Source organism: Coffea eugenioides, chromosome 3, assembly GCF_003713205.1.
Source record: "Coffea eugenioides isolate CCC68of chromosome 3, Ceug_1.0, whole genome shotgun sequence".
NCBI lineage: Eukaryota > Viridiplantae > Streptophyta > Magnoliopsida > Gentianales > Rubiaceae > Coffea > Coffea eugenioides.
Genome location: NC_040037.1, coordinates 38,347,707 through 38,481,241, shown reverse-complemented (window position 1 = coordinate 38,481,241; position 133,535 = coordinate 38,347,707). Strand labels below are relative to the sequence as shown.

At 36.8% G+C, this 133,535-nt stretch overlaps 13 protein-coding genes across 19 annotated transcripts in view; 7 read left to right on the top strand and 6 right to left on the bottom strand.

The window, feature by feature from the left end:
- The first annotated feature begins 19,983 nt into the window (after positions 1 to 19,983).
- Positions 19,984 to 24,642, top strand: LOC113765105 (cellulose synthase-like protein D5). The gene is made up of 3 exons (XM_027309164.1): positions 19,984 to 21,038; positions 21,405 to 22,215; positions 22,310 to 24,642. The coding sequence occupies exons 1-3, from the start codon at positions 20,140 to 20,142 to the stop codon at positions 24,083 to 24,085; spliced, it is 3,486 nt and encodes a 1,161-aa protein (XP_027164965.1). The 5' UTR covers positions 19,984 to 20,139; the 3' UTR covers positions 24,086 to 24,642.
- A 3,210-nt stretch (positions 24,643 to 27,852) lies between these two features.
- Positions 27,853 to 32,292, bottom strand: LOC113767147 (thioredoxin-like fold domain-containing protein MRL7L, chloroplastic). Of its 2 annotated transcripts, XM_027311328.1 has the most exons (7): positions 31,980 to 32,292; positions 30,836 to 31,082; positions 30,200 to 30,717; positions 28,988 to 29,069; positions 28,798 to 28,909; positions 28,577 to 28,703; positions 27,853 to 28,444 (listed from the first exon to the last, which is right to left on the bottom strand). In XM_027311328.1, exons 2-7 carry the CDS (start codon positions 31,001 to 31,003, stop codon positions 28,441 to 28,443), a joined length of 1,011 nt encoding a protein of 336 aa, XP_027167129.1. In that variant the 5' UTR covers positions 31,004 to 31,082; positions 31,980 to 32,292; the 3' UTR covers positions 27,853 to 28,440. The 2 variants fall into 2 exon arrangements, with proteins under 2 accessions (XP_027167129.1, XP_027167130.1); XM_027311329.1 differs by lacking the exon at positions 31,980 to 32,292 and having other exon boundaries at positions 30,200 to 30,703; positions 30,836 to 30,919.
- Positions 32,293 to 39,375: 7,083 nt separating this feature from the next.
- On the bottom strand, positions 39,376 to 41,778 carry LOC113767145 (tyrosine--tRNA ligase, chloroplastic/mitochondrial-like). Of its 4 annotated transcripts, none has more exons than XM_027311324.1 (2): positions 41,597 to 41,778; positions 39,376 to 41,301 (listed from the first exon to the last, which is right to left on the bottom strand). In XM_027311324.1, the coding sequence occupies exon 2, from the start codon at positions 41,092 to 41,094 to the stop codon at positions 39,520 to 39,522; it is 1,575 nt and encodes a 524-aa protein (XP_027167125.1). In that variant the 5' UTR covers positions 41,095 to 41,301; positions 41,597 to 41,778; the 3' UTR covers positions 39,376 to 39,519. The 4 variants fall into 4 exon arrangements, with proteins under 4 accessions (XP_027167125.1, XP_027167126.1, XP_027167127.1 ...); XM_027311325.1 differs by having other exon boundaries at positions 39,376 to 41,108; XM_027311326.1 differs by having other exon boundaries at positions 39,376 to 41,069.
- A 1,303-nt stretch (positions 41,779 to 43,081) lies between these two features.
- On the bottom strand, positions 43,082 to 51,179 carry LOC113767144 (poly(ADP-ribose) glycohydrolase 1-like). The gene is made up of 11 exons (XM_027311323.1): positions 50,782 to 51,179; positions 50,458 to 50,652; positions 50,080 to 50,183; positions 49,105 to 49,309; positions 48,815 to 48,919; positions 47,850 to 47,968; positions 46,747 to 46,890; positions 46,019 to 46,163; positions 45,623 to 45,823; positions 44,920 to 44,982; positions 43,082 to 43,906 (listed from the first exon to the last, which is right to left on the bottom strand). Exons 1-11 carry the CDS (start codon positions 51,091 to 51,093, stop codon positions 43,760 to 43,762), a joined length of 1,740 nt encoding a protein of 579 aa, XP_027167124.1. The 5' UTR covers positions 51,094 to 51,179; the 3' UTR covers positions 43,082 to 43,759.
- Positions 51,180 to 52,891: 1,712 nt separating this feature from the next.
- LOC113766555 (inactive glucose-1-phosphate adenylyltransferase small subunit 2, chloroplastic) lies at positions 52,892 to 55,514 on the top strand. The gene is made up of 9 exons (XM_027310732.1): positions 52,892 to 53,052; positions 53,263 to 53,572; positions 53,701 to 53,961; positions 54,129 to 54,302; positions 54,425 to 54,531; positions 54,633 to 54,747; positions 54,897 to 54,995; positions 55,064 to 55,189; positions 55,343 to 55,514. The coding sequence occupies exons 1-9, from the start codon at positions 52,892 to 52,894 to the stop codon at positions 55,457 to 55,459; spliced, it is 1,470 nt and encodes a 489-aa protein (XP_027166533.1). The 3' UTR covers positions 55,460 to 55,514.
- Positions 55,515 to 55,740: 226 nt separating this feature from the next.
- LOC113764673 (potassium transporter 4) lies at positions 55,741 to 65,631 on the bottom strand. Its single transcript, XM_027308641.1, has 10 exons — positions 65,356 to 65,631; positions 64,211 to 64,366; positions 62,841 to 63,081; positions 62,507 to 62,752; positions 61,600 to 61,650; positions 61,248 to 61,508; positions 60,280 to 60,332; positions 59,923 to 60,037; positions 59,575 to 59,829; positions 55,741 to 57,289 (listed from the first exon to the last, which is right to left on the bottom strand). Exons 2-10 carry the CDS (start codon positions 64,364 to 64,366, stop codon positions 56,202 to 56,204), a joined length of 2,466 nt encoding a protein of 821 aa, XP_027164442.1. The 5' UTR covers positions 65,356 to 65,631; the 3' UTR covers positions 55,741 to 56,201.
- Positions 65,632 to 69,608: 3,977 nt separating this feature from the next.
- LOC113765621 (RAP domain-containing protein, chloroplastic) lies at positions 69,609 to 74,918 on the top strand. The gene is made up of 4 exons (XM_027309856.1): positions 69,609 to 69,646; positions 69,993 to 72,007; positions 72,099 to 72,181; positions 74,067 to 74,918. The coding sequence occupies exons 2-4, from the start codon at positions 70,096 to 70,098 to the stop codon at positions 74,163 to 74,165; spliced, it is 2,094 nt and encodes a 697-aa protein (XP_027165657.1). The 5' UTR covers positions 69,609 to 69,646; positions 69,993 to 70,095; the 3' UTR covers positions 74,166 to 74,918.
- Positions 74,919 to 76,633: 1,715 nt separating this feature from the next.
- LOC113764783 (desiccation-related protein At2g46140) lies at positions 76,634 to 81,383 on the top strand. 2 transcript variants are annotated; one of them, XR_003467692.1, is made up of 4 exons: positions 76,634 to 76,757; positions 77,911 to 78,863; positions 81,048 to 81,109; positions 81,185 to 81,383. XR_003467692.1 is itself a non-coding variant. In XM_027308780.1 (3 exons), the coding sequence occupies exons 2-3, from the start codon at positions 77,913 to 77,915 to the stop codon at positions 81,051 to 81,053; spliced, it is 957 nt and encodes a 318-aa protein (XP_027164581.1). In that variant the 5' UTR covers positions 76,634 to 76,757; positions 77,911 to 77,912; the 3' UTR covers positions 81,054 to 81,383. The 2 variants fall into 2 exon arrangements, 1 of the variants encoding a protein (XP_027164581.1); XM_027308780.1 differs by having other exon boundaries at positions 81,048 to 81,383.
- Positions 81,384 to 90,989: 9,606 nt separating this feature from the next.
- LOC113764854 (serine/threonine-protein kinase rio2) lies at positions 90,990 to 96,424 on the top strand. Its single transcript, XM_027308883.1, has 13 exons — positions 90,990 to 91,375; positions 91,406 to 91,493; positions 91,585 to 91,631; positions 91,805 to 91,875; positions 92,051 to 92,164; positions 92,282 to 92,457; positions 92,542 to 92,630; positions 93,089 to 93,206; positions 93,522 to 93,595; positions 93,727 to 93,774; positions 94,296 to 94,464; positions 94,763 to 94,852; positions 95,786 to 96,424. The coding sequence occupies exons 2-13, from the start codon at positions 91,410 to 91,412 to the stop codon at positions 96,080 to 96,082; spliced, it is 1,377 nt and encodes a 458-aa protein (XP_027164684.1). The 5' UTR covers positions 90,990 to 91,375; positions 91,406 to 91,409; the 3' UTR covers positions 96,083 to 96,424.
- Positions 96,390 to 103,434, bottom strand: LOC113764852 (MLO-like protein 1). The gene is made up of 14 exons (XM_027308882.1): positions 102,953 to 103,434; positions 102,661 to 102,718; positions 102,244 to 102,494; positions 101,833 to 101,949; positions 101,670 to 101,730; positions 101,202 to 101,296; positions 98,857 to 98,931; positions 98,678 to 98,766; positions 98,023 to 98,072; positions 97,875 to 97,915; positions 97,334 to 97,543; positions 97,187 to 97,254; positions 97,029 to 97,089; positions 96,390 to 96,891 (listed from the first exon to the last, which is right to left on the bottom strand). Exons 1-14 carry the CDS (start codon positions 103,079 to 103,081, stop codon positions 96,583 to 96,585), a joined length of 1,614 nt encoding a protein of 537 aa, XP_027164683.1. The 5' UTR covers positions 103,082 to 103,434; the 3' UTR covers positions 96,390 to 96,582.
- Positions 103,435 to 105,252: 1,818 nt separating this feature from the next.
- LOC113764679 (queuine tRNA-ribosyltransferase accessory subunit 2-like) lies at positions 105,253 to 110,723 on the bottom strand. The gene is given in 13 exon segments (XM_027308646.1): positions 105,253 to 105,988; positions 106,311 to 106,449; positions 106,527 to 106,646; positions 106,759 to 106,896; positions 106,976 to 107,024; positions 107,333 to 107,384; positions 108,198 to 108,268; positions 109,241 to 109,334; positions 109,780 to 109,938; positions 110,077 to 110,129; positions 110,132 to 110,161; positions 110,164 to 110,240; positions 110,473 to 110,723. Coding segments are annotated over 12 exon segments (1,185 nt in total). The 5' UTR covers positions 110,679 to 110,723; the 3' UTR covers positions 105,253 to 105,988; positions 106,311 to 106,313.
- Positions 110,724 to 121,504: 10,781 nt separating this feature from the next.
- LOC113764856 (methionine aminopeptidase 2B) lies at positions 121,505 to 130,307 on the top strand. Its single transcript, XM_027308885.1, has 11 exons — positions 121,505 to 121,839; positions 123,000 to 123,036; positions 123,131 to 123,238; positions 126,744 to 126,843; positions 127,003 to 127,148; positions 127,412 to 127,503; positions 127,635 to 127,729; positions 127,921 to 128,017; positions 129,046 to 129,189; positions 129,282 to 129,499; positions 129,926 to 130,307. The coding sequence occupies exons 1-11, from the start codon at positions 121,707 to 121,709 to the stop codon at positions 130,034 to 130,036; spliced, it is 1,281 nt and encodes a 426-aa protein (XP_027164686.1). The 5' UTR covers positions 121,505 to 121,706; the 3' UTR covers positions 130,037 to 130,307.
- Positions 130,308 to 130,679: 372 nt separating this feature from the next.
- LOC113764857 (tyrosine--tRNA ligase, cytoplasmic) overlaps positions 130,680 to 133,535 on the top strand; it is a 4,909-nt gene continuing 2,053 nt past the window's right edge. The window contains exons 1-2 of one of the 2 annotated variants that reach the window (XR_003467695.1): positions 130,680 to 131,479; positions 131,891 to 132,097. Coding sequence is in view for 1 of the 2 variants with exons in the window: in XM_027308887.1 (XP_027164688.1) it covers positions 130,826 to 131,479; positions 131,891 to 132,097 (861 nt within the window). In the remaining variant the exon portion in view is untranslated. The remainder of the gene's footprint in view (positions 131,480 to 131,890; positions 132,098 to 133,535) is intronic. The other variant, XM_027308887.1, reaches the window with a different exon arrangement.

Sequence of the window (133,535 nt, the reverse complement as noted above, 5' to 3'; positions counted from 1 at the left end):
GGGGGTTTTGGATAAGGAGCTTCCAAAATTATCAAAAGTCTGAATGTTATTTTAATAGAATTTTACATTTTTATAATTAAAAAATATTTATCTCTTAACTAATCATGTAACCGGCCCTACAAATCCTATAATCATGCTTATATTTTTTTCACATTTCCCTCTTGTTTTTTCCACTACCCCATAAAATTCAAACTCCTAAACTTTAACTAACGAATAATAACCACCCCTGTAAAATGATATCTGCAAATTCCAATTCACATCTCACATTTATTACTGACACTTATCATATCACTTAGAGTAATAACTAACCGTTAATTTAAGAAATTCGCAACTACGAAAGTCAAATATCCAAAATTTGGGAGCCTGTTTAAATTACAATTTTCACAATTCAACGTATCTTATTGTCATAATATATTTTACTCTCATAATCATTCACAAATTATAAAGGCATTAAAAATAAATAATTTTTTAATAAAAAGTAATTCAAAGGTAGTTAATTCACACAGACACAGACACACACACATATACATATATATATATATATATATATATTCTCATAATGCATATATATATAAGATTATCAAATCGAATGCATAATATTGGTAAGTATTTCATTTTAAAATAAAAAAACATGCAATTACATTTATTTCTATCCATATATCATTCATTTTCTAATATAAATTATTATTATTATTTTAAGATCCATCTTTTGCAAAAACACAATTCTTGAATGATTTACAGTTTTTTTCATACTTTGAACTATTGTTAGAAAAATCTTAAATTTTAATTATGTTGGTATAATTTTTTTAACTTTTTTCAAATTAAAATGGTATAATCTTTTGATTTATTTTAATAATGTAAGTACCGTGTGTAGCACGGATATTCATACTAGCTGTCATTGTACGACCAAGCCTAAGAGTTTGAGCATGTTTTGGTTGAATGTTATAATTCAAAATTTGGGGTTTGGAGGGAACAGCTTATATCCCTTGTAATCAAAACTCAAACAAATGTGGGGATAAACCTGATTGTCACAACAAACTATACAAATGTGGGGATAAATCTTAGTTAGTAAGTACTCATAATATACTTGTATAATAAATGATTATAGGTATAATTTAATATTTTTTGTATTTATATATTTTAAAATACTATGAAAAATAACCTTGTAAAATATATAATAAAATTTTGTCTTATCATAAGTTTGTATTCATTTTCAATTTTTGAAAAGTTTGAAAATTTGGATAACAATAACAACAAATCTTCCTAGTTACACGTAGAATATCACTTGTTTCTATATCACAATTTTTATAATTTAACACCTATGAATATAATAAAATAAAATTATTATTTTATAATACGATAAAATTTTATTATTTTCTAAGGTTATGTGAAAGGTCAAAATATTTTTCACAGAATATTTTAAAATATATAAGTACAAAAGAATATTAAATTATACATATAATCATGCATTATACAAGTATTGTTATTCTTGGTTTTGATGATCACAAAGTACTTTGAAATGTTTATCTAACTTTCTTCAAATATAAGTGTTTTTGCCTATCAAAGAATCAGGTACGAATATGTCATGAAATGAAAATCAACAAAAAGAAGAAACAAAAACAGGACACTCATGTCGGACGTCCGAAAGGAATCTGTCGGACGTCCGAAAGGATAAAGAACTTCAAGAAGGAAGTTCTGTCGGACGCTCATAAGGAAGCGTTGGACGTCCGGAAGGATCGGACGCATGTCTCGGACGCACATCGACCACGTCGGACGTCCGAAAAATTCAAAGAAGACTTGCCAACTCTCTGACGACGATCGGACGTATTGCCTTCGGACGATGATACAACATCGGACGTCCGAACTACAACTTGACTGTTTTCGGACGATAGGTTCGGACGATGATTTGGTCGTCGGACGTCCGACAGCCCAACGGCTAGTTGACTCTTCATCTGCCTTCTATCCGTTGGAAGCATTAATGAAACTCATTTTTGGTTTCTTTTAAATACAATCGATTCTGAACCTAAGGAAGACTTTTGCACACTTTGTTTACAAGATCTCAAGAGATATTTTAGTTAGAAAATAGTCTCCAAAGCTAGATTTGTTCTCTAAGTGGTGTGAATTTCTTGTGAGCATTTCTTTTGTGGTTGAAAGTTTCATTAGTGTAGCTTTGTTGAGGGTTATCTGAGTGATTGTAAAACTTCTTAGCTTGACTAAGTGAGACTTAGGGCAAGGAGGAAGTGCTCCCTCCATTGTACATCTAGTTGAATATCTTTCATCAAAGAGAAGTTGCTCAACCTAGTGATTGGTCTTCAAATTTGAGGAAAGCTTGGTAGACAATCGGTTTGATATTCTATCTTATTTTTTTTGTTTAATAAAATTTTCATTGCTTATCTATACTTGTTTTTTCTAATCAACATTGTTCTCTTCTTCTAATCTACTTGGTTGATCATTATTAGAAAAGAAGGTAAATTTTTTATTAAAGAAAAAGTGCATAAATTTGATTACGATTTTAATCAACCTAATTCACCCCCTCTTAGGTTGTCTTTGGGTCTTACAATTGGTATCAGAGCTTGGTCTCCTAGAGATTAAGCTCAAGCGGCTTGGAGTAAAGATGACAACCAGTCATGCTATGTTTGTTGAGGGGCAATCTGTTACTAGACCTCCCATGTTTAGTGGCTTCAATTATGTTAGTTGGAAAGAAAGGATGATTATCTTTTTGCAATCTATTGATATTGAACTATGGTTTATTGTGAGTGAAGGACCGCATGAAGCTAACTTTCTTGATGCAGATACAGGTTTGCTTCGGCTAAAAACGAGAGTTGAAATGAATGCTCAAGATAGGACTAATCTCATATTGAATGCCAAAGTCATGAATGTTCTTTATAGTGCCTTAGATTCAAATGAATCAATTAGAGTAAAAGACTGTAAATCGGCCAAAGAAATGTGGGATAAGTTAAGAGAAATTCATGAGGGTGGTGACAACGTGAGAGAACAGGAAAAGTCTATCTTGGTCACAAAATATGAATCATTTAAAATTGAACCTCTTGAGGATATTGACAAAATGTATTGCAGGTTCAATGACTTGATCAAAGATCTCGAGGTGTTGGGCAAAGAGTACACCTTGGGAGAGAAGAACAGGAAAATTCTCAATGTATTGGGCAAAGAATGGGAAAATAAAGTGACTGCAATAGAGGAGGCTAAGGATTTAAATTCTGTGCCTATTGAATATCTCATTAACTCACTAACCTCTTATGAGTTGAAATTGAAATCTAAAGTGCAGGAGGAAGAGGATGCTAGAGCAAAGAGAAACATTGCTCTAAAGACTATTCAAGGTGAAGATGATCCAACTCACTTGGATGATGAAGACTCGGATGGTGATGATAATGATCTTGCTCTCATCACAAGAGGCTTCAAGAGAATCTTGAACAAAAGAAAGTTTAGAAGGGGAGGACCTAGCAATTAATTTCAAAATTATTCATCAAATGCAAGGAACAAAGGAAAACAAGAATTCAACAAGAAGCTAGTGGACAAATGCTATGAATGTGGACAACCTGGACACTATGCAAACGAATGCCCCATGAAGAAAATGAAAGATGGGAAAGTTGATCGAAAACCAAGATTCAACAACTTCCAGATTACTTGGAATGAATGCAACTCCGAAGGAGAAATTGAGAAAGAGGAAGAATCAGCTCAAATGACTTTCATGGCTATTGGAGATAATGAGGTAACTTCCATTCACTCTCAATCTGAAAGTGATGATGAAGAAGATGATGATCTTGAATCCTTTGTTGAAAAACTGCATAATGCCTTGAAGGAATCTTATGATAAAAACAAGCAGCTAAAACAGAAAATTGCTTTTCTCATTCATGAAAATGCAAGTCTTTTTCAACTAAATAAACAACTAAAGACTGACAATGAATGTCTTGTAAGAGCCGGAGTTGATGTTCAAAATGAACTTGATAGAAAGACAAGTATTTGTGAAATACTTAAGGAAAGACATGGTGATTTGAAGAAAAGAATGGACAACTTGGATGAGACTTTGAAAGCAAGTTTTTCTCAAAAAGAACATGTCATCTACCCTTCTTACTGCTCATCAAAGAACATTAGCACACAACAAAAATGCACATGATTTCACAACATATAGAAGAAGTGGATTGAGATATGCCAAACCATTACATGTTAAGGACTCTTCCATTATGTGTGGTTTTTGTTGTCAAAAAGGGCATTTGAAAGGAGATTGCTATGTGAAAAGAAATCTGAACAAAGGGATGAGATGCATGTGGTTAGTTAGACACAGTGCTAACTATTGTGGACCCAAAAATTAAAAATGGGTACCAAACACTTTCTCTTTTTAGGAAAAAGGCTCAAACAAGTCCAAATGGTTTATTGATAGTGGCTGCTCAAGGCATATGACCGGTGATCCCTCTTTGTTCATAAAGCTAAAATCAAAATTAAGTGGAAAGGTGACGTTTGGTGATGATGTGAAAGCTAAGACAATTGGAATAGGTGATGTTGGTAAGGATGGTGAAACTTTTGTTCATAATGTGCTCTTAGTTGATAACTTAGGTTATAACTTGCTTAGTGTTAGTCAATTGTGTGATAAAGACTTGAATGTGTTGTTTAAAAAGCATGAATGCATTGTGCTTGATTCCAAATATAATGTTGTGTTCAAAGGTAAGAGATTTAACGACATATATATTGTGATTCTTGATAAAATTGATTCATCTAGCTTCAAATGTCTTAAAACTTCAAATGAAGATCCTTGGTTGTGGCATAGGAGACTTTGTCATTTTAACATGAATTTACTAAAGGAAATTTCGAAAAAGGAGCTGGTTAGAGGCTTGCCAAAAATCAGTTTTGAAAAGGATAAAATTTGTGATGCATGTCAATTTGGAAAGCAAACAAAAGTTTCTTTTAAACCAAAGAAGTGTGTATCAACTTCTAAACCTTTAGAACTCTTGCATCTTGACTTATTTGGTCCTACTCAAATCACTAGCTTGGGAGGTAAGAAATACTGCTTTGTGATTGTGGATGATTATTCTAGATATACTTGGGTGATATTTCTTGCTCATAAGGATGATGCCTTCAAGAATTTCACTTCATTGTTTGCTAAAGTGCAAAATCTGCTTGGTTTAAAAATTGTTAGGATTAGAAGTGATAATGGAACGGAATTCAAGTATTGTGGTTTTCCAGAATTTTGTGATCATAATGGCATAACACATGAGTTTTCAATTGCAAGAACTCCACAACAAAATGGTGTTGTAGAAAAGAAAAATAGGACACTACAAGAGGTTGCTAGAACTATGTTAAGTGAATATAGTTTGCCAAAATATCTTTGAGTTGAAGCGGTAAACACTGCATGTTATGTGATGAATAGAATCCTTTTGAGACTCATTTTGAATAAAACATCTTATGAACTGATTTTTGATAAGAAACCTACGGTTGGATATTCCAAAATCTTTGGTTGTAAATGTTTTATTTTAAATTTAAAGGAACATCTTGGTAAGTTTGAGAAAAAATCTGATGAAGAAATATTTTTGAGATATTGCGAGAACAAAAGAGGATATAGAGTCTTTAATAGAAGGACTCTTGTTATAGAAGAAACCATACACATAACATTTGATGAAACTAATGATGATAATTCCAAAAGTTCGTGTGAGGATGATGATGTAGGTGTTCGCGAAGGAATGGAAAAAATTAAAAATTGGAGATGGAGGAAACTCTGAACCGGAAGCAAAGGAAATGGAGAATGAAGCTTATGAAGATCAAGAAAGGGAAGATGAGGACAGAAATGATGATCCATTCAAAGATCTTCCGAAGACTTGGAAATTTAGCCAAAATCATCCGAAAAAACTTATAATTGGTGATCCGTCCGAGAAGGTAAAGACTCGTTCCTCATCTAGAAAATTGATAGACAATTTTGCTTTAGTTTCTCTTTTTAAACCCAAAAATATCAATGATACATTAAAGGATGAAAACTGGATTTTGGCAATGCAAGAGGAACTTAATCAATTTGAGAGAAATAAGGTTTGGACACTTGTTGATAGACCTCAAAATCAACCTATCATTGGCACGAAGTGGATATTTAGAAATAAGTTGGATGATAAAGGTGTTGTTGTAAGAAATAAAGCCAGATTTTTTGCTAAAGGATATGCACAAGAAGAAGAAATTGATTTTGATGAAACATTTGCTCCCGTAACTAGATTAGAATCTATTAGAATGTTTCTTGCTTTTGCTTGTTTCAAAGGTTTAAAATTGTTTCAAATGGATGTTAAATGTGCCTTTTTAAATGGTTTTATTGATCAAGAAGTATATGTGGAGCAACCCCCCGGTTTTGAAATTACAAAATTTCCAAGTCATGTGTTTAAACTATCTAAAGCATTATATGGTTTAAAACAGGTTCCAAGAGTTTGGTATGAAAGATTAAGTGGTTTCTTGATTGAAAATGGTTTCAAAAGAGGTATTGTGGACACCACACTTTTTACTGAGCAAGTGTTAAATGATCTTCTTATTGTGCAAATATATGTAGATGATATTATTTTTGGTGCTACTAATGAGTATCTATGCAAGGATTTTTCCACCACTATGCAAAGTGAATTTGAAATGAGTATGATGGGAGAATTAAATTTCTTCCTTGGACTTCAAATACATCAAGCCCTTGATGGAATTTTTATAAATCAAGCAAAATATACCAAGAAATTGCTGAAAAGGTTTGGCATGGAGGACTCAAAGCAAGTTGGAACTCCAATGTGCACTTCTACAAAACTTGACAAAGATGAAGAAGGTAATCATGTGGATGAAAAGCACTATTGAGGTATGATCGGAAGCCTACTCTATTTAACCTTAAGTAGACCTGATATTATGTTTGCTGTTTGCTTGTGTGCTAGATTTCAATCTTGTCCAAAAGAATCACATTTAAATGCTGTTAAAAGAATTTTTAGGTATTTGAAAGGTACATTAGATTATGGTCTTTGGTATGCTAGATCTTGTGAATTTGCTCTATATGGATATTCGGATGCGGATTTTGGTGGTTGTCGTGTGGACAGAAAAAGTACTAATGAAATTTGTCACTTTCTTGGTTTAGCAAAAAGGAAAATGCAATCTCTTTGTCTACAATCGAAGCGGAATATATTGTCGCTAGTGCATGTGTGCTCAACTTTTATGGATGAAGCATACCTTGAATGATTTTGGATTGTTATATGACTGCATGTCTATATTCTGTGATAATACTAGTGCTATAAATTTGACCAAAAATCCTATTCAGCATTCTAGGACAAAACATATAGATATAAAGCACCACTTATTCGTGATCTTGTTCAAAAGGGTGAAATTTGTGTAAATTATGTTTGTTCTAAAGATTAATTTGCTGATATTTTTACAAAAGCTTTGCCATTAGATCAGTTCATTCATCTAAGATCAAAATTAGGAATAATCGAAAAATCATCTTAAAATTTTTCATAGCCTTCGGACGTCCGAAAGAAGATAAACGGACGTCCGATGATGTTCTTCAGCTATTTTCCCAGAATGCACCTGTTCGGACGAAACTGTCGGACGCACGACTTCGTTCGGCCGTCCGACAGTACAACTGCTCATTTTTTAAAAGTAACTTTCATTCTCATTTGCTTCAAATTCTTCTTCTTCCATTTCCTCTCGGACGAAAACTCTCTCATCTCTCACTCTCAAATTCATACCATTCTGAAGCTCTCATTCCCAAATTGACTCAAACAAAACTTTTTCTGATTGATTGCGATTCATTTCTCCTGATCATTTCATCGAATCGCATAACATTTCGCAAATTCCCAAATTTCCCTCAAAACCCTACTTTCTCATAACCGCTCTGTCAAATCTTGTTCAAGGCCTTTTTGTCCCAAAACTTCTGTGTGATTCATTTTCATACTACTGTGTGTATCATTTGCATCCTTCATTCCACACATTTCGCACAATGGTGAATCTAAGAGGAGGGAAGGTCACTGCCGGACGCAAGCATCCACTCAGGGATGAGGATGATGATCTTCCTACGATCAAACGATTATCCAAACGCTTCAAGAGAGGAGCTGTAAAGGGTCGAATGTCACATCCTACACCACAACCCACCTCTCGGCCTGAATCTGGGCAGGGAACCTCATCTCAACCGTCTCCAAAATCAACCACACTCCCTACATTCTTTGATGATACTGCAAAAGACAAACACTCCTGGATATCCCAGAAAGGTGTCATCCCTCAACGCACTGTAAATTCTTCTAAATTTCGCCAAATAGGTTTAGAATCCATTCTGAGTCTGTTTGCTTTCCAGAAATGGTCACATCTCATTTCTATGCCCAATGTTTATTACCCTGAAATGCTGTATCAATTCTTTGCCAATCTTAGGAAAGGCACTGACCAAACTGAGATTATGTCCAGGGTTAATGGGGTAGATTTAGTCTTTGATTCTGAATCTGTGAATACCATCTTAAATACTACTATTGAACGTGGATGCAAGAGTAAAATTACAAATTTCTTTTCCTATGAAGAGCACCCTACTGCTGATAATCATTTTGATGGGGCTAAAATGTTGACTTATTCAAAAGAAGTTTTTCTTCCCCTGTTGATCTAAACTGAATGATCTTGCCCCTGTGAATCTAATTGCCTTTTCAATCATTTCAAACCTGCTGGTGCCTACTGATGGCCATAGAACAGATGCAAACAAAATGGAATTGTATCTCTTTTACTGTTTTCGAGAAAAGATTCGTATTGATTTTGGTTTTGTCATGTGCAAGTTTCTACTTCACTATGCCACTGATTCTCGCAGAAAACTATCTTATGAAAAATTTCCTAAAAAGATTTTTGAGTTTTACAAAGTACCAATTCTAGGTGTTTGTCCCAAAGGAGCATCTTCTTATGCCTTTACCAAAGGATATTTTGAAAGGAAAAATCTTGTCTTTAAGGATAATCTATGGGCTTATAAGGGGGCATCATCTAGTGAACATAGGTCTAAGGCTGCACATGATCCTTCATTTGTTGCACTCACTCCCATTCATCTCAGGAAGTCTGCCACTAAGGCATCTTTCTCCTCCAATGATGAAGTGATTGAGCTCCTTCGTGAACTCAAACAACATGTTCTTCTTCTAGAACATGGTCTAATGCTCACCATGTCCTCTGAACACCAAACAGTCTACCTAGACAAAAAGAACCTTCTTTTTCCCCCACCTGTGGTTGAGGAAGTTTCACATGGCAAAGAGCCACGCCCCACTGATCCAAGTTCATCAATTTCAGACCCGAACTCATTAACTCCTGTGACTCCTCATGGCCCTTCCACATCAGATAAATGCAAGGCACCAATTGAAGAAACTGCTGAAGATGATGAAGAAACTGAAGAGGAGGACCTCTCCCAATATCAGCTCTCTCGAAGAACACCTAGATCCACATAGTTCATCATTTAAGACATTTGCATTTTGTTTGTCTATTTCATGTTTTCTAGTGTTTGTGGTGTTCAACAATGGATATGAAGATGTTATGCTCATGTTTATGTTGTGTTCTTCTAGTATTTTTTTTTTGGAAGATTATGGCTGTAATAGTTATGAATATGTGGATGGATGTTTAAGTATTTTGAATGATGAATGTGTGGATGTGATGAATATTTTTTGTTATTGGTTCTCTGTGATATGATTGATGAATGTTTTTGTGAATGTGATGGATGTGATTGATTACCCTTTTGTGATGATTTAATTGAAATTGGATTGGCTGATGGATTGAATTGGTAAAATGTTGGATGTTGGCCGTTTAATTGTTATGTTTTTGGATAATTGATTAATTCGGTTGGGTAGCCAAGTGAGGGGGAGTTTTTCAAAATTTTTGCTCTATGATCCACTAAGTAAGGGGGAATTTTTGTCAATTGAGAAAGGGGGAGCTTATATTGCAATCATCAAATCTCATTTCAAACTTTTGTTTTGTCATCATAAAAAAGGGGGAGAATGTTATTCTTGGTTTTGATGATCACAAAGTACTTTGAAATGTTTATCTAACTTTCTTCAAATATAAGTGTTTTTGCCTATCAAAAAATCAGGTACGAATATGTCATGAAATGAAAATCAACCAAAAGAAGAAGCAAAAACAGGACACTCATGTCGGACGTCCGAAAGGATAAAGAACTTCAAGAAGGAAACTCTGTCGGACGCTCATAAGGAAGCGTTGGACGTCCGGAAGGATCGGACGCATGTCTCGGACGCATATCGACCACGTCGGACGTCCGAAAAATTCAAAGAAGACTTGCCAACTCTCTGACGACGATCGGACGCATTGCCTTCGGATGATGATACAACATCGGATGTCCGAACTACAACTTGGCTGTTTTCGGACGATAGGTTTGGACGATGATTTGGTCGTCGGACGTCCGACAGCCCCAACGGCTAGTTGACTCTTCATCTGCTTTCTATCCGTTGGAAGCATTAATGAAGCTCATTTTTTGTTCCTTTTAAATACAATCGATTCTGAACCTGAGGAAGACTTTTGCACACTTTGTTTACAAGATCTCAAGAGATATTTTAGCTAGAAAATAGTCTCCAAAGCTAGATTTGTTCTCTAAGTGGTGTGAATTTCTTGTGAGCATTTCTTTTGTGGTTGAAAGTTTCATTAGTGTAGCTTTGTTGAGGGTTATCTGAGTGATTGTAAAACTACTTACCTTGACTAAGTGAGGCTTAGGGCAAGGAGGAAGTGCTCCCTCCATTGTACATCTAGTTGAACATCTTTCATCAAAGAGAAGTTGCTCAACCTAGTGATTGGTCTTCAAGTTTGAGGAAAGTTTGGTAGACAATCGGTTTGATATTCTATCTTATTCTTTTTGTTTAATAAAATTTTCATTGCTTATCTATACTTGTTTTTTCTAATCAACATTGCTCTCTTCTTCTAATTTACTTGGTTGATCATTACTAGAAAAGAAGATAAATTTTTTATTAAAGAAAAAGTGCATAAATTTGATTAAAATTTTAATCAACCTAATTCACCCCCCTCTTAGATTGTCTTTGGGCCTTACAAGTATGTTACGAGTACTTACTAATTAATGTACTAAGTTTTAATCATTTATAAAATATTTTATTGTTATTTCAAATAAGCTTTCTAGTATTAATTTGGTATAAGCCATAAAGGATTGAGTGATTTGAGTCAGTTGCTTCTGTGTTAATTTTAACTGTGGTTAACGAACTCAATGATTTAGTCCGTCTACCTTAGGTTAGTGGAAAATGGGTCACAGTTGGCTGGAATAAAATTGTAATAAACCCGTTTTTCAATAAAAAATCAATTCTTTATCACTTTCCTCCATTATAAGAATAAAGTACCTCTTTTCCTAAAAATAAATTATTTACCGGATAAAATAAAAATAAATCCGTTTTTCAATAAAATTCTAAATCTTTATGCCTTTCCTCTATTATAAGAACTGTGCACCCATTTTCCCATAAACAAATTTATTTATCGAATAAAAAAATTTATTTATCGAAAAAATAAAAATAATCCCGTTTCTCAATAAAACATCAGCTCTTTATGGTTTTCTTCCCTTATAAGAAAAGAGTATTCATTTTGCCATAAACAAATTTGTTTATCAAATAAAATGAAAATAAACTCTTTTTTCAATAAAAAAAACTAGTTCTTTATGACTTTCCTCCATTATAAGAATATAGTACCCATTTTTCTAAAAAAATATTATTTATCGAATAAAATAAAAATGAACCCGTTTTTTCAATAAAACACCAACTCTTTATAGTTTTTCTCTATTGTAAGATCAAAGTACCCATTTTTTCATAAATAAATTTATTTATTGGATGAAAAAATAAATATATTCTTTAATAAAACACCAATTCTTTATAGTTTTCCTCCGTTCACTACAACAAAAAAGGGTATTAGCGACAACAACTTTAGCAAGAAATAGAAAGGTTGATGCTATTAAGAGGCTTATAGCAAGGAAAAGGACAATACTTTACCAAAAATTGGAGCCATCACATACTCTGCGAGGGCAAGGACTTTTTTCAGTTAAAATTCTCGCCAAAAGAAGTGCGGGAAAGCTTCCCTCCAAATACTGATTCTAGTGGGCCAAAGTTTTTATGTTATTGGTGAGAAATCATGGGTGTTTTTTTGTGAAAATTTCAAAATTGTGCTCATTTCCAATTTTTAGCAGAGCCGCGCATTGAAAATTTTTTAACCATTCCCGGCACAGCACTTGTCAGGCGTAGCACCACATGAATTCCAAGTCTTCCATACTTGCAAGGCTACTTTTCCAAATATTATTCTCAGATCAGAGCCCTCGAAAGTTCAATCGCAACCTCCCCTACACCTTTCTCCTTTTATCTCTCTTTCCCTCTCTATTAATTTTCAGTTTCCCGTAGACATATGGTTCCTCTCTTCCTCTCTAGCATCCAGATCTGAATTTATACAATCATGGACACACTTTAAAGACCCTTCCGATGCAATGGCAGACTTCAAGGAAAAACGATGGTGCAGGTTTTTTAAGCAGATATGTTATTTTCATCTCTGTTTTGTCAATTGCTTGTTTCTTGCATTTTTTATCAATTTAACAATCGCAAGATAAACTTTTTAAAATTGTAGGCTTCTACGTCAGTGGATTAGAATGAATGGGCATCTCAGTTGGAGTAGAGAAGGGGGTCTTACTGGAAGGCAAAATGAAAACGGCCCGTCAAAATTTCAGATCTAAGATTTCAGGCAGTCTCCAACATATTTTCATACTAGAATTCTTCCTTCCACGATTTGATTTTTCCCTACTTTGTTGTATTGTTCAATCGCCTCTCTTTACCACTCTCGTTTTCATTCCTCCGTACCTCTCATTGCCCAGCCCTAATTGTCTCCTTTTGTTGTCCCAAACCCCCTAATTCTCTTGCACTGCAATGAAGAATGAATTAAATTCTAGCACCTGGAATTAATTTTTGCTATTTAGCTTTTAAGCTGCTATACTGAGTGATATTGGCTTGTGCTTCAGAGAACGACAAAGGCATTTTTGATGAAATCCTAGCGGGGCGCCTTGATTTCCAAAGCTCTCCGTGGCCTTCAATATCGTCTGGTGCAAAGGATCTTGTTAGGAAAATGTTAACAATGGATCCTCGGAAAAGGATCATCGCTGCCGAAGCCCTTGGTAAATAGTAAAAACTTTTGACCTTCAATATTATTATTTTCTGTCCTTCTCAAGTCATTTGGCTCTGTTTACCTATTGCTGTAAAGAAACTATTATATATTGTATAGAGAGTAAATAGCGTATGGAGTATAACACTCCATGTAGTGGCAGTAGTTAACACTGTCTGTATTGCGCTTCTTGGAAAGAAAATAGTATATAATGTTTACATCCTCCAAATAATTGCATACCTATAATTCAGATCATCATCTAAATTTGGCTAAACATGTATGAACCAGAACATCAATGGCTCAAGAAAGGTGGTGAAGCATCAGATACGCCTATTGACAGTGTTGTGAAAATAAGAATGAAGCAATTTAGAGCAATGAACAAGCTGAAAAAGCTGGCTTTAAAGGTAATGAATCGGTATGTAAATTTCTTTGGACAGCGCAGTTTCCATAATGAACTAGTGAATACATTTGACAGTCATTCATAAGAGTACTTTCCCTTCTACAATTGCTTTATGGTTCCTTTTTCTAGAGTTATTGATAGCTGAAACATGAAATTACTGGAAGGTTATTGCAGAAAACCTTTCAGAAGAAGAAATCAAGGGGTTGAGACAAATGTTCAACAACATGGACATGGATAGAAGTGGTACCATTACTTATGAAGAGCTCAAAACTAGGTTATCTAGGTTGGGATCCAAGCTTTCAGAAGAAGAAATACAAGAATTCATGGAAGCTGTAAGCAACCCGCGACTATGGAGGAGGTTCCTTGTGTTAACTCACACATGGGGAACCAAAGGCTAATTTTCCATTTACTAAAATAATAGATGAATGTTGACTTGAACTCTAAGTAAGTGAATCTTTTAAAGCAATTAAAACATAACGTCTTTGATATATGTAGGCTAATGCAAGTTTAATTTATCTAACTACCAATGTAAATTTCTGTTTAATAATTTTTTTCCATTGGACTCTGTAGGTTGATGGTGGATTGTAGTAAACCTGGCTATGAAGCTCTTACAAGCTACTTCGATTATGGACTTTGCCAATTAATGCAAACATGATACTCATTGTATATCGGCATAGGGTCTATCTTAGCATTTGTTATCCCTGACCATTTTGGTTGTACATATTAAAGCCTAATTAGGATTTGATTTGAGTATCTTTGTGCTTTGTACTGTTGATAGTATTGGTTGTAATATATTGTTGCTTGTTTTGTATTTGTAATGACAAATTGGTTTGTTATTTCATATAAAATTTTTACTATATCTCAATATTGACATTAATGATACCCCTTGCTAAAAAAATGGTTGAAAAAAAAAGTAGCAACTACAGTCACAAAGCTGCTTTTGGCGACTTTCTTGCAAAAAAATCATCTAGCTGCATTTGATCGTCTTTGGTAAGGGGTCGATGGTTTCTAATTAAAGAAGTTACTTGTTTATGACAAAATGGGCACTCTTTTCTTATAATGGAGAAAAGTCATAAAGAGTTGATGTTTTATTGAAAAATGCGTTTATTTTTATTTTATCTGATAAACAAATTCCTTTTTGCCTTCAAAATGGGTACTTTGTTCTTATAATGGAGGAAAGTCATAAAGATCTGGTGTTTTATTGAAAAAACAGGTTTATTTTTATTTTATCTGATAAATAAATTTATTTATGGAAAAATGGGTGCTCTGTTCCTAAAATGGAGGAAAGTCCTAAAGAGCTGGTCTTTTATTAAAAAACGGGTTTATTTTTATTTTATCTGATAAATAAATTTGTTTATGAAAAAATGGGTACTCTGTTCTTATAATGGAGGAAAACCATCAAGGACTGGTCTTTTATTGAAAAATAGATTTATTTATATTTTATCTGATAAATAAATTTGTTTATGAGAAAATTGGTATTCTGTTCTTATAATGGAAGAAAGCTATAAAGAGCTGGTCTTTTATTAGAAAATGGATTTATTTTTATTTTATTCGATAAATAAATTTAGTTATGAAAAAATGGGTACTCTGTTCTTATAATATATGAAAGCCATAAAGAGTTGGTTTTTTATTAGAAAATGGATTTATTTTTATTTTATTCCATAAATAAATTTAGTTATGGAAAAATGGGTACTCTGTTCTTATAATGGAGGAAAGTCATAAAGAACTGATTTTTTTTGGGAAAGTGATACTTTACACAAAGTGACTGCGATTTAGTTTATGAAATAATCCCAAATAAAAATTTAGAATAAATTTATTTGTTTTGAAAGTTGTATAACGGTTATTAAAATTTTAAAGATTGGCAAAAAAAAATTTGGGGTTACAGAAAGGCAGTGCGAAGAAGGAGAAGAATTGAGTTTTTTGTCCGTTGCAATTGTTCTGTTAAAAATGGCTCTATTCAATTTTACCCATTTTTTGTTGGGTAAAATCGTTGGTTCTAACGATTAATTCTTCATTTCCCGTCAATTGTCCTTAATTGGCCAAAATTACGAAATTTTGAGGATGCAATATGTTTGGGGTGAAACTTTGACGATGAAATTGGCCAACCACCCAAATTTTGAGGATGAAAAGTGCATTTTTTCGTATAAGATATTTAATCAAATGTTATTTCTTGTCTTAATTTTAGTTATGACTATACTACATATTTATTAAATAGACATACCTTTATAATTAAAGTTAATATTTGATATTTTAGGATGCCATATATTTAAATAGGTGAAAATTATTTTGAACATAACATATTAAAATAATTTTATTTATCAATCATTTTGGCCCTCCCTTCAAGGAAAAAATCTTGGTTTCGTCATTGTCTAGGAGGAAATTGGGGTCTATTGCTAACAAAAGATTGTGAAAATTTACCTTTATATCCTAATTATTTGAAAAAAAAATCTAATGAACAAATTTTGCAAAAGAAACCTTGTTTCTTACCAACAAATTAAGTAACTAATAAAATCACCTTTAATATTGCTTTAACATATTTAATTTATGTTAAATACAAATTTTACCAGTTTCTCTTTTGTAAAAATATAAGTATATTACTTTTTCAGTTTTAGTTACAAACATTTATGTATTTTATGTAAATGTAGTGATTCAGAGTAAAATGCCCATAAATAGCTAGTATTTTGTTAATGTAATGCAAAAAAATTCATAAAGAGCTGGTATATTATGGGCGCAATCTTTTTTACTTTCAAATATTTAAAATTTGTTAAATGCAAAATCTACTAGTTTTCCTTTCGTAAAAGTATAAGTATAATACTTTTTCAATTTTAGTTACAAACATATATGTATTTTACATAAATGTAATGATTCAGAGTAAAATACCCATAAATAGTTAGTATTTTGTTGATGTAATGCAAAAAACTTATAAAGAGCTGGTATGTTATGGGCAAAAATTTTTTACTTTCACATACTTAAAATTTGTTAAATATAAAATTTACTAGTTTCCCTTTAGTACGTAATACGCTTCCTCTTTGGTGGCCCCACGATGGCTTTGTTTAGTAATTAGTATTGCTTACGCTTCCTCACAAATGTTTTATTTTTAGATCCTTTATATTTATGTTAATTCCGTGGCACCCCAACACATTTTGAGCTTATGCAGTACACAATATTTCCAAACCCCGGTTATAGGTCTCCACTTGCTTTTGTACAAATATTCCCTTCTTGGTCCATACATATCAGGTTGCAACGTGACACCTTCATTGCCATATGCTTTACTTTCCACACCTATCTTCAAATATCCGATTACACTACAAAATTTACCTATTAACGAAAGCCGATCCTTTCAGTATTGAAAATTTGATCTTCTTTAGGTTCAGCTAGTTAACTCCGTATTCATTGAATAGAGTTGAAACGACCAAGGAACAATGGCAAAATTATATATTACTTGATGCTCAATCTGGGACTTCAGACAGACTTTATATCACTTGTGATCAATCTGAGACTTCGGACAGACTTTTAGACAAAAGCAGGGTAGGACACATTACAAGCTCCTGGAACATGGATATTAGAAGCAGCTTTTATGGTTTGCTGCTGCCTCTGATGGTTATTGCTGCTGAAGCTGTAGTAGGGCCAGAGAGCCATCTCCTCTGCAGTGAGTGTTCAGAATGTGATACAACCATGGTTCAAAGTCGTGGTCGCGGTTGCGGTTGCGGTCGCGGCCCGGATCGTTCCACATCGGTCTCGACTTATCGGTCACGGTCTCAGCGAGATACAAATTTTTGAAATATTTAATATTCTAAAAATTGAAAAAAAAATATGATAAAAAATTAGCAAAAATAATAAAAATTTGAGCTGACTCGGGACGACTCTTGGTTATTTGGCCATTTCTGTCTGTCTCGGAGACGTCTCGGCCGAGTTCTCGACGATTCATTATCTCGGAGTCATCTCGTTCCGGTATTGGATTAGAAAGCCCCGTTTCGGTATCAGATCGGCCGATTCTTTGAACCATGGATACAACCAAGTGTCCTCCTCGCAAAACACATCTCCATATGACTGCCTACGACAATTCTTTCATTGCTGGTGCCCTTCAATCTAAAGACATATGTGTCTGTTCTATACCAGACATCAAAGGTGGAGAATCTTCAAAGTTTAATGCTTTCTCTGAAATTGGAACATTTTGGGCTCATGCACCAGCTATTGGAATGCTTGCATACCATCAGGCAAGCATCGGATGCATTGAAAGTGTGGCAACCAGAGGTAGTTCGAGGTATGCAAAAGCATATGGTTGAGCAATATGATGTACCTGTTGAGTGAGTCTCAAATTAGTGCACTTGAGAATTAATCTCAGGCTTTGCAAGCAACAAATTGCTAATTATGATAATAGGCCCTTGTAGGTGTAGATTCTAGTGAATTATTTGGTGAATTATGGGATAAGTGTCTGAAGAACTTAATGCTCTTGTCTATGTATTACTGCAGAGAGCTGAAAATCGGAAGGGTGACAGAGCAAAAGAAGAGCTGGAATCAGTAAAATATCACCCTCTGCATGACTTTTGCAGGAAAGGCAGCAGGAGTGATGAACATGGCGTAAGAAGAAAGAAGTGGAAACATGTATGAAGGTGAAGTTCCCCATTTTAAGGTCTAAAAACAGAGAATTCCACAAATCAACTTAGAAGACAAAATTGTAAGCTAATAAAAATGGTGGAGATGGGAAACTCCCGTAGTCATTTCTCCATGAGTAATGCAATGACTGGGCCTTAATAACCTAATAGGGGAGATTTCTCATATTTTAAAAACCTCGAGGGAGGACAATAGGAATGTCAAAAACCTTAAGGGAGGCATCTGGATCTCACGGAATTTTAATTGCCCTCAAGTTGTTCCCATGTTTTCTCTTGGCATGTCATTACAGTATCATAAAATGTCATCCAACATTACTTTTTTCAGTTCAATTGTTTTATTTCCGAAACATACATATCATTATACACATGTTAATTGATATGTATCAATAAGCTAGTAGTTATATACATATACAGATTGAGCAAAAATACCAACAATTATGGACTTCTATTTCAATGTAATGTCAACGTTCTATAACTCGTAATCGTTATTCCAGTTCTTCTACTCTTTTCATCTCATTTTGATAGTTTTAATTTTTTTTTTCACATAGTTTAGGAAAAATTACTAGTTAACCTTGTTGGAAGAGTAAATTTAGCCTACTATTTTTCTAAAATACCCTTACATTGATATTAGGAGTATGACTAATCACTATACCTTTATATTAATTACAACAACAATACTATGGAAAATTGTACCATTCAAGGTATGAATCCAAGCAATTAATGAATTAGGTAGGTTATACTCACTAATAATAAAATATATTAAATAAGGGTATTTTAGGGAAGTTACAAGCTAACTATATTTTTGAATTGAAAAAACACACTATAATTTGAGACAGATGAAAAAATAAAATAAAACTATCAAAGTGTGATAGAGGGAGTACAAGTTACCGAACAGAATGCAAGAAATGCAAGAAAATAGTATAAAACCTACCCTCGAGGGGCTTGTTTCAAATATGCCAGAGCATAAAACCGGTGGTTGATTTCTCTCAAAATGCTTTACTCTCTTTTCAATATATTTTTTGAAAGTTTCGATTAAATCCAACTTATATGTTTCAAAACTATAGAGGGCCTTTTCTATAGGTTGAATTAACCACATGAGGCATTTCTGTAAGAGGTAGAATAGGTATATTAAATGAAAATTAATTATAAAAAACTGTTTTCAGTTACCAATAGTTGTAAAACAAGTGCGTGTGCTTCAAATATGTTAGTTTTGACGATTTTCATCGCCTTTTCAATTTAGTTCAAACCACGTCGGATTGTATGTTTTGAAATCACAGGGATTATTCTGTATGTTCACTTAATCACAAATGGCATTTTTGTTTTTTTACCCTATATTAACTAAGGGTAGTTTAGAAAAATTAAAAGTTAACTATATTCTTCAATTGAAAAAAATGAACTATAATTTGGAACGGATGAAAAAGGAAAACAAAATTATCAAAGTGAGATGAATGGAGCATAAGTTATTATTGAACAGAATGCAAGAAAACCCACCCTAGAGGGGCTTGTTTCAAATATGCCAAAGCTCACGGAGGCTCTTGTAAATTATTACGCTCATGAGATTGCTATACTAAAAAAAAAAAAAAAAAACTGGACCGACCGTTAAAATTATAGTCGGGCCCATTTTGATCGTTGGATTGTGGGCAGGGCAGAGTACCCTTTTTTTTTAACTTTCTTCAAAACTTTCGGACATCTCAGCGTCACAAACGGGCATTTTATAAAGTCCAAAGAAGCGCCGTCCGATTTCTCCTAACCAACGACCATAATCAGTCGACCGTTACATGGAAATCTCTGTCTGTCTAAACCCCACAAAATTTCAAATTTATACCATACCTTCCCTGCCCAGACTTCAGACTTCCCTTCTTCTTCTACTTCTTCTTCTTCTTCTTCTGCCCCCCAGAAATACCCCTCAGCTTTCTCTGCTTACCATGAATTTCTGATCTTTGTTCTCATACAGCTGCCGACTTCTGTTTCCTTCTTCTCATACCCGTTTTCCCCGAAGAAAAGGAGAACAAAAAATTGGTGAAAATGGGTGTTGATCCTCCATCCTCATCTCCAGTGACAATTACAGTCTCTACCTCAGGTGGTGGGGGCCATGGAATTGCCTTGACTAGTCCAATCCGGCGTCATTCCTTATCAAACAATCCGAATTCGCCCCTGAGTGGAAGAGGATTAAGGGCTTCCAGTGGAGGCAAAGCTTCTTGTTCCAATACTACTGCGAGGTATCTTTCTTTCTCTAAAGACAGCACCGAGGAGTTTGTCGCCTACACAGTTCACATTCCTCCCACCCCTGATAACCGGATAATCGCTGGATCTCAGAACAGCCCTCTAGACAGAAGCAAAAGCAGGGGAATTCCTAGTGCAGGCTTCATCAAAGATACTATTTTTACTGGAGGACACAATTCGGTGACTCGAGCCCACGTCAGGAAAAGCTCCGAGGAAGTTGAGCTACCAAATGTGAAGACAAAATCAAATCTGGTATGTGAAATCGAGGGCTGTGATGAGAAAGCTCTTGATAGGAATTCCAAAATGCAGTGCGACTGTGGTTTCAGGATTTGCAGGGATTGCTTCTTTGATTGCGTTGAAAATGGAGCCGGAAGATGCCCCGGTTGCAAAGAGCCTTACAGGGGAGATGTTATTGATGACGAAATTCAGGATGAGCCACGGTCCCAACCGCGAATCAGAGTGGGAAAGAATTACTCTTTGGTTCAGTCTTTCAAGAATCCAAACCATGATTTTGATCATGCACAATGGCTGTTTGAGACCAAAGGAACTTATGGGTATGGAAATGCGGTTTGGCCTAGAGATGGATACGTGTCTGGAATGGGAACTGAGCGACATCAAAATCCTCCTGATTTCACTGACCGGAGAAACAAGCCCTTAACCAGGAAAGTTGGAATTTCTGCTGCACTAATCAGTCCCTACAGGTCAGAACCAAAACCAACCAGAGTTTTGTTTTCTAGTTCTTGTTTACTTGTTCTGCTCAATTGCTATACATTTTGGGTTTTTCCATGATGAAAAAGATCTTACTTTGAAGAATTTACTAGCATGTTATCGGACAGGGATATGTTTCTCTAATCTGCGATTGATCATTGACCAATTTATGTCGTATGAGATTCAGTCCACTGTTGCTCTGACTTTTTCATCTTTGCTACGCTCTAGGACCTTGAATAGTTTAAGAAATGCAAATTCCTTTTATTCCTCCACTTGCGCATATATGTATATATAGTTAGTAGGATATTGTTACCGGAAAATTCAAATTGACGCAAGCTTATGTTGGCTTGGCTGTGTAGATTACTGATGGCTCTTCGTCTTGCTGCACTTGCCTGTTTCCTTACATGGAGGGTGTCACATCCTAATCATGAAGCAATGTGGTTATGGATAATGTCTGTTGTCTGTGAATTTTGGTTTGCACTGTCTTGGCTTCTTGATCAGCTACCTAAGCTTTGCCCTGTGAAAAGGGTGACTGACCTGTCGGTTCTGAAGCAGAGATTTGAATCATCAGATCCAAACCTCAACAATCCCAAAGCATTATCTGACCTTCCAGGGATTGATGTATTTGTCTCTACAGCTGATCCAGACAAAGAGCCACCTCTAGTTACTGCAAACACTATTCTTTCTATACTTGCAGTTGATTATCCGATGGAGAAGGTGGCATGTTATCTATCTGATGATGGAGGTTCTCTGGTGACATTTGAGGCTCTTGCAGAGGCTGCAAGCTTTTCAAAATCTTGGGTTCCCTTCTGTAGGAAACACAACATTGAACCTCGCAATCCAGAGGCATACTTTAGTCAGAAGAGTGATCCTCTCAAGAACAAAGTGAAAATTGATTTTGTGAGGGATAGGAGAAGAGTGAAAAGAGAGTATGATGAACTCAAAGTCAGGATAAATGCCTTGCCGGAGTCAATAAGGAGAAGATCGGATGCATACAATGCTCAAGCAGAGCTAAGGGCTAGGAAGAAACAGCTTGAACTTGGGGACAATCTTTCAGAAGCCGTTAAGGTCCCAAAGGCTACTTGGATGTCCGACGGCTCTCATTGGCCCGGAACATGGACATCGGCGGAGGAAGGTCATTCAAAAGGTGATCATGAGGGCATTATTCAGGTAAATTGCATTTTTACTTCTTGGTTTTGGTGCAATTTTCCTCCTTTAGTCTGATGTGATTCTTCATTGCTAATATCTTGTTTCGCTCTTTCAGATGATGTTGATGCCACCTAATTCAGAGCCAGTTTTTGGGACTGAAGCTGATGAGGACAACTTGATTGATACAGCAGAAGTTGATATCCGGCTGCCAATGCTGGTTTATGTCTCTCGTGAGAAGCGGCGTGGTTTTGAACACAACAAGAAAGCTGGAGCCATGAATGCTCTAGTCCGTGCCAGTGCAATTATGTCCAACGGCCCTTTCATTCTCAATTTGGACTGTGACCACTATATCTATAACTCCTTGGCATTGAGGGAGGGAATGTGTTTTATGCTAGACCGAGGTGGTGACAGAATTTGTTATGTACAATTCCCTCAACGATTTGAGGGGATTGATCCAAATGATCGGTATGCAAACCACAACACTGTATTTTTTGATGTGAGTATGAGGGCTTTTGATGGATTACAAGGTCCAATGTATGTTGGAACAGGCTGCATTTTCAGGAGAATTGCTCTGTATGGTTTTAGTCCACCTAGAGCGACAGAACATCATGGATGGTTTGGAACAAAGAAAATAAAAACGCTCCTCAGGAGGAAATCCAAGTCGCCAAAGAATCAAGATGATGTGGAAACGCTTTTACCCATTTTGGGCGATGAAAATGCAGATGACGAAGCTGCCAAGGCCTTGCTTTCAAAACAATTTGGAAACTCAGCTTCTCTGATCGACTCCATTGCAATAGCTGAATTTGGGGGCAGGCTGCTTCATGAATTGCGAGGAAAGGGATGCCTGGGAAGGCCAGCTGGCTCTCTTGCTGTGCAGCGTGAGCCTTTAGATGCAGCAGCCCTGGCAGAGGCAGTCAGCGTTGTGACATGCTTCTATGAGGACAAAACTGAGTGGGGAAAAAGGGTAGGTTGGATATATGGTTCTGTAACTGAAGATGTTGTCACAGGTTATCGAATGCACAATAGAGGTTGGAGATCAGTTTACTGCATCACAAAAAGAGATGCTTTCAGAGGGACGGCCCCAATCAATTTGACAGATAGGCTCATCCAAGTGCTCAGGTGGGCAACAGGTTCTGTTGAAATCTTCTTTTCTCGAAACAATGCCTTATTTGCAAGTCCTAGGATGAAGTTTTTGCAAAGGGTGGCGTATTTCAATGTCGGAATGTACCCTTTCACATCTGTGTTCCTCCTTGTTTACTGTCTTTTGCCAGCACTGTCGTTGTTCTCTGGAAAGTTCATTGTGCAGTCACTTAATGTCACGTTTCTAGTGTTCTTGCTGGCCATCACTCTCACCTTGTGCATGCTTGCACTGCTCGAGATTAAATGGTCAGGCATCACTCTCCATGATTGGTGGCGGAATGAGCAATTTTGGCTAATCGGAGGAACCAGCGCACATCCTTCAGCTGTGGTGCAAGGACTGCTGAAGGTGATAGCTGGAATTGATATCTCATTCACCTTGACATCTAAATCAGCAGCACCTGATGATGAAGATGATGAGTTCGCTGAGCTGTATGAGTTTAGGTGGACTGTTCTGATGGTTCCACCAATCACAATAATATTGATTAACATGATAGCAATCGCGGTGGCAGTATCCAGGACCCTGTACAGTCCTTTCCCGGAGTGGAGCAAGCTCCTTGGAGGTGTTTTCTTCAGCATCTGGGTGCTGTCTCATCTATATCCTTTCGCAAAGGGGTTGATGGGAAGAAAGGGGAAGATTCCAACCATTGTATATTTATGGTCTGGACTGATATGTATTGTTCTTTCGTTGATTGCTGTGTACTTGTATCCTCCTTCCGGGGAACAAAGAAGCTTCCAGTTTGAGTTTCCCTAGAGAGAGAGGAGAAGCAGAGTTGCCAATGTTCCTCGGCAGCTCCTCAATTTGCCATCATTATTCAGGCCAAACAATAGTGTAAAGAAAGTGCATCTGAATTTCGTGCATTACTCTCTCCTCACTGTTGTGTTTTTTCATATGCTTTAGGATATTCTTGAATTTGATTTGTACAATATAGACGACCTCAGTATTGAATGGTGTTTTGCCAACTATGATACTGCAACTCAGTTATTAAGTTGTTTGATACTGCATTCTATATAGAATAATATAGCAAGGCAGTAGCAGGCAATAGACAGCAGGCATCAATGCATACATGATACAACTCCCTATTCTGCTATTTCCTGCTCTCTTTGATAGCTGAAATGTCACAAATTGTCTACACTTGAAGAATGGTCACTGTGCTGAAAGGGGAAGTGAAGATACCTAAGGTTAAAGCCATTGAGACCTCTGGCTAAATAGTTTTGGATTCTGAGCCTGGTGGAGGTTTTAGTTCTGCAGAGTAAATTGTTTGGGGTGTAAAAAAAACTGGAATGAAGAGTGTCAATTGTTGGGGGTGTTTGTATGAACATCTATTAAATGTGTCTACAAATAGAATAGACTTTTGTTTCTTCCTGAAATATGAGTGTCTCTCCTTTTCTTTTTTCTTTTTTCTTTTTTTGAAGACTCTCTTCTTCTACCCATCTCAACATAATGAGTGTGTTTGGATAGGAGATTATTTGGAATAATTACTATAGCAAATTTTGTGAAGACAAACTTCAACCAAAAATCTGGAGTATGGGAAATTGGTTATATATACACATTTGATATACAAATACAAAATTAGTATTAGAAAAAGGAAAATTTATTATAGTTTAATATATAGAAATTTATTAATTACTATTACAGATTTCTTGTATGACCAGTGGATGCAGGCTCCAAATGGTTGTAATTGTGATTATAACAGCCACTGATTGTAAAGAACCAAATGAAAGGTTTTTATGAATTTTTGAAAAAAAAAAAATTCTTCAGTTTTATTGTTTTCCTACCTATTAAGTTTAATGTTCCAATAATAATTTTATAAAATAATTTCGTTAAATGAATCAAATAATTCTACAAATATAAATTTGGTCTCAAACTCAATTCATAACCTATTGAAATTGAAGAAAGAAAGACGAACAATCTAATTTGCATTGGCCAGATATAGCTGGCTGGCTGAGAAGGTTATTGGATCGATGGGGGAAGGGGCAGTATCAACAGTCAGGTGCAATTCAAGGCAAGCTGTTTGTATGATTTTGTAATTCAAATGATATATATTCGGTTACTTTTATATGTGTGTGTATATATATATATATATACTAGGGGAGGAGTGCCCGCGCATCGCGCGGGGTTTTTGATGCCTGTGGTTGAAGAATGTTTTTTGGTTGGACAAATAATAATACATTGCGAGAATAGTACGTTGCGATAAATAATTAGAAGCTGGTATGATTATAAGACAAACAACATAAGAGTCTTCCAATATTAGAATCAGGAAGTTCCCGAACACAAATAATTAGATGCAGCAAGTTCCCAAAGATGTACGGACACATATTTATGAAATTATTTCAGATAAAAACTATGAGATAGATAGCAGAGTATGTTAAATAAGACATCATGTATGTCTACTTATTTAGTGATACGAATAGTAGTAAACTTATGTAGATGCTGTAATAGACAGCAGTCAGAAGCGTTGCTTCTTAGTGGTTTCTTCATTTTGGTCCTAACTTCAGCATCTACATGATGAGTGTAGAGCATATATGATCGAGGGCCCTCCGCAACTTCCTGCTTCAACTACTCTGACTACTGAAGTTTGGTGCTTTTTCTTGTTGGAGTAGCTACTTTTGGTGCTTTTGGATTAAGGAAGCAAGTAAGCTGAAGGAGTTCTGTGGTGAAGGACTACGCGCTGCTAATATCCACATTCGGTCGGTCTTTAAGTGAGTAAGTCATTAACTTACTAATAGAAGGTGATTAAGGACAAGCTGTAGCAGAATGAAGAAATCATGGGACTAAAATGAAGCAGATGCCAAGTGAAAGCCTCATCAAATCCCAAATTAAGTTAATGACCCTCATAAAGATTGTCGGTCGGGCCCTCCGCAACTTCTTGCTTCAGTGGGCGGTGATTGTTTCCATGCCTAGGATTTATGCAGTATAAGAGCATAAAAAAATATCCCAATTCCAAAATATGAAAAGGTTGAAACTGAAGAAGGTGAAGATGAGACATGGAAACAATCATAACCGACGCAGCCGTTGGGCATTAACTTACCAACGTCTGGCTATTTAATTGAGGCTATAATAAGAAAGAAATGGAGTGTTTCGGCCATAAGCCCGGGTGAGAGGGAAAACGATGCGGCATTCTGTTTCAGACAAAGGTTGCAAGAGAAAACCCAATCCCCGAAACTCAGGAGCCATTAATAGGCCCATGTTTTTTGCCATTAAATTCAGGTATAAATGATAGAGAATGAGCTCTAAAAGGAGGTGCTTCCACACCTGAGCTCTAACTACGATGACGGTTGAGCAAGGTTGGCCTTTCTTATTCCCTTTCACTTGTGGGCTCCTTATACAAGTGATTTCCAAGTTTAGTGATCATTAGTCAAACGGCGCACTTATGATGTGTGAAACCCATTTTAGTAATGACCGTGTGATTCAATTGCCGTATTTATGATCATGACTTTTTCTTTTCGTAATGACCGCACTTATGATGTATGAAGGCTATTTAAGTAATTTCACATACCCACTGGCTTATGTGTGTTGTACCAAAAGCAACAAATGGTTGCAGATTAATTGCACATACCATAAATACCCATATGTTTCAACATAAATTTTTAAATGTCTATAAATAAGTATATTTCGGTTAATATATCTAACCACAAGCTTCCCTCACTTGTACCTATAGCTTGTAAAACACTACAGAATATTTCACATTCCCAAAAAGTTCCTGCCTATGCGGTTGAAATGCAAGCCCCTCTTTCACCAAAACTCAATCTTATATAGTATAAGGATATATATATATATATATATATATATATATGTATAAATTTCATTGGCTGGCAAAAAAGTTTGCTCTTTCGTCATTTTGCTGTTTGGTAATTGCATCTAAAGCTGCAAACGAATCGCGAGTGACTTGAATACGACCTCGGTCAATATCGAACTCTGAGTTGAGTTCGAGTTAATCAAGTCGAATTCGAACTCAAAAATACCAAGCTCATTCTCGATTATATATACATATATATATTTTTATTTTTAAATAGTAATATTACATATATATCTCTAATATTTTATTATTTGTTAAAAATTTATTATTTTATTCATTTTTAAAAATAAAATAATCATTTTTTTTATTTTTTTAAGGTCGAACTCGATTTTAAGTTTCGTAAAATTAACTTGAAACTCGGCTCGATTAGGCCAAAACTCGACTCAACTCGACTCATTTGCATCCATTTGCATCTCACACAAAAAAAATCACAGAAAAGGTCACAGGACGAAGGAAGGTGTAAGCAAACCTTAACTTAAGTTGCCACTACAGGGATCGGAGAGCAGAATAGAATACCAGCTCAGGGACCATTCGAGTCCTAATATTTTCTAAACCTTAAAAGAGTAGTACGTGACTTTAGGCTCCGGAATAGCTACACATTGTCCTGTGAATTTGCTGAATTCAAGAATATACAAAGACGGAAAGATTTGCCTTTGCAATACAGCAGTTCTTGTCGTAACTACATTGATTCCTTAGTGTTCTTTATACAACCTGCATCAGCTTGAAGAAAGTTTGAACAGCATTTGTACTCTGATATCAGACACCCTCAAGTATTGATGCAATGATATTTGTTTAAAAGGAGCATGGAGTTAACATCTACTCTATCTCTGTAACCACTACCAGTGATTTTTGTTTTAGTCTAATAAACAGGAACCTCAGAGAAACAAAAGAGCATTCTTGCAACATAATCTAATACATGATGTGCATCTCGTAATGAATAATCTCACAGGCTCATATCTAAAGCTAAGTTATAAGAAGCCATTTGCAGGCTAGCAGCAACGTCCCACACTGTTTTATCCAATTGAGCTGTCCTTCTGTACCTTCAGCCTTTCATTATGCTAGCCTTCAACCACGACCTACTTAAATCATGGATTAGCCAGTAGCCCCTTTCTCTTTGTAACTAGGAAGGGAACTTTGTGCTGTTGAAATGAGAATATCGACACCAGGAAGAAGTTCTTAACAGGCAACTCATGTAGGTGATAATACCGCCTCGAACGGTTAAAGAAGCAGAGCAGCAGATCTTTGCTTCAACTTTCATATTTAGGCTAACTTCTATTAAGCCACTGATACATGGTAGCAGTATACCAATTTACCTGCCAAGTGTAGAATACTTATTTAACATTAAAGACAACAAACTACACAAGAACCTGGGCCCTGAACATTCGATTTTTAAGAAAAGAAATTGCACGCATTGAGCTGACTAAGAATGTTTAGGCACGACTTACTGCATGTTCGAACTATAGGAGGGAACATCTTCTTCACTGTTCTTAATGCCACTAAGACAGGGTGGCATTGCTGCTCCAAAGTAAAAGAATGCCATCATTCTTGACAACTCATCTGCCGTTCGAATCGCTGAAGAAGCAAAAGGAAATAAAGTTAAATCACAATGATAGTTTCTTATGAAGGCAATCATCTAATCAGAAACTTCTCAACCCTTGAACTTTACCTTTCTCGCGATGTAAGATTTTCCCTGCTTTAATAAATATGAGCTCCGGGAAAACAGAGACTTGTAGAGCAGAGACCAAACCGAGCTCCTTAACAGCATCAATTGCTACACACTATTTTGAAATACACGTATCAATATGCTGAACATGGTAAACTAGCAAATAACCTAATAACTCAAAGCCCTCGCTTACTCTAGGAGATGGTAGCCTGCAGTTCCATATGATATGCACAGCGTTCTCCAATTCATTCCTAATCTTTTCATTTTCCTTTGGTCTGCATAGATTATAAAGCTATGAGGAATAATGAAGAAATCCTTACAGAAGCAACCAATTATAGATCTTTTAAAATTCTTTCCTTTGGATTGCATTCTTGAGGATTTTTTCAGAATAATCAGCACTTCCTCGTGGATGAAAAGGGGGTCGGCAAACTATAATGGGCATTGTAAAATGTGTTAGCAAAATGCTCCAAAAATGTTTTGCCAATGACTATTTTGCTCAATATAACCCAGCTCAGAAAATGTAGCTGCAAAGGGTGTTACCAAAAGCCTTCCATCTGGATTTTCATATTACTACCCCCCCCCCCCCCCCCCACACAACACAAATAAAAAAATAATCCAGGTTCTCCCCGTGGAGCTGAAATTTTAACAAGTACAATATTTTTCCAGATAACAGATCTACAAATATATATGTAGACAAATGCCACAAAGTTATCCAAAACCCAGAAAATTAGGATCAACAAGCAAGGGGAAGAGCACAAGAGGGGAGGTAGAGGATTATATCAATTCTTTCAAAATTTTGCTGTTCAGTAACTTTGCCAAGTCAAGCAACCAATCAAGCCTATGTACGTGAATCAAATCAAATGATGCCAATTGCAATCAGTAAATTCTTGTTGGCACATTACCAGGACCTTAGTTCTATGTTTGCAAGTTATTCGATGCAAGGTAGAATATAGAAGCAAGCCAGAGTTCAAAAACTGATAAGACGCAGTCACATAATACTGAGACCTTAAGATAAATCAGCAAACACTTAGCTGGCAATAGCCTGCTATAAAGGTCAAAGTAACTCAACAAAGGCTATGCATATGCAATATCAATAGCATTTCTGGACAAACATTCCTAAATGTTTAACCCAGGGAAGGACATTTCACAGCAGAAGAATAAGAACTTAAAGAGATCACCTAGCTAAGAAATTGATAGCCAGAAATTATCCCAAAATGATTCAGGCACAGCAAATAGTCAGGCATCAGCACCAATCTACAACACTAAGCATTCATATTAAAAGACAGGCAATTTGAGGTAACTAATCCCGATAACATTTTAAAAAGAAAAACATGGACATTAAAACCAATTAACTTGCACGCACTAAAGGAGTGCTAATGACAACAACAAAGTAAAGCAAACAAACCTTTTATAACGGTTATGTACAAGAACAACTAAAGGACTGATGTCCTTGAACACTGCCTCTTCCCATTCTGCAGATGTTATGTCCTTAATTGGACGGATATAATCATCATCTTGCCACACAATTTCATTTTCACTATCATAGTTGTCATCATCATCCTTCTTGACATTTTTAATGGTAATCTTGTTGAAGAATTGACCTAAGCTGAAACCCCAACCATCAGCATCTTCTGGCCAATTGGGGTCATCTTCGTCAACAACAAGAGGATAATCAACCAAAAGCTTTTGCATCTTTTTTCTACGTTCATCAGGATCTGCCTCTTCATCAACGGCAGGGTTCTTACTGATCACTTCCCTAATTTTTTTCCTCCATTCCTGCCTCTCTTCATCATCCATATCGAAGGCATCATCAGGTATAGAATTTTCACCAGATTTTTTGCTTCCTTTCTCCTTCCCATCCTCCGCCTCTGATACATCCACCGCTTTAGTAGTCTTTAACCTATATTTTCTGAACCCATGAACCTGATCAAAAACCCCTACCACTAAGACCTCCACAATGGTATGAATTGACACAAATGAATATTATGAAGTAGAAATAGACATTAGACACGGAAGGGAAATGAGGATCAGATCCACGTACCCATGAAGGCGATCTGGATAGGCCGTTCATAGACATCCAGGTTGATGCTAAAACAGTATGGTTCTGTTTCTTTCTCCTCATAGAGAGATCACCATAGCATGAAGAAGAATCTTTTCTGCCTTCTATTTGAATAGGTGAGAAACAAGACTGCAGCCTCAATGCATCCATTTGTTGTAACCACGACTGCCTTTTATTTTAGTAGCTGAAGAACAACCTTTGCTGCAAGGTCCTCTTATTGCAACCAGTGCTGCAAAATAACAGTGAAAATATTTTCAACTTGAGTAGCAGCAATGGTGGCCTCAATAGACAAGAAAAGACGTGTGTGCAATACAAATGCAGAAAAGAACCCAAAACAAATCCAATCTCAATATCCACGTAAAGGTAGAAGCTGTACTCCTAAATTACAATGGCAAATGTCAATGGTTAAACAGGCTATCTTATCTTTATTCCATGGAAACACCGTTAGCAATTCCTTATTCCTTCTTTCCAGTCTTCCAGGAAAAAAAATGAAAATAAGAATATATTTCACAAAACTTTTCGTCCGTACTTGACTTTGTGTGATCGTGTTCTTCTCAACCATCAGGGCAGAAGCATGAGATAACGAAAGTATGATATATGAAAGGGCATGACACTAAAAGATCATTTGAAAAAAAAAAAAAATCAGAAAACGCCAACACCAGTGGAGTGCTGAAAAATGAGATTGGAGCTAAATACACACTACTCATTCAACAGCCAACCCAGCAGCCTCAAAATGTGGAATTAACAAACAAAGCCCCATAGAGCAACCCCTTCCTTTGTAGCAGAAAAATGGAAATGTGCAATTCTCCAAGGCTCCCATGAAAAGAAAAGGACAAACAGATAACAATAGAGAAGCTTTAAATTACAATTACAGGAGAAGATATCTAAAGGTTATCTCCATAGGAAAACTCCCATAACCCCTCACTCCCCAGTGGAAAAGATGCTGTCCACATTTCAATTGAAATCACAGAGAAAGATTCAAACTTTGAGTTGGGGAAAAAAAAAAAAAGGCAACATGCAGCATGGAGGACTCGCATATATTTGTACTACTACTAACTCCCGATGGCATAGAAGGTACAAAAGCTTAGTAGTAACCAAGAAAGGGATTTGAAGGCGGGCTTCTTACCACTTGCAATAGTATTTTGTTTTGGTACTGTGAAAAGCTTGAATCCAGAGAGGCACAGATAGAGATGTGGGGTGGTGAAGTTCTTTGCTTTGCGGATGGAAACCGGTCTCCTCAATTCTTTCTTAGTTCTTCTTGCTGGTATTTAGTATTACGGACTACAAAAGATAGCAAACTCGGTATCCCGCTACTGTTTTCTACTCTAGCAGTGGCATGGCGAATTTCTGGAGCAAGGGATGATGCAATAATAGGGATAATTTGAGAAACCGCCCGTGAACTTTTATAGCTGTTGCACGATACACCTCAAAGTATAATGTTTATAGGCATCACACCCCCTCACTTTGTCCAGAATAGGGGTGTAATCTACTCGAGCTCGACTCGACTCATATACACCAAAGCTCGAGCTCGACTCGAGCGAGCCCAAAAAATCGATACTCGAGACTCGACTCGAAAAATTTCCTTTAGGCTCGAAGCTTGACTCGATACTCGAAGCTCGAAATTTTTTTTCATTTTAGGTCTTTTTACAATTATATTATTACTTTTTTGCCATTATAGGTTTTTATTATAAAGAAGGATATATTGTAAATTTCATATAACTTATACTCATAATGGTCATTTTATAATTATAATACATATATATTATTTAAATTATAAATATATTATTTAAATAACTCCGGCTCGTCGAGCTACTCGACTCGACTCGAGCTGGGCTATTTCGACTCGAAACTCGACTCGATTTTCATTCAAGCTACTCGAAACTCGGCTCGAACTCGGTCAACCCGAGTTCGAGCCGAGTCGTTGACCGAGCTACTCGCGAGTAGCTCGGCTCGCGTACATCCCTAGTCCAGAATCATCTTAGACTGCCAGTCTTCCCCTTTCAGATAATGCTGAAGTTGTGTTGCATAGAGTGGGATGTGGTGGTCCATAAAGCATCTAAATAATTTTGGATTATGGTGTATGCGAAAAAAAACTGTTGTTTGGAATATTATTTATATATCAATTATTTTTGGTACTTTTTTCTTTACTCTTTACCTTGTTCCATTTTACATTTTTCTTATTCTTTTCTGTCTAGTTATTTCAATTTTTTACTATTATTATTTATATGTTATTTTTAATGAACTTCAACTTATTCTCTTTTCATCTCTTTTTTATGTTCAATTATTAGCAGTAATAATAATTGCAAATATATGTTAGCTACGTGCAAAGCATATTTTGTATAGTATTCAAATTATTTAGATACATCAAAAACAAATGAGCTCATAATAAATCTGATTATTAATAGTAAAGTGACAAATAATAAGATTAAAATAAAAAGGAAAATATTAGTAGCAGTATATTATTGGTTAAAGACATTTTTTTAGAAAGTTTTTACTCATTTGAGTAGATAAAATTTTCGTACTTTTTGTTTTCTTTTTGGATAAGAAAATTATTTCGAATAATATTTTACTTGCATCACAAACACAATTTACAATAAACTTTTTATCTTTCCAACCATCTTTTTTTTTTTTTTGGCATACATCACATCCCAAAAAATACTATAATAGTTATTTCAATTAATTTTCTTCTTGGATTGTGAATAGTCCATGAAGTGCATGCTATTCTTCCGCACCTGTATCTTGAGTTGAAGTTTGTTGCTTCATATGCATTGCTTGAGCTGCAACTATTAGGACTGTGCTCAATGTGTGTAGAAAACTGTGCAGCATTTGTGAAGAAGAGGAAATAAAAGTGGAGAAACTATGATGAAAATGATAATAAATGAGCATAATGGACAAGTGATGATAGGTGAAGATAACCATTTATATTTGTTTGAAAGGAGGACAATTCTATCAGAAAATTTCAATGAACAGAGCTTGCAAGACACGCGCTTTGTATGACCGTGAAATCTGTGAATGATAGTTTTCTTAAGGTACAAAGTGCTTATAAACATACTTTGGGGTATATTATGCAATAATTATAAAAGTTCATGAAGATTTTCTGCATTTAACCTTATATAATAATATTTAAGGATGGCAACAAAGGCGCGTACTCGTACTAATCTCGCAGGAAAAATAATAGGGCAGGGTGGGAGCGGGGAGGGGGGGAATTTTTCTCTCACACTTTAAATGGGGCCGGGGCGGGGACGATACCTGCCCCATCACAAAACATTATTAGGGCAAGTATATCCACCACCCTCTTACAAATCTAGATGCGCATTAAATTAATCCCGCTCTACCCAATACTTGTGTTTGTGTAGACCAATTTTCAGTAATGAAAAATTTGTTCACCTATTTTATTTTGTGGAAGTAAAAGATATGACAAATTAATGGTCCTTGTATGAATGGTAACTTATGAACCTAATACTAGGTGTATAGACTTAATTATAGGCACAAAGATAGAGAGATCAACTTGACGAAAAGAGTCATACTCATGGAAAGGGACAAAACAATTTTAGACCAAACATCCGATCCTATCTTTCAGTGAATTCTACGAGCCTCCGTTCACAAAACAAGCAAGAGAGGAATACATGAATGTGGGTTAGATCCTCATAACTAGGCTGGTTATAGACAAAGCTTTTTAACCAATTTCTGATAGCAGCAGAGTTGCTGTCGCAAGCCAGTGTTTGATCACATATGCTTCAGCAGCAGTTTCAAATCCGGGGCAGTGGGCAGTAGATAGTAAATACCCTCCATCTCCATGCATGCAATCCCCTATTCTGTCATTTTCTTGTTCAATGAATAGCTAGAATGTCTTCAATTTATCTGCCCTTGAGCTCATCCATTCTCCCTTACAGGTGAATTGAAAAGGAGACATGCATCTTGGGTCAGACAAAATCAACAATCGGTGCAGAGCATCTCCAGATGCACTTCTTTTTCGTCACTAACGAACAATAAAATGTCCCTCAGATACACAGACCGCGCACCCTATAAGGAAAAATTATGCCAAGTATTCTATATTTCCACATTGCAACCAACAGTCATACATGAAAGCATTTACACTGTGCTAGTCTTCCAGAGTGAATCAAATATGAGCCGCACCAAGCCAAGAAAGTGCCCAACAAAGAAGAAATTTTGGTCAATGTTCAGTAAATCTCTTGAAGATTCAGGTGATGCCCAACAGCTCATGCATCATTGGAATCTACCAAGGGAAGGAGCCAACTGAAAAAGCCAACTCTGGTTTCACCTTTTAATCCCTTGGATCCGTACTCAACCATCATATTCCAAAGTTCTCCAACAGTCCACTCATGGGATATAATCCAGCGAGTCACCTGCTCAGTGAAATCAAAGAGAGTGAAAATAGAAACATAAAAGGAAATTGTCAATGACAAATGGGCATGAAAAGAAAGTGTCCATCCATAAAATAAGGAAAGGTGGTCCAAAGTTCAATCAGTCAGATCTAAGAATCTAATGAATAATAGGCCGTGTGTTAGACCTATAATTCGCGAAGTGTAGGAGACACAGTATCCAGAAGCATAAACAATTGACAAGAAATTATTTCAGTATTTGAAATGCAACAGCCACATCATCGGGCACTAAATTTGGTAAAGGTTCAACCGTGCTCCTTCACCACCAATTTGTTACCTTTTGACTTGAACTTAGCCTGCCACAACCTTAAAAACAAGGGAAGTTCCTTGATCAAGAAATGACAATAAATTTAACAGAGGAGCTCCAAAAGATAATGGCAACCATCTTTAAGCTATAGTTAATAAATGGACAGAATGAATTTGAGTCAAAGGGACAAACTAAACTTTGGCAAAGGCAACCAACCAGAGGATAGTTTGCCTTCTAAGATTAGCATTAAGAAAATGCTCGGAGGTGACACCACACTTAGTCACAATTCAACCATTTGATCACACCCCTAAAAGAAGATTGCAGGACTAGAATACAGTTTGTTCTTCACTTTTAGGAAACCCCTTTTTCGATAACAATGCACAAATAGTGGTCAATCATGTACTTTTTCTAGTTTGGCCTTGAAGAAGCTGACCACAAGTGCATGTGGATATATATGAGAATTGTGCAGGTAAGTGCAATAGGAATTGGGACCCAGAAGTGAAGAACAAATTATGATGGAGGGAGCAAGTGTCTGAATACAAAGAAATACTCCAAAGATCATCCCTTTTTAAGGCCACATACTCAAAGCTGACAAAGTAACCAAGACCACTTGTCCTTTACTTATTTTTGTGTTCCAAAAACAGAAATCCATTATTCAGCAGAAAAACAATAAAAAAGAGAAAAAATCTCATATACATTCAAATCAATGTACTTTATTTTGCTTTCCTGGTACTCCTCATAACGCCCGTATAGAGACCTGAAACAACATTAGTATCTGATATATCCACTTGCTGACTGAACTGAAAATTCAGATAAGAATCAACAGCACTCATTAGATTTGATTGATGAAGTTACAATATACATAATCACTCCCAAAGTTTATAGCTTCTCTTCCACAAGCTTCGAGATTGTAGAGCCAACCTCTCTCTCTCTCTCTAAGTTGCCACTATCCTAGACTTTCAAGGTTTGACTGTGCTCCGACCACGATGACTGAAGTGCACAGATCAAAATATGAGATGGAGACATGAAACTGTATGATGTAGGTCGTCAACTTGTTATGCATTATAATCCTCCTTTGTTATGTTAAATTAAGCACACACATGCAGTACACTAAGTGTATTCTCCTCCATGCTTTCTGATCTACACGCTTAATTAAAAACTCAAAGGCCAGATTTACACCAGGAAAATGTTGTCACAGAAAAGCTAAATTGAAGAAAGACTAAGTCTCGACACAGTTAACCCATTGAAACTTCAGACCCATAGGAACCTTGTGACCACCAGTTTCGAAGAAAAAAAAATCATCAGTTTTCGATAAGGTTGCCCAAGCCGGTTGTTCCTTGATATCAACAAAAAGGGCCTGTAGAACATTGCTGGGAATATGCCAGGGAAAAGTTGTCAATTTGCAAGGACAAGCAAGAGTGCAAAAATAGCAGAGCAGTTAATAATGAAGAGGTATGCACAATTTATGATGATGCTGACTGATGGAATGATAACATACGCAAATAAATGATGAAAGTTGATCGTTGGGAGATATGTGGCACCTCTATTGGCAGCAGGAAATAAAGAAAAGAAAGCGCAAGAAAGCAGAGCAGCAATCAACTCCTGTTGGGAAATAAAACAAACACAACAGCCATCAATGTTAACCAGAAGTGCAAATTGTAAAGTAGGAGCAGAAGCAAAGAAGTTTCCTTGAATCAAAATGCATAGAGAAAGAACAATCAATCCAAAATTGAACAGAATAAACGCGTTCTGGCATTTAATTGGTTAAAGTAGCAACATTTGGTGACTACTAGTAGGAACAAACAGCCAATAGAAACAAGCATAAAAAGAAGTCCATAAAGAATGAAGGAATTTGCTTCTTATTCTTACTTGAGAGAGAAGCACAAGGCCAGGCTGCTGGGAGTCCAACAAGCGGAGGCAAGTTGAATTACTATCAAGGGGCTGCTGCTGCTGGCGCCGATAGTGGGTCTCATTTTGAGTTAAAATATTAAGGACCAATTTAGCGCACATGCTAAATATTGAGAACTGAACTTACATTTCTCCTATAATCGAAGTAGGAAAACTAAACAATGAGCATGGGTACGATTTGCAATTTGGTACCAACAAGTTTCCTTAGTTTGGCAATTGGGGGGATAAGTTTTACCTTTGACCAATACTAATTTTACCCTTTTAAGTGTGTTGCTGCATGCAAGTCTTGTAAAACAGTGCAGAAATCAACTCCTGTTGTCATATAAAACAAACAAACAGATGTAAATGGTAAAGCAGGAGCAGAACAAAAGAAGTTTTCATGAATCAATGCATTGTCAAAGAACAGTATGTAATCAAATGGAGTAGCTGTATTCTCACACAAAATTGATTAAACCATCTACATGTGCATATAAAATAATACTAGGTACAAATGATTAATAGTAGTAAGTATTAATAGTACTCCATAAAGAGTTGACATTCTTACTTCAGAGTGTCTAACAAGCAGAGGCAACAGTAGGCATACTCTGAAGTAGCTGCTGCTGCTGATAGTTGGTCTCCAAAAGGGACTTCAAATTCACGAGCAAATCAGCCATCGTTGGAAGACCTAGTCAAACCACCTCACACTTTCTTTTTTTTTTTTTGGGGAGGCGGGGGCTGAGGTGTCTTAAGTCCAGACATAGTAGACATATCGGGAAAGATTTGTAGTAACATTTCAGACCATTAAGCTTTTTTGTTTCTTGCTATCAATACTAGGAAATATGTCTTCAGAGGAATTATAAGAACTTTTTTGAAGCATGTTAATTTAGCATTTGAAGCTTTACCATTGAAGAACTAGCAACTACTATTCATAACAAATTTTTATCCTTCAACTGAGAATCAGCTGGCTCACATCATTTCAACAATCATCCGGGAGCATAAATTCAGATAATAACTAAAAGAAACTTGCTTCTTGTCCCACCAAATGATGCGGCTAAAACAGGGCACCAATCTTTTGTCCTTAAAGGGAGGGGAGAATATTGAATGTTTACCATTACATGACATCTATTGTACCATCACGAATGAAAACTTCTATTTGTTTTATCTCATTTAAACAGACAAACCAACAAGACAAGCCAAAGCCATTGCTATGCAGGGCAAATTGGTCGGTAAAGGGGATTTACTGCAGTTCCATACCTTCCCACAACCCCCAAATTCTCAATAGCTTTCAAAATCAAAACTCCTTTTGACAACGCAAGCTATTGTAGCCCAAAACAAGTTAAAAATTTCTCCGCAGCTTGGGAAAGTTTAGGTTTGTATAAGTTGAATTATCAACGTTACCCCTTCTGAAGAACTGAAAGGCATGGCTATAGATTTTAACTCTTTTACCCAGCACATGCTTCTTTCCATCTCTTATTATCTTTGAGAATATTTGCTGTAGAAAAGAGGTATTCTGTGATCGACATAAGTCTCCACTGCAGTATACAATTTAGTGAAGTGAACCAAGAAGCCCAGAAAGTTGCAAAATTTATTAACAATAGATGATATATTACACATTATGAAGTATAATTTTTTTTTTCCAGAAACAATAAGATATATATATATATTGATCAGGTAAAACTGTACAATTGTCGGGCAACGGCCCAAATTTCACTTTACAAAAATGTACCTAATACTGAGGATTATCCCATTCCTCATCTTGAGCTATGCTTAGTGCATAATTACAGACTATGTTGATTCTATATCTATTTTCTTGAGATAACAAACAAAATGAGAATTTCAAAAACAAGAGACTTAAGCGATCTCAGTAGTTGCAGAATGCCTTCGAAAGGTACTTCCACTATAAATGATTAATAGTGAAAAAATTCAGATCAGAGTGAAGCTGATGAAATGATAAGTAATATCTATAATAGAATACAATAATCAAGGAAAAGAGGAACAAACGATATTCCAAATAGCATTAACTCCACCAAAATCTACGTCCATATGTTTAATCTAGACAAATCCAAAACTTGCAATGATGAACGTTCTGCGATGTAAAAGAAATGAAAAATAATCCCAGGCAAAGGCAATCAAGAAACTCTTACAACCATCTTATTCTTCTTTCCAGCAGATAAAAGAATAACTTTTCCGTCTATAATATCATTTGCCTCAATCTTTTTTGCCTCGCTGTCAACCCTACTGTTGTTCAGATAAAGCCCTCCTTGCTTGAGTAGACGCCGTGCTGCTGATTTACTCTCAAGCAATCCACTTGAAACCGAGAGATCCAACAGAGACAGACTCAGGACCTGATCGTAAGGGAGCGAACAAGAAGGAACATCCTCTCTAATCCCCTCAATGGTTTTAGCATCCAACTTGGTAGCTGCCCCAGGCCTCAAAGCCTCAGTGGCCTTGAGAGCCTCGTCCAGACCCTCTTGACCATGTACAAACCGAGTAACCTCCTCAGCCAGCCTACGCTGGGCAGTGTTGGGAACATAGCCAGGGGTATCCATGTCCCTTTCCAGCTGTGCAATCTCCTCCAAGCTCAAGAAAGTAAGCATCTTGAGGAACCTGACAACATCATCATCAGGAACCGAAAAGAAATACTGGTAAAAGTTATAAGGGGTAAACTTGGAAGGGGAAAGCCAAATGGCACCATCCTCTGATTTTCCAAATTTAGTACCATCACTCTTGAGGAGGAGAGGGAATGTGAGTCCGTAGGCTGCCCCTTCAACGCGAAGAATTCTGCGGATAAGGTCCGTCCCGGCAGTGATGTTGCCCCATTGATCGCTGCCACCGATCTGAACAGAGACTCCTTCTTGGCGAAAGAGATGGACAAAGTCATAGCCCTGGAGGATCTGGTAGGTGAACTCAGTGTAGCTCATGCCCTGATCAGATTCAAGCCTCTTCCGGACGCTTTCCTTGGACATCATGGTGCCCACCCTCGCATACCTCCCAACATCCTTGAGGAAATCCAGCAGCCTAACATCTTTCCACCACTCATAATTATTCAGGATAGAAACAGAATCAGGGGTAGGAGCAGCCCTGCTAAGAATGTGGCGAATGGTGGCGGAAATCCCAGAAATGTTCTTATGGAGGGTTTCAAGGTCAAGCTCAGGCCTTTCGGAACTCTTGCCAGAAGGGTCACCTACGCGGCCGGTGGCTCCCCCGATGAGGGCGACAGCACGATGACCGCAGCGGAGGAACCAAGAGAGGACAATAATGCCAAGGAGATTGCCGAGGTGGAGGCTATCAGCGGTGGGGTCAAAACCACAGTAGACTCGAAGAGGTGGTTGGTTAGGGGCGGAGGAGGAGCAGACGGACCTGAGACCATCGCTGGTGAGAGATTCCAGCAGGCCCCTCTGTTCAAGAATTTCCACCACATTGGAGGAGGTATTGGCGTGTGAGCGTGGAAGTTGGGAAGCAACAGCTGCTGCTTCTTGTGAAAGCAAAGAAGAAGTAGAATAAGAAGCGAAGTGGTATCGGTATGGAAATGGTGCAAAAGCTCGGAGTCCTTTGAGAAGAAGACAAGAGCGGTAGGAGGTGGAGGGGGAAGAAGGCAACCTGTTTAGTCTGAACAAGGCGACCGCCCCAGCCCCAACAGCAGCAGCAGCAGCCGAAGCTGCCACAGACATCTCTTCTGCTGCTAGATATATATAAAAGGGCATGAAACTAAAAGATCCTTTGAAAAAAAAAATCAGAATTTAGCAAACGCCAACACCAGTGGAGTGCTGAAAAATGAGACTCGAGCTAAATACAGACTACTCATTCAACAGCCAACCCAGCAGCCTCAAAATGTGGAATTAACAAACAAAGCCCCATAGAGCAACCCCTTCCTTTGTAGCAGAAAAATGGAAATGTGCAATTCTCCAAGGCTCCCATGAAAAGAAAAGGACAAATAGATAAATAACAATTACAGGAGAAGATGTATAAAGGTTATAACCATAGGAAAAATCCCATAACCCCTCACTCCCCAGTCGAAAAGATGCTGTACACATTTCAATTGAAATCACAGAGAAAGATTCAAACTTTGATTTGGGGAAAAAAAAAAAAGGCAACATGCAGCATGGAGGACTCGGATATATTTGTACTACTACTAACTCCTGATGGCATAGAAGGTACAAAAGCTTAGTAGTAACCAAGAAAGGGATTTGAAGGCGGGCTTCTTACCACTTACAATAGTATTTTGTTTTGGTACTGTGAAAAGCTTGAATCCAGAGAGGGCACAGATAGAGATGTGGGGTGGTGAAGTTCTTTGGTTTGCGGAGGAAACCGGTCTCCTCAATTCTTTCTCAGTTCTTACTGACTACAAAAGACAGCAAACTCGGTATCCTGCGGACGACTGTTTTCTACTCCAGCACCAGCAGTGGAAAGGCAGGTTTCCGGAGCAAGGGATGATACATAATAATAGGGATAATTTTAGAAACCTCCCTGAGGTTTCTAATAGTTTCACTGTCCTCCCCTGAGGTTCTAAACATATAACTAACCTCCCTTAAAACTAATTTTCTTGTAACAATTTAATCCAATTCAAAAAAGTAACAATAAAAAAATAATTTCAGATGTGAGAAGATTTGTTTATACCAAAAGTGCCCCTCAATTATGATATTAGTTACATTAAATATTTGATCTAGCTTGTTAATTTACATATGGGGCCATTACTATACATGATCAATAAAAAATTTATATTATCCATACAAAAAATAACAACTTCCAAAATTTAACAAAACACTTTTTTTCATACCTTAAGATTCTTGCTATCACCACAATTATAAGAAAATTTAGCTCAACTAAAATCTTAATATTTGGTTCCTTTTTTGTTTATCAAGTGCATAAATTGAAAAAAAAACTGCCTAATATTTGATCCCCTTTTAGATGCCAAATTAGATTTTTTTTTTTTTTTTTACATTTCAAATTATGGGGAAGTTAGTACGAGAGCATCTGGCCTACTAAGTGTACTGAAAAAGAAAAAAAAAAAGGATATAAGTAGGTAATATAATCCCCGGAATGGGAAAAATTACAATAGCTTAATCATTGGAATGGGAAAAAGTATTTTCAAACTCGAACTCTGAAAGCCACCCCAAACAAAAAAATTGATGTTCATCATGAAACATCAAGCACAAAGAGAGAATTAATCCCCTAAAGTCATCATCGGGGCAAGTTTATCCACCACCCTCTTACAAATCTAGACATGCATTAAATTAATCCCGCTCTACTCAATGCTTGTGTTTGTGTTAGAAGTGCAAACGAATCGAATCGAATTTTGATCTAATCAAGTCGAGTCTTTAATTAAACTCAAATTCGAGATCGAGTCGAGCTTAAACTTAAAAAAAAAAAAATTATTATTTTATTTTTTTAAAATGAATAAAATAATAATTTTTCTTAACAAATAATAAAATATTAGAAATATATATATAATTTTACTATTAAAATAAAAAATATATATAATCAATCTCGCGAGCACTAATCTTAATATTTTTAAACTCGAGCTCGACTTGATTAGGTCGAACTCGTATTCCAGCTGCTTGCAATCAACTCGCAAGCGACTTCATTTGTGAACAACCCTAATTTATGTAGACCAATTTTCAGTAATAAGAAATTTTTTTCCCTATTTTATTTTGTGGAAGTAAAAGATATGACAAATTTATGGTCCTTGTATGAATGGTAACTTTTGAACCTCATCCTAACGTGTATAGACTTAATTATAGGTACAAAAGGAGTCGTACCAAACAGCTGATCCTATCTTTCAGCGAATTCTACGAGCCTCCGTTCACTAAACAAGAAAGAAAGGAATACATGAATGCGGTTTAGATCCTCATAACTAGGTTGGTTATAGACAAAGCTTTCTAACCAACAAATTCTGATAGCGGCAGAGTTGCTGTTGCAAGCCAGTGTTTGATCACATATGCTTCCACAGCAGTTTCAAATCCGGGGCAGTAGGCAGTAGGCAGGAAATAACCTCCATCTCCATGCATGCAACCCCCTCCCCCCAACAGAACATCCTGTCATCTTGGGTCAGACAAAATCAACCATTGGTGCAGAGCAACTCCAGATGCACTTCTGCTCGTTCACTCTACAGAATCTCATTTTGTGACTAACGAACAATAAAATGTCCCTCAGATACACAGACCGCGCACCCTATAGGGACAAAATTATGCCAAGTATTCTATATTTCCACAGCACAACTAACAGTCGTAAAGGAAAGCATTTACACTAAGCTAGTCTTCCAGGGTGAATCAAATATGAGCCGCACCAAGCCAAGAAAGTGCCCAACAAAGAAGAAATTTTGGTCAATGTTCAGTAAATCTCATGAAGATTCAGGTGATGCCCAACAGCTCATGCATCATTGGAATCTACCAAGGGAAGGAGCCAACTGAAAAAGCCAACTCTGGTTTCACCTTTTAATCTCTTGGATCCGTACTCAACCATCATATTCCAAAGTTCTCCAACAGTCCACTCATGGGATATAATCCAGCGAGTCACCTAAAAGAGTGAAAAACACATAAAGGGAAAATTGTCAACAACCAATGGGCATGAAAAGAAAGTGTCCATCCATAAAATAATGAAACGTGGTCCAAAGTTCAATCAGTCGCATCTAAGAATCTAATGAATAATAGGCCGCATGTTAGACCTATAATTCGCAAAGCGTAGACACAGTATTCAGCAGCATAAACAATTGACAAGAAATTATTTCAGTACTTGAAATGCAACAGCCACATCATCGGGCACTAAATTTGGTAAAGTTTCAATCGTGCTCCTTCACCACCAATTTGTTACTTTTTGAATTTGAACTTAGTCTGCCACAACCTTAAAAACAAGGGAAGTTCCTTGTTCAAGAAATGACAATAAATTTAACAGAAGAACTCCAAAAGATAATGGCAACCATCTTTGAGCTATAGGTAATAAATGGACAAAATGAATTTGAGTCAAAGGGGCAAACTAAACCTTGGCAAAGGTAACCAACCAAAGGATAGTTTGCCTTTCAAGATTAGCATTAAGAAAATGCTTGGAAGAGACAAAACACTTAGTCACAATTTGACCATTTGATCACATCTCTAAAAGAAGATTGCAGGACTAGAATACAGTTTGTTCTTCACTTTTAGGAAACCCCTTTTGAAATAACAATGCACAAATAGCGGTCAATCGTGTACTTTTTATAGCTTGGCCTTGAAGAAGCTGACAACAAGTGCATGTGGATATACATGAGAATTGTGCAGGTAAGTGCAATACGAATTGGGACCCAGAAGTGAAGAACAAATTATGATGGAGGGAACAAGTGTCTGAATACAAAGAAATACTCCAAAGATCATCCCTTTTTAAGGCCACATACTCAAAGCTGACAAAGTAACCAAGACCACTTGTCCTTTACTTATTTTGGTGCTCCTAAAACAGAAATCCATTATTCAGCAGAAAAACGAAAAAAAAAAGAGAGAAAATGCCATATACATTCAAATCAATACGTTAAACATCATTTACAGCTGGAAGAAGTTAAGTACCTGATCTAGCACCTCCAATGTCTCTAAACCAAATGTGTGGTACAAGATGAAAGGTCTTAAAGCCTGGAACATAGGACAATATCAGAAAATTCATAGAAGAACTGAAAGGAGAAGACTAAATAAAACCAGTTGATAACAAAATGCACGAAATCTATGAACTGATGTCTTCGGAAAGAGAAAGAATGTCCATATTGTATGCCAAATAATTATGGTATTACACAAATAGGATATGGGCAAAGCATCCATTCCTAAACCAGATTCCATTACAACAGCAGTAGAAAAGATTTAGTAAGTCACATGTTTGCAATTCATTCAAGAATTCAATCATGATGACAGAAACGAAGACGCAAGTAAAGAGCAGCATATATCAAAAAGCTATCTCAGAATAAATTTGGACTCAACACAACATCATGACAGATCCATTTTTTCTGCAAGACAATACATTAGCTCAACATAGCTCAGCAACTTTCTCAGTATTATCAAATAACATATAGAATGGTTCACCTGACAATTAACATGGATATCTAATATTTACTAGGAATATAAGACTGAGAAAGAAGAATTAGAACAGAAAACAGAAAGCAGTAAATAAATCTTTCCAGCCTAGCAAAATGTCATAATGTCCAATATGGAATCAGTTAATCACACTTGGTGCATTGCACAACATAAAGAAGCTGAAAATGAAGCCTGTAGAGGGCATCACCTGAGAAGCAGCAAGCCACTGAATAATAGCTTTAAGTTGAGGATCTCCACCAAAAGCACCGCAACCCCAATTCCCTGTGACAATCCCAATTTCCTCTTGATGCTGCGAAGGCTGAAATGCCTTTTTATGAAGGCACTGATTCAGCTGATTTTCTGGTGCTCCTTCAGTTATTTGATATGAAGTTGAGGGACCTTCAAGAGTCTACCCAACAAAATTGACAAATAGAAGCAAACAGCCATTTGGTTAGTGCAGCATATACTGAAAAGTTCCACAATATTAAGAAAGTTACACAAATTAATACATTTAAAAATTCTTCAAGTTCAGTTGGAGGTAAGTCACGCATTAAGCAAAGAGAAGAAAAAGAGAACTAAAAAAGGGTTTGCAAAAAAATCTCACCATAGCATCATTTCTCAACTGTTCTCTCAATTTCTTTACGTCAAAATCAACATCAGATTCCCAGTGTTCATCATATTGGAACAAGTCTTGATACTGCTGATACTTAGACATATCACAAAAGCCACAGAATGCCTTGTTAATCTCCCTGCCAATCCAAAACAGAGAAGTATTAGAGAAGTTTGTCTAATACACAAGATATCCATCTAAATCATCTATGCTTAAGACATAGAAAGATAATACAATACCATAATGCAATAATGGAAAAAGATTATAAAGGCCTAATGACGAGCAAACGATGTCATAACACCCATACTCTGTCCCAGATTCATTCATTTCCATCAACCTTTACCCTAGATCAAAGACTTTTTCATTCTAATCCACATCCTTGTACTTTCTGGTAAATGGGTTTAGATTAGATCATAAAGAACCAATACAGTTACAGTTACTCTACCATTCATTCCCAAAAATGAGCACTTAATTGTAAAGAATGAAGTTTCCTACTACCCATCTAAACAACTGCTAACATGTAAGGCAGTTGGGTACTTTGGACGTTGAACATACTTCAGACTGATGTAGATTAGCATGCCAGAAAGCTATCTGCTAAATCCCAAATCATAGAGAGGCCAGTAGCAACAAACTTCTGCAATCGCACGCTATTAGGCAAATCTAGGTGTCCCATAGCCTGATCAAAATAGATCAAGAAAGACCAAGAAACAAAATTTATGTACCTCAGGAGGCATTCAGATCCATACTGTCTCATCCCAGGACTACAAAGTGCATCTATGGCAATAATTCTTGTCTTCCGCCTCCCTAAAGAATCAGTATCCTTATGGTCCACATAGTCACCAGAAAACCGGAATGAAGAAGCATACCTGCAGCAATCATACCAACGAAAAACTAAATCTAGCCGCTGCAAATAAAACGAATAAAAGATTTACATCATAGTACAATATAGAAAGAAACCTTGATTCTCATGTTGATATTAGTAATCAAGCAGATGATTATCTAATATCATACGCTGCGTGCCATTCTGAACACTCTTTGGCTCCATTTTTCTGATTCATAGTATACTACTTAACTTTGGCACAAATTGACAGTGCAATCCATGCTTCTGAAACTGCTACTAAAATCGACCAAAACTATCCTGCAGCCCATTGAGCTGTCAAGATCAGCTCATCCCACATCCCGTCCATTTTATTTTACTCACCTCGTTGCATTATGGTTCGAAACCTACTAGACCCATTATTCAAGTTTGATTTTGTTTGAAGGTTCAAAATGTTTGCATTAATCACAGCCTCCTTTTTTTTCCAGAAAAAAAAAAGAAATGATTAACGTTGCTAATGAATAAAACCTTTCTGTGCAATATGCACATGGATCTAGAAAATGACTGTAGAAATTATCCTAAAAGAAGGTCAGCAAGCCCCGCGATATCATTATGCCTAAAATTATACAGAGCTGGTGTGTTCTCTAAGATGCCAAGTATAACTCATCTTGTTCATGATTAAAAATAACAGCCATAAAACAATTACAAGGGCTGAACATTTAGCAAGAATTACAAGTTTAAACTTTGAATATAACTACATATAACAACACAAATTACAACCATAATCAGGCCTCATCTGCTAATTTCTATTAAAAACAGCATAATCATTCAAATCTCAAGTAGTCCAGGATGGAATTCTTAATATAAGACATAATTTTAGCAGCTTGTCTGGGATAGTTCCATTCAATATAAATGTGAAAATTCAATGAGCTGTCGTTGTTCCTATTCATCAATATGCCTCCATACAAAAATAATATGGTTCAACAGTAATCAGTTTTACATACTCACCCTGTATAATTGGAAAACCTTTCTGTACCAACGACTTCTATAGCTTCATTGTCTGCCATTGAAGGCAAGAATAGCATGCCGGCCACCAACTCAGGGTTAATCATAAAACGGATCTCTTCCTGAGACAAAGATTATAAACTAAGTAGCAGGAAAGTTTTTATCATTCTCAAACTCTTCCTTTAAAAATTTAAAAGTCTAATGTAACCTTAGTTCAAGTCAGAAAATCACAAAACAAACAAATAAACATGCAAGATTGTTCTAACCAAGAAAACACTGAAAGACCAGAAGAGAATCCTAATAGAGCTACATGCAAGTGTCCTAGCCCAAATATCTACCTTTCTGACCAAAAAGTCCCTCCTAAAAAAAAAACTTAATAAATAACAAATGTCAAACATTCAATCATTCTAACACCAATAAGCATTTTTTACTATCTGAATCAGAACTCATTAAACTTATTTAATAGGGACAAGGTAATCCTTCACTACTTTAACTTGAAGTTTCATAAAGTTCGTGGCAGAGTCTTCCAAAGATGTCGTGGAAGCCCATATGGGCTACCGAAACATCTCCCTCATGTGGAGCAGCAATAGAAACACAAAAAGGCAGCAGGAAAGAAAGGGAGCGTGAAAAGTAGAGGCAAATGGCCAAGAAGGAGCCAAAAGGCATCTGGTGTTCAACTTCTCACGAAAGTCCAAATAAGGTAAATTACTATAAAACTTATCTTCCCATAGAAAAGCACAGGTAATTTACTGCTGAAAAATATATCTATTTGGAAAACAAAAAGGATTATAGACCATTAACAAGTTGCAAGCGTAATGCACAAAGTGCATCACTAATAGACACAAGCTTTACAAACTAGCTTAGCAACAGGAATCAGATATGCAACTTCTAGAGATGTATGAAGGGTGATTAAGAAATTAAAAGCAAACTAAAAATTCATCAAAGCTGTTTCAAAAGAAAAAGAACACCTGTACACAGCCACGATGGAGAGCACCACCACCTAAATACTGGTTTGCAAAGTCCACTTCCAAAGCTTCACGTACCTGATCTTCAATTAAACCAGACCTTTGGACCTACAAAGAACAGTGAGGACATTAGTAGGAGCACATATAAGAATCTTTAAGTAGGCATCAATTTGTTCTCAAGTTATGTGGTGGTTAGGAGTTTTTCACAATCAGATGTAATTTTCTATTCTATTCTTATAAGAATCTTTAAGGTTTGTGTGAGTTGTTAAATAGCATCACTGGTCATTCAATACCTCAAAAGGGCACAGAGGCAGATCAGATTTGTTCCAGAAATCAGGCTTTGGATAAGAAATGCCAACAGCTCTCCGATCCAAAGGAAGAACTTTGCGCTCAAATGAGACATTGCCCGTAGGCATGCATAAGCATATCCTCTCAAAATAGTGAACAATGCACTTTATTTTGCTTTCCTGGTACTCCTCATAACACCCATATAGAGACCTGAAACAACATTAGTATCAGATATATCCACTTGCCGACTGAACTGAAAATTCAGATAAGAATCAACAGCACTCATTAGATTTGATTGATGAAGTTACAATATGCACAATCACCCCCAAAGTTTATAGCTTCTCTTCCACAAGCTTCGAGATTGTAGAGCCAACCTCTCTCTCTCTCTCTCTCTCTCTCTCTCTCTCTAAGTTGCCACTATCCTAGACTTTCAAGGTTTGACTGTGCTCCGACCACGATGACTGAAGTGCACATATCAAAATATGCGATGGAGACATGAAACTGTAAGTAGTAGGTCGTCAACTTCTTATGCATTATAATCCTTCCTTGTTATGTTAAATTAAGCACACACATGCAGTACACTAAGTGTATTCTTCTTCATGCTTTCTGATCTACACGCTTAATTAAAAACTCAAAGGCCAGCTTTAAACCAGGAAAATGTTGTCATAGAAAAACTAAACTGAAGAAAGACTAAGTCTTCACACAGTTAACAAAGCAGCCCAAAGAAACTTCAGACCCATAGGAACCTTGTGACCATCGGTTTTGAAGGAAAAAAATAAATCATCAGATTTCAATAAGGTTGCCCAAGCCGGTTGGTCCTTGATATGAACAAAAAGGGCCCATAGAACATTGCTGGGAATATGGCAGGGAAAAGGTGTCAGTTTGCAAGGACAAGAAAGAGTGCAAAAATAGCATAGTAGTTAATAATGAAGGGGTATGCACAATTGATGATGATGCTGATTGATGGAATGATAACATACGCAAATAAATGATGAAAGTTGATCGTTGGGAGACATGTGGCACCTCTATTGGCAGCAGGAAATAAAGAAAAGAAAGCGCAAGAAAGCAGAGCAGCAATCAACTCCTGTTGGGAAATAAAACAAACACAACGACCATCAATGTAAACCAGAAATGCAAATTGTAAGGTAGGAGCAGAAGAAAAGAAGTTTCCGTGAATCAAAATGCATAGAGAAAGAAGAGTCAATAAAAAATGGAACAGAATCAACGCGTTCTGGCATTTAATCGGTTAAAGTAGCAACATTTGGTGCTAGACAACTAGTAGGAACAAACGGCCAATAGAAAGAAGCATAAAAAGAAGTCCGTAAAGAGTATAAAAGGAATTTGCTTCTTATTCTTACTTGAGAGAGAAGCACAAGGCCAGGCTGCTGGGAGTCCAACAAGCGGAGGCAAGTTGTATTACTATCAAGGGGCTGCTGCTGCTGCTGGTGGCGCCGATAATGGGTCTCCAAAAGGGAGGGCAAATTCAAGAGCAAAAGAGCCATCTTGGGCAAAACCTCCTCAAACCACCTCACCGAATCAGCCCTAGGCATCAACTTTTTTTTTTTTTTTGGAAAGCAAAGTGCAGTGGACATGTTATTACAATACGAATACGAGACAGAATTGATCAAAGAAGGAAAAAAAAAAGGAAAGACAGGAATTGATTGGGAAAGAAAAGTGCATACGTCGTCGAAGAAGAGGGAGTAGCCGTGGAGAGCGGAGGAAGAAAGGGAGGTGGAGGAATAGTTGAGGGAGCTGCGGAGGTCGGAGATGGCAAGGGAGAGGAGTTGACCGGAGCGGACGTTGCTGTGATGGGGACCCAGGGAGAGGGCTTTGAGAGCTACAACGACAGGCGGGGGCCAGAAGAGAGAGGAGGAACAGAGATGAAGGGGTAAATACGGCAGAATTGACTTCAAGTCATCCTCCGACTCCAGCTCGCCCTCGCCGCCGTGTGAGTTCTTCTTCTTCTTCTTCTCCGTAGAAGTATCATTCTCCATTTAATTTAAATTTTACTACAACTTCCTTCCATCTTTCAGAAATATTATAGTGCTTCCCAGACAGACAGACAGACTCCCTCGCTCGAACGGACTTCCCACCAAAATTCTTCGGGAAAAAAAAAAATTCCCACCAAAGCCTATTAGTATACTACTCATACGGCTTTTGACTTTGCCCACACGGCAAAAGGAAGAAAGGTTTTTGGTCAATTATCATCCATTAATTACCAACCAATATAAGTAAGTAGTAGTGACTTCTTCTTCTTCTTCTTCTTTTCAATTTATTTGTTTTGTTTGTTCCCTATATCTTTATTCTTACCAATAATTGTAAGTGTTTCTTTAATACAGACACACCAATCTATGAATAAATGAAAACAGACATTTTTTTTTCTTCTTTAAAACTAATAAAAAGTAACCAACATATGCCCAATTCAAAAGAATCCTCGTTATGGCACACTGCTGTTTGGATTGCTATTTTTAGCAATTTTTGTAGAAATATGTAATGTAGCGAGTTGATGTATGTGAGGTAAAAAGGTGATTGAGAAATGTATTCACGGAAAACGTAAAAAAAATTTTCAAAACTAACAATCCAAACAAGGTAGACAAATCTTGTAATCATCTATCCCTTTTTTTCTCTATGTATGTGCAGCGACATTTCAACCTTACAGTTGTTGTATATTGAATCAATCTTATGGAGATATATATATATAAATATATATATACTCCGATCAGGGGAAGGGATACATATGTACACACACACTCCGACCAGGGGAAGGGGAAGGCATGCTATTGCTGGCATTGCAATTGACTAAAAAGCAGCTGGTATCAATAATCATACATACATACATAAATCATAATGCTTAACTTCACTCCCACTTCATTCTTAATCGCCAACCTAAGCAAACCCCCCAACAGCTCCTCTCTGACGTTGGGGTTCCAATGACCATATGCCCCTCCCTCCCCCATCTTCAAACCTTCTTCGATTCACACTATCATATCCCTATCATAATGCAGATGGACAGATACACTTGAGGAATACAAGCATTTGATAATTTTTCTTTTCAAGTATTAAGCAGTGGGAGATTGATTTCGAAACGAAGCCTTTCACTTGCACTCTTTCTCTCGTACCACTCAACAAATCTCTCCCCCACCCCATGCAATTACTACTTTATCTTATGTTGCCTTATTACTGATATTTGGGGGAAGGGGGAGGGGGGTGTTGGAGTTGGTCACATTTGGCATGGTTAAGGTTCGTTCACCTTTCTAACACATGCAATAATATACCATAATACTCAGACAAGGAAAGAAAGATACGCCAAAAGAATCAAAGTTAACACTACAACTCAAGCTACTAGTAAGTAACAACAATGCACTTGTGAAAAAAGAGAGTTTTGTAGTACTTGCTTACTACTACAATCAACCAGCCAGATGAATATATTTGCTTTGTCTTTTTGCAACACTTTACGCCAATGAAATAGTAGTGTAAATTGTGAGGAGACCAGCTTCATTCACATTATTATCATTTCCTACTTCCTCTTAGCCAGGCACTATAGGCCAGTCAGTGAAGGAATATACCCCCCCCCCCCCCCCCAACAAACAACACTTGGAGTATCCATGAGGAAGAAGAAACCTAAACATTCCATTCCACCCTTCCCTCTCAAGTTCCTCTCGCTACCACCATTTACAGAAATCCATGCAGGCGCAGCACATATAAGGGAATCAAGGGTCATTCATTGGCCGAACCAACCAAATTAAAACTTTGCCCGTTAATTGCAGTACCCTCTCATCGATTACTCTTGTCATGTCCCTTCATGTTTCTTCCCATCTCAACATTGTGCAGCTTCCTCATAATTATAACTATGCCAAGCCTGCGTTGAAGCTTACTGTCCCTGCCGCTCGTCCTCCTCCTCCGAGCCTGGCAGTTAAAAATGTGCAGCAAAATCCTGAACATGCAGCTGCCCTGTTCCCTCCTGCAAACCAGGTCTTGGTTCATCAAACTATTCTCCCTCAACCCTTTCTTATTCTATTTTCTGTCAAGATCGTTTGCTTAATTTGCTCTATATGAGTTTCTTGGCATGCATATCTTAGAGCATTACTTTCTTGATTATTCTGCTACCTGATGATCAAAATTTTTGTGGAAGGTTTTTCTTTCTCAATGTCATGAGATTGAAGCATTTGTAATGTCCAGCAGAGTGTTGCAGCCATTGTTTTTGGAGATGGATCGCCCTCCAGGCTGTATCCTCTGACAAAACGAAGATCAGAAGGCGCCATTCCTATAGCAGGGAATTACAGACTGATTGATGCAGTTGTCAGCAACTGCATCAACAGTAACATTTCCAAGATATACGCTCTTACCCAATTTAACTCTACTTCTCTGAATTCCCACCTTTCCAGAGCTTACTCTGGAGCATCTCTGGGGAAGGAGGGCTTTGTGGAAGTAATTGCAGCATGTCAGACTCCTGAAGCAATGGGCTGGTTCAAGGTGAAGCACTTGACACTGCGGATAACCAATTCTTTTCTTATTACTTGGTAATTCTTCATGTTACTAGACACCCTATTCACTGATCATTTGCTTGCATCTGTGTGTTCCTGCTTCTGACTTGATTCTAGGGACCTGCTGATGCTATAAGGAGGAGCTTATCAGTGCTTGAAGAGTATCCAGTTCTGGAGTTTCTGATCCTTCCAGGACACCATCTCTATAAGATGAATTACCAGAAACTTGTAGAGGCTCATCGGAACAACTCAGCTGACATAACTATAGCAGTTCATGGTAGCAGGAGATATGATAATCCAGGATTTGGCATTTTCACAGTGAACTCCAAAAACCAAGTTACTGGATTTCTCCGGGAGCCGGGGATGAATCCTGAATCGGTATGTTTCCTACATTGCTCAATTGTGTAAATAGGTTTTTCTTCCCTCTGAAGACATTATCATTTTCTGACAAACTGAAAGTTCTTCTATCTTTTGGAGTATTTAGAATCAAATTATCTTTGATGCTTTCGTTTTGAAGGAGGCCAGCTGCACTTGTTAATTTGCAGGCACAGCATTCAGCGACATTCACTGATATCCCCACCCCGTACAATATTTATCCTGGCATGGGGATTTATGTGATTAACAGAGATGTGATGATAAACCTTGTCACAGAACATTTTCCAACCGCGAATGATTTAACGGGCGAAATAATGCCTGGGGCAATATCCTTGGGGATGAAGGTCTGTCTAGCTGATTCTAAGTTCTAACATGCTTTCATTCTAAAACCTTACCTGCATCACACTTTTGCATTTCTATCTTCTAACTAAGGGTGAAATTTCTTTGTTAATGCAATAATGACTAGATTCACGCATACAAGTTTGAAGGGTATTGGGAGGATATGACAAGCATTGAAGCATTCTATCATGCAAATATGGAAAGCACAAAGAATGCAAGCACTGCTGCACATAAGTCAGTAACTTGGAATCCATCAATACCAGGAGCTTAACAAATGCTGAAACATCAAATATACACAAAAATGACTTACTAGTTAAAAATGTTTGTGCTGACAGCAGCTTTTACGACAGAGACAATCCACTTTATACTCTACCTCGACATTTGCCTCCAACTCTGATAACTGATGCTGTCATTGTCGACTCTGTGGTCGGAGATGGCTGCGTGCTAAGCGTAAGAAACTATAAACTTAGTAGTTATCAAAACAAAAACCAAATGCAGTACCGGCATCAGTCACCACATTTCGCATCTTTTACTGTCAGAATAGTGCAGACTGCACAGTTTGTGCAATATAATGAGCTCTTATGATTTCTTCTGAGCAGAGGTGCAAGATCAAAGGCACGGTGGTTGGCATGAGAACAAGGGTCGGAGAGGGGGCAACCATTGAGGATTCAATAATAATGGGTTCTGATACATATCCAGTAAGTAGAATACTTGCTCACTTTCACCTGTATTTGTGTCTGTCAGAATAAACAAACTACATTTGCAGGGAAGTATTGTTCAAGGGGTTAACGCAAATCATGGTGTCAGCAACATTCCTATTGGGATTGGGGAAGGTGCAGTCATTAAAAAAGCTATTGTCGACAAGAATGCAAGGATTGGCAAAAATGTTTTGGTACTCTTTCTAATCAATCATTACACACTACTATTATTTGTGAAGCAATTCTGCAATACCAGGACTTGCGTACCAGCTGCACTGATTCATGTTTTTTTCGACTCAAAAGAGTTGCTAATGCCAGTCATTTACTTCTCCTATATAATGCTGCAGATCATAAATAAGGACAATGTGCAGGAGGGAGACAAGGAAGCAAATGGCTACGTGATCAGAAAAGGCATAATCATCATCATAGAGAGGGCAATTATCTCAGATGGAACCATTCTGTGAAAAATTTCAACATCTTGTCCTCTCCACTTCCTCCCAAGGAAAAAAAGACCTCACAGGCTTCTTCCTTCAATATTATGTTGGCATTTACAATGACTAAATAGCTTCCCTTGGGAACCTCAAATGCATAGTGGTGAGCTCCTCTTAAGAAAAAAACATAAATAGAGGACAAATCCATTTTAACAACCTCAAACGACAAGCGTATTCTAATAATGGAGTAGTTCCCAAAAGGATGTGTACAAATTCACTCCTCATGAAACATTTGAATTTGGGAACCTAGCAAGTACAGTAATAAATTAAAGCCCAGCATCAATAGGTAAATACTAATGGAATGGACTTTTAAATCCACAGAAAAGAATACAAGAATCATAGCTGAAACAATGCCAGAGCACAAATCAACAGTCTCCCCAGTCACCAAATAAAATCTTTCGCAATCAATCATTTAGCCTCAAGTTTTCAGCATTTTTGCCGACTCGGTTCCCAATCCAAAAGTATACAGCTGCATAACAGGCACGACGCTTTATCAGGAGTTTAACCCATCATTTTTTTGGTGTAACTGATCAAAATGATGCTATAACATCAAGTAATTATATACACAAGCTGGGTACAATCCAACACAGCTGCATAAAGCAATTTATGACCTGAAAGCTATGCTGCTACAAAAAGCTTATCAGCCTTGACTGATGTGCTAGCGTATCGCAACCACTGATTCAGGAACTTCTGTTAAATAGAACTGATGCATTAATTACACATAATATATCATGCCAACTTCAATAAGGCTAATGTGAGGAATGTTTAGAGCCACAGCAGGACCCCTGCAATTCTTGCGAAGGAAGGAGTATCCAATATCAATTACAAGCTTTTTCAAATACGAGGATGACCTTCTTGCCTTCACGTACGAGTGTCCCATAATATATGCCGCGCCCGCTTCCTTGGCCTGGATCAAGTCCAAAAGCTCTTCCCTGACCGAGACATCCATGCCAGGGCTTTCTGGCAATTGAAATCTGACTTGGCGTCTCCTGATCTGTGGGTTCTCATCATCATAAGCTGATCTCAAACTCTGAAGAGTTAAAGATCTGCTACTCTGGATGGAGACAATTTCATCAGAATCATCCCGCTCAGATACAACTAAACTTGAATTGGTTCCCACATTTCTGGTGCTTATCACTGCCATCCTTCCATCAAATGATGCATTATCAGAACTTGAGAACTGCGGTTCAACAGCTTCCATCTGGATGAACTCTGCTATACTTTGAATGAGCAGGTTTTCAAAGTTCCCATCATCTCGCTGTATATCCTTATATCCATATCTGACAATACAGCGATACATACGATACGGTCTTGGACAAATGCGGCCGACAAGGAAGCGTTCTTCAGGTGAGACATAAGGCACGGGGACCGATTTTACACAAACAAAAACCAATACCGAATGAAAAGCAGGGAGATTTGTCACAAAGTGTGAGAAGATAGGAGGCACTCCTGTTGCCAATTCTGAGTAAATCAGACCTATCCCAGGAACACGAACAATACCAAGGCTGGGGCCCAATCCAAGCAGCCATTTCAATGGAACTTTATTGTGCACATCAAAGTTGTACTTCTTACGTGTCCCATAATGCCAGACAAACATGATGAACATAAATATCACAGAGAGCAAAAGGGAGACCCATCCACCCTGAGGAACTTTGATGAGTGCAGCCGACAAGTAAGCACCTTCAATGATCCAAAAGAAAAGGAGGAATGCTGCTGCAAACAGGAGATTCCTTTGCCATACAAAAACTATGACGAGTGACATGAGAAATGTTGTTATAAACATGACTGTCATGCAAGCCAGGCCTGGAAACCAAAACCCCAAGGTCAAAACTTAAATCCACTTACAACTCGAATATTAGCTATTGTCAAAGATTTTTAAACATGCTGTGGAAGAAGAATGAGTATCCAATATAACAGATGTACCAGAGGATGAAATATAGTCTTCATGCATCTCAAGAAAAAGTGAACCCTGAAAAACATATATGAATGTTGCCTTTATAGGACAAGCTTGTCAGTAGATATACTTTCACTCATACTGTTATTCTTTCTTTCTTGGAGAAAGAGAGGGAGAGACAGAGAGATAAAACCAAATCTCATTTTCTTACTTCTTCTGTTCTAGGCTTTCTAGTTGAATACTTATTTCAAAATGCATTTTTAAATCTCTCATAGTAACATTCCAAAGCACATTTACTGGTCCATGACCGTGAAGGTAAACTCCTTGTGATGTGTCTTTGCACAAGTTCAGATATCTCATAGGCGTAACACAACACTCAGAATAAAGACCACAAACTAAACAAATAAAAAAAAAATTCACTTCTTAAGGACAAGATTGAGGAAGAACACCATGTTGCATCTTGCCTTTACAAGTTAATACGTTCATGTCACAGTTAGACCCTTATATCTGGTAAAGGCTGATGTTATTGCCAAAGCAATAAGTATCCTGCTAGAGCAATTTCCCAAAAAATGGAAAACTAGGAATAGAAACATGCTCTTTAATAGATAAGCATTCTTATCAAAAATAGTACACTGCAAACAAACAACTAGAGATGCAAAATCCAGAAAAGGAAGTCGGAAGGGCAGTGGCAGCATCAGCTGGTGAGTGGCTTAAAGGGCTCAAAAAGTTGTGGAAAAGTGAGAGGTTAGGAGAATTTTGGAGATAGTAGGATTGGGGACAGAGGGACGAGAGAGGAAAAGAGTGAGCATCATTGCCATTTTTTAACATCAGTCTTTGGTTAACTAAAACTTGCTCAACACTATTCAATTCAAATCAGATGAGAGGCATGACCTTGCTCGCCCAATTTTAGAAATAAAAAAAAGAAGAAGAAGAAGAAGAAAAGAAAAGAGAGGGAAAGGAACTCTTAGGCTAAATCAATATGTCCCTCTAAGTTCCACCTCTGCAAAACAACATCCATCCATCATCACCACCTGTCCCTGCATCCTTTTTCCTTATCCTATGCCACCACGAGAATCCAAAGCTCTCCCTCTCCTGCCAAACCAAATCCATAACCACCACCCAAACCACAAATCTCCCATTCACTCTAATGCCTGCCCTCACATCCCAGTCTTTCCACCTTCCCAAATCTGCCTTCAAGCTGCCCCACAGCCCTCTCCTCTGACAAAACAATGCGCAGTTTCAATCCACCTAATGTCGTATATTTACTCTCCAACGTCATAGTGAGCTCCTCCTTCCTTACCAAAAGTGCAGATCAAACCTTTCACCTCACATAAGCAGATATTTCCTTTAACCCACCCCAGCCCCAACCCCCAAAACCCAAAAACCCCTGGCCTGCACAAGACTTCCAACATTGCCCAGCCTCAGTTCTCACAGAAATCACCAATCTAAGGGCTTCAGTTTCTCCAAGTGCTTGTATGTTCTAAGTTGATGTGTGCAAGTTCTTTCCTCTGCTGGTGTGTCCCTATGTCTACACAAATTTTATGCAAGATTCTGGATTGTGTTTGTACATGCGTAAATACTATTTCATACATGTTTATGCTGCTCTCTCTTTGTTTCTGTGCTTTTTTTTTTGGGGTTATTATTCTGTGTTTTTAGGAGGACAGGGTTCTGCCTACCAAAGAAAGGAGAGAGAATGTTTTGGAAAGGTAGACGAAGAGGACAAGTGCAGCACCAGCAGCAGGGCAGAACCCTTTATTTAATTTCTATATCAGTAGTTTGATACAGGAGTAAAAAGGAACGCAGGGAAGTTGGTGTTGATCTATACCCTACCATCATTCATGGTCAAGCGGCTAAATTAAAATGCTTTAGCTATACATTTCTAAATTTGAGGGAATGTAACTGTATGGAGAAAGCTGAAGGTATTGAACAGACAAACTCATTTGTCAATTTTTAATTCATTTGCCATCAGATGTAATAAATCTTTGAATGGTAATTGCCTTTCTGGTTAATTTTTCAATTTCTTTTGGTCAAGTAAATCAATTCTGTTAATTGCATCAAGATGGACTAATAATGAAGATTAAACAACTATTAACATATCCCCAAAAAAAAAAATTCAGGTGAACTTGAAAAAAGAGAACTATTGGGTAATAATCAAATGCAATAACCTATAGCATAATATATTTAGTTAACTTACCGTATGCATTCCCAATTGTAGTTGTATCCTGGAATCCAATTGCTATAGCAAGGGTAATAATCATGAGAATCCAATTTATTTCTGGTATGTAGATCTGCCCATATATGTGTCTTGAGGTGTGGACAACCTTGACCCTTGGGAAACAACCAAGTGCGTTACATTGTTTAACAATAGAAAATGTAGCTGAAATAATAGCCTGACTAGCAACAATTGCAGCAAGAGTGGCAATCACAAACATAGGCCAATATATGCTACCTGCAAAAGAGACCACCAGCAGAATGAAACGTTAACTTTATTTCATGCAGAAACTTATGGGAGAAATCACAAATTGTATAGAAGAAAACTAACCAGGTATTGAGTCATAGAAACCACGTGGAATGGATGGGATATTTTTTGAGAGAAAAGCAGCCTGGCCCATGTATTGGATCACAAGACAAGGGTATACAACAAAGGTAAATGCTATCTGGAAAGTTAAAAACAGGAAAACCAACACAGTGAAAAGGAAGATCACTGATGTAGTGGTTAAATTACACTCAGTTATGCAACCCATGATGCTTGTTATAATACTTCCTCCAAGCATAGACTGATAGTCCATGATCTTAAGATGAAGTACCACAATAACATCTGAAGAGGCTTACCCTCCAGCCCCCAAGATGTAGAAGGAAAATTCATTACTCAGCACCAGAAGAAAATAATAGGACTTACCCGAATTGAGCTGGCAGTGAAATGGCCAAGATCTGCAAACATAGCTTCAGTACCTGTTGAACCGGCAAAAAAATAGTAATTTTCAGAGTCAAGTAAGAGATTGTATTCACATGGTTTTAGCAGTAGAAACAATAAGTGGACACATTTTGAACTCTAAATTAACAAGTAATTACATTCTCCTCTGTTTTAGCCAAACTAACATTACGTTCAGTTTTGGAAAAACATACACCCTTATTGAAATAAAAGACACGGGTTCTCCAGAAAATAGAATGAGTATATTAGGCTCAAAAAACCAAATGATGACAAAATACAAAAGAATAAAAGCAAACTTCCCCACCCAACTCTGAAACTTCAACCAGCCCACCTTGCTCAAAGACTCTCAAAGTTCTGTACACAAGTGAATTTGACTACTGAATTTGTTCAAAGTTGAAGCTCAAGAGACTGTTTCTAAGGTTCTGGGGGATGGCTTATTCTAGTGTTTTTACAGCCAAATTTGTTACCATGGGGATGAGATGGGCTATGGTGGCATTGCTTGGATTTTGGAAGCCAACTCGGAGCGGTAACAAGTTACAGCAGCAGTTCACTGTCACAATTTTGTATTATGGATTGGTTAGCTTTCTGTTTTCTTTTTGCTATCCTGAATTCGCACTTCAATTGATTTAAAATCTAGATTTCAGGCATTGCCTCAGGATGGCATGTGACAAACTTTATGCTCAAGTAATCAAACTTTACAATCACCATTAAGTATTTAATACCACGGAGGTTCTTTTCTACAGATGACTTAGAATAAAGGGGACATTGTCATTTTTCAAAATCTTAGGGGGTCAAGCGGTTATTTGGCCAGCAAAATGGGTTCTAAATGTATTTAAACCTAAAGATAATGGGGTGAACAAACAAAAATTGCTTAACCACCAGTCACAACTTTCCAATGTGACAATAGAAAACAACCAACATACTCTTACAGCTACCTGTAATGGCCAGGAGAACTCCTCCAAGTGATATCCATCCATCTTTGCCAGTTTCCTTGAAGAACTTAACAATGTAGTGTGGAGAAAGAGCAGAGACTATTTTGGGGTTCCAATGTATTACATTGTACAGCCCAAGGACAAATATTGATATCAACCAAAGGACGACAACTGGTGCAAATAGAAAAGCAACCTTGTGTGTACCACAGTGCTGAAGAGCGAAGAGCCCAACCAATATCACACAGACAATCAATATAACTTCACCTATATAAAAAGGTAGTTTAAAAGCCATAAGAAAACAAAGTAGAAAGACCAACAATAGTCATCATTGACAAATAAAAAGATGTGCATGTACCCTGAGTTAACTTGTTCTCTGCAACTTTAATTCCAGATACAGAAGACAGAACTGCAACAGGATAGCATAATCCATTAGTAAATATGCCTGAGGCCAAACATATAGTACAAAATTTAATTACAAAAGCCCAGGCAAGATGATTTCCAACAGCCTTACTACAAATAGGTGTACTGGAGAAAAAGTTGAGTATTACTAAAAGGAAAAGATAAAAAATATATATATGTACCACATGTAAACACTCCCTCCGTCCCATTGTTAATGTTATGTATTCACTTTTTTGGATGTCCCAAAATAAGAGTCACTCTCTAAAAGTCAACACAACAGTTTATTAGTTTTCCCACTTTGCCATTTGAAAAAGTAGCTTTTCCCACCTACCAATGTGTTCCTCATACTTTCACATTTTGAATTTGAGGATAACATTGTAAAATCACCCAAATCCAACTCATCCAAACACAATGATTACATGTTCCCTTAAAGAGTTGGTTTCCGAAAAATGACTCAAATTATGGGACGTAGGGAATATCAAACATTTCCAAAAGTAAATTAGGAAATTTGTGTAGGTTTCATTCTCACGGTTAGATTATAGCTTCAACCATTTAGACATCGGATGTCATAAAAGTGTTATTGGAGCATACTCTAAGCACTTTTCTAACAATTATATCATACCCAATGATTGATGGCATGAACATAATTATGTCCGTGCAAAACAAAGAAATCAAGAAGGGATCGTTTTCCTCATAAGTGAAGTCCATCTGGAAATATACACCACTAAAGTAAGATTGTAGCTTTGAGTGATTAACTCAGAATCTACCATCAAGCAACCTGGAGTACAAAATTCTAGAGCTATCTTAAACCCAAAACTAAGTGAATAAATAAATAACAAATGCCTATAGATGTACTAGCCTACCAGAAATTGCAGGAGTGATTACACCATCACCTATGACCATGCAAGCCCCCAACAATACCACAAGAAGTAGAACCGTTCGCGACTTCTTATGTTTCTCAAGAAATCGCCTCAATGGTACAGATGATGCATGCTGAGCCGAAGGGCCATATTTATAAGTGGATAACTCCTCGTCAGCTGCTTGTTGATTTGGAAGTAAACTAAACTTTGCATGTCTGCAGAGCAGAGAGTAAAGAGCAAATGTTCCACCTGAATGTAATTGAGCCTAGTTGGTAAAAGAGATGCATATTCCTTCTATAATCCAGACAAAAGTTCACAAAAACGTGGATAAATATACCTTCACCATTATCATCAGCACTTAGCAGTATGAGCGTGTATTTGAGTAGAGGTATCAATGTTAAGGTCCAAAAGATGAGAGAAAATGCACCAAATATGGCATCCTCATTGGTATGACTTGACAGCTTCCCAACAAATATGCTCTTGTATACGTAAAGAGGAGAAGTGCTCAAATCTCCATATACCACCCCAAAGCTTTGGTAGGCCAAAAGCAAGTTTCTGGAAAGATCTGCCAAAGGAATCTGCAAGTCCACATACATCAATTTGTAGTTCAAATTCAAATGTGCTGGTACAGATATATTCATATCGAGGTGGATAGTTTCTTGGATGCAGGATGCATTTGTTTGTGATCATATGTGGCACATAAGCACCGCAGAAAGAGAAAGAGAGAGAGAGAGAGATGTCCTACAGGTGACCTGAAATATTAAATAGCCAAAGCTCCGGAAAAACAATTAGTAATACAGAAGGTCAACAGACTTTATTTTAGTGGTTATTTAGAGGGGCAGCGATGGCAAGCAAGAAGTAAGGTCGAGGGAGTAATGGAGGGAGGGCGAATCAAACCTCCATCCTAAGACAATAAACAGAGACCCTTACGAAACCCGATTCTTGAGGTTATTATTAAGAACATAAGAACTTAGGACAGATAACTTCCTTTCCTACTTTTCCAAGCTAACAGGATATTGTCCCCCTCTAGCTAAAAATGGAGAATGTCAAAGCAACTATAGGCATGCTTTAGACCCTCCTTGTCAATAACTTTTCGGACACCAAATTTGTTCCTTGGTGAAGCAATTTGTAATCTTTGCAGCACAGAAAAAGAAAACACCTTATGTCAACTTTCTAGGAGGATACATTTACTTTTTCTGGATATTACCTACACTACCACTCAACATCTTATCAAACCAGTAATAGCACAAGTGATGCTAAAAGCAGCATCAAAAAACACAGTACTTACAATCAATAAGCCTATCATAGTAATTAGATGGAAATATATCATAAGATAATAAAGTGAATTCTTAGTCCATAACTTAAACAAGTAAAAGTTCAATGCGTTACATATTTGCAGTTCACTAAATAAAAAAAAAGGTTTATTACTAAGTTGAGTTGCAGGCCATTAATGGGTTCTTTGCTCTTTTGTAAAGTTACTGATTAAATAAAAATGTTGCTTGCTGTGTGAACATTATTAGCACCCTACAGAAAAGTAAAAAAAAAAAAACCTTGAAATTATTTTTGCCCCACCGCAAATAAACCACAGCTCACAGGCTCATCAATAAAGAACTAAAATTAATAAAGAACAGTAGTATGACATGTATAGCAAAGGGTTTCACAAAGAAAACTAAGAAGGCAGGCAATAAAAAGCAGATGTTCCAATACCTTGGCAGCTAAATTTTTGGTCCTCTTGGGCACCTGGGTTGGTTCAGTTCGTCCCTCTGGCCCACTAGCACAACTGGAGTTTTGACCTCCATTGGCTGCTTGCTGATGCATGACATCATCACTGTCTTCCTCGCGATCAATATCAACAGTATACATCTATTGCCACCCAGCATTATATACAAACAATTTCAAAAGTTTATATTCAATTGATGTTGCTAAATGTTTATTTAAAGAAGAGAAGTAGTAAGAGTTTGAACAAGCAAGCAAGCAAAAAACTTCGCTGAGAACAAAGCAGAAATTGAAACTCCAAGCATTAAATTAATCCAAAATGTAGAGAAGTCCCAGGCAAATAAATTCAGTTACAAGAACGATTGAATAGTGCGTTTCAGAATGAAACCCATCTGGGCCAGCATAGAAGCTAGAGGAAAACACCAAATTAATTGTAAAGATAAGCAAGTACTAGATACAGAAAAACGATCTGGGCCAGCATAGAAGCTAGAGGAAAACACCAAATTAATTGTAAAGATAAGCAAGTACTAGATACAGAAAAACGATCTGGGCCAGCATAGAAGCTAGAGGAAAACACCAAATTAATTGTAAAGATAAGCAAGTACTAGATACAGAAAAACGAAATCTTCAGGTAGCAACAAATGATGAACCCATTATCACACAAGCATACATAAACGACATATCAATATATGTGGACATTCAGCTCACAAACAAATAATTGTCAATCAATCAATCAAAGCTCAATGACAAGGGAGAAACAGCGAAGTGATATCCATGTCATCACAAAGTTAAAGTTCGTATCTTTCTTTGGAAGAAATGGTGGAAATACATATGCATAGATGCATAGATGATAGACACAGGATTGGAGAAATCCAGGATTGATGAAGAACATACTTAGAACAAAATCCAGGATTGGAGAAGGACAAAACAAACTATCCACAGACAGACAGACGGGATGGGATACGTGAATTAAAAATGAAACCCCAGAAAGCTCCACCCACCAACCAACCCCCTGGCAAAGGCAGAAATTTAAATCGATGGGTGCACGTAGAGAGAAATGCCAAAAAAGGAAACAGAGACGTCGAAATCCCAAAATTAGTAAGAATAGAAAAGGGGGGGTAGGAAAAATGACTCACCGCGGAATTGGGGGATGGATTGATGATATGGGCGACGGAAAGGGAGGAGGGGAAGATGGCAGGCTCAAGCTATATTGATTAACACAACACAAGTAGCAGCAACACACTTCTTGTTGTATATTGGGAGGGAGGGAGGGATACTACTGTCTGCAACTCTATATCTCTTCTCCTCTTTTTCTATATACATATATATAACCAATGAAAACATTAATAATTATCAATTGGTGATGATGAGAATTGATGTCAGGCTTCATCTACATCTGCTCGCCTGCTCCTCTGCATCTGCATCTTACGAAGTAGTAGTTATATTTGGCTCCTGACTCCCACCATTTCACTTTCACCTCTTTTTTAAGTTTTTCTTTTCTTTTTGGTTTGGTTTTTGACTACTCGTTAGTACTGCGTAGGATAGAGGGATCATTTTTATGACAACAAGTGTGCGGTGGGGGGCCCCTGTTTTGTGTTCCCATCCCCCAATCATTTTTATATTTTAACATTAAAATTACACTAACATATATATATATATAGGGTTAAATGCAAAAAACCCCCCACAAACTATATACCGAGTTGCAGTTTACCCCCTAAACTATAATAATAGACATTTTGCCCCCTTGAATGATATGTTTGGACAAATCTACCCCTTTTATTTTAAGCATTGTTATTTTTCTTTTTTCTCTATCATTTTCTATTTAAATTCTTCCTTTTTTTATTTAAACATTGTTTAAATAAGTAGAGTAGATTAGTCAAAATTTGTTTATTTCCTAATTTCGTATGTCAATATTTTATTAAAAAAAAATCTATGGAATACAAGATTTTTTTTCCAAATGTTGAAGTTGACTGTCAAGTTTGTTTGGATTGGCATCATTTCAGATAAAATAATTTGCTTCACAAATTCCAATCACCTTTTTATCTCACATACATCACATCACAAAAAGTGCTACAGTAATTAAATCAAATAAATCATCCAAATAAACTCTTATCCAAACAAGAATGTCATTTAAGAAATTGAACTTTTCAAATATATAATAACAAAATAGAGAAATTGATTAATCAATTATTAGTAGTATCAATAACAAAAAAGATGAACTACTATTGTTGTTTTTTCTTATTTTTTATTTCATTACAAATAACAATTGCTAACTTTTCTTTTTTATGTGATATATAATATGTTACTTTTATTATAAGTAGTTGAGTAACTGTGAACTTTTAATTAGTTTATAGGTACTTAAATTGTTGAATTACTAGATTAATACACTTTATAATATAAGCTACATATATTTTGTAATAACAAAGAGTTTATGACAAATTATTAAGAATGAATTTAACAAATAAACAAATTTAAAAAGCAGTTTAAAAAATGTTAAAATTTTTAATGTAAGTCTTTTCACATCGGAGAGAGATGTTGGCTAGTTCCAAGAGAGAATGAGAACAAAAAGAAAATAAAAGGAAAAAAATTTAAAAAGCTAATAGAGAAAAAAAAAGAAGAAAGGATTTAAGATAGTAGGGGTAGTATTGTCCAAACATATCATTTAAGGGGACAAAATGTCTATTATTATAGTTTAGGGGGTAAACTGCAACTGGATATATAGTTTGTGGGGATTTTTTGCATTTAACCCATATATATATATGGTCCTAGTACCAACTGGCAATTTATTTAGAGAGGAAAGAGGGGCTGGAAGGAACGGTTGCAGTTCATGGTCAAGATTTGATTAAAAAAATTTTAAGATTCAGATTTCATCTTGTATCTCGTCTTTAACAATATATATGGGACCCATAAAATTTTATTCTAGAATTACATGTTGTTGAAAGTAAATTACATTATTTACAAACAAATTATGTCGCGTGCAAAAATGCACATAATACACGAATGATTGCTTCTGCAACCGTTCCTGCCCCGAGTCGTCCTTTAAAGAGTACCTTTGATAAAGCATGATATGCTACCACTACAACGGAGTTAGTGCTAATAATGATTAAGGGTTGTGTGCTGAAAGCTGAAATACAAGAACTAAAATTTGATAAATGAAGTTTGAATTTTTGTAAATTATTAAGTACTAAATCTAATATATACATTTGAACGTGTATTATATTAAGTAATAAATAAATAATTTATCACTTATTTTTTAAAATAAATTTTAAAAATAAAATTTTAGCACCCCTTAATTAATTCAAATATCTCACTTTTTTATTGTCAAATGTATCTGAATCGTTGAATTTGGTTATCAGACAGGAGGAGGATTGAGGGACGATCCAAATTGATCCATCCAATTGTTGTCTTTATTTGCTTTGCTTTGCAGATGTGCACACGATTTTCACGCGCATCAGCAACAGCATCTCTCTGTTCCTGATGCGGACTGGACTCTCGTACCCTTTACCACCACCAAGCACTAACTAGAGACAGCCCTAGTCATTTCTGGTTCCGCACCACGACTTCATTATTAGAGGATAAAAATTGGGACCGTAGAATTTTTCCCTAATACAAAAACCATATTTATAATTAATTAGATTATTTCTCCTTGATTGTGTGCCATATACATTGTGTAGCTTTAATATTGAATTTTTTCCCATCATTTTTTTTTCAAGTTTTAACCAAAAATTCAACACGAAATAAAGTTTGCAAAATTTTAATCTCTTGAATTCGTCTCTATATATTTGATTTTACATAAAATATGAATGAATTACTATCTTTTTTTTTTATACAACACGAAAAATAAAGCAAACTAACATAACAAAATTATAGTGTCCTCGTAATAAATTAACGAAAAAAATTATATTACTTTATCATGAGAGAAACTATATATTTTTATCTCCATCTCTATACATACATCGTGTACTTTATTCCCATAATATATAAATAAACAAAAGGAATCCACGTTAAAAACTCTCCACAATCATTTACCTCTTGCACCGATTTAAACTTAACAAGTAGTACTTTATCATTTTTTTTTAGATTAACTAACTTTTTAATCACCAAGTTTAAAAAAAAAATCACTAAGAAAGTAACATTTGATGATGAGCATAATTATCTTAAAAAACCAAGAAAAATGCAAGGGTGCACGGTACACACCAAGTCGGGACCTTGAACGAGTGATCCTCATCCTTTAGATATGTAGATAGATGCATCATATAACTCTAAACTTGGGACCTTGAGCCTTTGTGGAAGAGGATAATCCTCTATTTTTTTTTTATCTAGTAAACGGGGAAATGGAATACCCTCTATTCATGAGTTCCTAAGCCGGCACCAATTGTAAAAACAACTGAAAAAAAAAAATAGATCCAATTGTAAAAACGACGAGAAATAGTTGAACTATTGAAGTGATATGGTTTGAATTAGAATTGCAAACGAGTCGAGTCGAGTTGAACTTTAACCTAATCAAACGAGTCTCGAATTAATTTTATCAAATTGAAATTTGAGCTCGAATTCGATGAGTTGCCAATTTAAAATTCGAATTGGAGCTCGACTTAAATTCAAGTCGAGTAGAGCTCGATTTCCAAAAAAAAAATTATTTTTTTTTTAAAAAAATAAAAATAATTTTTTTTCTGAATACATAATAAAATATTAAAAATATATATATAATTTTATTATTAAAATATAAAATAAATAAATAAATAATATATAAGGATTTAATAATTTGAGTTCGAACTCGGATTCGATTTCACTCTATCAACTTGCGAGCGATTGGTTGGCTTGCAGCCCTAACCTGAACTAACAAGAGAAGTTGCATCAGAGAAACCAGTCGTCAGAGGTTATCAAGTTGGTTTCGGAAGTAATAAGTAAATGATGAAGTGAGTGAGTATTAGAGAAGTGAATGCCGTTCGTTCACCTTTACTCATAATACCTTTTAGTTTCTTCATTGAGATTGGGATAAGCTGTGTGTCTGTGGTGCGAGCTCCCTCCCTCCCTCCCTCCCTCCTATGGAATAGAATAAGGTTTTTCACTATCCTTATCACAACTGATTCAGGTATGCCATTAGACATATTCGGAAGTTTTTACAATTGTCCAATTCACTTGTTTCTTGTAAAAATCTTTCCTTTGGCTCTCCTCTCCACTTTTATTACTTATAATAACTAGACTAGTAGTAGTATTAACTAGTCTATCAAAGGGCAACGGAGCTGTAGAATTCAATTCAATCTTCTGCTACTTCTTCTTCTTCTTCTTCTTCCCATTTCTGACTCTTCCATTATCCCATTGCCGCCCTTAATTTAATACATGCAATTCGCATATTCCTTCTTCTCGTAACTGCTTCCTTCCTGTCAAAGTTTACCATTCTTCCTGAACAATTCATTTTCTTCTTTGGTACAAATTTACAACCTCCTTTTTTTTTTAATTGTTGCTGTAACTAATTGCGTTCTTTTAACTTTTATTTTTTCCAATTGAACATTTTCCCCCTCTTTCTCTTTCAAGTAAAGTTCCATTCTTTTTTTTTTTTTTTTGCATTGAATTGAGAAGTGGAAAAAAAAAAGAAAGGAAAAAGATAGGAAAGGTTTCTGTGTAGCTATGTTTCTTTCGATGATTGTGGAAGTTTTCCACTTCAAATTGATGTTAGTTGAGTGAGCCTTAAGTGTTTGTTTTTTTGCTTGACAGTAGTTGAGCATTAACTCGGCTCACTACATCCTAAATTTTGCTTGCTCATTTGTGTCAGCGGATGAGCTTTTCGCCTTCACCATTGTTGCAAGCCGTCCGGGTATCGCATTTCCCTGCAGACCAATCAGTATCACCATTTCTATTTGTCTGAATTTTACTTGATGGAAAAGCTAATCCTAAGTACTACCGCTTTTCCTAGCTTTCAAAGAAAACCCTCATTACTTTCCACCTTGGTGCCTTCTGATGCTACTGTAAAGCTGGCAGCAGCAACAATTCCCATCACAAGTACAAAAACTAAATCCCCTTCCCATTTTGGTCTTCTTTTGCATAGGAGTTGCTGCGTTAATCCTTACAAGGGCAATAACGCTGTAGGCGTTCGGACCCTTCACCATGATCATGATGTTTACGACAGCAACGACAAAGATGATGCTGAAGTTGCTGGTGACCATCAACTGCAAAAGGAGGATTCTGCTAGCACTGATTGGGAGGTGAAATTTCTTGGGCAAATGGGCCCTTTCCAGAACTTACCCTCTGAAAAGAGGAAAGAGCAACAGAAATCCAGGTTGTTGCAAGATACTGATAAGATGGATTGGTGTGTGAGAGCTAGGAAGATTGCCCTCAAATCTATTGAAAACAGGGGCTTGACTTCTGTCTTGAAAAATTCTGTCAACGGTAATAAGAAGAAGAGAAAGAAGAACAAAAAGAAATCCAAGGTTGAGGATGTTGTTATTAAAGAACTGGACGAGGATTCAGATTTTGATATTCACGAGGGAGATTTCAACAATGTGGCTGATCTGCATTCTTCGGATGATACAAGTGACCTCAGGGAAATGGCGAGTATGATGGCTGATGGAATGTTTCAAGAAAGAAAGGACAAAACCATGGAAACATTTATTCAGAGGATTTCTCAGTTTTCGGGGCCATCTGATCGTAGGAAAGAGATTAATTTGAATAAACTCATTGTTGAAGCACAGACTGCTGAGCAAGTATTGGAAGTCACTGCTGATATGATCATGGCTGTTGTGAAAGGGCTTAGCCCTTCACCGCTTTCACCTTTGAATATTGCAACTGCGTTACACAGAATTGCCAAAAACATGGAGAAAGTGTCAATGACAAGGGCTCGCAGATTGGCTTTTGCTCGTCATAAAGAGATGTCCATGCTTGTGGGAATTGCAATGACTGCATTACCTGAATGCTCTGCACAGGGAATTTCAAATATTGCATGGGCTTTGTCAAAGATAGGTGGCGAGCTTCTGTATCTCTCAGAAATGGATAAACTGGCAGAGGTAGCCTTGACCAAGGTTGGTGAGTTCAATTCACAAAATGTTGCCAACATAGCTGGTGCTTTTGCCTCTATGCGGCACTCTTCTCCAGAACTATTTTCGGGTTTAGCCAGAAGAGCCTCAGAGATAATCGACTTATTTCAACCACAAGAGATCGCTCAATTGTTGTGGGCTTTTGCTTCTCTCTTTGAGCCTGCCGACCTTTTGCTGGATTCTTTGGATCATGTTTTCAATAATATCAACCAATTCAAGTATTCCATGGATGTTGTAACTAAAAATGCTAGTCTAGAAACAGGAAGGGAAGTTAATGGAGAAGCCACATCTGAAAGCAATTTATGCAGCCCTGTCCTGAGTTTTAATAGGGATCAGCTTGGGAATATATCCTGGTCCTATTCTGTTTTTGGACAGATGGAACGTGTCTTCTTTAACCATGTTTGGAGAACGCTAAGCCAGCTTGAGGAACAAAAGATTTCTGAGCAATACCGGGAGGGTGTAGTGTTTGCTTCTCAAATTCATCTTGTGAACCTATGTCTGAAACATGAATTTCCACATCTCCAGTTGTCTCTGAAGAGTGATTTGGAGGAGAAAGTTGCTCGAGCAGGAAGAACCAAGAGATTTAATCAAAAGACCACTTCCTCATTTCAGATGGAGGTGGCACGTCTTCTTGTTAGCACAGGCCTAGATTGGGTCAAAGAATATGAGATGGAAGGGTATACCTTGGATGCAGTCTTGGTTGATATTAAAGTTGCACTTGAGATTGATGGTCCAACTCATTTTTCAAGAAATTCGGGTTGGTACCATCTCTAGAGACCTTGTAGTATCTATTTTAATTTGAATTTTGCTTATACTGCAGTTAATCTAATTCTTAACCTACTTTGAAGGTGTCCCACTCGGACATACAATGCTAAAACGCCGCTACATTGCTGCTGCTGGTTGGAAGCTTGTGTCCGTGCCGCACGAAGAAGTGAGTAATCTACTTAGTTACTAATTCTTCTTCATATTCTTGGTGTGGATTAAAAAATGTCTTATTCAATGATCTAGAATGAGTTGACCCAAGAGATTCATACAACCAAACGATAACCAGTCTCTGTATCTCCGCCTCGTTTCATACTACCCTCCTTGCACCACAATTTACTGTCCAAAGAGGTAAAAAAAAAGGATGCAGATGAAAATTCTGGCATCAGTTTCCTTTCCAGAGACTTTTTTAGCATTCCTAGGTTATCATCTCTATGATGTCCGTATGTCATACCTGTTGTTGGCTCAGTGACCAACTATTAGGAGTCGAGACTTTTCTCTGAAAGCTTCTTTACTTTCCAATAGAGAAAAATACTTAATGCAAAGTAGTTTTTGGTAACAAGAGGAACTATATGGTTCAGGATACACTGTTTTCTTTGCAATGCCTTGGAAATCAAGTACAAATTTCTATATGGACGTGTAAGATGTTAGAATTGATAAACTTAAAACTTCACATCAACCAAATGGTTCCTTCATATTACTGGATTGCCGTTGGCAGAAATTATTTTGGTGGTGATAGTTGAATGTGACTATACCATGTGACTGGATCTGTTTAATCTGTAAGTGGATGACTAGGCCAAAAAGTGGAGGAATTCTTCTATGGGTGTGGGAGAAGGCCCAAAGCCTTCAAGACAAATGTTTGGTTTGTCCCCCGAACACCTACCAGATAACAGAAGTTGCCTTCTGAAATGATAGGCACTGACAACCATATAGTAGTTTGAGGGGTATAGAAGAAAGCCATAAGAGCTATCTATTGGATTCCTGAGTCTAGAATACAATTGGTGTCATCAACTCACCTTTATTACTTTGATCTCTTTATCAACTATTTAATCCTACTGCTGTACCAAAAACATAATATTTCGGGACTCTTTTATTCAATGGTTGGTACATAAACAGTCTGCGAACTAAGCAGCAGAATTCCTGTATTGCCTCTAGTAATTTGTCAGTTTCAGAAAGCAAAAGGAAAGGGTAATAAACCCTTTTGTGTAGTACACTCTGGTGTGCAAATTGTGATCTTGTAGAATTTAGGTTGGATTTTGCAATATTTTTGCCTGTCTTCTTATTGTTATAATAAGGTTATGTGCATGAAATCTTCAGATGTATCACCAAATACGCATGAATTATATAAAAACGCTGATTTTGTACTTTGAGCAGTTGGTAAAGAAAAGTTTACTTCTAAATGATAGTTCCATGCTCTTTAACAATAGGTTCATTTCAAAAGAATGACTTTTACACAAACACCATGGAAAAGATTCTGGAACTTTCAGAATTTGCCATGGCGAAAGATTCTCCAATTTGAGACCACATAAGTGCCTTTAGATGGCAAATTATTACTGTGCTCTGAGCTGCGGTGCTGGTCATGTACTAGACAACAACCTTCATTCTCCACAAGCTTCATTAGTTTCACCTTTCACTGGAATTTTGAAGCTTCCTTATGATTTTGCGTGCTATACCTTTATTTCCCGTCTTTGGAATCAGCAGTTGATTAAGAGAAAGTGTTATACGAACTGTTCTTAATTGTATGCCCTATAGTAGAGGGAGGTCAAATTTTCAAAATTTTCATTTGTACTTTCCCTCCTTTTCCAAAGGAGATGCATGCGAGTTTCAATCCCTATTACTTTCTGTGGGCCATCTGCTGGGAGTTCCAGTTTAGTGATTTTTCACCCCGTGCTACAAATATGTATGAGGATACATTTGACTTAAAAAAAACCACTCCTAGTTCTTGGTGTTTTTCTGAATCCCTAATCCATGGCAGGACTCCCTAAACATATAGAAACAACAAACGAAAATTTTTGACATGTAGCATTTATGTGGTGGTGGTGGTGTTGTTGCAGTGGGAAGAACTTCAGGGCGAATTCGAGCATCTGGATTACCTAAGAAGAATCCTCGATGATCACATTTGTAAAGAGAGAGAGCATCACTCGGTCTGGTGAATTGGGTTAAAGTGTGTTAAAAGGTTTCCCTGGTCGAGGACAAATCAGTGTCACTCTTCACTTGAGTTAGCTGTTGCTGTTTCCGAGTACAGGTACATATGAAGATACAAGCTCAAAGCCTGTTGTCCACGGGCTCCTGCTTTTGTTAAGGATTAAAACGACTCGGATGGAGGCCCGCCATCCACCACCATTTAATCAGTAATCACAGAAGATTCTTGGGGCAGGAAAGTATCTGAGTTTTTATGCCATGTAAAAGAATCTTTTGCTTAGAACAATCTTCAGAGGTATCTCATCGTGTTGAGGAACTTGGAAATAACATGAAAAGAGAATGCATGTGGATACCGCCCTGCAAATTACTTGGCATCATAAAGCATGACACAGAAGAATCGGCCAAACTTCAAGACGGCCATGATCAAAGCTGCAAACCAAGGATGGACAAATATCCAAATAGAGCTGGAAAGCAAGAAGCTGATTAGCCAGCTACATTCAAAGCTCATGTCATCAAGGAAGTCGACTAGCTACAATCATTGAAGACGTGCAGTCCCTTTGTACTTTGTTTTCACAGTGCTGCTCCTCCCCCATTAACATAGATGATAAGAATGTTCAAACGAGCAAATATGCTCTCAACATTTGGAGTGCTGAGGCACTCGAATAGATGATGCTAGGGCCTTTGTCCTTTTTGCTCGGACCGTTGTCCATATACTGTACATTTTGACAGGCAATATTAATACAAGCTATCGTTTCAAATGCAAATGCCACATGATTAGGATAGAGCAGGGTGGGTCTTGGCATGCAAATGCAAATTTGTTTAGGTGGTGAATTGGGCCTGGTGGATCAAATAAGAATCACACACAAATTTTTGCATTGCATGAGAACAAAAACATTTGTTGATTGTTGATTAGGTTGTTCGTTGAATTTTTTTAGTAATAAAACAATGAGAGGACACAGCTGTACTGCATCCCCGCCTCACGTGTCTGAATCTCAAAGTCAGAAGCAAAAAGTCATCCCCCAGGGCGGGGGCTCCGTTGTCTTAGTCACTTGTGTTTTTTCCTTTTCTATTCACCGGTTGTCTTAATCAATCAGTATTTATGTATGTCTAGAGTATCATTCATTTTTTTTTTTTTTTTTCTGACGGAGTGGGTGTCCGGGTCAAGTCCTTAAAGGCGGCCCGACTAATCCCACTTCGGCCCGGCCCAGCGCCCCAACCAGACCTAGCACGTTAGATGCACGGAGGAACCGATGTTGCTGCGGAGATTCGACCCCGGGACATGAGGACCCGAGGAAGAGGCGCCAACCACCAGCCCATTCACGTGGGGGCTAGAGTATCATTCATTCATTAATAGTATTATAGTGGACGTGTGTGATCAAAGTTTACAAATCCAAATTTTACAAATATATCTTACATTCAACTACCGTGATAGTGTAAACTAGGGCTGCAAACGACTCGAACTCGATCAATATCGAACTCGAGTCGAGTTCGAGCTGGTTCGAGTCGAAATCGAGCTCGAACTCGAGCTCAAAATATTAAACTCGTTAACTCGTGAGCCGGGTATATATATATATATATATATTTTAAGTATATATTTTTTTTTATTTTTTTAATTTTAATAGTAAAATTACATATATATCCTTAATATTTTATTATTTATTAAGAAAAAAAATATTATTTTATTTATTTTTAAAAAAATAAAATAATTATTTTTTATTTTTTTCCAGCTCGAGCTCGAGCTTGAAATTATCAGCTCATCAAGCTCGAGCTCGAGCTCGAGTTCGAGTTCAATGAAATTATGTCGAGACTCGGTTCGATTAGGCCAAAACTCGACTCGACTCGACTCGTTTGCAGCCCTAGTGTAAACACTGTTAGTATATATAAGATTTATTCATACATAAAACAGTTTCTGATATATTGTTAAGAACTTTAAGATACAAAATTTGGCAATGGCTGTGGTCAATATTGGAGTATTATGAATGAAAATTGAAAACTCGTGATATACAAAAGAAAATGATTAATCTTGTATTATGTTGATTGTGTGTATATGTTAGCGATTCTGAACATATATCAGATATTTTTTGAAAAAAAAAATTACATGCTAAGTAACATACAACTGAAACAATAGAAATAAACTAAAATATGATTCACATTCCTACAACTAAAAGATGGTTCACTTTATTGAATTTATTTATGGATATAGAACTAATAAACTAAAAGATGACTCAATTCATTGAATTTAATTTAGGAATTTTTATATTCATATCAATTGCAATTTAGATGATATGTCCTGATTTTCAATCATTTTTTTTATAAATGGACTCTAATTTCAGTTTCAATTTCAATTCTTACAAACGCATTTGCATTTGTATAGACATTACAGTGTCAATGTACAGGATTAATTCAAGGCAAAAATAATAAATAAAAAACCAAAAAAGGAGTTTTGTAGCGAGTGTACTTAGGCCGGTGCAGCATTCTTGTTTTTGTTCAGACTAATAAAAATCAGAACAGCAAAAGTCTATCTCCGTCCTCATCGTTCCCATTCTCACTCACGCTCTCTACTTCCCACTCCGCTTGGATTATCTACCAAATTTCTCTCGCAGGTATATGAATAAATGGATTCCACAAAAAAAAAAAAAATGGTGTCTGTTTTCTTTATCTTTTTTCCGTGATCCCATCTCCTTTATCAGCAGATTGTATTGTTCATTCAGATTAATTGCTACTACTTTGTGTTTGCTTCTAGTCCGTACTCGTGCCTGTGAATTTGGGAACTTGTTCCATGTCGATTCAGTTCATTCATCTCTCTCCCTGTTTTCTGTCATAAATGCTGCTGCTGCTGCTAGTATTGCATTCTTGGTGCAGATCGGATCTGATCGAAATTTTTGGTTTATTTTTTTTTTAAAAAAAGTTTATGTCTTTCTGGGTTTTCTTTTGGATTGCTCGTTCACTCATTGCTGAAAGCCAGATCATTCTTCAGTGTCTGATATGTTCTCCCTGTTTTTATTCTCTATTTCTTTTTTATGGCTTCTTTTTTCTTTTGGTTGTTGTTAAATGTTTTCTTTCATTTCTGCTTCTTTATGCTCTTTTTGTTGTGAATATTATTAGTACCATCTGCCAAAGACCGTAGCTTTAACGCCCATCGTTTGCTCATTGCTTTTTCTTGCTCTGTTGCTTTGTCTCCGGAGGATTTCCTTTTCCATTTGCGTCTGTCTTAGTTAAGACACTACCACTGTAATTTGCAAAATGAGTGTTAATCAGGTTTATTACTCTGATCTTGGGGGTTGGGATGAAATTCTGCTTCAGCTTCTCCTCTATAGCCTATACTGCCACCCCTTAACTATTACTCATTCATTCTTTTTCAAGGGTTAGCATGGTAGTTGCTCGTCTCTTTTTATTCATGCTGCTGGAATTTTCTCTTACAAACTTTTACCAAATGTAATTTTTACCTTAACCTATTATTGATTTTTTTTTGGTTTACTTCTTTTGCGACTCAATATGGAGACAAAACTTGAGTGAGTGCTAGCTAAAGTAGTCTCATCGAAACTGGTTGCTCATAATATCCTTTTCTTCCCGTACTTGTATAGCTTCAGCTACTTTGTTTTTTTCAAGTTGCCTAGAGTAGTTCCTGTATATTGTATTAATTTGTTCAAACTTTAGAGCTTGGATTATCAATTTATACTGTAAGTTGCTTTCTTTTTTTTTTTTTTGTGCTTACTTTTGTGCTTTATCATTCTTCTTTACTATTCTTCTATCAAGGCATGGCATCTTCTGATAACCCAGAGATAGTTGAGAGGGCCATCAAGGAGAAAGAGGAAAAAGAAGACAAAAAAGATGAACAAAAGGGCGGATTTCTTGAGAAAGTGAAGGATTTCATTCAGGATATTGGAGAGAAGATTGAAGAAACCATTGGATTTGGGAAACCCACTGCAGATGTCACAGGAATTCACATCCCTTCCATCAATCTTGAAAAAGCAGATATTGTTGTTGACGTGCTTGTTAAAAACCCAAATCCCATTCCAATCCCTCTTGTTGATATCAATTACTTGGTTGAGAGTGAAGGGAGGAAATTAGTATCTGGGCTGATCCCAGATGCTGGAACTCTCCATGCACATGGTTCCGAGACTGTCAAGATACCACTTACTTTGATATATGATGACATTAAAAGCACCTATGACGATATCAAGCCGGGCAGTATTATTCCTTATAGGATCAAGGTTGATCTCATAGTGGATGTGCCTGTTCTTGGCAGGCTAACTTTGCCACTTGAGAAGACTGGAGAGATTCCCATACCATATAAGCCTGATGTTGATCTTGAGAAAATTCGTTTTCAGAGATTTTCTTTTGAAGAAACTGTTGCTCTACTGCATCTGAAGATTGAGAACAAAAATGATTTTGAGTTGGGGCTCAATACACTTGACTATGAGGTTTGGCTGTCTGATGTGAGCATTGGGGCTGCAGAACTCCAAAAATCAGCTAAAATTGATAAAAATGGGATGAGCTATGTTGATATTCCCATTACCTTCAGGCCAAAGGACTTTGGATCTGCTGTTTGGGACATGATTAGAGGAAAAGGCACTGGCTACACCATCAAAGGACACATAAATGTGGATACGCCTTTTGGAGCTATGAAGTTACCCATCAGCAAAGAGGGTGGTACCACTCGCTTCAAGAAGAACAAGGAAGATGGAGGCGACGATGACGATGATGAGGTTTGTGGGTTCTTAGTGTTTGTTTGTCTTTTGGTGTGTCTTTTTCTTCCTTCCAATGTTGTTCAGGCTTTTTCATCTTTTAACTTCATTTCTGTGATGATACAGTAATGTATTTTTCATCTTTTAATCAGTCTGAGTTATACCATGGGAATTGACCTGCAAACTCTGTATTTGCATAATGTTGAAAATATTGAGTTTGTTTGGATAAGAATTTATTTGGATGATTTATTTGATCCAGTTACTGTAGTACTTTTTGTGATGTGATGTATGTGAGATAAAAAGGTGATTGGGAATTGTGTGTATGATGCAAGCAAAACAAAATCTGAAATAAATCTTGCAAATTTTGTGTGTCCAAACAAATTCATTGACTTGACCAAATTATTGCTGGTGATAGATTCAGAAAGTATTTAGTGCATATATTGAACAAAATGTGGGGTATTTATGTAAATATATGTTGTCATCGATATTGGGTACTACCCAAGTTTCATTTTTGAGATAGGCTAACTAGAATGCTGGAATTGATGGTTAGTGCTAATTTAGAAGAGCTAGCTAGTTAGATGCTAATTGAAGATGTAAGTTCTCAAGTACATCTCTATTGCAACCCTTGAGATGCATAGCTCTCACGTGTTCTAGTGAGCATTCAATGATTAGGCTTTGGTTTTTGGAACCACATGTTTTGAGTTCATACAGATTTTCCTCCTCTTAGCAACCCACTAATGAAGTCCTCTGAACTTTCACAATTAGTACATTCGATAGTCTGAATTCCGAAAGATTGAATTCTTAGATGCTGAGTGGGATACATATTGATCTAATGCATAATTTCACGAACATGTCTTTAGGAACTGTGGTTAAGGTGAATTCTCAGTATGTTGGGAACATAAATGAATGACAATGAAACAAAGCTAACGCTTTTTATTTTTACAGTGATTTTATTCTACAACATGATATTAAACATATCCATGACTGTGTAGCTAATTGAGATCTTTCTGATAACCTTTGAATGAACAAGCATTCATCACTTTTTGTGCTTATAGCATACTGCTGCAGGGGACAGAAATGTGTTGCTTTTTTGCCAGAATCATTTGATTGCCCTTGAGTTATATATGTTGGTTTTGAACTTAACATATTATTGCCCCACCTAATATAGCTGGGGCAGTGAAATATCTTGTTGTTGGACTTTTTGCAAATGTTGGCTGAGGAAAGAAGTGCATTGGTTTCAGAAGTCCCTCCCCACTCCCACACCCCCCACCCACCCCCCCCCAAAAAAAAAAGGCGCCCCACCCCTTTCCCTTTAAGAGTTCCCAATGGTCCCTCGCATCGAAATATTGTTAACAAATGACCTGTAGTTTTCTAAGTCTTGTGACCATTTCCACCTATCATCTTACTATTTTCGTACTGTTTCCTGAGGAATAGACGGTAAGGGAAATCTTTTGACATTTCCTGTAAATTTCAGCTTCCTTTTCATCGTTTGGAGCAGAGAAACTACAAAATAAAACTTTATGTGAGAAGAATGAATCTGATCCCTTTTTGTCGGAGAATGATTCTGGTAGAAAAAATGGGAAGGAGCAAACAATTTGATCGATTTTTGTTTAACACTTTCCTAACCGTATTTCGTATCTCATATTTGTCTGTTGTCCTCCTTTCATATGGAAACCATCTTAACATCACTTATTAGTCTCTTGTTTGCTTCACTTTGGAGGCCTGAAGTTTAGATGTCTGCACGTGCTTATTATCATATTACTTTGAAACATTGAATGTGGCAGATTTAGGTGGTTATCAAGAATCATTCAGAGCTACAATTTCTTTTAATATCTAGCATGATCTGATATCAGTATTTTTAGAAATAATGAAAGAACTAAAAGTCTACTATATTCTGTAGGAGGTCTTGCACCGTGTAGGAATGTTATTAGATAAAATGAGCTCCAACCCCTGAAACTGTAGGCACTAGCTAATACAAACATTGAATCTGTGTTCAGCATCAGGTGCCATCATAGATAGATAAAGAGTCGATTTGTGTTTGTCCTGTTGCCTTACAAATCTGTCAACCTTGATATTGGCAACAAGGAAGGCAAACTAGAATGATTTCCCTGGCTTTCTGAGCTTCTTGGAGTACGTTTTTTTTTTCATTCTGTTGTTTGCATCAGATTGGATGTTGGATTAACATTTACATTTTTTGTTCTACAGGAGTGAAGACAATCTTGGTAGGGGAATATGGAAGCCAGAGCTGAATATGTGCTGTTGGTGAGGTAGTACTGCCTTAATAAATTAATTTAACTCGAGCTCTGTTGTGTACCTCAAATAATGCAGATTCTGTAATCTTGGAGGTGTGTTTTGAATCATTTTGTGGCTGTGGGTGACTTTGGTTGTCTGTACAAGTTCTCACTCGTTCCATGCGCAGGTAATATCTGAGTGTAGTGTCCTGGTTGACTGGATATATTTTCTTGATAGAGTACATAGTGAGGCTATGCAGCATCAGTATATTATGCTTGTTCTGTATATTACCAGAACAATTTTATACTTTTCTTTTTTTTTTGCTCTGGATGATGGAATCGCCCCCATTGAACTGTCTGCTTGAAGTTTTGGTACAGGGAAATATGTCACATCGTGTGAGAACTTTCCAGCTTTGGCTTAGAATTGCAAGTATGAGTTGCCTCGGTAGTTTTTAGTGATGGGACATTGAAGCTTTTGCCTGATAAAATTTTGACTCTGAATTACACAACATGAAGCCTGAGAAGCTTGCCTGATGCATAAGTTACTCAGCCAAGTTGACGCATTACATTACGAGTGTGTGACAGATTACAGTACAGGCTTTCCTCCAATTCAACGAATGTGGTATTTTTGAGTGGATAGGATGGGATAGAAGGTTGTAGGTGAATTGGATTTGGTTGATGATAGAGCAGAGGAATGGTCTGATACTTGTAATTACTTGTATGCATGTTTTTGGGGTCTAAAGTGGTGGATTTGCAAGTTGCACACGGCAGTGAGTGAGACGGAGGTGGTGGAAAAGGGAGGCAGACAGACATTCATGCATAATCATATATATATGCAAGTTCGACTTTGGCTTTCTATGTACGTAATATATATTTTGTCTTTCTTTGACTTTGGGTGTCTAACCCGAGTTGATGGATGGATGGACCAAGAAGAAGAAGAAGAAGAAGGATGATGATAACTAAAATCACACTAATAAAACGTTGCAAGTAGGCAAAGGAATCGGCGTACTGACGGACGCTCTTTGAAGTTGATTTTTCCAACTTAGAAAAGAGGCATAAACGAAAAAGGGGAATTTTTTTTTTTGTTCCTTTTCTTTTTGGGGAGGCCATTGTGTGTACGGCAGATTGAATTTATCTCTTGCTCTTGTCGTTGTTCAGGTTCTAATATAATATTGGAAATCCTCAGATAGAAGCTTGAGGGTAGGTATGGCCGTGTAGGTGGGTGGGTGGCCGGAGGTTGTGAGGACGGTGGGGCTTCTTCTACTTCTTGTTGTTGTCGTCGTTTTTTTCGTTTTTTTGTCGCAACGATAATATTTGTATAACTTATTCTAGTCTAATCTAAGGAGAGGGGAGCCGACAAGATTATTCGGTTGGAGGAAGCCTCAATTAAGTGGCAGTCACATTTGACGAGTCATTTGAGAGTAGTACTAAGAGAGCTGTAGTGTTTGGAGGGCCATTCTCATTTTCACTCCATCGGGGCTCTCGTCACTCTAGGAGGGACCCGACCCTTACTGCAAATTTTTGTTTCAAGACTTGTAATAATAATAATAATAATAATAATTGTAGTGACTCGACCCTTACGTGGCTTTGTTTGGATTGTATTTTTTTGAATTTTTTGTAGAAAAATTATTATAGTGATTTAATATATGTGAGGTAAAAGGGTGATTGAAAAATCTGTTCACGAAAAATATAACAATTTTCCAAACAACAAGTATAATCTTCTTATTTTGTTTGTGTTGCATGATGGGGAAACAAGTTGCAACCTACATTATCATCGCTAAGGATGCACCTGCAGGCAGGATCCCCCTTTATCTTAGATTGATGATCTTAGATTGATGATCAGCAAAGAAGAAGCAGGGTAAAAGTACTCATAAAGGATTTGAGTCATTTGGGTGGACTAGTCAAACCGTAAACCCAAAAAAAAAACTCCAAAAAAGAAAAAGAATTCACTTCTGCGACCTGATCTGAATCCCAGTCACTTATGACAACCAACGGAACGGAGCCAACAGTCACATTTTGAATTCGCTCAAAAGAAAGCAAATAAACGTGTAAAATCCATTTATTTATATTCTCCTTTTCTGCGAACCATCCATCAAAATTTTGCTGCTTTAATGGACTGCACATCAACACGTGACCAGGGTCTCTTTAATTTAATGAGCACGAAGACATGTAATTCAGGTGTTAATTTTAAAAAAAAAGAGTAAATTTAATTGGAGAAAGTATATAAATGCAGAGTAAAAAATTTAGGGAACTCATAAATAATTATCACAGTTTGTCCACTTTTGGTCCCTAATCTAAACTTTGCCTCTAATCGATTTCTGAACAATTAAAATTGCACAGTTTAAAGAATTACGACCATTTTAGACGTAGGTCTAGCAGGAACCGAAGGGCATTTTTATACAACCTCTCAATCAAAAAGCATAGGGAGCAAAATTTCAAGTTCGGTTTTTCAAAGATTTGTGGAGAAATCTTATGCAGAGGTTAAAGAAAAATGAAGGGTAGGGGGTCGGTTAGAAACAATACTTAGATCGGGGATTAAAATTAGACAACGGTGATAGTTTAGGAACTCTCGAATTTTTTTACTAACAAACATAAACATGAATGTGGCAGAGTAATAATTATTAGTATGTGTATTCTATGTTAGGTGTGATTTAAGTGCATTAACGAATTATTGCCATGGAGCACAGTTAATTAAAACCCTTAACACATAAAAAATGTGAGATGTGATTCTCAGATTAAAAACGCTAGGTGCATGAGAAATAATACCAACAAATGGGAAAGCGGGAAAGGAAGCAGTAGTTGCAAAGCAGCTACATGAGATGGTATTTGATTCCGTAATTATAATGGAGTGAGTCATGAGTGTTTTGGTCGGTGGGCAGAATTCCCTACTTGCACTGAAGGATATTTTCTGCATATATATATATATATGGACGGCGACAAACCCACATGTACCATTTGTTTTGCTTTCTTCGTCTTGTAATGGTGCATTAATCCTCTATTCCTCTGGTATATTAATCCACTTTCCTCAAATCTGCTTCTATTAGTAGTTCCAAAGATGATCATAGTGCCGCATAGAATTTGATAATATCCTGTTATTCGTGAAAGATTAAAGATACCATCACTTTTAACGAATTACACATGGAGAGAAAAAAAAAGAATCAAAGAATTTAGTACCTAATTATAATCATGCTAAAGCTCTATAATCACCTCACGTCATAGACGAAAAAGTTGCTTTTCTTAAAAAACACACACACCCACCCAATACACTGACAGTATATACACTATCATCGTTAGATGAATATCACATAAGTGAAATTTAGATTTGATATGTGGTATTCATCTAAGCATGACAGTGTATATATTGTCAGTGCATAGAAGATTAATCATATATATATATACATACACATACATACATCAGCTGCTTGCCTGCGACTCATTCATTAGTCATTATTATTTATGGTGGAAGCAGAAGAGGAATTGATGAGAAGATACAAAGCAAATTAGGAAACGGAGAGATGGTAGTGCATTATATCAGATGAGGATGGTGGTGCATTAAGCAGGAGGAGGAGGAGGAGGAGGTTCGATTCAATGAATTGCTGACCGGTTTTCCTAATTAGGTGCAGTTTGGTGTGCCTGTATATCTATCGTATACTATTAGGGTGCTTTTTGATTTCTTCCTCTGCCATTGTGTCGTGCTTCGTTGGGCTACTTGCTTTCTTTCTGCCTTTTTTTCCCTTCCCTTCTGATCCATTGACCATGCATCATATCATCAATTACCAAACTTCAAGACCCGTATATCTTTTTTCTTTGGTTTCTGTTTATTTTATTCCTTCCCAAAAAAATGAAATAGCTGTTGTGTAATGTTTTAAACAAAAAGATTTTAGCTTTAATTGCTGTTTAATTGGTTAACAAATGGCAGTAACATTTTTTTTCAACACAGAGAGTATTCCAACTTTTTGACAGACTAATCTCCCTGCACCTATGCATCTCGCCTCCAAAAACATACGAGCGATAGAGGGGTGATTCGAACACACGACCTCTAAACCTAATTAGATTACTCCGAGACTATCCAGTAATAGCCAACATATTTTGAAGACTGGCGGACGGACGCACGACTCAGTAGACTGACTCCGGAGAAAGATGATCGATCGGTTGTGGATTTGGTCAATAAATAAATACTTTAATGCAAAGGTGGCTGCCGGGACTACTTACGTACGCACGAGTACATTAACGTGGAAGGGAATCGACAATAGTGAATTTTAGTAAGTACTTAGTAATTGTTGTGAGACGGATGGGTAAATTCAATGGAAGGGCGGATGCATGCGGCCTGACTAACTCGATATGCAGGATTCGTTTGACCGATGACTTGAGATCATGCCAGTGCCACAGCCAGCCGTCCCCCAGCAAGACAAAATTTACTCACCATGTTCTCTCTTATTACTTATTACTACTAAATTTATTCGATTCGTGCCCATCCATTCAAATAAATTGAAATGATTGAAGTTTTTCTATTTTGAATCGTGTTGGGTCTAATTCATATTACTTTGGCCGGAATACAGGCTTTGTGATCAGCTGGACCTTTGATGACTACGAATTCATGAACGGTTTGAATCTCAAAATTGGATATTTTCTTTTCCTAATGATATAAGTAAGAAAATACAAATTGATACATCAATATTGAGTTAAAAATTCCTCTCCATTTCAATTATAACAACAATTATGAGTATCTGTGAAAAAACCTGCTAGTGGAGGCTGGCCTCCTAAGGATAAGACATAAGGCTAAAGAGAGAGCCGAATATATGGATATGGATATCTTAAAATTTTACATGTGGGTATAAATGGGCTATCCAATAATACTTATTTATTAAATAAGCATTATTAAATGGGTATTATTAGGTAACCCATCAAACCCAATTAACCCATTTAGAATTGTCTTCCCTCAAGCATCCTCTCTTCTCTCACTTTTTTTTTTTAGATTCTTCATTTTATCATAATGTTAACTACTTTTGCTTGATTATTATTATTATTATTATTATTATTTGTTGGTTTTATCTTATCATTTTATTTTCTCGTAGTTTGTTACCTTACTCATTTTTCAGTATTACCAATTTATGACAAGTTTTAACATCATCTTTTCCTACCTTTCCAAAATGAAATTTTAAATTTGCACACGAAAAAAGAATGCTTGGGGTTCAAAGTTGTTGGATTAAATTTTTATGTTAGCTTTCATAGTACTTAGTTCAAATTTTTATGTTCTTATTGTTTAATTATTAAATAGTATATAATTTTGCGACGTAGAGTACGAATGGAAAAAAATTGATAATTAGCTTTATTGAGCATTATAAGTAAATATTTAAAACTAATGATGGGTGCAAAAGGTGGTATAAATTGATAACTTATTTTGCAAAAATGAATTCAAATGAGTTTATAAAAATTTCAAATAAACGGGTTATAAATGGGTAATTGGGTTACCTAACTCATTTTTCGACTTATCTATTTATACCCATCTAATTAAATGAATATAAATATACTGACTCACTTATACCCATTACTCATTTTAACTAACCCAAACCCGCACATGTCACATATTTTGACACCTTTAGATATTACCATCAATTCAGTAGTATTTAGCATTTTGTGGACTATACTTGCTCCTAAGATTATACTACTCAGAATATTATAGTGTAGTACTAGTATTTACTACTAATACTCTAGAACTCTAGATTTGATTCCAAGAATCGATAATTAAGGGAGGGTCCGTCTTGTTGGAACTTGGGAGCGGGATCTCTCTCTCTCTCTCTATATATATTTATACATACATAGATACATATCTCTCTCCCAAGACGTAGTACTGTGTGTAGTGGGGGCGGGGGAGATGGAACGAGTGATGAGATGCCGAGTAACGTAGCAAGATGGGGAAAGAAAAGATTGCGCAACGGCACCAACAACAATAAAGAAAGCAGCGATGAATGAATGCATAGGGAAAAAAAAATGGGAAGTTTGATTGCTGATGTCCAGGGGAGAAGAACCTTTGGCCTTGGGCGTACATCCCATCGAGTTTCCAACCGAGAAAACATCAACTTGGTCTTTGGACATGAGCAGCCCCCACTTGTTTGTTGCTATTCACTGAACCCAACCCATTCCCCCCAATCCTCCTCTTTTTTCTCCCCCTCTCTATCTTTCTTGGTCTCTTTCCACATAGATTATGCCACAAATATCCTGCACCGAATCATATAATTTAGTACTACAATTCAACCTCCCCTCAAGTTTATGATAGTTTCACTTGGCATCCTTAAAGTTTTAAAAGTATTACTTGCCTCCCTTAGTTTCAAATTTTTGTAACATTCTCAAACCGATTCAAATTATAAATACTTATCTTAGGGAAGAGAAAATAATTTCTTTCCAACAGTACCCTTTTGTTGCCTTACTTTTCTTTTTTTTTTAAAAAAAAAAAAATTTGTAAGTATGATAAACAAAGCTAAAAATTAGGACAAAAGGCACGGAGATGTATCTTTCTTTAAAGAGACATGATATAACAGTCACAATCATAAGCGGTATGTTTTTCTAATGTGCAAACAAATAATAATAAGAAACATCATATTTTTCTAAAGTACAAACAAATAATAAAAGTTTATTTGCCAGAATTTTTTCCCTTTAGGGTTTGTCCCCTAAAGTCACATAACAAAACATAAACCCAATTTTATTATTGTTATTATTCTTTTGGAAAAATTGTAGATTTCTTCAGCAAAAGTGTTGCAATTTAGGGTTTTAGCTATGATTTTAAAACTTCAATATTGGGCTCACTTTCATTTTATCCATGTGCTTATTATTGTGTGCCTTTAGATTACTAAATGAGAATCAAAAACCTTTCTTTTATGTAAATTGTTTTGAGCTGATTTAATAAATTTTATAGTAAGTCGTTTAGAATCTTTAATTCTTATTTATCCGGATCCATGGCTTGAAAATTAGAAAAAGAGATCAATGTTTAACATTACATTTAAAACTTATTTGAGATGTTTAGAAGGCGAAAAAAAAGATATTTTCAAATAGTTTTTAGTTATTTATAATTTGTTAAATTTAAAAGTTGTCTCCAAATCATCGATAAGATTTGTCAAGCTATTTTAAATTGATTTGTCATTACAACTATAGGACCACAACTATAGGGCAACTTTGGAATGAAATAATTTCTCCTTCCTAATCTTACACCGTTTTAATCATATAATTTTACAAAAATTTGAAAATAAGGAAGACAAGTGATTTTTTCTTATAAAGCTTATGGGTTCCAAGTGAAATCGTCAGAAAATTGAGGGCAGGTTTCTGAAATCCAATCTCACGATTTCTCATTCCAACTTGATTCATTCCACCTTTCAAACCAGAAACCACCCCATCTTCCCCCTGATTTCCCTTCCCTGATAATGTACCGTACCCCTTCCCTTCTTCAAATAACTTGCGTTAACTTTCCTCCTTCCTCCATCCCTTATGATCACATTCTTCCTCATTCTTTCTTTCTCCTCCCATACCAACAATTCCCTATCCCCGAATAAATAGCTTATTCCATACATTATTATTATTATCAAACTCCTCTTCAAATTGGACATTTGTTGGGGAGGGAGAGAGAGAGATAACAGATATTGAGGATCCATTTTATCATTTTCCTCCTCTTGTTCTATTGCATCTGCTGCTCAATTCCTGGGCTCTTCTCAATATCAGAAGAGATTCGTTTCAGAGTACTGCAAGAAGGAGAATAAAGTAATAGTCAGCCAAATCAACAACTGATATTAGGAATAAGCAATCATCAACTTAATTGGCAATTATCAGGAAATCTGTCCCGCATTGAGATTTTAAAGACGAAGCTGCTTCTGCTGCTGCTTGATACTACTGAATTGGTCGCTTGTGTTGTATGTTGGAAATGGGTAGTGTTGAACAAGGAGGGCGGCGGCCTTCGGAGGGAGCAAGAGACTTGAGATTGTTCCAAGACCATCATCCTCGGCATCATCATCATCATCTGTATTCGGCCGGCGGCAGTTTCATGGATGTAACGACGTCTGCTGCTGCTGCTGCTGGGAACAATATCAATACCGGTGGCTGGGGTGCTAATGCTTTCCCTGTGAAAAAGATGATGAATGGAACGACGACGGAAGACAAGAGAACCGAATACAGGCGGTCATTGTCCCAGCAGGGGAAAAAGGTGTTCTCCGGCAGCTCCGGTTATCTGAGCTTCCAGGGGCTGTTTCTGTTGGTTTGCCTGACGGCGTCATTGCTGCTGCTGCCTCTCGTCCTTCCACCGCTGCCGCCTCCACCATTTCTCCTGCTTCTGCTTCCAATCTGCATTATGGGACTGCTCATGGTCTTGGCTTTTATGCCTTATAACGCTCGGGATGCCTCCTACGCATATCTGTAAATCCACAGTAGTGTTTCAGGATAAAAAAAAAACCCCAAACATCCACATCCCATCATTCCATTTCCATCCTCAACTTTCCCCTCCCCCAATTCCAATTAGTCAGTCCATCTCATAAATTTTGTCTACTCAATATATATTCACAGAAATACAACACGGTTCTTTTATTTCTTACTATCATTTATACATATGTTATGTAGTAGCAATTTTTATAATTGTGCCGTGCAAAATCAAGAGAAAGGGATGTTGTTTTGAAGATAGGCGGGGGGAGCAGGATGAAATGAAATATCAAGGAAAAGGGGCCTTTCGTCCTTTACTGTTCAACATCGGAAGGAAACGAACAAAATTGTGGAATCTGACATCTAAACGTGGAGGAAACGCGGATTAATGAATTCCAAACTGATTTTTTTTTTTTGTTTGTCGTTAAATTTACAATCAAAAGTTTAAACTTTTCTTCAATCGAAGATTATTTGTAGTTCAGACTTGAATTTGAACTTGGGATCTCAATCAATTTGATTTTCTGTTCTAGAATTCTATTTAAGCCTTAAGAATTAGCAACAAATTTGAGATTGAACTTGAGATGGAGCAATTTGATGCTATGTTCTAGACTGCTATATATTTCAGCCTTAGAATTAGCAACAAATTTGACATTTAATAATGTTATTAAAAGAGCATAGTATTTTTCACACACAAGTGATCATATATATGATTTCAATCTCTTTATTTCATTTACTTTCATACAGCGGTCAGATTTCAATTGAGGTTTGGTTAACTTGTAAACTCAAAGCAAGGTCGTATAATTCAAAAAATCATTCCAATTTCCACTTTGCAGCAGCAAATTTGTTTAATCCCAACTTAAAGCCAAGGCCGGGAGCGAAAGACCATTCCATAGGGCTCAATTTGACGTGACTAATGCCGCAAACGAGTTGAGTTTGAGACGGGTCGAATTTTGGTTTAGTCGAACTGAGATCGAATTTTACTAAGTTCGAATCCGAGGTCGAACTTGATGAGTTTTCAATGTAAAACTCGAGTTTCAATTCGATCTCAAATTTGACCCTTGTTGAGCTAGAAGTCGAGCTTATTTGAGCTTTAAATTGTAAAAATAATTGTTCTATTTTTTAAAAATAAATAAAATAGTCATTTGTGCATAATAAATAATAAAAATATTAGGAATATAATTGGAATTTCGCTATAATTATATACACATGCGCACATAGACGTTCGAGCCACTTTGATGCGCTGAATTTCTCTATACTCCACTCAAGTTTGATTACTCGATTTGATTCGACTTGAACTCGACACGACATATATACTTATTCTGTTAGTATTACCCATTAACTGAGATGATGGGTCCATCCATCCAAGCCTAAAAATTTTAGAGTTGGGGTGGAGGATGTCCAGATAAGAATAGACAGGCCAGGCCCAAGGTCAAAATAGCGAAACAAAACAGTTATGCTTCTTCATCTTCTTAGGTTTACGAGCTCAACACCACCCGTGTGTGTATGTGTGTGCGTTTTTTTTTTCTTTCAGTGTAATGTTCAACGAGTATTCCTGATTCCTGAGTCCCTCCGACTTCTTCTTGTAAGATCATAGATGCAGCAGCAGCAAACAGTTTAACATAAAGCAGCTGTGGGTTTGGGTTTGGGTTTGGTCTTCTTCTCCTAACTCCTAAAAAGTCAAGTGTATAATTCTTCTCTCAAAGTCCGTCCAGCACTAGCAAGCAAGCCGCCATCATCATCCTCAACTCAACTGAATCCAGAGACAGGTTAAACTCGCTTAAAAAGTACCCTCTCCACCACAACCACCGGCCTTCCAGGCGTCCACCGCCCACGCCTCCGCCTGTTATTCTTTTTGTTGATTTCCATATTAAAAGTAGCCGGGCTGCTGTACTACTAGAAGTAATAAGAAAGAAAAGAAAACAAAAAAAAGGGTTTAGGGATGAAGTTGGATGTGGACGTGTTGAGGTACCTATCCAAGGATGATTTCAGGGTTCTCACCGCCGTCGAAATGGGAATGCGCAATGTCTCTCTTTCTCTCTCTCTCTCTCTCTTCGGCTTCTTATTCATCTTTGCTTCTTCTTTTCTAAATTGCTTTCTTTCTGTTATATTTTCAGCACGAGATTGTTCCCTCAGAGCTCATTGACAGAATCGCCTCCCTCAAGTAAGTCCCCATCTTTTCGCTCCCTTTTCTATACTACAACTGTTCTCGTTTCTCACTTCACACTTACGGCTATATTCACAAATTTCACCTGCTATGTGTTATTCAACTCTTTTCTGCGCCTTAGCTTTCTGCTTTGTCTGAAACTATTCCTTCTTACTTTTGCATTTTGAAAGGCACGGAGGTACTTATAAGGTCTTGAAGAATTTGCTCAAGCACAAGCTCTTGCACCATGACTCCTCCAAATGTATGTTCCTCCCCACCCTACTTCTTACTTCAGCTCCACGATTGTTGTCATTCTGATGCCCACTGAGTTATATAAATTTGTAAATCCTTGTGCTTCCTGAAAAAAAAAAATCTTGATTAAATTGTACAACAACAATAATCTGATTTGTCATTATCTTTTCTATGATGTGTGTTAGATGATGGCTTTCGACTCACTTACCTCGGTTATGATTTCCTCGCTATCAAAACCTTGGTTAATCGGGGAGTTTTCACTGCCATTGGTCGTCAAATTGGTGTCGGCAAAGAGTCTGGTAACTTTGTTTCTTTACTTAAAAATCCCTACTTTTCCTTCGTATCTTGAGTTTTAACTGCTCTCATTCTCAATGTATTGACAAAGACTGTTGAAACATTTTGTCCCCTTATTGAAGATATTTTTGAGGTGGCCAAGGAAGATGGCACCGTCCTTGCAATGAAGCTGCACAGACTTGGTAGAGTATCTTTTAGAGCTGTCAAGTCTAAGCGTGATTATTTGAAGCATCGCAGTAGTTATAATTGGCTCTATTTGTCGCGCCTTGCTGCTCTCAAGGAATTTGCCTTCATGAAGGTTCTTCAGCTCTCTCTCTCTCTCTCTGCTTGTTGCTTTCTGCTTTTCTGATTGTGACATTTAGCTGATAGTTTGACTGAGCAGGCTTTGGAAGAACATGGCTTTCCTGTTCCACTTGCAGTAGATAGCAACAGACACTGTGTTGTTATGTCACTCATCCAAGGATACCCACTGTAAGTGCTTACCAATAACCGCAAATACTTTAAAAAGATGAACTTTCTACTTTCATGTTAAGACTAGTAGCTCCAATATAAGCTTATGCTTGTAGGATTGCAGTGTTCATGGCTAACCCAAGTTTGTTTGTCAGTCTAGGCTGAATTTAGCTTCATATTGTTTTAACTTTTGGGCAAAACTTTAAAATATCAACTAGAATACATGGAAAGCTTCTCCCCTTATGGACCAAACTTCTGTTGCTCAACTAGTCTGGGCTGGCACGTGTCAGGAATAATTTCCGTTAGGCGTTACTCATCAGGATGGAATTTTTATTGAATGTTCTGCTGAAACTTAAGAATTAGTGGGTATCTGCTGCAATAGCATCTTTTCTCTTAAGTATCCCTTATTTGTGTACCTTTAGATTTCATGCAAGATGCTTTTCTGGCACAGTTAAACGTTATTTCCTGCTGTAATGTAGTGTACAGGTTAAGGAACTGCAGAACCCAGATACGGTTTTTGACACGATTATTGGCCTTGTTGTTCGTCTTGCTGAGCATGGGCTTATTCACTGCGATTTTAACGAATTCAACATCATGGTATGCTGATAAGTATTATATTACGTGTGCAATATTTGTCATTTGTACTCATTAGAAAAAGGGAAAAAGTAAAAGAAGTCTCCTTTTTTTTTGAATTTTCTTTTTCTGATGGGCTGTTAAGGTGCCTGTCTGTCTCAACTGTCTTTACTTAACCACTTATATTTCTGGCAACTTGCTTACCCAAAAAAGAAAAGGTTTCTTTTACTTGTCAAGATAATTAGGTAATTCCAATGCTGTGACTGAACATAGCACTTCTATTTCTAGCTCCACATGTGTTTTGCCTTGCCTTTAGCCTTGCTGTTTTGCTTGTGTTAGATTGATGATGATGAAAAGGTGACAATGATTGATTTCCCACAAATGGTGTCAGTCTCTCATCACAATGCTCAGATGTATGTTTATTGCTACTGATGTACACTCTAGCTTGTCTTTTTTATTTTGTCCCCCTTGCTTGTTGCATCATTTCATTCTCTAAATACTGTCAATTGTCATCATTGTTTCTTATAAGAGTTCCAACTTTCAGGTACTTTGATCGTGATGTAGAATGTATCTTCAAGTTTTTCAGTAAGAGGTTAGTGAATTTTTTCTGCTAGCATTGACAGTTTGATGGCTAGAAATCTGACTGGAAAGTTAAACAAACTGGCAGTGTGTACAATTGGACACTGAACTTCAGGCATATTGACCAGGTGACTTAGTTGATGTGCTGATATAGCCAATGCTAATTGATTGCTCACAAGATAATTATGGGGTTGCAACTGCAAATAGAAATTAGGCTATACGATGATATCCAACAACGTTGTAGCATTAGGGGATTATGTTTTTTGATATGGTCATGTTAATTCATTTGATGCTGGAGTTGGAGGAATCTGTTGGAAAAAATGACTTTAGAAGCTAAACTTTAGAAATCTGTTATCCAAGAAACAAAAATAAAATGGTTTAGTGATGGCTTATCAAAGTTTTCTTAGGGCTCATTATGTCAGAGGTTTTTCTGTGTTGCATTAATATCATTATTTAGCTTATCTTTTATCTTTTCGTACCTGGCATAATTGTTAATGCGTTTGTCTTACTTCCTTTTCTGGTAAACTGCTGCAGGTTCAACCTGTCTTTCGAGGAAAATGCTGGTCATTCGGATGATTCCAAGGTAGACTCAGAGGAAGTTGGCAGGCCTAGCTTTGCTGATATTAAGAAAGTTACTGGTTTCTTAGACAAGGAACTTTCTGCAAGTGGCTTCACTAGAAAGGATCAGGATGATATTGAACGGGTATGAATCGGTTTTTGCCATTTTGTGAATGATGAAATTCTCAATAAATGATCATTCTTTATTAGAAATTACAAAAATTAAGACTCCTAAGGTAACTACAAAAATCTCTGGAGGCTTGGTGCGGTTTTGAAGTTTGATATGTGGTTTCAACATAAACTAATGATTTATACCACAATCGAGTTGAATGTTAGGGCTTCTTGATTGCTGCCTTGGCATTAATTTTTGAACTCATTGATTGTACAAAATGCGTGATACTGACTGATTTTGGGTTACATATATGTAATGCATAATATTGCAGTTTACAGGAGATGATGTTGAGAAGGATCTGGATTCTGATGACACAGAAAGTGCAGATGAGCACATTGAGAAAGATGAAGGACACTTTGAGGTATTTGATTCCTTGAGCTTGTTGATGGTAGTTTCTTAACAAATTTCTTGATTGCTAATGATTTTGCTGATCAAGGAAAACTTTCAAATCAAGGTTTTCTGGTTTATATTTTAGAGTACCTGAACTTTGTAACATCAGTTGGAATTTGGTGGCAAAATATATCATTTAGATGTAAACAGGCCGGAAGTAATGGGTCTTTATGCAGATTTTGTATTCGAACTCAACTAGTAAAAATGTTCCTAAAATTCAGTTTATAGTTTGGTTCCTACTTGCTGCTGTTACAACTCATTTGCCTTGTGTAGCTATCAAGCTGTAACATGTCAGCAATTATTAACCTGTGAATATCATTCTCAACTTGTAGTAACTGGGGATGATACTTGGCTCAGGATCATTTAGGATCAAAATTTTATTAGCGACTAAAAGGCCAATCAGAAAATTATCCAGCACTACTCTAGGGATGTGTGGGAAGTCCTGATTTAATCTTATTGGGTAATAGAGAAATTATATGTTAATCTCTGCTGTGGCACCATGATCATAGACTTTTTTATAGTTCCATTTGATGTTAGTGCTTTCAGTAATACTAGTTTAGTCATCATGATTCCTAGTGAAATTGGAAGCATATCCTCAATTATAGCGTCTCATTTTCATGTGGATTAGATCACATAACAGATACCTTTTGTTCAATTGTCAGTCGTTACTATACTTGATTTGACCATGTCATCTAGCAGGCTTTTGCAGTATAATAGATGTCATGTTGGTTATCGTATTAGTAGTGCCAGCATCTGAATTAACTGGAAGCTATACAAGCAGTAACTAGCGCCCTTCAACCTTTGACTTTGACTTGTGTTACTTGTTAAATGCTTTCTTGGACATTCAAGATATCAGTCTTGATTTAGAAACTTGTCTTTTGAGCAAAGAATAATTTTATTGCAGGAGGAAGGTAATCCAGTTGAACAGGGTGAGACTTCTAAGGAAGATACAGAAATGAAACAGGATGTTGTTTCTGAAAATGAGGGACTGAATGATCTTGGAACTGTTCCTGAGGAGGACAGGCAAACTGAGCATGAGAATGAGCCTGAACTGACAAAACGTCTCAATAAGCAGAGAAGGCGGGCCATTCAAGCAGTGCAAGGGGGAAGAAAGAATTTTACATCAAGAAATTCTTACAAAGATAAGGGAGGTCGGTCCTCTCACAATTCTAAGATTCAAAAGCAATTGGGCAACTGGTAAAGTTTGCACAAGACTCGTCCAAGAAGTCCTTGTAAAGATGAAGATGGAATTGCTTTTGACGGTGGCTGGATTCAATCGAGTCCTGAGATGAGAACCTCTTCCCGTGGAGTATTTCCCGAGAATTGAAGGCTAAGAAGAGCTAGGAGTAGTGTTAATGCTGCCCAGTAATTTATTCGTTCTAGTTTTGAGTTAGATTGTTTGGTATCTGCCTGCCATGTTTAAATTCACCGTCCGATGGTAAAACAAGTATTTTTGGCCCATAGATTGTTACAGTTTTACACATTTGAAATAAAGAGAACTATTATCATCTAGAAATACAAATTTGAGGGAATGGTTCCAAAAGGGATTATAGAATTTTAGCTATACTGCATGCTAGAACAAGCTGCAACTTCCCTCAAAAGTGCAAGGAATGTAGTACAAGCCGCAATTCACAATTAACAATTGCAGCAAGATATGACAGTAAAGGAGCAAGATATCACACCTATTCTGCAATTGTCATATTATCGCAAGTCATTTGCATCAGCAAGTCTGATGTCAGACGCTGAGGGGAGTGGCATTTCATTCAGTTCAGTTGCAGGCTCGATTTCTCCGGCAGCTTTATTAATGTTCTTTTCCAGCAGAGTTCTACTCGGCGACTCATTCCGTGTTTGTGTCATCTCTACAGAGGGAGACTCCTTGGGACCAACTTGTGTGGAAGAGGCATTCACCACTTTCCTCATGCCCTTGTTCTTTCTTGCCTTTTGAGCCCAACCCACGAGTCCTTCTTGTACGTGTTCCTCGAAGATAGCTTTCTTGAATGTACTTCCCATCTGTATATATATATATATATATATATATATATATATTTCCCCCGGAAAAACAGCAAGAAAAACATGTCAGATAGGTGGATCTTTGTCAATGGACTCCACTAACCAACCACAGAAGCCTAGATGAAACGTTGCTTAACCTGTGTCACAATTGCATACAGAGGCAATGTACTGTAACTGCAAATGAACTGCACAAACGCCCTACATACACAAGAAACATTAGCAGCTTCAATTAATAACATTTCCTACACTCTTCATCCCAACTAGAAAGAGATTGAAAGGCGGTGATTATACCCACCCTAAAACAAGTCTTGGGATGACATAACCAACTGCTCCCATGATGCAAGAATCAAATTTATACTGAGCCTGTCATTTGGTAAATCTTTTCTTTTTAGGACGGGGCAGAGCAAAAAAGGAGCATTGAAAAACGAGATGATTTCCTTACCCACGTCCAGAAGAAAATTGCAATCTCAAAGGCATTTTGGAATAAAATGATATGAATCAGATGAAGGACAAGTTTTGGGCGGTTAAACCAGAAGTGATCATCTGAAGGCCTGACTACCAGCTCCCCTTGAACTGCAACATGTTTCTCAGCGACCTCTTGAGCTAACTGTGAGATTACATGCTCTAGTTTGGTGCCCACAGCAAGCAACAGCTGCAAAGTTCATAGGATATCTATCTCACTTTACCGCAAAGAAGACAAGTTAAATACCATATGTCATCTACACATGGTATCCAAAATTTTGATGGGACTTGATTGACTTGGATTTATGGAGATCAAGGAACTCAAGGCTTCACCAAGTTGAAAAAGAACAATTTTTTTTTTTTTTAAATTTTCGAGCGTCCATAAATGTGTCAAACAACAAATGCGTTGCCATCTCATTTCTTCAAAGAGAAAAAACATTTTTTAGTTTGAGATATTAATTCTTGTATGCTCTTTATCTATGTAGGTAGCAGTAGCAGTAGCAGTAGCAGTGTATACTTACAGCGAAGGGAATAAATGATATCCAAAAATATGTATGCCAACCTGCAGGAGATGCATGAGAATTCTTGTTAATCAGTATATCATTTTTCACACTTCACATCAAATGATGAGCAGGTGAGTTTTTTTGGGGATTAAGTGAATCATCTCACCATACACATTCAGCAAAAGAAAGAGGACAACCAATAGCCAAAGGTACCAGCTGCATTTGAGACACGTCCAGAGTCAGTAGGATCCATCAAGAAGAGAAAATGATCAATTCTAAAGTTCAAACGCACTTCTTGTGCATGCTAGACTAAGAAGAGTAACCAAATCACTGAAGCTTGATCAAATCACTCAAGTGCCAGAACATGATTCAATTCTGGAGGAAGGTAACAAAAGATAAGGAGCTGCCCCTTCAAAAAATCATAACAACATAGAAGAGAGAAAGAAATGCTTTCATTGTCCACCGAATCAAATGATGGAGAAAAAGTCAAGTACAAAGAGAGGATAAGAACAAAAGGTACTGAAGGAGCGAAGCAATGAGAGAAAGAAAGAAGAGAAAGGGGCCAATACGTTCCTTTTTTAAGGTTGTACCACGAAACTTCAGCACTAATGTAGTTGCCAATGAATCACTTGCATTTTGAAAATCAAGATAATAGAAAATTTGAATGTAATTAACTTCCCATCAGTAAAGTTTTGCAGCTTTATGCACCATGTTGCTGCTCATATCAAAATGGTGTACAAGAAAATATCATGCAAGTATTGAAGAGCTACCTGGTCTGTTTTCAACACATATGGTGTGCAATGAGCTTAGTTTGGAGTTACCTTATTCCAACAACTCTCTTAAAATCCGCTTCAAGGGCACGTATCATGTACTTGTGAAAGTTAAACTTTGGATTTCCTCGACAATGAGTCTAGCAATTAGGACATCAGACAAGTTAGTGAATGAGTACAGAAACAGAAGTTAACTTTAGAAGTATAGACTATGGTATACTTCAACTCACCATAATGAAGCCAAATCGCAGAGTGGTATAATCCGATTCAGTAACTGACCCATAAAATTGCTTAAAAAAGGATTCCTGCAGGTGAAGGAAACATTAAAATGTTAATGAACTTGATTTCCTCAGTTAGAAAGGACAATCTGAAACTTCTAATCACCTTAAAAGCCACAAAGAAAAGAAAAAATGAATCTATCTTGAGGAAATTAAATTCAAACAGGAAAATAACGGTTTAGGCCCAGAATTTGGAAGCCATAATGGTTTGATTCTCATATTTTTTATTCTGATGCATGTGGCCTTGAGGCTTAGACGCCAGGCATTCTCACAACAGCAAGTTAATTTCTTCCACTTTGATCCAGGCATCAAATGTTCCAACTGTTGGGCTCTGAGAGAGCCAAACTCGGGGAGAATTTAACCATGAGCTAGAATGGGAACCACAACCATGGGCTTGACACCACATCCAACCCAAAACCTTAAGGCATTGGGTTTATGGATCATTCCCACTTATATGTTCCTCATTCTACTCATCTCTTTCCGATGTGGGATATTGATTCACACTTGATATCCCAACACCAACCACAGAAACAATATCATGAAAACAAGGTATAAAACAAACCCACTCTCTTTCTGGATACTTGAAATGAGACTTCATACATCTAAACTTTCTAAACCCTGAAATGTGAGTTTTCCCATTGGCCTCACACTTTTGGAATTGTTTTCAAGGTACATGTGCAACAATTAGGGAAAATCTAAGGACATGAGCATCTTGTCTCCACGGAAAAGGCCTTGAAAGAAAAATGAAATACTGCTAGAACCTGGAGCCTGCAAACCAGGTTGGAAACAATTTCTAATTAGACGTCGTGGAAATGCTTTGGTTCAGAAAGATATTGTACTTCCGTCCTATGAACCCCTTTACAGAAGTATTGTGGCTTCTATTCATTTTGATTTTGATATCTGTTGATCAAAAGCAGGTGACTTTTTATATGTTCATGATTGAAATGAGTAGAGACCAAACTGTGAAGTCCTCCTGGCCTCTGGGATTAAACATTTTGTCTTTACTTCAACTTATATGAAAAAAATAGTATAATATAATCCTGTTGCTAATTGTGAAGAACCATAAGGTACAACCGGCATAGAGTCATGAAAATGTCTTTCAGTTAGGGTAATCAGTAGTTTATGTTGTTCCGCACATGCCTTGAAAGTGCAGAGTGAACGGCTCCAGTTTTTCAGATAAAGTTGGGTTCTTGTACATGAGGCATTTTTGGGGTCTACTGCTTCAGTAACAAAAATGACTGGGATGTCCACTACTTCAGTAACAGTAATGATGGGGGTATTTCCTCAAAACTCAGAAGTGGTAATCTTAGTGATTAAAATTCAGAACTACACTAACCAAGAGAATAACTAGGAGAGGGAACTAAGCATCTGTGTAAACTGAGCCCTGTATATTCATTTGTGTGATCATCGGAATTGTAATTTGAAAGTGGCACCAAACTAGAGCATTGTGTTACTTTCTGCATAACAGAAAACTGTGAACTTCTGTTTGTATCAAGAGAATTAGTGCTAAGCTATGGCAGACCTGCAAGTGCTGCTTCACCTTGGACAAATTTACAAAAGCAGTTCATCTGGTGGCAAACTAGGCTCAGATACTTGGTCTACTTTCAACTTATACATTTTTTAAAGTTTATCATGTAGTCTACAGTGCAAGAGGAGCCATGAGTTTGGGCAACGTATACCCCTACCTTATATCCTGGTGATGCTTAAATCCAACCTTTATGTTAAGATCAAAGATCAAGCCAGTTTGTAGTTCAACATGAAGCATTAGAGGAAATCATATAACGAAAGTCATGTGAAGCATGAGGACGGTCATGCACAGAATAAATAAATCAGCAGACTTTTTATTTACAACCTAACAGCAGAAAACTCTGATATATGTACTATATGCGCTGGGAATATGTATATAACTCATTAGATCACATTTGAAGATAGGCAATGGACAACAGATGTTACTTCGCCAGTTATCTGTCAGGTTTCTTTCCTTCTAACTTCTATCTGATTAATTTTGGAAGTCTCTCAATGCAATAGACAACCAACAGTTGTTACTGCATTGATGTTTCCTGCCATTCCGTATTTCCATCCAAACACAATGTCATTGAAATGCATAAGGTTGGCCAAATCGCGTAGGAGAACTACATTTGGAAGAGTGAAATTGTTTCTAGCACACTAAGTACACATACAATCTACGATAAAGGAAACAATTTTGTTGCCATTTTACTGTTTTTTGTTTTATATTGTTAAATTAGCAAGAAAGCAACATAAGTTTCATCAGACATAATTCTTCAACTTCAACTTACCACCCAACCAAGTGCAGCCGAGTCCTTTCCAAGGCCCAGAAATCGGTCCCTGATGAAGTCATGTTCCTGGACGTGGGTAAATTTCATCCGCTCAGCTGCATAAGAAACATCTTCAGTTCCCAAGATTGCAACTTAAATTGAATATTGGTAGGTGAGAAATAATCAGTCGACTTGAGTAAAACATATTATTGCTTTCCCAAAAGCATATGCTGAGACAGAATGGAAGCACGGCCCATGAAGACCTTGCACAGGGTGAAATTGTGCCTGTCATATGAGGTGACACTGATTGGGATGTTTGTTGCAACATGTATTGCTTATCAGTACATGAAACTTGTTTCAAGTGGCTTATAAGTACCAAATTGAAGTGCCAATATGCATTGGATATACATTGGATATGCGATGACTAGTGATTCCAAGAGTGCAGGGAGGAGAATCCAAAGCTGAAGCAGTACTAAGAAATTCAAGTACCTTGCTCAGGGTCATCTTCCTTTTTCTGAATAGCATCTTCCCAGAGTTTCCACTGGCGGATCTGCAGTTTGGAGAGCAAATAAAATTGATAACAAATAATTAATGAAGAAACTTGTTTAAATAATACTACCATCTCGTGATCAATTGCCCTGAAGTTACATACCTTTGCACTGGCAAATAGAATTGTTAGCGCACAGAAGATGACATGAGAAACGGCCAGTGCAAATATAAAGATGTGAAGATGATGCAAAGCTGTGAGAGATAGCAGCGGTGCCTTCCCCTGATGCAAAAGGCAAGAAAGTGGTTAGGAAAATTTTAGAGTTAAAAGTCTGATGGATGATAATGCAGAAATTCCAGAACCTGGCAAAAGAAAGAGCGGGGCTTAAAATTGAGTTTCAGAAGATTTCCCAATTAGCAACAGAGAGAGTGAGTGGCATATGTTTAGCTGTTTTACACTATATGAAATGAAGCATAATAACTTCCTCTGGAAAGTTGAGGAGAAAAGTCGGTGGGCGAAAGAGAATGAATAAGCTAGCTAGGCGGGCAACAAGGTCAGTAGTTAGCAGGGCAGTACCTTTTTTTCGCAGTAGCCTTGAGTAGTTGATGCCTCAGCCAGAAGGCGGCGGTGGAGTCCTCCTGGTCCGGGGAGGAGAGAGGAGAAGAAGGCGGAGGTAGTCTGGAGGTGGGAAGTGGTTGAGGAGGAGGTATCATCTTTCTTCTTGCAGGGAAGCCAGTCGTCGGTCAGGTGCTTGTCGATGCATATCTCATTAATTTTGCTTTGGAACACAGTGAGAAGGAGAGATATGAAGCCCAGTAGCATCAACTCTGAAGGCCGAGTCCCAGGAGAGAAGATGATCGTTAAAAAAAAAAAAAGAAGAGTCATCAATCAATCATTCACGATCATTTCCATAAAATTAGCAGAATGGCGTGGTGTGGCGTGGTGATATCATTCATGTAAAAAGAGAGATGGAAGGTGATGCAGAGGGCGGACCTTCCTTGATTTTGAGCAAGGCCTGATACAGCGGCTTCTGATTCTTCTTCAGCAAATACTGCACACGTACGCGGAAGAGAACCATCCATCACCATTCACCAACCGATCAAGAAGAATTTGTTAGTTAGCCCACGAATGCGACCAATGTTGTATCATGAAAGAAAAAATGAATGATGAATGATGAATGGAAGGTTGGATGAGCAGCAGCTAGCTAGAGCTATCTAGCTAGCTGGGAAATAGGAGTAGTATATTATGCAGGGAGGCAGGCAGGCAGGAAATAGGTAGGAGGTACCTTGCCGGTATAGTGAAGGACCCTTTCGGCAAAGAGAGAGAGGGCAACTATAACGGTGCACACCAGAGCCACCACCCACGTCGGTGTATACTCCAAGGTAACTCCTTCTCCTTCTCCTCCTCCTGCCATGATCGATATTCTCAATATTGATGATGTATCCTTCTTTCCTTCCTTAGTATATATTACTACTTTTTAGTTAGGCTATATGCCCCTCTCTCTCTCTCTCTCTCAGAGGCTCAGGCCACCAACTACTAGCAATTGATCCAAGCTCCGCCACCAGTACTCCCCTCCTTTCCTTCCTTGTTTCTTCCTTCCCTTCCTCCTCTTAGCTAATTATACCAGTAGTATATGTCTCGTTTGTCTTTTTCACTACTATTATATGTAACTAGATGATTACTACTAATAAGAGGAAGAAATACTTCAACTAGTCGTAAACTAGTAGTATTCATTTTTTCAACACGCAGGTTGATATCATCATCATCCAATAACTCGGCAATATAGTACATAAGATGAGATGATAACTCGGCAATTTGTCCCTTTTATTACCAAAAAAAAAAGGGGAGAGAAGAGAAGAGGAGGAGCGTGTGGGACCATATATAGGACGACAAATCTCTGCGTTTCGACCCTGTTTCGTGAGGGAGTTGCATGATCATCAAAGGTTTCATTTATTACTACTATTAAGTACTAATAGTGCTCTAATACTAAATTACTAATACTAATAAGTATTATTGAGGTTGCTCTAGTACTAATACTCCTGAATTGAGAGTCGGAATTAAGATTTAATCCTCTAGCATCCACGCTAATACATATAAATTAAATTATAATATTTCTGGGAAATGGTTGGAGAGCGGTTTATGCGTTTCATATTTTGTTGATAATTTTATTAGGACAATAACTATTGGATTAATCTTCTATACACTGACAGCGTATAAATACTCATTATCACCATTGGATTGGATGCATGACAATTCATCCGAATTTAAATTTAAATTTCAAATTTTACTCATGTGTCATGCATCCAACCGTGATTGTGTATACACTGTCAGTGTATATAAGATTTACTTATAATTATTACTACTACATAACATATGTACTCCTCATTGTTGTTATTGTTATTAGTATTAATATTGTTCAGTGATGGTGGATTGGACGGTGACCGTTATACGAATGAAAATGACAATTGATACCGGATTCATAAAATTGATAACACCCCCTCCCCTCCCAAAAAGATGTATAGTATGTTTGGATTGCATTTTTCTAAATTTTTTGTAGAAAAATTACTGTAGCGATTTGTTATATGTGAAGTAAAAAGATGATTAAAAAATATATTCACATAAAAACGTAACAATTTCTTTTATTTTTTTATTTTTGAAAAATTGCTTTCAAAATTTCAAGTCCTCGCGATAGTCAAACCCACCCCGCGGGGTCTGAGAATGAGGCCTCTGCGGTCCAGTCCCCTGAAGATGTGGCCGTGATTTTAGTTGGTTGACTGTTACTACTACTGTAGCATCCTCTTTGGTTCTTAAGCCAACAGGATTTCAATATAATCACCCTTTTGCTTCTGCTAGCTCTGGGTGCATAATTGCACGCATGTTTTTACTACCAAGACAGACACCAAATTCAGGGAGCTTTTCATTTCAGCTAACCTGAAATCGTTCCAATTCCAAACTCCAAAGATGACTGGTTCCTATGTCAAATAAGTTACAGAAAGAATCTGCAAATTAAAGTCCTTGTTAACTTTACATCCTACTCATCTTATTTATGTTTTGCTCCAAAATCTTTGAAGAAAAGTCAGTCAATACAAGTAAACTAGACTTATAGTCCTACAATAAGATATTTTGGCCTGGCTTGATTTCAACATTCCCCCACCCCCCAACAAATCCAAAAGGCCTTCATCTAGAATGTGATTTCAGATTTGACTATCTCTGCTATTCCTTTTCACAGTCTCTTTAATTCTTCCACCGTATAGAATAGGATAAATTAGATTATATAAATATTTTACAAAAAAAAAAAAAAAGAGAGAGACTTCGTCTGGAGGCGCGGAACTACTAAGGTGGTAGTACTAATACTAATTAAACTATTACTAATACCAGCAATATTACTACTTTTGTATTAGCCATTCAAGGTTGAAGATTGTAAAGTCTTTGCTTCTGTTCTGACTTTGCCGAATCCGGAGAGCTGCAGTGTCCAGTGTCGTCTTTTTCTTTTTATTCCTTATCTTAATCAAAGACAATTTCAAAGCTACCCAAAAAAATGCTCATATTCGTATCCTACCCACCTATTTCAACCACTCATCGAAGTGATTAATACCTTACCACAACACAATATGAACGTGCGGACATGACTGCAAAGCATGCAGCCCAATATGATCTGGTCACGAGCACATGTTTTCTTGGTCAACCTCAAGGGTTTTCAGACGGAAAAAAAGAAAAGAAAATAAAAACATTTGGTCGGAATGAAGTGACAAATTAAAGACTCACTCAAACTATTCAACGTAAGCAAATACCAGTCCGGTCCCTCGATACGCAGTCAAGCCGCCCCTGCCCTTTTGGACCCAAGAGTCTGTTCTGTGAGTGCCCGTCCTGCACCCGGTACCATGGACATGCCTGCCTCGTACTCTGTTGCTCATAATTCCAACCACCGCCAGACTGGTGAGGAACAAGCAACGTATGTAGTATATATCTGAGAGCTGTCTCTTGTTCTTTCTACTCCTGGTTTTTCAACACGAAGAGGACTTCATAGAGGAGTCCAGAAAGTTAAGAAAATTTATGAAATTCAATCCCCCAAATCAAAAACTTAACAAGCATGCAAGGAAACGTTCCTTACAAATCCATCCACTGCATCCATAACTAGCACCGTTCACGGCATCCATAACTGTCAACACCACAAAATCGCTCAAAACCAGTAACTGGTAATCCACCTCCCTTCTTTCCGGTACAAGCTTAACATTTCCTCGTAAAAAATAGCACATTCCATTTGGTCATCAAAAGTATTAACAACATCATCAGAGAGTCCAGAATGAATTCATTTGATCTCCTGCAAACCAATGCACGAATAGATCACTAACACCACAAATTAAGTACCCGATGTCAACAGATCTGTTGATTTCTATACCTTACAAGTCACCACCACGAGCAATTGTTGCGCCAAACCAAAATTCAGATTTCAAAAAAAAAAAGAAAAAAGGGTCTGAATACCATGCTGCCAATGAAAAGAAGAAATAGACGGTGAATTAATTGGTACAAGAAGAAGGTCAATCAACGTTCATTGTACTCTTCCTCATCTACAGAAGGAGCATGTTTCTTTAAAGAAAAATGCCTACGTTGAAGTGTTGTCTGAATCTCATATAAAAACTTACAAGTTAATCACTCGATGCAGCAGCAAAGAGACATTCACGTCTACTTTCAACAAAGTTCCTCCGGAATTGCTCAAACTTGCCTTCTTCAATAGCCTTTCTAATTGAGCAGAAGAATCCCAGATAGTGGTGTGTGTTGTGTCTGGAACACAGCCAGAGATAATCATATTAGATAAGTACATGACAGTGAAATAACAGTGGTTCCAAGAGAATTCATACATCTCCAATAGAGTTTGTGCCAACATTTCATGAACATTGAACAAGTGATTCAAATATGCCTTTGTATGATTCTGGCATGTGAAGCAGTTGCAGCTTTCAACAATTGGTGATGTATCTTTCCTGTCAAAAGGAAAAAAGGAAGAACACCTCATGATACTTGTCTCAGCATGCTCAACTAACATATATTAAATACTAGCAGAAAGCATCCAGAGGTTTCCAGATCTGTTATTACCTATATATAGTAGCTTTCAGATTGATCTTCATGTCATCACCTCCCGAATCACTTAGCTGGTAATCGGCATTGTCACCCTTATTTCTCTCAAGAGGAAAGGTTAGAGCAAATCCACCAAGTGTAAGATGGTAAACATACCTGTTATAACCCTGACAGCTTTTAGTTACTTTCCTGAGTAGCCAGTAAAATGTTCAAGAATGTTAAACTACCAACATACGTAGAGTCAAATAGGTCAATGCCTGCAGCAACTCCCTGCAACACCTCCTCTGTTGACAGAAAATAGCTTTGCTGAACAACACACAATCCCAGATGCTCAAAGCATAACAAAAGTCCCATTGAACGCAACATTAACATGATCCTTTAAGAAAGATTATTTTTAGGACTGGCAATATGATTAAGCAGTTGATGAAGAAAAAAACTAATTTATTCTTTAACTCATCATTTGATCAAACATGAGGCTTCAAACAAAATCTTTCATCATGCACACCCCTCCCCACCCTTAACACTCCCCCCCCCCCCCCCAAAAAAAAAAAAAAGAAAAAAGAAGTTAAGGGTTTGAAATAATTTCCCTTACCTGGAAGTCCAAGTCCAGAGACATGCCTTGGCATATCCTCTGGTAAATTGTCCTGGGTCCATTGATGATAAGCCCAAACCAACAGATAAATGTAAACATCATTCTCACAATTGATCACATTATGCAAAAGGATCAAGATAAACTAAATCAATGATGAGCATAGGATTAACTTAAGTAATTCAACTGGACTAACTTGAAATTAATGCTTACACCAAATTGATATCTAATGGATTACGTATAATCTAGTTCCCATAGGAATCTACAATACTCCTTTTTAACAATGCTCAATTCTTCAAATTTTGCGATCACAGCAGAACTTGAGCTGATTAACTCGACACATCAGCCGATTAAAGACCTCTGAAAGAAAGCAAGTCTGACTCCATTATTGACACATGATGCACAGACAACAATGAACAATTAATGCTTTCTAATTCAGGTTCAAGAATGACATTAGCAAACACTGAATATCTTCCAATCATCAGATTTTGTGTCACAACAGGCACTTTCAATGATATCTGGTGCAAAGTGATGCTTGAAATAAATTGAGCTACCATTCCATCAATCACATAGTCTCCCATGGACTTCTTGAAATAAAAGTCAATACAATGCTAGCATCAACAAATCCTTAAAGCAGCATGTTGGGAATCTCTAGAAAACCTGTACTTACATTATTGGATAACGAGCCTTTAATAAAGGCAGACAAGCAAAAGCATAAGTATTCCAGCAATTAATAACCTTTAGTAACTGCAAAATATTATCTCATATTTCCAATTAAACAATCATATTGAATCAAGGAAATAGCCAACATCACCGTAGACAAATCAGGATATGAAATGATGTTTCTAGCACTAGATTTAAGTCTTACCGTAACAGCAGTGAGAAGAGCAGCCCGCTCGTCCATACTTTCTCCAAGCCCAAACCCACCAATCCAATATCCTGCAAGCCAATTTTCATATTCTAATTGTAGAATTGACAAGAAATTTGAAATCCGAGTGTTCCAGTCTCTGTTTCCTCACTAAGATCCACAAAGCATCGTGCACTCTAAAAATGTTTGTACTATTCATGACACCAAATTCATAACCCTAAGTTGGAGTATTCCAGATGGAAAGGAAGACAGATCAGTATGTTTGTCCCCTTTTTTTAAACACACCATAATGATTTCAAATAAAATTTTCTAGTGCCTGAAACAACTTAAATCTCATCTTTCTATAACCTAAGCTTATAGGACTATGTACTGGTTTTCAAGCAACAAACCAAGCCCAATAAACCCTGCAATTCTTTTGTGGGAAAGGGCTACAGAAGATCTCTTAAATGCTACACTCCACTGAGAGTCATGTACTTGAAACACGGCTAGACCTTGTATTAGAGTTTGTGGTACTGCTAGAGCTCGAGTCGATGTTTACTTTGAAGTTTTAATTGAAAAAGAGTTGATATTTAAGGTTTTGTTCTTTTCACAAGCTTTTGAATTTGAAATTCAAGAACATAGAATGTTTAATTTTAAATTTATTTTTTTTTATTAGACAGGATTTTGTATTCCAATCAGGATTTGAAATCCCAGAAATTTTCAAATTCCAGAATTTTAATATAAAGGAACAATAGACTGTTTAAAAAACCAGGAATTCGCAATTCCTGTCAGAGATTCCGGCTTAAAGAGCACAATTTAGATTCAACTCCACATAGTAAAGGGGTTCGAGAGCACTTAAAGTCTGCTGAATATGAAGCAGCAAATGTAGGACGATTATAAAGGGAGGACAAAGCCAATGTTATCACCACTCTGCCTCAAAAGTTGTTGCAAAGTCAAACAACCATTGAAATGAGTCTAAAATAAAAGATACTAGCTCAGAAGGTAAGCTAATAACTTGAAACAGGACACAAACATAAAACAAGATACTAGTAAAATGACCAGACCTGATACATTTCTTTGTGCAACTTCTTGTGCACACCGATGCCGTTCTTCAATGCTGGAGCCTCCTACAATGGATCCAAAAATAGTAGTACCTGTCTGCAGTGATAATTAATGTGCAACCTGGTAAGCCTTCAGAAATTTATAACAAAAATAGCTTCTGGGTAAACTCCTATAGTACGAATAAATGCATCTCTAGTAGAAAGTTGAGAATTCTACCAGTCCATGAAATGATCAATATGAACTTACAAATGTGCACAAAAAATAATCTCCTGAGCATGGATCCTATAAAATTCAAAACCATGTAATCCTCACTTTCCTTTAAGCAGCTGAGCACCATTAGAAATCCCCTGAATTACATTTTGGCTGTGCAAGAATTAATGGTCCATCTGAGTTGGATTGACTTTCATAGTAGATATCAGTTTGACCTAAATGCCCTAAGCTCTTGACAAGTTAACATCTATTACCAGTTAGCAATCAGTACACAAAGCTACACACCCCGGAAGAGGGGGGGGGGGGGGGGCAGGCGGGGGAGGGGGTTAACCTTATTGAGTGAAAGGCAATCGTCGAGCCATCTCAGAGTGCGGTCAACTGAGGTTCTGTTCCTCTTATCAGAAACCCAAGCAGGAACTTCATCAGCCAAAGTGACCCAAAAGTCAGGCTTCATTGAAGAAACAAGTTCCACGTATTCTGCAGGTTTTATCTGATTCATTCATGAAAGTGCAGAACTCGTTATACAGATTCTCAGAGCATGAAACGTTACCATCACACTCCAAAGGATTAAACTCAAACATTTAAAAAGAAAAAAGGAGGTTAAGGGGAAATGAAATAACCAGAAGACGGCTCCAGGAGTCTGGAAAGACGCTCCATATTTGTTAGTGCTGTCATGTTCAGAAGGGCAATGATGGAATCCCGCGGTACGCCGCGAATATGTGTTGGTGCAGACTAAGCATTTGGTGCAGTCCTCCAATGTTAGATATTGTTTTAGGAGAAATACCCTCTAAGCTGGAGAAGAAACACGGCAGCTGTACTTACTAGCATGAATTGAATCATACAAAACTAGTTAGCAGTATTAGACTATTTAGTGCTGGCTTGGCTGGTATAAGGTTCCAGCACAGAACAGACCAGACAACAAACACCTGGTACGCGAGAGACAAGATAACATCTCATAGACAAAAATTTTGCTTCTTTTGAGCGTAAATAAAATCTTTTTTTTTTTTTTGGGCCAAGCGCTTACAAGTGAAGCGGGCTGAACTGGAGCAGGTGAGAATCCGGAGAAGGAAGAGAGGAGGTAAGGAGGTCCGGAGAGATGAAAGCGGGCAGGCCTTTGCGGGTTGTGAGGAGCAGAGCGGGAGTCTGAATTGGGAAAGGACAGCTGCCCAGCTGCAGAACCCCTGACCGGGCTCTTCCGTTGCTCCATCCCTTATTGACGGCGAACTTCATCCTTCTCTTCTACAACTCCGGCTCCAGCGCCGGTAGTGCTGCTACTATTTTTGTTTGTTCTTACAATTTCAAAGCGTCGCTCTCTGCTTCGCGCGCTTTAACTCAATTGTCTGAGTTATTTGCACCAAACCCGCTTTCACTGTGCACCCAATTGCAATTTGCACCACTGAGCTTTATTTAATCCGCACTAGACCCTTCTTTTGTGTCCAAATCTGCCTTTTGTCTATTTCAGTTTCTTTTTCTTCTTCTGTTTTCTTGGCCCTTCTTCTCATGCCACTATTTCCTTGCTTTTCAATTAGTATTACTAACCATATGCTTACAATCGCATTCTTAAATGAAATTTTACTTATAATTTTTTAAGTAGTTATAGTTTGTTTATTTCTTCAATTTTCCTATCAGTAATTGACAAAAACTAATCTGGCATTAAAAAATTCCATAAGCTTGTCACACGAAAATCCATGCGTAATCTACTAACTCAATTATTTGAATAGATATAAGCATATTAGAACTCATGATTCGTCGATGCAAAAAAGAAATTAAGTAAACAAAACAACATCTAATGTTTGTTTATCGTTATATTTTACTATTCATATTCGATTAATCATTATTTTTAGTATGATCTTATTATTTGTTACTTTTACTATTAACAACTCAATTAGTTTTATTCTTATATGTGCAATACCTATTAAATTACCTACCCCATATGAATTCAGCTGGTTACAAGTCTATTGTCCTATTGCAATTGTCATTGCATGAAAAGGCATTTTGGTAATGTTATCCAAAACGTCTGCTTTTCATCTTAATGTCTTTTGACATTTCCATTTACTACTAGTGGCTTTTTCCCCCTTCCATGTCTTTTTATACTTGGTATTTTCTGTAAATAAATATTTTCAATCAACTTTTTTAATTCTTAATCTTTTTGTAGAAGAGCATGTCACAAATTAGTATAACTTGTGTTACTAACCTATCACGTGTTTATATCCGGAGTATCAATATTGCCTATATATGCTGCTGCATTTGTATGTGTGAAAATAAATATCATGAAAAAAAATCTGTGGTCTTTTATGATGCCAGTCCACACTCTACTAGATCCCCCTTCTGAGGTTAAGAATAAGGCTTGTAATACTATGCAAGAGTTGAAGAAAATCAGTTGGGATCTTCTGTGCCACTACTCGATGTCAAATCCAGTGTCAATCCCACTAATCACGTGATGGTAGAAGAAATTTAAATAAACAATATATGACAAATTAAATAAATAGAACACTTGCCATAAATATAGAAGTGGCACTGAGTATTCCGTGTGGAAGAAGATGATGCGGAAGTCTACCGCCAACCATCTAATTGCCTTCTTTTTCTAGGTTGCAGTCATTTTCTAGCAGATTCCGTTTCTTGATTATTTGATCTCCTGTGATAATTAATTAGAAGTTTGTGGGAGTTGTACTTTTCATATTGTGGTATCTTTTAAACTCCAAGCAAGAACTTGTAACATATATAGCTGTATAACCTCCAAGAAGTTAGTTTGGAAATTTTCTTAATGCCTTCGTGATGAACGAAGCAATAGAAGATTTATCTATGTAATTTGTATCTATGATTGGTTGTATGTTAATTTCTTGTAATTTCCTCAGAAGAAAAAGAATGTTATTCACAACATTCTATTCTATTTCATAGAAATTTTTTTTAAAAAAAATACAATTTCCTTCCTAGAAAAAAAAATAAGACTTTAACATTAATGTTACACGAATACTCTCTATAAATTTAAAAAACCACTCAAATTAGGAGTCATAGAATTATCTTATATGTTATAATAGGGGTATTACTGAAGAAAATCTAAATCACTAGGGGGAGGGATGAGTTGGGTGGTAAGGGGTAAAAAAGCGCAAGTGAGATCTACACTTAAAAATAAAAATTTGAAAAAAAAAACTAAATTACTAAATCATGAAATCATATGTTTTATTGTGGTCTTAAATTAGGAGATTAGCTAACTTCCATACAAACCTCCCAAATTTACGTGCTAAACAATTTTTGCCCTATAAACTATATTGTGCTTATAATGGTTTTCAAGGTATCAATATAATGTATTGATGAAAATTGATTTTTAACACATTTGTATAGTCATAAATTTTTTGAAAAGGTTAATTTGCATTCTACATCATATATTAATTAATTTGTTTTTGGTAACTAAATCAAGAGTTATTTAATTCCCAAAACTTGGTTCTCTTCGTGGTGATATTCAACAATTGACATATATAAAACATTTTTCGCATTGCCACCAAATAAATCATACTTGCTTAGTCTCATGTTTCCATGGGTAACTGCTTTCAGTTTCCTCCATATTCTCAAAATCACAATTCCCTTCGTGTTAATCTTCTAGTTGATGATTAGTGTTGTTGATTGGTCCCTCAAAAATAAGAAAAAGAAAAAAATTTAGAAGAAATATCGGGTCTTATTCATAAATAAGATGTGGAAAGTACTCGACATATTCTGAGAATTAAATTTTGACTGCTTAACTAACAGCAATGCTCCAACATTAACAGTGTCCAGTTGTAATCTAAACCAAATCAAATACGATGATGCTCCAAAATCAGTGCCTTTCCTTTTCACAAGAAATCATAGGCTTCGTTTGATTGAAAGAGTAAACAAGAATTTTCTACCTCCACTGTGGTTATGCAGCTAAAGGTGAAATCGAACCAAACTCCACTAGTTTCTTTAATCGAAAATATTCACTGTGATTGTGCAGCTAAAAGTGAAATCAAACCAAACTATAGTTCATCCACTAGTTACGTAATTTGATTTTTTGGAAAATGATGTGATTATTATTATTTTTCTTGTATGTCAGGGGTGCTACAGAAACTTCGGCAGCTATCTCTACGTTTTCACATAGAAGTCCTGCTTTGGTTCCATGTCATATTTTGCATCTGTGAATAAATTGATAAACTTTGACTATATATTAGCTGTATTGTGATTGTTGTTAGATGAGCAAGTCTCATAAATTGTTTCTCATAAAATATCATTTGTATTCCCAAAGTTTGGTTCTCTTCCTGGTGCTATTCAGCAGTTCACATGAAATATTTTTGCATGGCCACCAAATTAATCATGTTTGCTCATGAGTCTCATGTTTCCACGAGTAACTAGTTCTATCGCAAATTTTGATAGCCTATGACTACACATATTTCCAATCCTATTTATACAGGACTAGGAGGTATAAAACGCGCGATGCGCGTAGGTAACTAAAGACAATATGCCCTGCCAAATATGAGGATTAAGGGAGTGAATGAATTTCGGTGCATTCTTCTTTTATCCAGCATGTTATGCAATTTTTTTTTTGTATATCAATATGAAAATGCATGACAGTTGACAAAGGAAAAAACAGCACGGTTGATAATCCAAAGTGCTATTAACTTGAAGGAAATGCAAAAACTTTAAATCTATTCCATCACATGAATTTGGCAATGATTCTGATAATGTAACTGGCTAGTGAACTGGATAGCGAAATCAAAAACTATCAAGCGAGGCATTCTCTACATTTTTTACTTTAATATTAACCGCTCTTCTTCTCAACCCATAAAGAGACTCGGCAAAAGAAGCATCAGTTGTTCTCAAGTTAACACCGCATTGTCCTCCTTTCCCTATTAACAGTACCAAATCTAGTTTGACTACTGATTCTCTGCTGCTAATGAAGATTCAACTATGTCCAGAATAACTGAGCATGATTGAACATCTTCTGCAAGATTACAGGAATTGTGTATTAGCCAGGCAATAAAAATTTGCTGCGTTGACCTTGCAAATCCTCCTCCTCTTTGTCACCGATACAGAGGAAAACTTGGAAAATTTGCAAAAAGCAAGAGCTTTACATTCATGCATGTCAGTGTTAGAATACAAACCCCCAAAACACAAAGGGAAGTACAAAAGCTAGGCATTAAGTGTTATTCAATAGAAATGATCTCGCTTACACGAGTCGGTAGACCGAATTAAATAGCTATCAATTGCATTGCAAATTTAAAAATTTCAGTAACGGTAAATTTATTGCCCACAAATTCCAGTACAATGAAATACACCACCATTTCTATCATGAAATTATAGAAAGTCTTTTGGAATCCAACTCCTGAGTCAAGGTGTTTTGATTGTGGTAGCCCTCCAAGTTCAACTTTTCAATTGCATGAAGCGGAAAATTATAGTAATACATGGGACAGTACTGGAAGAATAACAAAATAAGGGGGCAATCTCTATTTTCCAAGTAATCTGGCAAAGGGGCAATAAATGTCAAGAAAAATCTTACAAGCATTTTAAGAGAGTGACCGTAAAATCTAATAATTATGAGCAATCAAAAATGTACTGTAGTCTTAACATGACATCACTATCGAAAGAACATCTAAGAAGAATGATCAGAGTGCAGCAAAAGTAGGTAAAGGCATTCAAAATTCAAAAAGCCAACAGAAATGTATGATATGGACTTATAGAAAACAGATTGAAGTTTCACCAAGTAGTTGAAAACTACCTTTATATCTCCCGAGAGCCTCAAGAGATTTCGCTTTTAGAAATATTGCTTCCAGGAGCAAACAACATCTAATGACATGGGCATCAAGGAATAATTTCGAGATTGTTTTCTGGGATGGTATCCTCGTCTAGCAAGTGTGATTTTCATCTTCGGAGTAACTGCAGCAATATCGATTCCTTCAAAAACATGTAAAGCAGCTTCTATCAGACACATATTCTAGAATTCTAAATGTCAATCCACCAAGTCTTTGAAGGATGCTGGGAAGAAATCTCACTCTATTGACCTTATGATTGTAAACCCAAAATCATTTAGATGAACACCAACAGCAATCATTATGATATCTGCCATTGAAGAATAACCATATCTGCCATTGAAGAATAAATCACAAAAGGGACCATAACTCTCAACATCTGGCCTAAATCCACTTCACAGTACCTCAAACATAAGTCAGATAATCCAGAAAAGAATAAGAAGAAAGGACAAACCGCGCATCCATACGTTTCAGTTCATATAATCACTAATCTGTCAAGTAAGTTGATGGGTGTGCCATGAGGACTTGTCACATCTATCGTCTACACACCAAAAAAAAAATTCAGTTTAGCTAAAAGTAGGATTTCTAGCCATTTTCTGCAATCAGACTATTAAGATTAAGATGCAAGCAACTATTGGTGAAAAATACACTCTTCTAGTGGCGAAAGACAGTAGGAAGACTACTACAACATTATTAGGCAAAGGGATGCCTATGCGTATGTCACCTCTTGATGAACTTGAGAATACAAAGAAAGCTGTCTTAAGCATATTCATCAATCAGTGACTAATTACAAATTAACTTCAACATATACATGTGGAAGGTAACACCAATATGTGACCTTACACATTCAAAGAGCATCTAGAATAATTTTAAATGAATCACAGAGGATGAACTAAGATTGAGAATAAAATGTTAAGAGCACCTATGCAAAATTAAGTGGTTCAAATCTACGCTCTTGATGTTCCACTAAGATTATAGCAACCAAATAATTAAAGAAATGAAAGGATGAGAATCAAGATGTAATTCAAAGAACTGCACCACGTTGCTTTATACCTGACATTACATATTCCCCTATTTGCGGCAAAAATCACTATTGGTGATAGAAAACTTTCTAGAGCACAGTTCAAGTATGAAAAGCATTCCATATCCAACATATCAACCTGCAAATAAGATGCTTCAAATAATTAGAACATACCAAAATAACACCCAAGCTCATTCATAATAATGTGTATATATAGATGAACCTCATCAATAAACAAGACTCCGGGAGCAAGCTCTGCAACACCTTCATCAATATAACGGTTCAAAACCTGCGATAGACATCTTTTGTAAGATGAAACAACACACAACACAAAATACCAAATCCAAGCATCGGCTTTCTATGGTGATAAAAATTATCACCTTCCTCCTGAACATTGAGTTAACATTTTACATTTTATAGTCCAGAACAGTTACTTCGTACAACATAAGCTTGTTTCTACTAAGTGGTAATGGTTTTAACAATATAAAAAGTCAAAACCAAGTATTCAATCTTCTGTACATCTGTATTTGCTCTTTCATTTATTAATTTCTTGGCTGTATGTACTTTTGACATATATATTCGCCATCAGGGTCAATAGAAGTCAGCAACATTGTTTTGAAACACCACCAATTTTTCAAAAAAAAAAATCCCCTAAAAAAGTAAAAAAATACAACCAGCCAAGAGGGAAGAAACCGCTAAATCACCAGCTCTTCAAGCCCTAGAATTTCAAGATAAACACCAAAGCAAAACATCACAAAAAAAAGACATCTTCCGATATAGAGAAACAGGAAGAGAAAAGGAAAGAAAAATCCCCTGAAAAGCAAAAAAATACAACCATGAATGTGGATATAATGTAACTCACCAGAAGAATCATGGCGATTGCTTTGGATCAATGGAAATCTTGGACTCGCCAATTGACAGAGAGGAGAAATAGTTATAAAAGAAGGAAGGAAAGTTTTGGAGTAGAAGAGGAAAGAGCGGCGGAAAGTTTTGGTCAATTCCCTCAAACCCTAATCGATCTTCAAACAACAATCAGAAGGACTTAGGAGAGGCACGCATGGCAAGGAGAGTGGGGAAAAAGGAGGAAGAAATGAAGAGTGGGGAGAAGATAGAAAACGGCTGATGTTTAGGGTTGAAAGAAAGACAATGGACAAAGGAGGAGAGAGAAGAAATGGTCACGTGAGTACCACGAGGGCCGACGAAACAAAATGAGAGGCCGACGAAAAAGAGCCTCAGACCAAAACCACCCACTCGCTCTTATTCTATATATGTTGAAAAGGTCCATTGCACAAATAGCTCCCTCAGGTAAAAAATAGCCTCTAATATTCTTCCAATCTTGCTGTCTATGCTATTCCCTACACATATATTTTTCAACTACAAATCTTGCCTTTAGCACTTTCATGCTCTTCTATGCTTTAGCTAACTCTTGTATTCTTTAACTAGGCTGCTCTTTTCATTACTTAGCTCTTCTATTCTTTAGCTAGGGTACTCTTTTCATTGCTTACTCGTTCCTTTCATTTTTTTTCCTAAGAAAACTGACTATAAATACTTCATAATGGCACTCACATTCCACCACAAAGCCCATACCACAAAAGGCATTGACAAACAATGGCACGCATCATCATGTTATTGTTCTTGTTGTTTATCTTTACTACCACTATCACTAACTCATCTTTTGACTTCTTCAGGATGGCTAGCCAATGGCCACCTGGCTATTGCACAAAACCAAGATCAAATTGTAGGAGAAATCCATTGTCAAGCAATTTCACAATCTATGGGTTGTGGCCAAGCAACTTTAGCCGACATGTCTTCACTTGTTCATCATCCCTATATACAAATATATCGGTATTTGTTCTAATATTTCTTCTATGTGTTAACTTTATTGACAATGACTACTTTAGCTACATACCTTAACAATTTTCAATGTTTTAAACGGTTTGAAATGCATTCAAATGATTTTCAACTCTGTGATATTGTATGACCAAATCTAGAATTGGTTGGATATTGGAAAGATAAAAAAAAATTTGGGTACATGAATGGAAAAACCACAACACTTGTTGCTCTCCACCATATACACGAAAATGTTATTTTGATTTAGTTATAACTTTAAAGAATTAAATATATCTTCGGTAGCCATTTCAACGTGCCGGTATAACTCCCAATAATTTTTACGATTTTCACCATTGCTACTTGTCTATCATTGCTGCTACCACCAAGGTTCCCAACCTGATTTGCAGGCAGCATGTAGTTTATCAGCATTTGGGAGCTCTTTAGATCCATGAAGTTGTTGTACTTTGTTATGACAACACCGGCCATGCACTCATTGATTGCCTTCTTGCCAAATTTGTGAATAAGAGGATAAGCTATCTTGTTAACATATATCACTCTTATATTCTTTATCATCTCTCATATTATTTTATTATCCCTTATAACTAATAGACAATTAGGATAGAATCAGTTTTTGTATTCCTATATGATAAAGATAGAATTAATTGTATGATAGGATAGAATTAGCGTAGTATTCTAGTATGTTAGCTAGAAGTCTACTATTTATTTTTATACAAATTCTCAGTTGTACATGACACAATGAATTATTTTTTAAAATTATGAATAAAATAAATTAAAGATCAATATTTTTTTTGTCCAGAATTATCATGCATGTAATTACTTTAAACGGGTAGATACTAAACTTTGAGAAAAATGAAGAAAAATATATGCTACATTATAGTCCTTCAGATTTGTTATTTTTGTAACATGTCTGATGTTGTATTTTCTACCATTAGTGCATTAGTGCAGTTGTTATGAATGGAATAATGATTTCTATTAAACAAGGGTTACTCGTGCAACTAAGCAATTCAATTGTGACATTTCTACCCCCTAAGCATTGCTCATAAATGTGTATAACACTTGAAAGTAAGGTTTAATTATTGAACTTATTAAGAGCATCATTGATAATGAAGACCTTTATAGGAACATGGCAACATGTAGATTGTATTATCAAAATTGGTTCTTAGCTGAACTAAACACTACTATTCGAAAAGTTTAGTGAATAACCGAATAATTTGCTCCTATGCCAAATGAACCCGGTGGGTACCTTACCCAATACAAATTGACATAAGGGTACATTCAATATCCATAAATAGCGAATCCATAGTTATTTTGATTATATAACCGATTAGTTATCTATTAAGGTTTAATGTAACCTAATAAAGTTTGATAATATGTTGCTAATTCAGTGGATAAGGGAGGACTTTTAAAATATTCTCCGTTGTTAAGTTTAAGATTCAAATCCTATACTCGATAGTTGGAGTGGAAAAGATACGGAGAAGGGGTGAGAGGATAAAAATAAAAATAAAAATAAGAATAAAGGTCGCTAAAAAGCGAATACACAATACCAACAATGGACATGTCATTGAGATTTATCGGCAATGATGTGATTGGATGGTGGGCCAAACTTTACTAGCCCATTATGATTTACTTGGGTAGAAAAATCATCCAATTGGGTCCTTCTCCATGGACAAATGCTATTAAAGGCCTCAGGCTTCAAAGAGCAAATTCTGGGTTCCAGCTAGAGCATGTCATCCTCAATGGCGCTTTAGGCAGTCCACCAAGTGTACTGCTAGTCTCTTCCTTTTTTTTTTGTCAGCAAAGATACATTTGTATAACCTACTCTATCCTAATCTAGGGGTAGGGGAAGCCTAAGGAGGCTGTGATAGGGACTAGTGGGTATACAGACCCAACTAGACCAAGGGAGTGCTATGGCACAACCTTTAGATTTTTTTCGCTGCTGGTGAGGTTTGAACCCTCACCAACAACCCAAGGAGGGACTTAAGTCCCTCCCTGGTGCCCACTGAGCCATTGGTCCAGTGGTTGTACTGCTAGTCTCTTCCTCAGTTGACAGTTTAATCTCAGACTATCACATTTTAATGTTCCCTAGTGCTTCAAAATATGCCCAATAGGCTACCAATTCCTTCAAATATCCTAAACTACCTTTTCTGCCATAAAGATAAAAAGAGCTTTGCTTATTGCCTTTCTTCCAACACCAAAGCCAAAAAACTCTTTCTGCCAAAAAATAAAAGTTTGAAAAAAAAATCCAACTATGATGATTGCCTTCTTCCAAGTAACACTACCACAAAAACCAACCAAACACCCCAATCTAAATCAAAATAAACTCCAATAACTCTAGTAGCCAAAATAACGCAACCTGATTTATGTCCAGCAGCCCTAATCCCTACATTTCTTAGACAAGTCAATTAAACTTGTCACTTGATGCTAAACTAGGTAAAACTCCACCTCAAATTTTACCCTAAACTAACACTTCGTCAACAACCAATTGCACCTCTTTTCTCTTACTCTCTTTGCAATTTTCTTTATTATTTTTTTCAACCACTCATTTCTAAAGCCCATTCATATCTCAAATCCTTGACTTTGACTTTTGACATCACCAAGTTTTATCACCTATAATCAACCAAAATTGGATAAAACAAATAGATGCAAAAAAATCAAACCCATTATACTTAGAATTAAAAGAAAAAAAGAATGAGTCTAATCATGTTTGCAAAAAGGAGAGGGGATGGAGAAAAAATAAAAAGGGAAAGAAAGGGATAGATACGAGCAATGGACGATAAATAGAATTTGGTCATGGATTGGATGACGAATATTAGGCAAAAAGGAAGGTGGCAGGAATTTGGGCAAAGAGCAAAGTGGAAGAAAAGACCAAGGTAGAAAGGAGGAAGTATGAGAGACGAAGAGAGATAGAATAAGTCAATTTTGGTCTTCCTTGGAATTTCTAAAATTTTTCCCAAAAAAAAGTTACTAATACCCTGTTTAATAATTCAATTCAACACTTAAACTTAGTAAGTTCAGCTTAATATGTTCAGATGCATTTGATAACGAAAAATAGAACATCTAAATTAATTAAGTAGCATGAAATTTTTGAGCAAAACTTATTTCCAAAATTAAGTGATAAGTTATTTACTTATTACTTAATGTGATATACACACAAATGTAACAGATTTAGCACTTAACAATTTATAATTTAATGAATTCAAATTTCAAATTTCAATTTTATCAAACACAACTCAAGTATCCTATATAGGGGTAGTAGAGTACTTTTGCAACAATAGGGGAGGTATGTGTAATTTTATAATATTAAGGGGAGCTTCATAAAATTATCAAAAACCTCAAGGAGGTTTCTGAAATTATCCCTTTGTGAATTGTGCAAGACTATAAGGGACTAAAATTTTGTACATTTTCCAACAAAACGGATTCCTGTGGGGTTGGGTGGAGTCATTTTCCTTACCTAAGGCTCCTTTCCTTGAACCCAAACAGATCCTTACTAGTCACCCGTATCAAAGAGAGAAGACTAATTTTGATCGGAGTCCACGGAGAATTTGGGGTTTCTCCAATTTTCAATCGTTTTTGGTTAAGAGAATTGGTGCAGGCACCCGCTTTGGTGCAGTTGCAGCAGGCCTAGTGAAAATGGCAAAAGACGACGAATTGGGGGCTGCAGCCGTTCCAGAAGAAGAGGGACCATCAGAAACTGCAGCAGCAGATGAAACTGAGGACAAAGTTGAGGACAAAGTTGCTGAGCTCACTTTAGATGGCCCGCAAGGTTTTTATTGCATCGCTGCTTAGATTAATCATAGTTATTTTACCTTTCCAATAATCCCTTTTAATTTGGTGCCATGACTCTCGTTAATCGATCTTTAGATACTCTGATTGTAATAGATTACTAATGTGTGCGCAATTAGTAGAAAAAACTTTCTGAACTTTGTTCTCTAATTAAATTGCATCTGTTAATCAGAGAACGACTTGTTGCTTCATGTATAATGGTGGGATTCCCTTGTTCATCTTTTTGGTTCTAAGGTTTGTTCAGTTGCTTGAAAGATATGATTTGTGAAACAGTAGTCGTTGATTACGGTAAAAAGAATTTATAAAGCAAATTTTTTTTTCGATTCAGTACTTGTTAGGGTAGCTTCTTACAGTCAAAGCTTTTGCGGTCTAATAAGTCAAAATCACAAGTCCAGTGAACACCTGAAAAGAAGTCCTATCCCCAGTTTGTTTTTTGAGGGAATAGACTGGTTTATTTTCCCATTTTCAGCTTGGTATCTAGCTTTGGTCTATTCCAGTGCTGTTGATGATTATCAGATATACCAAATGATTTCTACCTGTTCTGCTATTTTCTCCTTTTTATTGCTCACGAATGTGTCTCATTCCCATGATAAGCTGTCCTTTCCAGCCTGTTAATAGATTCATTTTCTTTACTCCTGAGCAGCTGAGTTTCTTGTTTGCTTATTATAGCTCATTGAACATTGAAATGCATATGAAGAGAGGTTGGTCATGCACAAATTTATTCATTCAGCTTACAAATTCTCTGTAACTTGGAAAAGAGTTTAGATAATATGGATATTTATGTTCGCCCATTCTTCTTTGCAAACTATAAGCTGCAAAAGTCTAGCTCTCCTCAAACGTCATTTTAGTTGTAGCATCATATTTGTATATTTGTACACTCTCTCAACACATGCTGAAATATGAATTAAGTTTTCAGGCAACTGATTAAGCATCAGTATCTATTCCCCCTCAAAACATATGTTTCATTTAATCCAGTAACCAATCTATAAAAAAAAATCTGGATTTAATTGACATTTGATACGTTTTTTGAAATTTGGATAGCAAAGTGATATATAATTACTGATTACTTTATTCATTCTTTTTGATAAATAATTTAATAGTAGTATTTGCTCTTACACTTGGGCCTTTTGAAATTCACAGAAGCTGCAAAAAAGAAGAAGAAAAAAAGTAAAAGCAAGTGAGTGAGCACTTTCTCTCCTTTCATTGTCTTTTTTCTCCTTATGGAAGGATTTAGGTTTTCACTTCTCCTTTTTCATGTTTTGCATTTTCAGGAAGAAAAAAGAATTGCGGGTGCAAACAGATCCTCCATCCATCCCAGTTATTGAACTCTTCCCTTCTGGGGAATTTCCAGAGGGTGAAGTTCAACAGTACAAAGACGAGTATGTACCCATTACTGTATGCTTTATTGTGTTTGATGACCTATATTAAGCATTATTGCAATCAGAACAGATTGTCTGAAAAATTCGCAATGGAAAGGGTCAGGATATTTTCTGAATTTGATTATTGGTTGTAATTAAAAGTCCATAGTAGTGAGATTGAGAGCAAAAGGATTGTCTCTTTTAATTGATAAATGCTTCTGACAGCATTTAGTTTCCATACAAGAGAAAGTTTCTGTAAGAGTGAATGTGCATGGATATACTAATTCTTTACTACAAAGTTGCTGTAGTCTGCAGATTGGAAAGCTTTTTATTAGGATGTGTTGGCGAAACTATGTGAGCTATGATTGTCTGAGGAGAAAGCTCGAATAGTAAACCCACTTTTAGGGCCTGTTTGATAACTCTACTTAATGCAGAAAATTAATTTATTCAGAATTTTTTGAATTTAGCATGTTTGATCATAGAAATTCCTTACCACTTAATGTATTAAGCACTGCATAATTTGTGTACAAAATTTTAAGTGACAAAAATTTTGACTGAATCTTCTGAATTGACTACGCATACTATACCTCTTATAGTGTTCTTGCACATAGTGCACGTTTGTTTTCTTTATGCTGGACATACACAAAGACACACATGCATGCACACAGACACTCTTACAACAAATATGCACACTTAAATACCACTTCTAAATTATTTCATTATTTTCTCTCTCACACACATGCACACTTTTCTTTTTCTCCAAATGCACAAATAAAGTTAATGTTTTAAAAAATAGAAATACAATATTTGTGCGATATTTCAATTCAGTATCATAATCCAGTTAGTTATCAAACAAATATAACTTAAACAATTCAGCAACTTAATACATTCAGCACTTAATTTTCAGAATTCAAAATTGACATTTCAGACTTTAGATTTATCAAATGGACCCTTAATCTTGAGTTTTATTAGTCTTTGGGCTTATATTTTTCTAATTTAAATAATTTTCTTCAGTGGGGTGCTGGGGGAAGATGCGTGCTTGCTCATGGCTGCAATGTGTTGAGGAGTTACTATATTTTCATTGGCATATTCTGCCTGATGTCCTAAGCATTTTTCTACTTGGAAGATTTTAGCATCCCAGTGCTCTTTCTAAGAGCAACAAAAAGAAGTGGGATATCTTGACACTTAAGAATTTATATGTATCTGAAAATTAGGGGATCTAAGCTTCTTTAATTAAGCTGTAGTAATGCTGGATTATTTTTCCTTTCAGGGGTACCTTTTTTTATTTATTTTTATTTTTAAAAAGTGGGCAGGGATAGGTGAATCTAATAGGACACTCTTGGGTTTGTAGATGTTTCTTGGTATCTTTGCCCTTTTATTGTGATGATTTTTCGCCAGTGTTTTCTTATTGGACATCTTACATGTGTCTTGACTGTATATGCCTTCTCCTGGAGATGCTGTTGATGCACCTGAGATAGTGTTTGATTGTAAAGTTAGTTACGTTTTCCTTAACATGCGTAATTCAGGTCGCAGGAGAGTTACAAAAAGTTGCTGCCTTCTTTTTTTTTCAGACTCTGCTATTTTCTCTCACATATTTTATCATTGGCAAACATGCATACAAAAATTGATTGCACTTTCTTTTACCTAATTTATTGCATACATAATCTGTTTTCAGTCCATTCAGGATCTACATATTTACGTGTACAATTTGATTTGGGGATAGCAATGGTGCAGGTATATGCTCTTTTAGTGAAATCAAACCTAAATAAATGCATCCTGAATAAGTGCTTTGATATTTAACGATAAAACTGTACTTAAGCCTGCCGTGAAAGTTCTCTTGCATCATTTAAGAATTCCATAACAATCCTCTAGAATGAAAGTTAAAAAAGTAATGAACATGGACCTGAAGAGATGTCATCCGAGATTAGAATCCATTCCTGTAAGGAAATGCACTAATAACATAGAAATGATAAAGTGTGTATTTGATAAAAAATAGTAACTCTAACAGGGAAAACCATCAGGCATCAAAATCCTAAGATGTGTATAATTGGTCACTGTAATAGGTTGGGTAGCTCTGTTTACCATAATGGAAAGATATATTTTCTGTCTGTAATCCTCTCCATACCTTCTGATGAATTAAGAAAATTGAGTAATATTCAGAAGATGTGTTTTAATATCAGTCTTGCTTTGAAACCATGATAAGAAAGAATGGAGTACCATCTACTCTCTGTAAATATGTAAATTGAATTGGATTTTGATGTATTTTAACTGTATAAGTTTGTGGGAATATCTTAAATAAGTACTTTAGAAGGTTCATCTCCATTACATATCTACATGATACAACATTCAACATTGTTACATCTAACATGTCAAAGATGACACGTCAGCATGTCAAATAATATTTAGCGTAACCAACTAAATTATGAGATTGCATATGCTTATGGTTGCTGATTACCCAAAACCATCCGTGGCAACTTGATGGGATATGCACTTCTCCATTTCCATCTTCCATTTTAACATCTCATACATTTTTGCCTTCTCTTCTGTCTAGGGAAGTGCATGTTTATACATAAGCCTTCCATGAGGAATTTAATGCCATGGGATTTGGCATCTTGTGGACTGGAGGTTTAGAGCAGCGACAGAGGCCACGGCAATTTGTGGGCCGTATTATTGGACCACTAATTAACCTTCCTTATATGACAGAGATATTTCTGCCACTTGTTATTGTAGTGTGCTTTGTACTTTCTACTAATCATTGTGATGTGGCTAAAGTCAATTTTTGCATGTTCCCAATCCGATCTAGGGATTCTTTTTATTGGACTTGATATATTGGTTACTCTTTTTTCTTTCAATAAGCAAAGAGGCTGGACATCTGTTTTAGAGGGGATGATGTCAGTATGTGTATGAATAGCTCCAAGAACTTGTTTTCTGTTATGAAAATGATGTAGTCTTTGCTTTCTGTTTTATGGGTGGGGCTATTTTCTTTTAAACCTTGTGTTTCTTAGCATCAAAAGAGGAGTAACATCTGTTCTTTTGATATCTCTGAAGGATCAAAGCATGCTGAAGTTTTTGCTTTGATGGGGTCAGTTGAGGTTATTCTTGGAAAAAAGAGACACAGAATGAGGATGGCTAGCTGTTTTTGAACCCCCGTGAATGAACCATTTGCATCTCTTGCATGAAGTAGTTCTGTTTTTACAAGTGCCCACTGATTTGGATCAAAACGCGTGGTTTATCTGTTACAGTTTAAAGCATGGTTTTGGAATAGGTGCATGATTGCAATTAGTTAGCTGCATGCGAATTAAAATTAGACAACACTAGTGCACTTTTATATTCCCAATTAGAGGAAAGTAGCTGTCATACGTTTTCAAATGTACCGGATCTTTTTCCTTTCTCTCTCGAATGGTTTAAATTCAACTGATTTCAGTATGCAATCCCGTTTTCTCTTATTATTGGGCTCTTTTTTTTTTTAATTTAATATCATTGAGAGTTCTTAAAATAAATTTCTGTTGTTGATGATTCAATTCAGTAACTTGTGGAGGACAACTTCTGAGGAAAAGAGGGAGTTGGAGCGCCTGGAAAAACCAATATACAATTCCGTTCGCCAGGCAGCGGAAGTTCATCGTCAGGTAGGTACTAAAACTTTGATATTTATCTGTGTGCTTGGACATGTCTGTTCGCATTTGAGAGCAACCCGAAGAAATGAATATTTCCCTATTTGGTTGCTGAGAAAAATATATTTGGCTGGCTCTTTTCTTCCATTACGGCAACCTTGTAACTGTGTTCAGGTTCGGAGATATATCAGGCAGATTTTGAAGCCTGGAATGTTAATGATTGATCTGTGTGAGACCTTGGAGAATACTGTACGTAAATTGATATCAGAGAATGGTCTCCAAGCTGGCATTGCATTTCCCACAGGATGCTCATTAAATTGGTGAGTATGAATGTGTTGTTCGTGCAATATTATGTAACTTAAGAAATTGAAAACACTTTATAAACATTCACTATGTCAGTTTTTTACCGTGTTAAGAAACTGAAAACACTTTATAAACATTCACCATGTCATTTTTTTACTGTGTTTACTTTTACAGCTTCTAGTCAGCTAATTCATTTATTTCTTCTTTTCTCTTTTTCAAACTGAGTTCTTTTTCCTCTCTGGTTAAGTTCTTTCTGCTTCTAACCTGTTTCTTCTTACAGGGTTGCAGCCCACTGGACCCCAAATTCTGGAGATAAAACTGTGCTTCAGTATGATGATGTCATGAAACTGGATTTTGGAACTCATATTGATGGTACTAATTTCAAATCTTACGTCTGGTGGTCTGTGGGCATGCTTCGTACTGCCTCATTGGTTTTACTTGTTTTTGTTTGCTTAGCATCATTCCACTGTTGGTGTTTAATTCTGGCATGTTTGTACTTGCAGGACATATAGTAGACTGTGCATTTACTGTGGCATTTAATCCTATGTTCAACCCTCTCCTTGAAGCCTCACGTGAAGCCACAAATACGGGAATCAAGGTGGGTGTATTTGTGTTGGATAACTGGAAAGAAGTTCTTTAAAGTGAAAATTTGAAACCTGCTGGTAAATAAGTGAAATTTAATGAGATGTAAACTTGTCGTCCAAGTTATATAACAAATGATTTTCACAATGCATTCTGTTAAAACCAACTCATATCTTCACCGTATTGTATACTTTGTTTCATTTTCAGGAAGCTGGAATTGATGTCCGCCTTTGTGATGTTGGTGCTGCAATCCAGGAGGTCATGGAATCATATGAGGTTGAAATTAACGGCAAAGTATACCAAGGTAATTGAAATTGAAATGAATGTAGCTTTACTTTACATCTGTCAGATGCTTTGAGGTTAGAATAATGGCTGATAATGTGAAACCTTTTTTTATTTTTTTGGTGATACTTTTACTATTTGGAGTCCAATTCTTCTTTAAATGTTTTACAATCTTAATAATTATTACACTGAGAACCATTTGATTTTACTTGTTGGGATAGTACTTTTGGTATAGAAACATTACCTAATATCTTTCCTTTCACTCTCTAGGTTACATTTTTATTGGCTGAACGTTGTTTAAGATGAGTGCATTTATTGTACAATGAATGACGATTGGCAAAACACTCCAAAATTACACCCTTCATTGAATTCATTGGTAATAGAAAGGCCTTTTGCTTGGTTAAGCATTTTCAAGAAGGGTAAATTTTTGGGGGGATAAGAAAAATTATTGCAGTAAATGGCTTTTGAGTACTGATAGGGGCCAAATTTTGGCAGAGTCCAAAAAGAAATCTGGCCAATAAAACTGGGCTTGATTTAATGCTTTTTAATGGCTTTACAGGCATAGATTGAATATTATTGCTTGCAATATATTTTGTCTTCTGGTCATCCTCAGCGTTTAACCTAAACAGGAGGCTAATATGTATCATCTTGTGTCCTTTCTTGATTTGAGCAGACTTCAGGGATTCCTTTGGATGTTCAGGCTGATAGTTATCATGCCATTTTCTTGGTTTAGAGCACTGTATACAAACAGTGAAAGATAATTTTCTTTATCTCTATCTCAGGGAAGTTTGCAAAGTTAAAATTCACGGAAACAAGGACTTTCATAACTAGTCAAAAAAGCATTATGATTTTTAAGTTTCAAGTCATGACTGGTTGCTGGATTCTGTTCTTAAGCTGTACTTTGTGTTGTGCCACAACCACCATGAAAGAAATTTTTTTTTGTTGTTCTTTCATTTTTGTATTTTGTTGTACTTGTAGTCTGTATTCATCTTATGATAAAATTTCATATAATGAATGACATTTAATGTGTTTGGGGTTGCTCTCTGTCAGTTAAGAGTATCCGAAATTTGAATGGGCACAGTATTGGAAGTTATCAAATCCATGCTGGAAAATCTGTTCCAATTGTGAAAGGAGGAGAACAAACAAAAATGGAAGAGGGCGAGTTTTATGCAATTGAGACCTTTGGATCAACAGGTGATGGTTTCTACATTTTTTGGCTGAGTACTGTGCTTGATGGAACTTAAATCTATATGCAGATTCATTTTCCTGTTATTTGTTTTGTACAGGAAAGGGGTATGTCAGAGAAGATCTAGAGTGCAGCCATTACATGAAGAATTTTGATGTTGGCCATATACCATTGCGATTACCGAGAGCAAAACAGCTTCTGGCAACAATTAATAAGAACTTCTCTACATTGGCCTTCTGTAGACGTTATTTAGATCGCCTTGGGGAGACAAAATATTTGATGGCACTAAAGAATCTATGTGATTCTGGGATTGTTCAGGTATTTCACGTTAATTTATTGTCAGTGAGGTAATGAACTTTGAAGAAATGGAGGTTTCAATTTTGACATTAATAAAAGAAAGATTTTAAGATGTGGGGGGAGCATGTGATTTTGTGGATGTGGAACCTTCTGGGGTGTTTAGATAGATGCCATTATACATCATGTCCAAATGGTGAGAGGATCTTCCTATATCTTGCTGAGTATGTTAAGATGACTGGAAGATGCAAAATATCAAAATCTAGAAAGATCTGAAGATATGTGTCGGCAGAGATATTACCTAATGTCATAGAATGGAATACTGGGAATTACCTGTGAACTAGCCAAGTTCATAATGGGGTATATAACTTGGTTTGATAAATTTCTCTCCTCTCTTGATTTTAGATTCTAGCTATATATATTAACAGAAGCTTGTTGTATGCTTTTCAGCCTTACCCTCCTCTATGTGACATCAAAGGCAGCTATGTATCTCAGTTTGAACATACCATATTACTCCGTCCTACTTGCAAAGAGGTGATATCAAGAGGCGATGACTATTAATGGCACGACAAAGTGTGATGATGATCTGAGCTTAATCAATAATTAGGGTTTACGTTCTGCCGGGCGCTGTGCGGAGGCTAGTCCCTATTTGTTGTGTATCTTTAAGTCTCCTTATTCGACTAACAGCTACATGCGGCTACCTTTTTCCTTTCCCACTGTTTTGTTTGGAGAATGGTTCTTGTTAGGAAAACTTGTGCAACTGATTGATTATCTGTTGGTGAGAGACAGAATGTGAAGCTTATTATGAAAGGTGCATTTTCTTGAGATTGAAGAACTGGGCTAAATTTTTGATACAGAATACAGAGAAGCATAGATCATGTGGTCCTCCGGTAATCAGGAGGCTATAACTATATGGTTGGAAGGATGCAAGGATTATTTTCAAATCCTGGAAGCTCGGATGGGAACATGGGCGAGAAATTTCACAAGAAAAAAAAGGACAGAGGAAGAAATATTAATTCAGTTAAAAAAAAAAAAGAAAAAAACTTGAATGTGTTTGTAAACTGCCATAAATAATGAACCATGAACAAATTCAATATTTATGCCCCAAAAAATCATCACATTTCTTCATTTTGAAACTCCCAAAACACCCCAAGATAAAAACTTTTGGGTCTTGCATTTTGTTTGTTTATGTCAAAACTAGGCCCAAACGAATAATATTGCATTGTTATTATTGTAAACGGGTGGAGGTTGGGCTGCTTCTTGACATTCAAAGCCTACTCGCACGGTATTGGTTAGTTTTAGGTTGATCCGAATCATAGGCGTCGAGTTAATTGGATTGGATTGGATTGGATGGGGCTGGGGGGCAGCATGAGCTTGTTGAGGGGAGGCTGCTCCTCCTCCTCCTCCTCCTCCGGCGGCTACTGCTGCTGTTCTAGTAGCAGCAGTAATTATGGATATGGTGGTCGTCGCCCTGTACTGCTACGAGCTCTACTTCCCTCTGCCACTGCTTCTGCTACTTCATCTTCAACGCCGCGGCCTCTGCAGCCTCTCCTCCTCCTCAGGCCCAGAGATAAGAAGAAGACGATTATACTAACCCCACCATTCTCCACTTCACCTCCTACTAATCCTAATTACTCCTCCTCCTCCTCCTCCTGGGCTACTCCTAAAAAACTAACACCGCCATTTCTGCTGCCTTCCCCGCTCATCACAAAATTTACTCCTGTTACTCCCATTCCAACGTTGTTGCCGGGGTGGAAACGCTGTTTCTGCACTGCCCCCTCCTCCTCCTCCTCCTCCGTCAAGGTGGAGGATGATGACGATGATGAGATGACCAAGATCAAAGAAGCCGCCAACACATTGGACATTCGAGTGGGCAAAATCCTCAAGGCCTGGAGGCACCAGGAAGCTGATTCCCTCTACGTCGAAGAGGTCGATGTTGGGGAGCCTGAACCCAGAATCATTTGTAGTGGCCTCGTCAAATATCTGCCCCTCCACCATCTTCAGGTACCATATTATACTGTTCTACTATTTCTACTGCTACTAAGTCATGCATCAAAATTACCCCTACTGCTGCTGCTGCTGCTTGTTAAGCTATTAGTGACAAATTTGGACAACCCTCGTGCTTAATACTACTAGTGTTAGGCCACGACTACTAGTTATTGACAAAAATGTCTGCTTCTAAGCTAGCCATGTCCCTATAGAGCCTTCCATCCCCACTCTTTTATTGCTATCATCACAAGGAAGACTGTGTTCAGCATAGCGTCGCGCATGCTTGAACATACCAAGCTTTTTACTTTCCCAAATAGCTGAAAAGCTCATCGGACGGCATTTTCAATTGAGAAGAGCTGGTCTTCTGTCTCTTCTTTGAGCAAACCTTCAGGTGAAAATATCTAACCCCATGAGATCAACATGCAGGGCATCAATGTGGTTGTCCTTGCTAATTTGAAGCCAAGGAATATGCGTGGTGTCAAATCATCCGGAATGCTGATGGCAGCTTCTGATGCATCACATGAGAACGTGGAGCTACTAGTGCCTCCTGAAGGCTCAGTTCCTGGTCAAAGGATATGGTTTGGTTCTGTGGATGAAAAGGAGAATCTTCCAGATGCCGCATCGCCCAATCAGGCAAATTCTCAAACTCTCATTGCGTAATACAAGTTCCAAACTTTTATTTGGTATGGTAGGGAATTTTTCATGTCAGAGACAACATCTAGACGTGCACAGAAAAGCGGGTATTAAACCCTTAGCTTTCCCGTTATAGACCTCTCTAGGCAAAAGATAATTTAGTGGCGACATGCCTCGTGTATCAAAGCCTATAAGTATGAACTTAAGTAAGCAAAAAAATTATATGAGGGGTAGTACATCACTTTGTTGGACAATTGAATGTATGCTCTGCTCTAAAATACTTTACGGTTACGTTATAAATGTCTCAGCTCTTTAATGCATGGTATTCAGAATTCACATGGTCGGCTTTTGGTTAGATGTTTAGTAACAAAATTCTTCCTGATCTTTTCCATTTTCTTATGGGAGTTCTCCAGGATCCTGTTTATAAACTACTTTGTTGGTAGGTTATAGCTTGCAAGTTCATTGACAAATGAAATTTGGGCAAGAACAATAATTTTGCGTTACTTGTGGAATTTTTGCTTGGTCATATCCTCAATGAAGAGAACTCTGGTGTTTATTAAAGTACTACTTATGTTGGTTTGATGGATAGGGCTTCAAATGCAAAGGTGATAAGTTATACTAATACAGGATCGTAAAAATGCTCAAATGATTATAATTCAGCTTTGCATTGAGATGATGAATTACTGAAGAGGACACTGGGCAAAGAATAATTAGCTTTCCTTAATAAACCTCTTCAATGCACCTTTTGTATTTTTGATTTCATTGTGAAGAACAATGTCATAGATGTCTTACTAATGCATGGATGCTAGTAGAATCTCAATGTAAAACTGCCCTTGGTAAGAAAGTGAGTGTGCTGAAACAGTTATTAGCGATACTGAATAATTTAGTTCTGTTATTCTTTTCTGTAGGTAAAACAGTTAGATTTTATCGATGAAAACAAAGTCAAGTTTGTATAAACATATGGGTGATACCCAAATACCTTTTAGTAAATGATTTATTAAATGCGGCCTGGCAAGAAGCAGAACTTTTCGTTCAATGGGTTACTAATTTTATTCGTCCATAAACTGATTATGTTTATGGCTTCGTAAAATGATAAGGTCAAATCAACATCAAGTCAAATATTGAGAGATAACACATATTTCTTCTCAAAGAAACATACATCACTGCCATGTCACCAGATTCAGCTGCTGAAATGTTAGGTCACTTCCTTGCCCAGTCAAGTTGTCAACCCAATCTGATCAACTGGCTGTTTAGTCGTTGGCCTTTAATATGAGAATTTTTAGTTGGTACGCATCACATATTGCAATGTTTACTGTGGTTTTTGCTTACTTATTAAGGATTAAATAAAATATCATGGCACAACTGAGATGTTTGGATGAGAATGTTTTGCAAGTTTGTTACCATAAGCAACTAAAGGCATATTGTATTTACTTTTACT

What these genes read in the sequence shown, in the direction of transcription:
- LOC113765621 (XM_027309856.1), top strand. Translation starts at nt 70,096, where the DNA reads ATGGAAAAGCTAATCCTAAGTACTACCGCTTTTCCTAGCTTTCAAAGA. An exon ending in TCATTTTTCAAGAAATTCGG is followed by an intron (nt 72,008 to 72,098) that starts GTTGGTACCATC and finishes CCTACTTTGAAG; the next exon opens with GTGTCCCACTCGGACATACA. An exon ending in TGTCCGTGCCGCACGAAGAA is followed by an intron (nt 72,182 to 74,066) that starts GTGAGTAATCTA and finishes GTGTTGTTGCAG; the next exon opens with TGGGAAGAACTTCAGGGCGA.
- LOC113767147 (XM_027311328.1), bottom strand. Translation starts at nt 31,003, where the DNA reads ATGGATGCATTGAGGCTGCAGTCTTGTTTCTCACCTATTCAAATAGAA. An exon ending in GTACATAACCGTTATAAAAG is followed by an intron (nt 29,070 to 30,199) that starts GTTTGTTTGCTT and finishes TAATCTATGCAG; the next exon opens with ACCAAAGGAAAATGAAAAGA. An exon ending in GCAGGCTACCATCTCCTAGA is followed by an intron (nt 28,910 to 28,987) that starts GTAAGCGAGGGC and finishes ATTTCAAAATAG; the next exon opens with TGTGTAGCAATTGATGCTGT.
- LOC113764783 (XM_027308780.1), top strand. Translation starts at nt 77,913, where the DNA reads ATGGCATCTTCTGATAACCCAGAGATAGTTGAGAGGGCCATCAAGGAG.
- LOC113765105 (XM_027309164.1), top strand. Translation starts at nt 20,140, where the DNA reads ATGGGTGTTGATCCTCCATCCTCATCTCCAGTGACAATTACAGTCTCT. An exon ending in GCACTAATCAGTCCCTACAG is followed by an intron (nt 21,039 to 21,404) that starts GTCAGAACCAAA and finishes TTGGCTGTGTAG; the next exon opens with ATTACTGATGGCTCTTCGTC. An exon ending in ATCATGAGGGCATTATTCAG is followed by an intron (nt 22,216 to 22,309) that starts GTAAATTGCATT and finishes TCGCTCTTTCAG; the next exon opens with ATGATGTTGATGCCACCTAA.
- LOC113766555 (XM_027310732.1), top strand. Translation starts at nt 52,892, where the DNA reads ATGTCCCTTCATGTTTCTTCCCATCTCAACATTGTGCAGCTTCCTCAT. An exon ending in CAATATCCTTGGGGATGAAG is followed by an intron (nt 54,303 to 54,424) that starts GTCTGTCTAGCT and finishes AATAATGACTAG; the next exon opens with ATTCACGCATACAAGTTTGA. An exon ending in GGATTGGCAAAAATGTTTTG is followed by an intron (nt 55,190 to 55,342) that starts GTACTCTTTCTA and finishes ATAATGCTGCAG; the next exon opens with ATCATAAATAAGGACAATGT.
- LOC113764856 (XM_027308885.1), top strand. Translation starts at nt 121,707, where the DNA reads ATGGCAAAAGACGACGAATTGGGGGCTGCAGCCGTTCCAGAAGAAGAG. An exon ending in TGAGACCTTTGGATCAACAG is followed by an intron (nt 129,190 to 129,281) that starts GTGATGGTTTCT and finishes TGTTTTGTACAG; the next exon opens with GAAAGGGGTATGTCAGAGAA. An exon ending in GTGATTCTGGGATTGTTCAG is followed by an intron (nt 129,500 to 129,925) that starts GTATTTCACGTT and finishes TATGCTTTTCAG; the next exon opens with CCTTACCCTCCTCTATGTGA.
- LOC113764854 (XM_027308883.1), top strand. Translation starts at nt 91,410, where the DNA reads ATGAAGTTGGATGTGGACGTGTTGAGGTACCTATCCAAGGATGATTTC. An exon ending in TGGTGTCGGCAAAGAGTCTG is followed by an intron (nt 92,165 to 92,281) that starts GTAACTTTGTTT and finishes CCCTTATTGAAG; the next exon opens with ATATTTTTGAGGTGGCCAAG. An exon ending in TTCAAGTTTTTCAGTAAGAG is followed by an intron (nt 93,775 to 94,295) that starts GTTAGTGAATTT and finishes AAACTGCTGCAG; the next exon opens with GTTCAACCTGTCTTTCGAGG.
- LOC113764673 (XM_027308641.1), bottom strand. Translation starts at nt 64,366, where the DNA reads ATGTATACTGTTGATATTGATCGCGAGGAAGACAGTGATGATGTCATG. An exon ending in AATCACTCCTGCAATTTCTG is followed by an intron (nt 61,651 to 62,506) that starts GTAGGCTAGTAC and finishes ATCCTGTTGCAG; the next exon opens with TTCTGTCTTCTGTATCTGGA. An exon ending in AGTTCTCCTGGCCATTACAG is followed by an intron (nt 60,333 to 61,247) that starts GTAGCTGTAAGA and finishes CCGGTTCAACAG; the next exon opens with GTACTGAAGCTATGTTTGCA.
- LOC113764852 (XM_027308882.1), bottom strand. Translation starts at nt 103,081, where the DNA reads ATGGCAGGAGGAGGAGAAGGAGAAGGAGTTACCTTGGAGTATACACCG. An exon ending in AAGGCTACTGCGAAAAAAAG is followed by an intron (nt 101,950 to 102,243) that starts GTACTGCCCTGC and finishes CTTTTGCATCAG; the next exon opens with GGGAAGGCACCGCTGCTATC. An exon ending in TTCTATTTGCCAGTGCAAAG is followed by an intron (nt 101,731 to 101,832) that starts GTATGTAACTTC and finishes TCCAAACTGCAG; the next exon opens with ATCCGCCAGTGGAAACTCTG.
- LOC113767145 (XM_027311324.1), bottom strand. Translation starts at nt 41,094, where the DNA reads ATGCCCTTTTATATATATCTAGCAGCAGAAGAGATGTCTGTGGCAGCT.
- LOC113767144 (XM_027311323.1), bottom strand. Translation starts at nt 51,093, where the DNA reads ATGGAGAATGATACTTCTACGGAGAAGAAGAAGAAGAAGAACTCACAC. An exon ending in TGCCTCTGTGCCCTTTTGAG is followed by an intron (nt 48,920 to 49,104) that starts GTATTGAATGAC and finishes TGTTCTTTGTAG; the next exon opens with GTCCAAAGGTCTGGTTTAAT. An exon ending in AGTTGAGAAATGATGCTATG is followed by an intron (nt 45,824 to 46,018) that starts GTGAGATTTTTT and finishes TTTGTTGGGTAG; the next exon opens with ACTCTTGAAGGTCCCTCAAC.